Genomic DNA, 144,179 nt, shown 5'->3' with positions numbered 1-144,179 from the left:
TCCAGTACTTTGAATTAAACCATGTCCCACATGCAGTGTTTTACTGTTAGCAAGCCTTGTTTTCTTCAGAAAGTACCTGAGTCACGTTAGCTGGGTTTTAAGACGTAAGCTGCAGCTCAATAAGGCTGATCCTACGTCAATGAAGGCTGTTCCTTTTGTGAGGTTCTTTGAATGCAGGTGAGTAATGTGTTCTTCAGTTATGAGAAATTAAACGACAGCACAGGTGTATCTGTTCTTTTAGTCCTGCAGTAACCCACAATTCCATGCCCTTTGAAAAGAAGAAGAATTGTTCACATTTTAAACTAGTGGTTTTAAAGGTTGGATTACGCCCATTATATTGCATGACGTATGAGCACAGCCTATTCACATCTGTTCACTAGTGTGTGAATAATTCGTTGGGAGGAACCTTTGGAGGAAACTGTACAACTAAAAGGAGACTCAAGCACAAAGTTCGACCAGCTGTAGCCTGGATACAGGATGGTGGTGGGCATAGAGGCATCAAGGCTTGTGAAAAATCATATTAATAGTAATCATAATAATTAAATATTTTAAATAAAAATATTTAAGCAATTCAACCCTTTAAAAGGACAGGATTTTTGTCAGTTGTCTGCCTGACATTACACCACTAAATCATGAGGATTTCTATTAAAGTATTATGCAAAATGTTTTCATGATTGATAAGGAACATTACTGAAAAGCATACATGTATCACAATAGAAAATAAAATTAAAAATAATTAAGTAAATCTGCTAATGTCAAAGTATAATGAATAAAATCATAAAATTGGCTCTTTTAAAATCAATATTTTACTGAATACAAATCAAACAGTTCATCTCCTCCAAACCTTTAGTTTCGATATGGTTGTCTAGTTTTTACATCTATTTTCAAACATGCAGAATTTGGGTTTGATTCCTGTTACTGATCTGGAGTTATTAAGTGAGGTAGAGAACAGGCAGCTTCTTCAAATGTCCTGTGGGGGATTTCAAAGCCCTCAAAATTTCTCTCAAATTACTGCAGAAAAAAGGGTTTTGTATCACCTATACCTCTAGCCCGTATACAGGATAAGACTTTAGGATTTTAAGGGGTTAATAGATATAAGCATTACAAAATTAACATATTTGCTTGAAAAAAAGATCAATCTCTGCGAAAGTTGCAGTGGGTGTCTAAATCGTGTTTTATGGCAGTCGTGTGCACAGAGGAGCTGGGGGACAAGCTGCTCAATAAACAGAATTTAACAAGGTCTTATGAAAAAATATCAAACTACCTTCCACTACCAGATCAGGAGAATCTCTCACTATCTTTAATAAACTCCTGAAGACAGAGCCCTTCAAAGAGCACTTACTCTCCTAACACCTCTAACTAACTAACTAACTAACTAACTACTTCTAACCTCATCTTCCTCCTTTTTCTTCTCTATCCTATTATTTCCCTTTGACCTCCTTTAGGCCCTATCTAAGGATATTTTTACCTTTAACTTCTATTACTTTTGTACTTCATTATTGTAAGTCGCTTTGGACAAAAGCATCTGCCAAATGTAATGTAATGTAATATACACCAGAGAGACAATTACCTATTTATAAAACAGTGTAACATTTTGGAAATGCAAGGACATTGTGTTTTTCAAGACATCAATGGTGTCATTTGATCACAACAATTGTGTTATTAATGACACCACTGATGTCTAGAAAAACACTTTCCATGTTTTAAGTTAGGAAAAGTGCCCATTCGGTTATGTATAACCCAGATTTTCGAGTCTTATAAAACCAGCAAATCAAACTGTTATCAAATTACACTGTTAAATCCTTAAAGAACCAATTTAAATTTTAATAATGACATAAGTATCAACTAATATTACTGTAGTATGTTGGAGTAATTTGGAGTAATGGCATTTTCAAACTTAGAAAAAGTGGCTAAACCCTTTTGGTTTTGCATATATATTTTTTAAAAGTAAAAATTTGGCACCATAATGCATGCAATGTTTGTCAGTGCTGATGTCTGCTGGCTGTAGTTCAAGCATTCTGGCTACTTGGTGACAGTAAAAAAAAAAAAAAAGGTGACTTACTTCAAATGTATCGGAGGAAGCATGTGCTAGTCTTCACTCTCCTGGTGTTGGGGGTGATGCTATTCATGAGGGGAGGCCTAAGGAGTGGGTGGGTTAATTGGTCTACCAAAAATAGGGAGAAAAATGTGAATAATAAAATTAGAAAAAATATATACAGCTCTTGGAAAAAAAGAGACCACTTAAAAATGATCAATACAGTCAAATGAAAAAGTTTGGGCACCCCTATTAATCTTAATCATTTTTAGTTGTAAATATTTGGGTGTTTGCAACAGCCATTTCAGTTTGATATATCTAATAACTGATGGACACAGTAATATTTCAGGATTGAAATGAGGTTTATTGTACTAACAGAAAATGTGCAATATGCATTAAACCAAAATTTGACGGGTTTTTTTTATTTGACCATTTTATTGATTTGAATACGCCTAACTACTTTTTACTGACTTACTAAAGCACAAAATTGGTTTGGTATCCTCATTGAGCTTTGAATTTCATAGCCAGGTGTATCCAATCATGAGAAAAGGTATTTAAGGTGGCCAATTGCAAGTTGTTCTCCTATTTGAATCTCCTCTGAAGAGTGGCATCATGAGCTCATCAAAACAACTCTCAAATGATCTAAAAACAAAGATTGTTTAACATAGTTGTTCAGGGGAAGGATACAAAAAGTTGTCTCAGAGATTTAACCTGTCAGTTTCCACTGTGAGGAACATAGTAAGGAAATGGAAGAACACAGGGACAGTTCTTGTTAAGCCCAGAAGTGGCAGGCCAAGAAAAATATCAGAAAGGCAGAGAAGAAGAATGGTGAGAACAGTCAAGGACAATCCACAGACCACCTCCAAAGAGCTGCAGCATCACCTTGCTGCAGATGGTGCCACTGTGCATCTGCACAAGGAGAAGCTGTATGGGAGAGTGATGCGAAAGAAGCCATTTCTGCAAGCACGCCACAAACAGAGTCGCCTGAGGTGTGCATGAAAGGGTTATTCCATCAAATATTGATTTCTGAACTTTTAAAACTTTGTGAATATGGACTTGTTTTCTTTGCATTATTTGAGGTCTGAAAGCTCTGAAAACTAAACATGCAATGGGCCTAAAATCCCAAAACAACAAAACTCCAAGATGTTCCTTGCAGATGAACTTTTGTAAATTCTCTTGGCCAAATATGCTGCCATGTTTTAGACCCCAATTAACAAATGCACAGCAGCACTGGCTGCACGTTCCATCCATAAAAACCAAGCAGCACCATGGAAATATATGACTTGGGAGCAGCGTGTGTTAATATGTACCACTAAATCAGCTTGTTTAGGAGCACATCCTGAGAATTACAGCTCTGGAAAACTGACAGTCACGCCACTCTGCAGTTTCTGTGCTGTTTTGTCTTACATATAAAACAGTGGAGCATGTCTAAGTGGAGGAAGCAGCAGACACTGAATTAGTCTAACATGCCTGCAGCAAGAATGGCTGATTGGAGTTGCCCAATGTTTTACAAATGTTAGCAAGGTTAATTAGCATCTAAAACCCCCTTTTTGACTTTCTGTAATAAAATGCTTTTGCCATGATGTTTTTTTTCCCTAAACATCTGCCAATGCAAATTGGAAACAATGGGAAAAGGAAAAAATCAACTGCTTAGACGGAAATGCACAAAAATCATCCTACTGCCTCACCAGCCAGTACAGATCCTGAGTGAATTAACTGGACCTGCGAGCAGGTTGCCCTTTCCATGATGCGCAGCCTGCAGACGTGTGTCAGCTTAAAGGAGATGTTTCCCCTTAAGCTTATAAACCATGATAAACAAGAACCACATTCACTTATCATCATCAAACTAAGCAGGACACTCTCAGCTTAGGGTTACCTGTAGTTCATGTACGTGTAGATCAAATGGCTGAACAAATTCTGTACATTCTGGTTAATGTATATCCACTTCATCTATATGGGAACAGGACATGCTCACACACACACGTATCATAACATTTAACTAGTGACTGATGTGAGAATCTGATGGTGATAATGAATCTCTGGACTTAGTTGTTGTCGGTAGTGTCGTAGCATAACATCTTTATCAGAACAAAACCTCAAACCTTCAAAATGTAACACAGACATCTACTTTACTCTATTAGTAACATGAAAGCTAACTGTTTTTTTGTATTTATTTTAAATGTAATACAAGTAATTATAAAGTGTGAAATATGAATAAGAAGGATAAGATCTGGAAGACTCAGAGATATCTGTTCATATGCTGGTAAGACAGGCAAATCCAAGGTGCTGCTAGGGGGTTTAGCTGAGTTGAGAAGGTAGTTCACTGTAAGTTTAACTGTAATTAATGTTTTTTTTTTACCTTTAGATAAGGCCGCAGATCCAGGGGTTCATGGACACAGGGAATTGTGGGTAAACTGAGATGCTGGTGCTGTTGTTCTCCCACTGCACACGGTCATTCCAGTTTGTGAATTTTTGGTGGAGTGGGTGGATGCCGGTGTTTCAGGGAGCCTCCATGTCTATGTTACCTTCTGGCTCTCTCCTTAGTTAGGCTGTTTTATTCAGATCTGCCGGAGTCATTAGATAGATAGTCACACTCTGATAATGTTTTATATCCTCTGTTTTACATCAATCCAGTCAAAACTAATTCCATCTTTCTGCCTTCCTCCGAGTTACTGACCAGACTGATGGAAGTTTCTAGAAGTCAGCCTTCCTTATCAACCACCACAGATCAGCTGCACTTCATCCAGTTTAGTTGCAGACTAGTTGCTCACTCTCCACCACCGATTACATCAAAGTTTATATGAACTCTAACTCTAATTGCTTGACCATGACCAATGTGCTGTTCAACAAATTATGTAAATAAATAAATAAAAAATTATATATATATATATATATATATATATATATATATATATATATATATATATATATATATATATATATATATCTTCACTATTAGGTAAGCCATATAAAGAGAAAAAAAGAAGGAATGCAGTTTTATTTCCACTTATAAAGCATGAGGTGGATATATATCCATTTTCATCGCCACCCCACATCCCAAATTAATCCCAGAACACAAATTAGAACATTTAAAAATCATATATAAATCTCTTTTTTCTAAATCTTACATACTTTCTGAAGCTAAAGCCTTTAAAGTTGGATATTTCTAGCATACTGTTGGAATGAATGAGCACAGCAGAACTGTCTTCCCATCTAGTATCTTTGGGATGATTTGGGGAATTGGGGTTAAAGTGGGGTGGTGATCATTAAGTATCCTGACCTCACTTAGGTTCTTGTCGATGAATGCAATTAAAATCCTCACAGCAAAGCTGGAAAAAAAAACCTGGACAAAAAGAGACAATTACTCAAAACCGTCTACAAAAGCAGAAAGGGTTTTTTTTTTTTACACCCTTGATTTTGAAGAAAAAAAAAAAAGGGAGGTGTCCATACCATATATGTCCATATCATATACTGTGTATGCATGAGCCTGTACTGTATCCAGTAGACATTTCTGAAACTCTGAACACTGTGAGTGTAATTAGATGCAGGAACATTTCTCTGGCCTTGGGTGTCCCTGACTAACCTTTCCAATTCATTCCCCAAGTATCTGAACTATGTGAGCAGCAGCAGCACAACTTTCATTCATTTCCTTCTCATACAATGACAAGCCAAAAGTGATGGGATAGCAGTATGTACCCTTGTGAAAAAATATACTTACATTATGTTGAAATAGGTCTGTATGTAAGTTATGTTATTTTGGAAGCACTAATTTGCGCTTAATTGCTACTTGTTTGTAATTAAAATAATATAAATGTGAAGTAATGTATACTGAGTATACTACTAGTCATGTTATTTTCACCACTATTAAACACAATTCAAGTATAGTTATGTGAGCTGTCCAACTGAACATAAAAAACATATTACATATGGGATTAAAATAAACATTTAACATCACATTCATTTTGAGGAATGTATATAAACTGGTTAAAACAAAAGCAACATATCTCATTGCTGCAAGGATCAGCTGTTAAAGTTATTTTACCCACACTGAACAAACTAAAGTTTTTTTTTTTTTTTTTTTTTAAGAACAATTTTAACACAGAAGTTCATTAACACAGTTTTAATTTGACAAAGTACAGTTTTATTGCAGAAATACACATTTAGTATAGTTTTATCATGAACAGCACAGTTACATAAAATAATACTAAGCATTTATTTTTATTAAGTACATCACCAGTACAAATTTAGCACAGCCAAATAAAGTATGCTTTTTTCATAGTATACTAAAATACAGATTAAACAGGCGAAAAATGTATGTATGAGTAGAAGAAGTATACTTTAATTGTTCTGCATATAATATAATATAATATACACTATTATTATATTTAAATACACAACTTTTTCACAAGGGTATACTTAAATTAAAGTGTTGCATCAATGAAAGGCTTGGGATCACCCACACCTGCATAAGTTGCGAGGTGTTTTCTTGTGAGTAAAGTTGAACACTGGCCAGTGTGCACATGCTTTTTGTGAGGATGCATGAATTTTGAGAGAGAATTTTCAGGGATTTAAACCTTTAGAGTGACTCGGCTGAGATTTAATTTTAATTTCATTTGCAATAAATGAATTCAGTCATTCAGTTTTTTTAAGCTATTCCTCAATTAACTTGTTTTTAATCATCCTACATCCTTGTTTTATTTATTTTTTCCTTTTTTCCTTTTTGAATAAACACCGTTTCTCTATCACTACACCAGTAATGCACAACAAAGGTCAAAAATGACCCGCATTTATTTTTTCTATGTTACTTTAAGTATAACTGGGGGTTTCTATGACATATATTTTATATAAATGGTTCAATTTATATCTACTCTGGTGTGAAAAAGTATTTGCTCCCTTAGCGATTTCTTGTGTTTTTGCATTTTTGTCATACATACATTTTTGAGATTATCAGACAAACTCAAATATCAGACAAATATAACCTAATTAAATATAAAAATCATTTTTTTAAATAATTATTTCATTTATTAATGAAAAAAACTAATTAAACCAATCCAGCCCTATGTGAAAAAGTCTTTACACCCCATACATTAACTGTGATTAATCACACTTTTTGGAAAGCTGAGTTCAATTTCACTACTATCCACAACCAGGCCTGATTACTGCCAGACCTGTAGAATCAAAAAATCACTTAAGTAGAATCTGTCTGACAACATAAAGCAGATAAAAGATCTCGAAAATACAACACATTATCTGCAATCTGAAGAAATTTAAAAACAGATGAGAAAACAAAGTCATTGATCATCTGTCAGCCTGGAAAATGTTACAAAGTCATTTCTAAGGCTTTGGGACTCCAGAGAACCACAGTGAGAGCTATTATTTACAAATAAATTTACAAAAACATGGAATCCCTGTGGATATAAGCTTGTTTGATATGTTCGTTTTATTAAATTGCTTTATTAAAACTGCTCTTTGGGGGGGGGAAGGGGGTGGCTCTAAACTTGGCAATCCTTGATCCACAGTGTCACGTGCTGGTGCATCTGTGACCAAGACAGCAAGTCTTTATGATGTATCAAGAGCCACGGTATCCAGGGGAATGTCGGCATACCACCAAGAAGGACCAACCACATCCAAGAGGATTAACTGTGGACGCAATAGGAAGGTGTCTGAAAGGGATGTTCAGGTGCTAACCCGGATTGTATCCAAAAAACATAAAACCACGGCTGATCAAATCACGACAGAATTCAATGTGCACCTTGACTCTCCTGTTTCCACCAGAACTGTCCGTCACCACAATAAATTATTGTGGTCTAAAACCAGGTGTTTTAGTTTCATTGTCCAATGATATATATATATAAACAACTGTATTTATCTGTACAAAAAATTCTAAGAAATTATTTCTTGAATTAAAAAACTTTGTGTATTTTGTGTCAGAATATTTCTATTTTTGAAGAATACAATGTCCAGGGATCATTTCATAAAATATTATAGTAAGTGGTTTACTAAAAACACAGCACAAAATAAAACATACCACTGCTGCGGGTGCCCTGTCTCACAGATGTCGGGCCTGTGGTGGACATGGCATCCCTTATTGTAAATTCCTAAAAGGTGGCAACCCTATCTGGCATGGCAGTTCATTTACAAATCTGAAAGCAGTGTAAAAAATGCATTTATGGCGCCCCTGTCTCTCCGGTTATCTCTTCATTTGCCGTGCTTTCTCACAACACTGCGCCCGCATGAAAGCCTCCCTCTAATTAGAGAGGCCAGAGTTTCGCCACCTTTGTGGAGATCTACATCAGACTGTGGTGCATCTGGTGGCCATTTTGAAGAAAACTTTTTCAAGTAGTTGCCTCTTGCTCTCCCGAGGCCCTGACAGCAGCGCGTTCAACAATGAAACCGGCCAATAATTGCTTTGCCTGAGGAGCTAGCATGTCTCTCAGCTCCAGTAGCACGCTAGCACAGACAACGCAAAGCCCTGGGAGACAACACAGACACTCGTGTCTACAGGGCAAGAAGACGACTGACAAAAGCACTGTGGGAGTGCTTTCTGTACAGTCAACAAGCCAGAGGAAAGAGGCATGAAGGCAGTTTTCGGCCTTTTTCCTCCTTTTTCCTCTCTGTTCTACGCTGAGTATTTTTTTAGTGGTAAATGCTCTTTTTGCAGGAGGACAATTTAATGAGTTCCCTGAGAAACCTCTTAGCGGTAGAATGCAATAGCCTTTATTATCATTACAATGAACATTATCTGCAGAACTCATATATCATATATATTTAGGACCTCTAATAACTGTGACGTTGAAGATGAGCAATTATTTAATAATGTAAAAATGTAACCACTGGTGGTTTACTTGCTGATACAGATTGGTGGCAGTAGTATAGCATAGTACTAAGTTGTTCACTATTGGAATTGAATGGGTCCATCTGAAATAGCTGGATAGGAAAATCATAGGAAAAGCACTACACTTATACACTTATATGATAAATGTCATACTAAAGGAACTATTAGTTTGTCCCAATGCACCAGCCTACCAACCTACGAGACACAGCTCTGGAAAAAAAAATAAGAGACCACTTAAAAATTATGAATTTCTTCAATATAATCAAGAGGAAGATGGATGATCACAAGCCATCAAACCAAGCTGAACTGCTTGAATTTTTGCACCTGGAGTGGCATAAAGTTATCCAAAATGTGTGTAAGACTGGTGGAGGAGAACATGCCAAGATGCATTAAAACTGTGATTAAAAACCAGGGTTATTCAACCAAATATTATATATGATTTCTTGAACTCGTGAACTCTTAATTATTATAATTATGAACTTGCTTTCTTTACATTATTTGAGGTCTGAAAGCTCTGCATCTTTTTTTTATTTCAGTCATTTTTCAAATAAATTTCCTGCAAAAAAATGCTCTACATTACATTATATTTTTATTTAAAACTTTGGAGAAATGTTTTCCAGAGTTTATAGAATAAAACAACAATGTTCATTTTACTTAAACATAAACCTATACACAACAAAATCAGAGAAACTGATTCAGAAACTGAAAATCTCTTAATTTTTTCCAGTGCTGTATGTATGTGTGTTGAGACTCATGTGTTGAATGTGGGTGCGATTGTTGCCTGAGTTCTTTGTCTGCTCACACAGTACACACTGTGTCACTGTAAATCAAGGAAAGTAAAATGCCCACACAAATTCAGAAATGAAAGGTTCCATCTTTCTGGTACTATTATTAGACCTTGTTCCAAATCTGGTAATTTAAGTCGCCTTGCCATGAGCACACTGGCATGCGTTCAGCCGCACTCACATGATAACACCTCACAACTTATACAGGCGTGGGTGTTCCTAAGCGGTCCCATGAGGAAACACATAATGATCAATTTATATACTGGTATTCCATGACAGCAGTCACACACGCCTAGTGCAAAACAGTTCAAAAGTTAGGAACCACTTCAATTTCATCTGACATTTTTATCATTTGTATTTTCTGTCAGTTAACAATACCATTTGTTTCAGATTTTTAAGCCATTTTTGCACAAATGTGTTGCCAGCAAGCAACAAAACTCACCAATAGAGAACAGAGTAGCAGCCTGATTGCAATCAAAGACTTAAACCAGGGAACCAGTTCACAAACTTCAGAGTGAAAATCAGGCTAACTTCAAAACTGTTCTAAATGATAAAGATCTGCCAGTATGGGTGGAGTTTTCTTATGAATTTACTGGTTAATCAGCCAAGACACAAACAAGCCAAAACATGTAAAAGTTTGAAGCGTAAATGAAACTTGGCAAACATGTTGAATCACATTTTTTTTGAGAATGAAACTTAAAACAGATTCACACACTCATTGCTTAAACAGGGAATGTACAAATAATGAAAGTGCCACATAATAGACTCTTATAAAAGGCTTTTGTTGACTCATATAATATGATACAGTTGCCAATATGAGTACCATCACTGCATCACATATGTATGATTACATTCTATAACAAGTACCGTAAATACACTTTTAATTACAGTCTAATTAAATGCATCTAATCTTTTTTTTTTATATAATTTTATTTCTAATTTTTCCCATTTTCTCCCCAATTTACACGGCCAATTACCCAACCGACTCATTAGGACTCCCCCAACACACCAGGAGGGTGAAGACTAACACATGCTTCCTCCGATACATGTGAAGCCAGACACCGCTTCTTTTCGAGCTGCTGCTGATGGAGCATTACCGAGCAGCCAGCGTGCTCGGAGGAAAGCACAGCGGCTCGGTTCTGATACATCAGCTCACAGACGCCCTGTGCTGCAGACATCACCATAGGAGTGATGTGGGGAGAGAGCGCCATCTACCCACCCAGAGGGAGCAGGGCCAATTTTGCTCCCTCTAACGCCGGCAGCTTGATGGCAAAGCTGCATGAGTGGGGGTTCGAACCTGCATCAAAATTTTTGAAACAATGTAAAAAAACAGCTGCCAGATTCGTACATGTGCGGGTTTTTTTTTTTCATACCTGTAGTTTTTTTCTCTGGTCCACATCAGTTAATAGATTTATTTAATTGGATCGTTTTCTCCCTCAGTTTGATTTGGCTAAAGCCTAAACGCACCAAAATGCGCACCAATAAACCATGCAAGCACATTGTCTCCTCTGATTGGTCAGAGTTGTATGGTGTGAGAGCAAAACAGTAAATATATCAAGAAGATTCTGTGTTCCAGCGTATATATATATATATATATATATATATATATATATATATATATATATATATATATATATATATATATATATATATATCTGTACAGTGTGAAGCTGCTTTAACACTTACATTAGAACTTTAAAACGCTGCGTTTTTAAACACAGTGTTTTTAATAGAAAGTGCAGCCCAGATGTATACATAGAAAACGGAGTCACTCAGCTGCGAACAGTGAACGCAGCACAGACCGTGCATGTAAACAGCAGAGACAGCGCTTGTTCAGAGCTGTGGTAATTAGCATTATCTGGCTGATATATATCATATAAACTGCGCCTTCTCAGCAATATAGCACAAATTATAGAAGTATATTTGATAGCTGGGTTGAATTAAGAGGTTTTGATCACGTTTTTTATCACAAGCGACCCACTTCAGAGTTCGTTTGGGACCGGACCGGACCTTCTCTGTCCGGTTGTTTTATTTCTTTTTTCCTTTTTTTTTTTTTTTTTTACACCTGCTCAATTGAACCACACTAAGAGTGCAAACAAACCACAGTCTTTTTTATTTTTTTTTAACTGGATCAAATAGTGCTGATGTGAAAACGACCTATATGTCAAAAAAAAACCAGCAAAAATTTAGTTTTTCTTTTTCTGTGACATTACTATAATCTAGCTTCAGTGGCAAATAAATCATAATTTTCATTACAAGGATTGTTATCGTGGTATCGTGTTATGTTAACTACACAGTAATTAGAGGCATTTGGTATGTATGTAGTTAAATATACAGTATATATTTAGTATGCCGGGCAATGGCCATTTAATACACTGTATTTTTGGTATATTTATTTTTTTTAATATGAAGCACTTTGAATAAGCCCATTGTATAAAAAGTGCAATAGAATTAAATTTGCCTTGCCTTGCTTTGCCTCACACCGCTGAAAACATTAGATATAATTGGCTTTACACATGACTGACAGTTTCCTCAGGACTTGTCACGGTTGAGCAGCATTTCTAATCTAATAGATACTTAGCAACAATCAACTGCCTCTTTATTAGGTCCATCAGTTTCTACCAACCATATCCTTACAATAAAAGAGAGACATTATATAACATTGGAAATAGTCCATCATCTTTTTTCCTCGTTTTCCTGATCAGGGCAGCCATAGAAATTGGGAGGCAGGGCAAGGAACAACCCCAGGACAGTGTGCAAGTTCATAGGAATTCATGATAAAATCCTTCACAGCTATAGGGCAATCTAACTTGCTTTTCTATAATGTGTATTTTTAGAGATGGCAGGATAATGAAGACAATCTAGATGAAACCAAACATCTCACCTGTTCAAGAAGTTGCAAGAGTCTCCAACATGTTGATACTGGCTGCCTGACTTAATCAAAACATATTTTACTGTCCAATGAAAAACATCTATGATGTTTTTTAGTGTACTACATCATTTGAACTAGGGGTGAAACGATTACTCTCGTAATTTAAAAAAAATGATCAAATAATTTTCTGTGCTTCGAGGAATCGTTTAATTTTAAAACCAAGAGCACTGACTACTTTTAATGTGGCACAACTTAGCATTGCTTAGCAGTACGTCACTCACGCACAGGAAGAAGGAGGAGGAGGAGGCAGAGCGGAAATATGGAAGCAGCAAGAGAAAAGAGAAAAAAGGACAATAATATATATGAGCATTTTAGGCTCAACAGCAAGAACAACAAAGTGACATATATTCAGTGCATCATGGTTTTTGTCCACCACAACATTACATCTTTAGTGCTGCACCATCTCGGTCGAGGACACCCAGAATTTAGAGGTGGAGCCGAGACCAGGTAAACAGAACTTAAAGGACCCCTATGTAACTAATTTTTTTAGTAACAAATGATAAAATGATGAGGCTGTATCATCAGATATTAAGGAAACATGCTGAGGTAAAGCACTGGCAGCTCTTGTCAGCAGGGATTCAGCAGTACGTTCCTATTTTAAGTTCTAGACTTAATACAGACTTTATGTAATCAGTAAACACAGTGCTGTCGAATTAAGAATATCAACAATAAACACATGTTAAAGTTAGCTGAGCTAAGGTTACTTTGGCCAGAATAAACAGCCATGAATTTACTGTATTTTATGTCATTTAGTCCTACTGATGTCAATTAATTAGACCCGAGTAGTGCCAATAGAAAAGGACCAATAGAAATTCTCCAAAATGATCTGAAATAAACTATTTTTACATTGATTCCATTGAAAAAGAAAAAGGTTTTATCTTTATTTGGGGACTTCATCACTGTCTGATTTACATTAGACAGTGATGAAGTACAATTTCTTTAGAATTGAAAAAATGACCATGTTCCAAAAACTCAGATTATAGTCACGTTTACACGCACCCAATTATTCTGTTAATAATCATACTAATAAATTAATTACAACAGAACAGGCCATTCAGAACCCAATCCCTTCTGTTTAGAAGAAGGACAATAGCAATTAAAACAAAACATCCCATAATACATTTTTGCATAGTAGGGCATCTTGAGAACTCGCACAGATGCACGAAAGACGCACCAAACTGCTAACAAACAGTTTCTAGAGCAAGGATTGAACAACACTTCCACAGCCACCTGGAGCTCTGCAATGCACATACACTTTATGAATTAGCTAAAATGAGCTAGAAAGAACTTTGTTTTCTTTTTCTGATTTATTTTTGTTTTGTTTGTTTGTCTTTGTCAGTTAATAAAAGTCAACTGTAGCTAATGATCAACAAAATTCACCAAAATGAAAGATAGAAAGAAAACAGTAGCAGCCTGATTGCAATCACAGACTTAAACTAGAGTGTAAAAATCAGACTACCTTGTGAAATATTCTAAATGATGAAGGTCTTCCAGTAAGGGTAAAGGTTTTCTTATGCATATCCTGGATTATCAGCCAAACCACAAACAAGACACAACAAGCGTACATGAAACTGGCAAACATGTTGACCAGCATTTCTTTGGGAATGAAACTTAAAACAGATACTCTCTTATATTGCTAAGACAGGAAACACATAAACTATAAAGAAAGCACCACATACAATTCTTATTTGCTTGTGTAATAATGAATAGTTACCATAAATGCCAGAGGAGGGCAGTGGGGGGTAGAGTCAACGAGTTAGCTTGAGTTAGCTGTAAAAACATGAAAAGCACCCCTCCAGGACTGGAATTGCCCACTGCTGCACTTTGTAGGTTTATCATTACTCACTGTAGCTCACGTGTTGATCCACAGTTCATGAGCAACCCTTTTCAATGGAAAAAGGACCACCATACGAGCACCAAGTCCGTAGGAGTACTATGACACAACCATACACAGCTATAGGGCTATAGGGCAATATAACTTGCTTTTCTATAATGTGTATTTTTAGAGTTGGCAGGTTAATGAAGATAACCTGGATGAAACCAAACATCTCACCCATTCACGAAGTTCCAGGTGTCTTCAACGTGTTAGTAGTGGCTCCCTGACATAAACAAAATCTATTTTGCTGTCCAATAAAAAAAACATGTATGTTCATGTTTGTCATTTTTTTCTAGTTTACTACATAGTTTAAACCCTTGCAACTGTCCCTTGCACTGTGTCAATATTTCTTGATGAATGGACCAATAGAAATTCACCAAAATTACCTGAAATAAACTCTTTTTATATTGAATTCCATACATGTTTTTGATTAGACAGCGATGAAGTACAATTTCTTTAAAATTGAAAAAAGTGACCCTGTTCCAAAAACACAGATTATAACCATGTTTACATGCAGCCCAATAATCTATTAATAATTATACTATCGGATTAATTACAACAGAACAGGCCATTCGAATTTCAATTTTGATCTGATTAAATTTGATGGGTAAATTGCGAGTAATCCATTTAAAAGAAGGATAACAGATATTTAAACATAACATCCCATGATGTGTTTTTACCTGGTAGAGAATCTTGGGAACCCACACAGATGCAGGAAAGACAGTGACTAGAGCAAGGATGGATTGAACCTCACATCCACAGCCACCTGGAGCTGTGCCATGCATATACTAATTAGCTATAATATTAGAAAGAACATCAATTTCTCTGATTTATTTTTGTTTTGTTTGTTTGTCTTTGTCAGTTAATAACAGTCAACTTTTTTCTGACTTAAAGCAATTTTTGCACAATGGTGTTCCTAAAGATCAACAAAACTCACCAATATGAAAAATAGAAAGAAAACAGTAGCAGCCTGATTGCAATCACAGACTTAAACTAGAGTGTAAAAATCAGACTACCTTGTGAAATATTCTAAATGATGAAGGTCTTCCAGTAAGGGTGAAGGTTTTTTTTAATGCATATCCTGGATTATCAGCCAAACCACAAACAAGACACAACAAGCGTACATGAAACTGGCAAACATGTTGACCAGCATTTTTTTGGGAATTAAACTTAAAACAGATACTCGCTTTTATTGCTAAGGCAGGAAACAAATAAACAATAAAAAATAAAGCTTTTTTTTTTATGAAAACCCAAAAATTAGAATAATATATAAGACCCATTGGTACTTTTGGCAGTGTGGGCAGAGTCAAGTGCCAAGTCCTGCTGGAAAATAAAATCCGCGTCTCAGCAGAGGGAAGAATAAAGTGCTGTAAGATTTTCAGGGAAAACAATGCACTGACTTTGGACTTAATAGAACACAGTGGATTAACACCAGAAGATGACATTGCTCTCCAAACCATCACTGATTGTGAAAACTTCACACTTTTATAGAGTTGAAGATTTCATTTTCCAGCAGTCCTGCACACTTTGCTTATTTCTGAAGTCACAGACCAACTCAATGACTTAGCTGCTATACGGAAATCCACTTTATAGGTTTATCATTACCCACTGTAGCTCACGTGTTGTTCCACAGTTCATTAGCCACCCTTTTCCCTGCCTTTCAATGGAAAACGGACCACCATAGGAGCACCAATTACTACAGAGGATTTGGGTGGTCCACTATTCTTGGAACACAAGTGACACCAACATGTGACTATAGATCTAGTGACCGACCTCGTTGTAGTGTGTGTTGCACTGTTATGTGTTTCAGACACAGCAATGTTCCTGGAGATTTAGAACAGCTCAGTATCAAGGCTGACCTGAGTGCCATCTGCTGACCAAAACCATCCATCCAAAAGCAGATCTGTGGTCAGAAACCAACCACTAGCTAAGAGCTGAAGGATAACTGGCTTTGTACTGTAAATTTGAGCTATTGTGTGTATATAAGTGTAAATCCATTAAGTGCACCACAATCCACAAGGTCTATCTAATAAAGTGACCAAGCTACTTTCGTACCAGTGCAACACACACTGATATTCTGTGTACTGTCATAAAAAAAATGGTCCACTGAATCCAAAATACAGAAAACAACCCTAACTTCCATTCAGCCAAAACAGAAGAAGAAATGGTGAATGGTGAGATGAATACAAAACGGCATTCACACCCTACTTTTCCCCAAAGACGTGTGACAAAATGCTATCAAATAAAGCTATCAAGGAAACATACTGTAAAATGGAGATGCCAGGTTGGCTCAAGCAGGATGTTTTTCCAGGTCGTCAAAGGGGAGGAGTCATTAACATCTCTCTCCTTGTTTAGGCTTTTCCAGGCCCTTTTACACAAAGAATAAACTTAAAAAAATAACACAAGCATGCACACAAAAGAAAAAATAGGACCAGGGGAAATATGCTGTAAGATGGTGTAGAAAGATGGGCTATAGATAGTATAGATTGTGTATACAGTAGATGTGCAATAGATAATACTGTAAATAGCATGTGCAATAACTAGAACTTAATTCGACCCAGGTAGTAAATATACTAATTTTATTTGAGCTAAACTGCTAATAAGTCGCAGTTTAATCTGATATATTAGCCAGATAACGCTAATCATAGTTATGAACAAATGCTGTCTCTGCTCCATGGTGTTTAAACACACAGTCTGTGCTGCATTCACTACTCACAGTAGTCCCAATGCGTTTAATATCTGCACTGCATGTCCTTAAATAAATATATAGGGTTTATGATACAATATATAGCAATATTTTGTGATCTTAGGAAAAATGTCATAAAATCTTGATTGAACCTGATTACTTTCAACTGGAGTTAAATGGTAGAAAATGAACCATTGAAGAATGAACCAAATACACAAATCACAATGATAAACCTATAAATCACAAATCTTTGCACATAACTGAATCTTATGTCTAAAAATGATACAATGAATCTGTTTATTACGAATTTAAACAGTATTGGAAAACATAATATTGATACACTTTGACATATAAACATTTTTTTTTTTTACGCTAGTAACTGTAAAGCTGTAAAGTTCAGATACCATATGACCAAGAACCAAGTGACCAAGAAATATGATCAATATATTGGCTTACTTGGTCAAACCCAACTGCTGAATATTACAAAACAGTCGGGCTGTCTCTAAATCACACGTCCTATTGCATGTAGTCCAGGAAGGATGGGTTAGTTGGTTCATGAGTTCATCTGAACTGTTGCTCCATACCATTGATGGCTAATTTGTGCAATTTGGAGTTTGAAGCAGCTGCTAGCGCACGTGTTGTGCATCCACCGGCGGCCGTACCAACATCTAATCTGTTCTTTCTGGGAAGGGATTGTGTCCCTTTTTGCTGAATAGAGTAATGTGAAAGCTTCGCTATTGCCATTTCTGCCCATGAATAGGCTCTGCAATAGCACATTATTTAGACTGACAGAGAGCAGCCTCTTCCTGTTCTTGAGCGAGCGAGGCTTTAAAAGCACTTTCTCTATATGGACCACTTCTTCCAATGCCATTCACTCACCTTAGTCCAATTTCTGTTCCCTGAATCATCTTTCCCACAATGCTCTTATACCGACAATACGCTTCTTCTCGTCTAGGTAGCTCAGTCCACGTTGGATATATCTGTCAATAGAGCAAATGTGACAAAGGGAAAAATTGCTTAGCTTTGGTCACAGAATACACTCACCTCAAAGGATGATGAAGCTGGTATAGGAGCTACCTGCTCTGGTAATGGAACGGTGATGGAGTTTCGGCTCAGTCTGGTGAGGAGGCAGATATGCAGACGCGTGTATGATTCTCAGCATATGCCTCTGTCAGAGGCAACAGCCTGGAAATTGCTTTTAAACCCCTAGGTGCATGCTTATTTCTCAGTCATGCTTAAAAAGGCAAGAACCCAATCTTAAAAAAAAAAACCTCCCAACTCTGAAAACAGCTTAGAGCTAGAGACACATCAGAATCAGGAAACGCAAAAGAGAGAGAGAGAGAGAGAGAAATGAGGTAAAGAAGAAATTGTGGTCCATTGTGAAGCCAAGGGGCACTGTGTACGTCAAGGTACATGCAAGTGTAATCCCATAATTAAGTGAATTTCCTCATAAGGGCAAAAGAGCGCAACTTGACAGTTCTATTAAAAATAAGAATGGAATACATTAAGGTGAATTCTCATTCTGTGTTTCTTCAGAGAGAAAATTTTATGACCTTACTCCAGATTATTTTTTTCCCTACCTTTCTTTTCTTTCTTCTCTCTCTCTCTCTCTCTCTCTCTCTCTCTCTCTCTCTCTCTCTCTCTCTCTCTCTCGATACAGTTATCTTGAAGAACGCAGTCTTCAGCAGAATGATTGCCAGAAGTATTTTCAGTGAACGTTACAATACCTAGTGCTGATTTCCCCAAAGCACTGATGATCAAAGAACGCGGAAAGATCAAGCACGCTGGAGAAAGACACTCCGTGTTGGGGAAACTGTGCTTAGGTTGATTCCGGCTTCGGAAATCTTCGCTGTGATACGTTGTGTGCAATGGTTCTCAAACCTTCATCCTGGATTTCCCTGAGCCCTGTCCTTAACAAAGGCTTAGAAATAGATTTAAAATGAATTAACTAGTTATTAAATGGTTATTAATCAGTTATTACAGTTAACACTTAAATGTGATGGGATAAAAAAAGTGTACTGTAAGCAAAAACCTCACCTGTGAAAAAAAACAACAACTGCAGAATTAAAAAGGATAGCATATAAAACAGGATAATTAATTATACATCAATACATAGTGTATACAATGACAGTCCCCCAAAACTGAACGCCATTAAAAATTCTAAAAAAGAACAGTGCAGTAAAACATCTCACAGAACTATAAGATTTTTGCAAGGAAGAATGGGCAAAAATCTCCCAAACAACAATAAATGTTACACTATTAAACACTGTAAAAGACATAAATAAAAAAAAGTAATTTTACTAAAACGTGTGTCATATAATAATGTCATGCCTTTTAAATATCAGGTCCAGTTTGCTTAGCTTGTGGCACTTTTTGCCTTGTTAGCTTTAGCTTGTTAGAATTTTGCCCAAAGTTCTAGTAATAAAAATATATATATTAATGCTGTTTCTGTCTGTAATGTGCTCAAAAATAGGATTCAGCAAATAAATACATAAAATAACAAATAAACATAAAATGAATCATAATATTTGTATTGTCTGCTGTCTGTTCATTGCAGTACAGTCATTTGTTAAACATTGCTATTTTTATGTAATAAAACTTATAATTTTAATTAATTACACTATTTTTATACAATTAAAGTATAGTAGGTTTCATTTTAGCACTCCTTACATATACTAATTAATAATGTTAATATACTTTTACAAATTATTTCTAAGCAGTAAAAACATGATAGGAAAAGGTGTTTACTGTGTCACTTTAGTTCGGATGCTACCATGCTAAACTTCAGTGGGCAGATTTAATTAAATTTTTTTCAGGGAGTGGGCGTGGCTAAGAAGCTGCTGGCTAATAAATGTCTAGTCTGATGAATAATAGGTCTGAATTCATGTGAAGTGAAAGAATACACAAGAAATTAGGGAACATATTGTGGCTATTGCAATGGATGCAGGGACTGAAAGGGTTAATGGTAGTGTAGTTAAAACAGCAGTATAAGGTAGCTTAAAGTCAGAGTTCAGAATTGTGTTCTAAGCATAAAATCCACAGTTTATTGGTCAGTCTGTTACTAGCATAATCCTTGTTTAGCAAGTGTACTTCCCAGAATGTGTGCTGTGGTGAGTCAAATGTGGAGGAATCTGTGGCTCAGAGGCAGGAAACAAGAGGGCGGAGAGTTTGCCTTAGAGGCACATACACACACACAGTCACACATACAGTCACAGATTTCTGCAACTGTGTCAGACTGAAAACAATCAATTGTTTATTTCTTATATTAATTCTGCTGTTATAATAATCATTTAAGCAAAACTATTAAAATGTTAAAATAATAAACAGTATTTAGTGGTGCAAAAATGACATTTAACTTAAAAAAAAACAAGGCTTATTTACTTCCTGTTAAGTGGTAGTAAAGTTAGATTGACAGCACTTTATGAGTGTAACATAACATTCATGAATATATACATTAATCACTGTTTAGACTATTTAAACAAGTACAAATTCATAAAGTATCTAAAGACAGCAGAAGAATAAACCCAGTAACCTCCTCTTTCTATTAAAGTACTCTTAGTCAGAAAGACCTCCAGGCTGAGTGTCTCTAAGTGACCAGGTATGACTGTAAATAATGACTGTTCAAGCAATTAATGAAAAGAACATGGGCCTGTTATTTATTTATTTATTTGGTTTTAGGGGTTTACTGTCCTGTTACAGGGTTCAAATGGTCAATAGGGAAAATGAATCCATTCCAGATGTACCAGCTGCAGATGATTCATGTTTTAATCAAATGAATCATCTGCGATGTGCGCATGTTGAAATGTTTGGATTCTTGACACAAGAAGTAGATACACAGCGCTGTCTCTGTGTCTGTGTAAGTGACAGGCTGCTGCTGCCTGAGAAGAGCAAGGGGGAGCGTAAACACGAGGTAATCGCATGACCCCCAGCCACATGTGCTTGTAAACGCACATATGAAAGCTGTGCACCTCAGTCCAGCACAGTTTTGTGCAGATATTTCCAGTTACAGCTGAATTCACGCTTTTTATTCCCAGAAAAATGCTCTTATTTACCTGTTAAAAATTACTGTTGTTTTGCTGTTTCCCTCGGGTTTTGAGTGCTCAGTGTTGACTGGGCTGGTGAAGTCATGGGCCTTGCATTGTTTAATATCGCGATATATATCATCCAAAACAATCGAGAACATTTACAATGTAAACTTTTTTCAATATCGTGCAGCCCTACTCATTATTGACATCACTGAATATCAAGGAAATATTGAGGTTTCAGTTCTTTCTCTGAACTGTTCTTATTCTTGGGCAGAAGAGACAAGACCTTTAATTGAAAAACACAATAAAAGGCAAAATATTTCATTTTGAGGGGGTTTATGAAATTAAATTGAGGTCAAAATTATAGATTCAGTGTTACCCACTTGAAAGATCCATAACGTCTTTTAACTTGCCAAAGCCATGACCTCTTAACTACACAGAAGGGACAGTGGAATGGACAAAACAGGCTAATATTAAGCTTTTAGAATGACGATCCCATTGTCCTGTGCTTAAAAGTCCAATACATTTAACTGAACTTTATCAATTCTCTAATAAAGAGTGGCCAAATATCTAACCAGATTCCTACAATAAGCTTGTTGATGCCTACCAACCCTGGTGAACAAAATATATACTTAATTGTTCTTAAAACATGTTGAGAAATGTCTAAATATGCTGTAAATATATAACAGATTTATGTACTTACTTAAAATATATTAAGAGTACATTCATATTATGCTTTCATCAAACGTTTGAAAGTAACAATATAGTGTAATTTTAAAAATAAATTACTACTATGAAGTACACTTTTAGTTGAATGTAATTCAATATACTTCTAAAATACTTTTAGACTTTTAACTATACTTTGGTAGATTTTTTAGCAAAGTGTGTTAAAAACAACTGTTACAGTAGTTCACTTAAAGTGCAATGTATCATGTAACTTTTCAGAAAGTAAATTAAATTACTACATTTGTAAAATGTTTTAAAATATATATTTAGGTATTATATTAATATAACAGTTAACATGTATTTCAGTGCTCTGTAATTTTAATTAGGAAAATATAAATAGAAGTAAGTTCTAGGACACAGTGTTAAATAATATTGAAATGTCAAGTAAAAAACGGTATATTAAAATATATTTTTGTACCCAGCAAAGTATACAAGAAGTGTGCTACTTACAAAAGACAGGACAAGAAGAATATTTGTACTTTAATGTAAATATATTTAACATCAATTCTTAGTACATTACTAATATACTTGGTGTATAATAGTAATACAGGTGTAATACATATTGAATGTATATATATATATATATATATATATATATATATATATATATATATATATATTACTGTAAGCAAATTTCAAATATGGGGTTACATACTGTACATGAAGTAGTATGTTTAAATGTTACTTATGTATTTTAAATATTTCCAGTTTAGTATAGTTAAGTACACTTAGCACGATTAAAGTAAGACTTTTGCACTAATATAAAAATATATATAATTATATTTAATTAAATTTACTTTCTGAAAAGTAGTAGAAAAATGTAGAAAAGTATATTTGGAAATATACTTTTATTTATTTTGAAGTATACTGAATTCTATTCTATTAAACTATCTATTTATTTAAATACACTATATTGTACTTTTTAAAAGTAGTAAGTACATAAATCATTCTTAGACATTACTCAATATGTTTTAAGTACAATTAAGTATATATTTTTTTTCACCAGGGGAAGCCTGCTAAAGAACATTTTACATGAAAAATTGGTGAATTGTATGCTAATTTGATTATGTTTGCATCATTTTGACCCTGTGTGCAATCTATTACAGACTTATCTTCAAGATGCTTTGGATAAAAGTGTCCGATAAATGCTATGTAATGTAATGTAACTTACATTTTACACTCATTCTGCCTTTTGAAAAAGAAAGAAAAAGAAAGACCAGCATCATCACAAGTTGCATGTCAACGTCTGAGAAAATCTTAATGACTTCCTTTTTCTTATGAAAAAGTGCCACATAGACAAGCTAACCTTAGACAAAGGCACAACTCATATAAAATCCTTTGTATCAAATGCCCATATGAAATGTATTGCATCACATGATACAGTAATGTTGGGAAGACGGACACAGAACAGCCAGCCGTTTTCCTCCTTCTTTGGAAAGGCTCTTAGTCAACCACTGGCCCTATCTTTACACACTGCACCACTGTGCATCATCAGCCAGAGCTCTTGTGGTTTGGGCCAATGACTTACCCTCACTTCTGCTTTCCTCTGCACTGGGCTCCCATAGTGCTTAGTGCCTGTGGGCCCACACTCCCCCGCTGAAGAGGGCGGATCTCACAAGCAGGCTGAGGAGCCCTCAGGTCCTGAATGCAATCAGGGACTGCAGTGTGCACCATGGCCCCTGGAAGCACACCACTAATCGCATTAACACATTCTCACAGCGACAGCATTACAAGCCTGCTAGATAGACAGGGGGGAAATGTTCGCGTGTCGTTTATGTTGCAGTGGTTTACCAGCTGCAGTGGTCTAGTGGGGGCTGGCTTTGGTCTGATAGGAAACAGGTCAAAAACACAGATGGGAACTTCACAAATACTGTATGTATTTTGAAATAGGAAAAGAGAAATAAAACGCCTGAGTAATTAAGTCTGTGAAAAGTAATTAAACTGTCTAAAGCACTGCAACAATTCAGGAGAGGGGACATTAAATATGCATATTTCTTAGATTTAACAGAGCAAATATGAAGAATATGTTTTAAAATTAATAGAATAACTGTTTCTCACTCTCTGTTCAAACAAACCATTCTGTAAATTCATTAAAAAAATAGAATATCACTAAAAAGTTACTTTTTGTTTCAGTAATTCAGTTCTAAATGTAAAACTCATATTATATAGATGTATTACATACAGGGTAATCTACTTTAATTGTATATTTAGTGCAGTACACACTGCAGTCCCTTTAATCGTATATTTAATTGTAATTTTACAGCACTTCATGCTTCCTTTTGCTGACAACTTTTATGGAGATGTGGATTTCATTTTCCAGCAGGACTTGGCACACTGCCCACACTGCCAAAAGTGTAGGCCTTATATAAAATTCACATTTTCTGAGACACTGATTTTTTTTTATCTGTAAGCTATAATCAAATCATCAACAATAAAACAAAAGAAAAAGGCGTATTCTTTATTTCTTTGAACATTAACGTTAACGTTTTTGTTTTATTCTTTTCCTGCACAGCTCCCATTTTGTTGATAATGGTTTGTTTTGGCACTGATGGTATATATATATATATATATATATATAGTAGGGGCACTAGAGGATTTGTTTGATTAGGACACAACAGGGTTTGATATTTTGACATGTACATTTATGTTTAGGTCTTTATTTTGTCCATTTTAATTATAAGACTTTAAAAAGGCATGTAATGCTAATTTAAGATTATGTAACTTTAGTGTAGGAATCCTTATATTAGGCTTGTGTTACAATTAAATTTTTTTTTATTAATTAATTAATTAATTTATTTATTTGTTTTACATTTTTTAAAAAACGTTTCTGTGATGGTACACAGTTTTTAAGCAACCCTCCCAACCCATGCCTGTCACCATGGCCAACAGAGAAATACATAGTTGTCAGCTTTGACAAAACATATTTGCCATATTTTTATAACACTGGAACACATATACAGCAACAGTGTGATATTAATATATTTAACTAATTGCGTTTGTTTTGCAAACTAAAAAACATTATTTTATCCATAGAATTTTGTCCAAAGCTGTTTCATTTGTTAATCTCACAGAAATCTCCCAGGAAACGAAATGCTTTACTGTCCAAATGACACTTCTGCATTCATCTGGTATTAATGACATCATATCTCCTATTTAAAGTTCACACGCACACACACACACACACACACACACACACACCACAACTTTAAAGGAATAAGCAATGAATGACCACTTATGATTATAATAACCTCAATCAATATTTTTAATGAATGAATAGTGAACATTATAGTGACAATATCTGTAATCATATTCGGTACTATACAATGATTTATTCAGTCCCTCTATTAAACAATGGCTTGCAAATTCAGTGTGTCACAGACAGACTTGCTCAACACATGAACACTGCTCACATGAGGATTCATAACCAGAAGACATTTCCACAGACATTTACATAAACATCAAACAACATTGACAACATTATCCTTTATCCTATATTTTCAGTGAACTTCAGTAGACTTTACAGTGCAGTGTAGATACAATAGACACGTATAACTCTAATAGGAAGTTACACTAACTCTAGCAGCTTGTGCTCAGACTGACTTTTTTTTTTTTTTTAAGTGAGGGCAGGGACCATACCCAATGTCTAATCTACAGAATCAACAGTCATAAGCAACTTATTTTCAAATGTAGACTACACAGTCTACCCTCAGGCCATATCCCCATGCACTCTTGGCTACATTGGGTCACATTTATCACTATGCACCAACCTTCAGAACTGTACAATACAAATAAAATGGAAATAAAAAAGAAAGAAATAAAAAAAGAAGCAGTTATTTTTAACAGTTAAACAGATGCAGACTTTCTTTCATCAGACTTCAAGGTTCATCTAAGAAAAGGATCTGCTGGTTCCACTGGTGGTCAAATGGGTCTTTAAACACGGCACCTCTTTCACCAGCAGTCGACGCACGTGATTCTGAAATTTCCGACCCAAAAACGTGTAGAAAACTGGGTTGATGCAGAAGTACAGGTGAGCAATGTTGTGAGTGACATACTGTGAATAATTAAGGCTGCTGTCACAAGGGTCGGTTACCTGCTCCATCATTAATAAGATCACGTTGTACGGGCTCCAGCACAGGAAGAACAGCACCACAATGACGAAGATGAGCTTCACAGTCCGGTGTTTGCCCTTCATTCGGCTGGAGATCACTCTCAGGCCAATCCTGATGTAGCAGTAGAGGATGACGACCAAAGGGAAGATAAAGAACAGCACAAACTGAGAGTAGGTGCCCATGATCTTGTGCTCTGGGTCACTGTTGTCTACGCAGATTCTCTTCAAAACTGGGTCTTCTAACACAACATGGCCGAAAAAAGACTCCAGGGTGGCGAGGACACTGACCATCCAGACGACGGCAGCCAATACCAGGGCGTAGCAGCTCCTCCGCTGCTTTGTCGCAAACACCACATGGACCACGGCCAGGTAGCGGTCGAATGTCATGAGCGTGAGGAAGAAGACGGAGCTGTAGAAGCCCAGAAAGTAGATGCTGTTCACCAGTTTGCAAGCAACGAGTCCAAATATCCACTCTGAGCGATGGTAGACGGCTTGAAACGGGAGACTGGAGGTGAAAATCAGGTTAGACGCGACCAGGTTGAGGAGGAATATGTTGGTGACCGTGTTGAGGCTTTCAAACTTGTACATTATAAACAAGACCAGTCCATTGCCCAGCAGGCTGATGTTGAAGATGATGGCATAAAAGGGAGGTAGAAACATGCGACCGAAATTATTGATGTCGGTATATTCACATGGAGACACTGAAGTCACCGCACTATCATATTCATAGCCGGGCAGCGTCGACACTGCAGAATCGTTGTCACCCATTTCGAAAGTGACCTGTTGAGCAGAGATTTGATTATTAACTAAGAAAAATAATCAGGTTTGTATTAAAGAAATTTCGGTACCACTTCAAAATAAGCTTCCTTTATAAAGGGTTTATAAATGGTTTACAATTAGTTTAATAATGTCAACGTATTAGGTCACCATTAATAATCAGTTATAACACATAGATAACACGTAGAAAGGGCAACAATGACCTGTTGTTTGCCAAATAGTGAACCCACAGCCATCTATATTTTGCCCTTTTACTTTCTACATATGTGTTATAACTGATTATAAATGATTTTTAAGGGATTTACAACCTAATTAGTAACCATTAATACACTAACTGTAAAACATTTATAAACCCTTTATAAAGGTAGTCTTATTTTAAAGTGGTACCGAAATTTCATATCTACTGACAAAAACAATGTTGTAAGTAAATGCAGTACAGTAAATTCAAAATATAAGCACATAAATATTAAATAAAAGATCTCAGAGTAACACTTACCACAAGTCCTTTCTCACAGAATGAGTCTTCGCTGCTGCAAGCTTAGGAATGACTGAAGCCACAGGTCAAAGTGGAACTTCACTGGACGAACTCTGCATATGTGTCAGTGTCTGTGTTTGTGTGTGTTTGTGTGTGCTTGTGTGTGTGTGCAAGCTGTGGGATTTTGAGTCATCCATGTTGACTCAAATGAGTCATCATGTTCTGCATTGTCTGTTTCAGATGAAATGTACTTTACTTTTTGAAATCAACCACATTTAAAATTTCCTGTAATGTTGCGAGTCAAATTGGGTGTGATTACTTTAACTTAGCAACTGTTGCTATTGTAGTTTGGTCTTGGATAAATGCGGTTTGCACTGTCTGCTGAGTTCTGTGTTTAGTGGTGTTTGAAAGCTCTGCTGTTAATCACTGTACTGAGCCGAATTATACACTCTGAACAGGGGTATCCGGTTATGTTAGTAATGTTATAAAACACGTTACTTTTATACATTCTACAAATATTGAAGTTAGATATGGAAAAAAATAATAATAATAAAACACCAGGCTGACAGCACACAAAATGCAGTACAACACTGGGTTTGTCTAACAGTTAAAATGAACTGTAGATTCCTGTGACCAAGGAGCCTCTACAAGGGCTCTTGCTTAGATCTACTGTAATTACCTAAAATGTGAGTATTATCTGATTAGATCTCAGGATCATCTAATTAGAAAAAAGAAAAACAGCCATTTACTGAAAGCATATCTTGGTTATAAATCAGTAGATAGCTATATTAATTTTTAGCTAATCAAGTTTTCCATCCCTATGGAACACACACAGATTACAAGGACTACTAAATGCATGCATGCAGTTAAGAAGAAAGAAATGACATTGGATCAATGTATTTATTTTTGCACTTAAACAAGGTCCAAATATAAACATCATTAAAATATACTCACACATGTCTGCCTTACAACATATCAGCACATTTTAAAAAAAAGTACTTCGATTGCAAACTGCAAGCATGACAAAAACAAAGCAGATGTTAAAAATACATCATGGTTTTTCATTAGCTTTTTCTGGCTCTGATACCAGCATGAAGTTCAATACAGTAAAAAAAAAAGATAAAGAAACACAGTAAATCCAACATATCAATAAAAAAATGTAATTAAAAGTAATTAAAGCACCATTTTAAGTATATATACGCTTATATACTATATTATAATGCTTCAAATGATTCTTCGAGTGATACAATTAAAAACCCAAAAGTGGTTCTTCTACATACATTATCTCTCAAACAGCCATCTGAAGCACCTTCCTTTTTTTTTGAGTGTAGAGAAAATAATAATAATCATTTTCATAAAAGAAAACACTGTCCTGACCCGACCCGACCATGATTTTAAGAATCCTCTATTAATACAGCATTAATATTAATAAGGCACAGCAACTGAATATTATTATATGCTGCAGTTTAACTATCAGTTACAATCCTCCGCACTTCTGTTTTACATATAAATGTAACTATAAATGTATTCTATAAACTACGGACACCATTTCTCCCAAATTCCAAATAAAAATATTAAATTTAGAGCATTTATTTGAAGACAAAGAGAAATGTCTGAAAATACAAAAAAGATGCAGAGATTTCAGACCTCAAATAACTGTAAAGAAAACAAGTTCATATTTATAAGGTTTTCAGTTCAGACATCAATATTTGGTGGAATAACCCTATTTTTTTAATTACAGTTTTTATGCATCTTGGCATGTCCTTCTCCACCAGTCTTACACACTGCTTTTGGATAACTTTATGCCTTTACTCCTGGTGCAAAAATTCAAGCAGTTCAGCTTGGTTTGATGGCTTCTGATCATCCATCGTCCCCTTGATTATATTACAGAGGTTTTCAACTTGGTAAAATCAAAGAAACTCATCATTTTTAAGTGGTCTCTTATTTAAAAAAAGCATGGATTTTTATATTCGTATATTGCATTTGGTCTTCTTATAGAATGTACGTCCAGCATGGAGGTAGCTTTCCTCAGGCACTGCAAATATGTACACACTATTCTCTTTGAACATTAAAAAAGCCGACATGAACAGCCATTAATTATTTAATGACCATCACCAGCTTTTATCATTACTTTTAAAATATTTAACAAAAACGATCATCAACATAATCTTACCTTGTCTTTAAAAGAAGCCCATTCAAAATGTATTATTCAAATTTTTTTTTTTAGACCACAAGTCAGTCAGTATGGCTGTCTTTTTTTGTTGCATTAAAGCTCATTTTATAGGAAAGTGACTACACTATTTTTTACTTAAAGGAATGATTTATCAAAAAGATATTACCACAAAGTTTCTCACCCTCTCTAGATGTGGTTCTTCAATAAACATTTAGTATTTAGTCAAGACATACAGTCTTTGTAGTTTAAATAAGTTTGCTACTTGAGTTTTACTCTAGAGCTACGTCCAGAAACATTGGTAGAGTTCCTGTCATCTACTCCATTTTTAATTACAACACCAAACTCAGTACAACACAGCTCCAGTAAAAACAAAAAAAAACTTGATAAACACATGTTTAAACATCTGATCCTGGCAGGTCAACATCATTGTTAAAAGTACTACAGTTGTACATCTACTAGGGATGCAACGGTTCTTTTTTTTTTAACCGTTTGGTTCGGCCAGTTCAGTTCAATACACCCGGATGGACAGCGGTAATTCGGTGCGCACTAACAGAGCGAACGAACGCTCTCCCGCTGTAATTTATATGGTGCTGAATGCACAGCCTAGTAAAAGGCAAGGAGGAGGGGCTGCTGAGAGCGTGCTGGGGTGGAAGGGGCTTGTCTTTGCTCCACAAGGCAATACTTTAATTTGAATTTGCTTATTCCCTGTTTAAAAAAAATCATTTGAGTTTGTACAGCTGTCTGTGTCTGGTTCTGGTCCTTATTTGGCTCGCTGGTGACAAAACTTTAATGTTTTATTTGTGGTTATTGATTGGACACATGCTGTGTATTGGGCGATAATCAGGACTGCTTAGGACCCGGGGGAGACTATTTTTTATATACTTCCCTCAGCGTGTCTCTCCACAACCATGCAGCAACCAATCAGAATTTTTCTGAATTTCCCAAGAGCGAATCAGCACTCTGAAGGCAGATGCTGAAGATTTAAGGGATAATTAAACAAAACGTTCTCAGCTGCGTGATCATGGCGAGTGAACGCGAAACGGAGAAAAGGAAATTTGAAGAGGCGCCTTCAGCTTATAAATCCGCTGATTGGGAGCATTTTGGCTTCAGCGTTGAGTTTGATTAACAAGGTAAAAAGACAGTCAGCAGATAAAGCGCAGTGTGATATCAGTTGCCTATTTTTGACTAATAGTAAGAATAAGTGTTCCTTTTTTATAATAGATATTGTGATTTTAATTTATCTGTGCCTTTTTTCTATTTATTAATTGGCTCTGCAAGTGTGAGTAGGAGCACCTTGTTGATTTGAAATAGAAAGGGCTAAAAAGGTACTGCATGTTGGAGTTAGATAATATTGATATATCGAAACCGAACCGATACCGTGCCCCAAGAACTGCAATACGAACCGAACCGTGGCCACACTGAACCGTTGCATCCCTAACGTCTACAGAAGCTGATTTTTTTTTTAATTATTAAACTTTTTTTATTTAACCATACCAAATGTCCACTGGATTTGCCTTGCCTTGCTCAACACTGTAGCCAGCGCTTACTCAGCACTCTTAGAAATAAAAGCTTCTAAAATAATGCCCTGGCTTGAAAGCACTGTATGAGGAAAAACAAAAAACAATACAAACTTTGTAACAGGACCTTTACATTAAACAATATATATATATATATAGTCTTTAGCTTCAAAAATATCACACGCAGAAATGTTTCCTTAAAGAACAATCCATTGAAGAGTTTCCAAATGAAACCTTTTTGGAACTTTTTGAGGGTGAAGATATCTGAGGATATTGGATTCTAGGATTTGATTTCATTAAAGTAGGAGGATGAACCAATCCCAAATCAGTACTCTGAGGTGCTTGTCATAAGGAATTGACGTAATGTGTGTCAGAAGTTAGGTCCTTTGCTGTAGCGGTCTTCCCTAAGGTTGTAAGCCTGGTAGCAGATGGACATGTCACACACTCCAGCTGGGCCTGGGGCGCCTCGTTTTCCTGGGATGCCCGGAGATCCAGATTTCCCCGGCATTCCCGGAGGACCCGGCAGTCCGATTCCATCACTGCCACGCGGACCCTGGATGCCTGTTGTTGCCAGAAGAGAGTGTGACTGACAAGATGGGAAACACTTTCGTGGACCTTTGTTTCCTCATTTTAAACTGATATGTTTGCTAATAACAGCAGTAGTAACAGTTGTAGTAGCAGCAGCAACAGTATTCGTAATTTTACTAGACATAGTTAGTAGTAATAGTAATAGTAATAGTAGTTGCACTAAGTAGTATTAACAGAGCAGTAGTAGCAATAGTAATAATAGTAGTAGTAGTAGTACATTCCTAAAAGAGGTACCTCCAGCTTTGGTTCAATAAAGAACCCTGATTGTACTCAATATGTGTGTGAAGAACATTTCAAAGATCTGAAGAACCATCACTTAATGTGAGGTTTCTATAGCAATTTAAAAGGATATTCACAAATAATAAACATCTATATTACTAAGAACATCCTTTACAGCGCGCTCGGAGGAAAGCACAGCGACTCCGTTCCGATACATCAGCTCACAGATGCCTCGTGCTGATCGACATCACAAGTGTTGAGGGGAAAGTGCGCCACCTACCCACCCAGAGAGAGCAAGTCAAATTGTGCTCTGTAGGGGCTCCGGCAGCTGATGACAAGCTGCATGACCAGGGTTCAAACCAGCAATTTTCCAATCATAGTGGCAGTATTTTAGACCACTGTACCACTCAGCGCCCTGACTAGGGCACCATTTAAAGCAAACACAGTAGTAGTAACATGAATTACAGAGGTCATGGTTGTAGCAGTAGTAGTAGCAGCAATAGCAGTAGTTACTATTAAAAGTAATAGTCATAATAGTAGTTGAGGTATTTGAAATTATAGTGTGTATATCTGTAGTAGTAGTTAGTAATAAAAGTAATTACAATGCAAGTGTGGTTGTAGCAGTAGTGGTAGCAGCAATAGTAATAGTATTAATAGTAATAATAGTTGTTGTAGTAATAGTGGTAGCTATAACTGAAGTAAGAGTTGTAGTAGCAGTAGTTATACTGGTATTAATAGTAATAATAGATGTTGTAGTAATAGTGGTAGCTATAACAGAAGTAGGACTAGTAGTAGTAATACTGATATTAATAGTAATAATGGATGTTATTGTAATAGTAGTAGATATAACTGAAGCAGGAGTAGTAGTAGCAGTAGTTATACTGGTATTAATAGTAATAATGGATGTTGTAGTAATAGTAGTAGTTATAACTAAAGCAGTAGTAGTAGTGATACTGGTATTAATAGTAATATTAGTTGTTATAGTAATAGTAGTAGTTATAACTAAAGTAGTAGTAGTGATACTGGTATTAATATTAATATTAGTTGTTATAGTAATAGTAGTAGCATTAGTGATACTTGTATTAATATTAATATTAGTTGTTATAGTAATAGTAGTAGTTATAACTAAAGCAGTAGTAGTAGTGATACTGGTATTAATATTAATAATAGATGTAGTAATAGTAGTAGTTATAACTAAAGCAGTAGTATTAATGATACTGGTATTAATAGTAATATTAGTTGTTATAGTAATAGTAGTAGTTATAACTAAAGCAGTAGTAGTAGTGATACTGGTATTAATATTAATATTAGTTGTTATAGTAATAGTAGTAGTTATAACTAAAGCAGTAGTAGTAGTGATACTGGTATTAATATTAATATTAGTTGTTATAGTAATAGTAGTAGTTATAACTAAAGCAGTAGTAGTAGTAGTGATACTGGTATTAATATTAATATTAGTTGTTATAGTAATAGTAGTAGTTATAACTAAAGCAGTAGTAGTAGTAGTGATACTGGTATTAATATTAATATTAGTTGTTATAGTAATAGTAGTAGTTATAAATAAAGCAGTAGTAGTAGTGATACTGGTATTAATATTAATAATAGATGTAGTAATAGTAGTAGTTATAACTAAAGCAGTAGTAGTAGTGATACTGGTATTAATAGTAATATTAGTTGTTATAGTACTAGTAGTAGTTATAACTAAAACAGTAGTAGTAGTGATACTGGTATTAATAGTAATAATAGTTGTAGTAATAGTAGTAGTGATGACTGAAGTAAGAGTTGTAGTAGCAGTAGTAATACTGGTATTAATATTAATATTAGATGTTGTAGTAATAGTAGTAGTTATAACTAAAGTAGTAGTAGTAGTAGTAATACTGGTATTAATATTAATATTAGTTGTTATAGTAATAGTAGTAGTTATGACTAAAGCAGTAGTAGTAGTGATACCGGTATTAATAGTAATAATAGTTGTAGTAATAGTAGTAGTTATAACTGAAGTAAGAGTTGTAGTATCAGTAGTAATACTAGTATTAATAGCAATATTAGTTGTTATAGTAATATTAGTAGTTATTACTGAAGTAGTAGTAGTAGTAGTAGTAGTAGCAGCAGCAGTAGTTACACTAGTATTAATAGTAATAATATTTGTTGCAGTAATAGTAGGTATAACTGTAGGAGTAGTAGTAGCAGTAGCAGTAGTAATACTGGTATTAATAGTAATAATAGTTGTTATAGTAATAGTAGTAGTTATAACTGTAGGATTAGTAGTAATAATTCTGGTATTAATAGTAACAATAGTTGTTATAGTAATAGTAGTAGTTACAACTGTAGGATTAGTAGTAATAATACTGGTATTAATAGTAATAATAGTTGTTATAGTAATAATAGTAGCTATAACTGAAGTAGGAGTAGTAGTAATACTAGTGTTAATAGTAATATTATTTGTTTTAATAATATTAGTAGTAGTAGTAGTAGTAATACTAGTATTAATAGTAATAATAGTTGTTATAATAATATTATTAGTAGTAATAGTAGTAGTAATACTAGTATTAATAGTAATAATAGTTGTTATAATAATACTAGTAGTAGTAATAGTAGTAGTAGCAGCGCTGTTCACTCTGAATCAAAGCTAAAGTTAACTAGACGGTGTCACAGTTGATCTTGTAGCAGAGCTTGACGGTGGAGTGGCCGGCGTTCTGTTGCGTGACTGAACTGAGCTGATCTCTCACCTGTATGTCCGGGAGGCCCAGGCTGTCCTGGTCTGCCTTCGCCTCTGATGCCTTTATACCCCCTCAATCCCATGTCGCCTAAAGAAAGTTACATCACATTTCATTTACACAAGCGGATGAGCCAGTGTGCATTAGCATGCAGCCTAGCCTTTCCCCTCCACAGGCTGCTAACCGTACGCGTCAGAGGAAAGATACACCTGTGTTACCTTTGACTCCTGAAGGTCCCTGCGGACCAGGAGACCCCGGGTAACCTTGCGGGCCCAGTCTGCCTGGGTACCCTGGAGGACCACTGGACCCTTTTGGTCCTGGCACTCCGGGATGTCCCGGGGGTCCCTTCACTGTCTCACAACGCTCGCAGCTCCGAGGAAGCATGGTCTGTAGCAGCTGGGGTAGCTGATCTGAGAGAGATGGGTGCAGAGAGGAGAAACATATTAACTAATGCAGATAATGGCATGGAGTGAAAAAAGTGTTGATTGGCAAATCCCATAATAAGCAGGGATAGTGTCATTTTTGCATGAATAAATACCTTTAGAACCCTACGGACGGTTTTTCCGTCCAAAATCGCACCTTGTGTTCTCAGCTTAATTACTCAGAAATCCCTTTAAACATAAACATAATCCATATTTGGTTAGAAAGGGCGGAACTTACTCTTTCTAAAAAATAGCGATAAAAAAAAAAAAAAAAATCTACAAAAAACCCATTCAGAAAAACACCTAAAAAAGTGAGATCTCCTTCCACAACCAATATTATTTACCTTCAGTGCTTCAAACATTTATATGATGTTTCAAACCAAATAATATCAGTAAAAGACTCAAAAGTGTCCAGAGAAAAAGTGTGAAACTACATGCTTTACTCAAACTAAAGCTAGGTATGCTGCGCACTGCTTTATATAGTCTTTATTTTACCTGCACATATTTACTAAGTAGTTATTTTGCACTAAACATTTTTATTTATTTAGACTAAAAAGTTGACATTTTTGTATATAGTTGGTTTCTTTGTGTGTCCTCATACTGACAAATACTGAAAGGCATAGGCTGCTCTGAGTGTCAGTTTTTTTTTTTTTTAGTAATCTACATGTATCCTAGAGGTGTGATTATCAAGAAAAATAACTCCGCCTGATGCTGTTTCGCCATGTATTTTGTCAAAGTAATAATTAATAAGCCATGTAATGAACTCAAATCATCAATATTCTTATGCTTTCTTATCTCATAAACACTCTAGCCTAAGCATCATTTTTGAAAAGATATTTTAGGTGTGAATATATTTAAAGTGTATACATTCAAAAATGAGTAAAAAAAAAAAAAAACACAGGCACTTGGTAAAATTTTGACAAAAACATGACCAGTTCCAGGAAAATATAACAATTCTGCTTCCTTTTACATTTTAAATGATTATATTTTTGAGCAGCCGTATGGCTTCTGGAGTAAAAGAGCTCATGGCATGTTACTGTCTAAAAAAGACCTGAAAGGACGACTGACATAAAATGAAAAAAGAAAAAACACACCAAAACAGCCTAGGGTTCAAAGGGTTACACTGTAGATGTACTGTTGAATAATTTATGATTTTTTTTTTTTTTTTTGTGCATCTTCTACAACACTAAATTAAAAGTTACGTATATAGCACTTAGCTATAAGAGTGAAGGACTGAGGTGTGGAACCATAAACACTACTAGTAAAAAATTTTTTCGAACAAAACCTTTAACAATAATGTTTAATTTTTGAATTCTGCATTCAATCCTGCAGTCTCCTCTTCACAGCAGAAACTGAGAAGCTGAGCAACAAAGTGTTGTGAACTGAGCTGTCTTTTATTCAAGTTCTTGTGGGTCTACATAATGTTCTTGCAGGTTCAAGTCGAGTCAGACCTCTTCTTAAACCACATCACTACAATTTTCTCCAGATTCCAATAGTCTTTAAAAGGTGTAGAAAACTTTAATCAGCGCATTCTTCTTTACTTGCAATTCGTCTAAAGGAAAGCCCTACACTTTTGACAGTCAGAATGGTTTAGCTGTGTTTCTTAATTAATTGCCTTTACCTAGTAATTACGAGAGCAATCCAGAAGTGCAATCGTGTCTAAATACTGCCATAGAGAAAGTGCAGAGGGAACAGACTGTTCTACAGTGCTTTTATACAGACAAAAGGTGCGTAACTAATCAGGAAAGTTTGGGCATCTGAATGGTGTGCATCAATTTTTAAAGCTTAATTTACTTACATTGCTACAGACCAGCTGTGAAGCAAAAGTAGTTTCTCTAGGGCATTGCTTAAAGAACCATTTGATGCAATGTAATTTTCAAGAGTGTTGTAGCAGTAGCAGTAGAAGTAGTTGGAGCAGAAACTGTATTAACAGTTGTACTTGGAGAGGTAGAAGCATTGTAATAGCAGTAACATCAATAGTAGAATTAGCAGTAGTATAACAGCAGTATAAGTAGTACTAATAGAAATAGTAGCATCATTAGTAGAAGTAGTAGTAGTTGAAATAGCATTAAATGTAGATTGTAGTAGTAGCAGGATTAGAATTATCAACAGCTGCAGTGGAAGTAGTAGTAGTATTCGTAATTGTAGCAACAGTAGTACTAGTAGTAGCAATAATAATAGTAGCAGCAGTTGTAATTATACTATTAGTACTAATATTACTAGTGGTAATAGCAGGGGTAGTATTAGTAACAGTAACAGTAGTGGTAAAAGTAACAGCAGCAGCAGTAGTAGTACTACACTAAAAAAAAAATATACGTAAAATTTACTTAAAAAAAACTTTTGCAACTTTCTGCATTTGCTTTTTTTAAGTTTTTTTCTGTATTACGGATTTTGCCTTTTGTCTTTGCCCTTATCGGATTTATCGTATTATCGGACTGTCTCTCTGGCTTTGGATCTTGGACTGTTTCCTGTACTACGTCTTCTGTTTATACTGTGAGTTCTGTTCGATCTGTTATCTGGCTGTGTTATTCTGTTTTCGGCTCTGTAAATAAACCAGTCTTTACCTTTTATTCAGCAAGCGTCACCCCTATCTGTCTGGTGTTTCAACTATATATAATTTTTTAAGTATCTTTATATATTTCCTGTAATTGTTTTTGTATACATAGTTTTTATTATTATTATTATTAATATTGTTTGTATATATATTTTTTTTCTCCTGACCTGTTTCTCTGTTCTTTCCTCTGTCCTGCTGTAACATTGTAAATTTCCCCATTGTGGGATTAATAAAGGATTATCTTATTTTATTAGTAGGAGTAGTAGTAGGAGTAGTAGTAGAGTCACACCAACACCAACACTGCGTAAGCGTACATCACATTTTAAAGCTCATCTTACCTTACCTGCAAAATATATTATTTTTAACCATTTTAACCAGTAGTGTACAAGCTACTGGCCTGTGTGGGCTAACCATCAGTCATGACTTAATATAATCATTCTAAAATTGCAGAGATTTGACACAGATGCCAAAATCCTTTCTTTAGCCATCTGCTTGTTCTGCCTGTTACAACACAACTGCAATGATGAGCTTAGATACTTACGCCTCAGAACATCACCACAGATCTTTATTAAGTGCTCATCAGATGGAGACTTCCCCTGAAAAACACACATTGAGCAATTACACCAAACCTGCTTGGTTGACTAATTATTGCTACTGTAAGCGGTGCTTACCAAATCTGGTCATCTTAAAAAAGAATATAAGATATAAATAATTCTGAAAAGGCAGGATATTAGCTTGAATGCATTATTTTATCCTATACGTTTGCTAGTTTTAAGTAAGATTACAATTATAACATCTACTATTACAGTATACAGTGAATTATGTGAGTTATGTTAAAATGTGAAATGCTGGTAGACTCACAGGTTTCCCAGCATAGCCTGGAACACCAGGCTGGCCTGGTAACCCATCTTGACCAGGAGAGCCACGTGGTCCGACTATTCCTATGTGTCCGGTGTCCCCTTTCTTCCCATCCAGACCTCTAGGCCCAGTTTCTCCTGAAGTACCTCTCTGGACAGAAGACAAGAGCAACCACACAGGGGTTTAGGAAAATAATCTTAGAAAGGAATATGGATGAGCAGCTCAAGTCCAGCAGAGCCACTGAGATCACACATGATCTGCTAATTATATCATTATCAAACCCTAAACTCAGTGATGCAGTAATGTGACCTTCAAGAACCAGGTGAACCATAAACCCATAAATGTAAGAACATAAATCATACAGAACATACATAACATAAATCATCATCACTGAGTCCAGTTAAGTAAGTGCTTAAGTAAATGTTACAGTTCCTAGAGCATTAGCATTAACAGTAATGAATAGTAAGTGCAGAATAAGTTACTTTTTTGGGGTGATAAATGGTCAGATGTGATTTATTGAGCCTATTTAAAACCCTGTTATTTTGCCTCAACATAAGAGAACACACTGACTTTCCCATAACAGAGAGCTTATCAGATATACATTATTGATCACCAGTGATGGGAGTAACGGCGTTGAAAATAAATGGCGGACGTTACTAACGCCGTTACTTTTTTTCAGTAAAGAGTAATCTAACTAATTACTATGACTGTAACTATAACGCCGTTATACTGCATGTTACTTTAGCCACATACCTGTCAAGACTCCCATTTTGGCCTGGAAACTACCGCATTTTAACCCTCTTTTTCGCCGTTCTCCCGCATTAGTATTTATGACCGTATTAATGAGAGATTATTAAATCTCTTAACGCCAATCATGGTGCCAGTTCCAGGAGAAAGTCCCGCCTTTCAGGAGAAACAGCCAATCAGCTTGCTGGTTTTGCGGAGCGCAGAGCAGGGTCAGTGTGGGGAAGCTACCTCCCGTCGCTGTGAGTTCAGGCAGCTAGTTGGAGCAGCTGATGTTAAAACAGATCTGAATATACAGCGATTTTTCTAAAAAAAAAAAGGTAACTGAGCTAACCATGTAAACTGTGATTACACTGTTTCTGGAGCTGTTTCTGCAGGTAAAAAGACTCGTTTCCCAATCAAAACAGACAGATCAAACCCATGTATATATGTTCAACCTGCCCTGATGCACCTGATCAGCCAGTAACTAATTATTTGTTTTTACTTGTATTTACTAATTTAGGATTGCAGGACTTACTGTAAGCTATAATAAACAAAAGTTCAGTTAGCTAACTAGTTTGCTAGAAGCTGGATGTAGAGGATAGCCAGAATTCAGTTCAGTACTTTATGTTGGTAGTTTAAAGCAGTTTTTGAACTCTGCTCACTGCCTCTAAATTGTGTGTTTTCCACCGGATCCAACTGATCAGTTTACCTGATAAAATCCCTTAGCCCACTGTGGACCATAACTCAATCATTATGTAAATCCAGCAGTGTATTAGACAGAAACAAGTGAATTGTTTACATTATTACATTGCTACATGAAATCCATTGTTGATGTACTTTATTGAGGAATGGATTCATTCATGGAATATATCTGGTCCATCTCCTTTAGTAAAAGCTCAAAATAAATTAACATAAAAGAGTGCATCCCTGACAGAAAAGTGAAGACTTAATATCTAGAAAAGTGTTTTCATTTAGGTTGTATTAGAAGAATTACATATGTAGGAATGTCCACAACATTTCAATGTCAACAAAGGTCAGTTTTATCAGATTCTGATAATCTAATTGTAGTTTATAAGGTAAGTGGTTCACAGGTGGTTATTTTTGATTTCCTGTCAACCTGTCTTAACATGTAAGGGATACTGAACCTCAGTTAGGCTGGTGGGGCGGCTCAAAGCGGGCGGCAAAAAAAATTCCCTTATTTTTAAACTCAAAACTTGACAGGTATGCAAAAGTAACGAAATAGTTACTTTTACTGGTAACTAGTTATTTTTGTAGTGGAGTAACTTAGTTACTAACTCAGTTACTTTTTCGAAGAAGTGACTAGTAACTATAACTAATTACTTTTTCAAAAATAACGTGCCCAACACTGTTGATCACTTACATACACAGTTTATACAGTATATCTGCAATAGTTCTATCAGTGTAACAAAAAATCTGTTTAAATATTAAACCATTATTATGTGGATTATTATTACTGTGGATAATGGATGGATTTCCATTCTTTCCCTTTTCTGTCTTGTCAAATTTGAAAGCATATATCACTTTCCTGGAAATATACTGAGCCATCCTGATATGGACTGATGTGACGGGTCCAGAGAGCCCGTGGGCTCAGCTTTCTGTGGGTTTCTGCCATAATGCATCAAAAAGAGTTCTGTGATTGTTAAGTTCTGTGAGTCAAATAACCCTATAGAGCAGTATCTCCTACAGTATATAGAACCCTTGCTGATTACAAGTGTAACACTGCAGGTGCTACAGTTGATATGAATCCAATTGCTGGTGCTTTCAATCTCTTAGACTGGCTGTTCATTAAATGAAGCTCAAACATCTATATGCTTAAATACAGCTCTGGAAAAAAAATGATGAGTTTCTTTGATTTTACCAAATTAAAAACCTCTAGAATATAATCAAGAGGAAGATGGATGATCACAAGCCATCAAACCAAGCTGAACTGCATGAATGTTTGCACTAGGAGTGGCATAAAGTTATCCAAAAGCAGTGTGTAAGACTGGTGGAGGAGAACTGCCAAGATGCATGAAAACTGTGATTAAAAATCAGGGTTATTCCACCAAATAATATTGATTTCTGTACTCTAAAAACTTTATGATTATGAACTTGTTTTCTCTGCATTATTTGAGGTCTGAAAGCTCTGCATCTTTTTTGTTATTTCAGCCATAAATGCAAATCAAACATATACCTATACATAGCAAAATCAGAAAACTGATTCAGAAACTGAAGTGGTCTCTTCATTTTTTCCAGAGCTGTATTTTTTATATGTATTTATGACTTATTTTCTTTTAAATTACAAGTTGCACCAAATTATGCTACACATATCATGTAAAACTAAAACTAATACACCTAGTTTGAGGGGTGTTCTTTAAATATGGACCTATTTTTTTTTAAATAGCATTAGTATTGCACTTCATTGCAACTTCCTGTGGATAATGGAAGCATTTCCATTCTCACCCTTTTCCCTGTCTTGTCAAATTTAAAAGCATACATCACTTTCCTGGAAATACACAAAGGCATCCTGATATGGACTGATGTGACAGGTCCAGAGAGCCTGCGGGCCGAGCCTTCTCATTTGAAAACCTCCGGGTTTCTGCTAAATAGCATCAAAAAGAGTTCTGTGATGGTTATGAGTCAAAGAACCTTATAGAACCATAGCTCATATATAGATCCCCTTCTGTTTAGAGTGTAACATATATTTATATATCTCTCCTATACAAGGGATCTGAATCACACTGCTGGCGCTTTCATTCTCATAGACTGGCTGTTATTAAATCTCTACCCTGGGCTGTTGTCAAACAGCAGCAGGTGCAGTAGGTGAAACCTGCAGGTTTCAACCAAATTACTAGACAGTGCTGATGCTCCATTTCGTGCCAGTCTAAGACCAGTCTTAATGAATGGCTACTTTCTTGCTGGTGGCGTAAATTCTAACAAATGTATCCAGCATAAGTGACGGAATGGCACTGGTGGCTACGGTCCCTTCTTCTACACAGCCTGCGCTCCAGCTGAAGCTTGCATGGCTCAATAGCTGTCAACTTGTCAAATGTAAACACCCCGTGGATATGTCTGCCACAACTTTGAAGTGTTTCACTCTTTCTTGTTTCGAGAGCAGGAGGAGACGATCTCGTTTCCTGTGTAAAATGAGGCAGAATAGATTAAATGTAATTCGTGAGTCTAATTCTACAAACCTCTCCTTTGCTTCCCCTGGGTCCGGCTTCACCCTGGTAAAGAAAGAGGGAGGGAGAGAAAGAGAGGCCTGTTAAAACTTTTCACACTAATATCAAAGGGAAAGTCTGCCTTATTAAAAAAATCCTCTCTGGTCTCAGTGAGGGGAGAAAGGAGGCAGCACTGGAGATTCCATAACGAACAAAAACCAAGCTGTGCACAAAAGCCCAGCTGCCAGTTGGCTACAATTGGATACTTCACCACTGAATTACAAATTTCATCATACCTCATTTCTGGTCATCGCCCACCCCCGAATATTCTACTGTACTTTCAACCACCCAAGGTAACTTACTACTAATGATCCCAACGTGAAGATAAGGATTAATTATCCATCTCCAACAGACAGTGTTCTGCAGTTCCTGTGCTCTCAGTGCAGAGCCTTATCACATCTGTCTGCCAGCGCTTACCTACCGCAGGTTACAAGATAGCAGCGTGATATCACGTCGACACACAATCCTTCCATTTGCAGCATCCGAACCTCATCTTCATTTCTCTCATTTCTCTCGAGTGGTGTAATTAACAAGGATTCCCAACACTTTTTTTTTTTTCAGAACAGAGGCATCATTTAAACACTGAGATGTAAACAAAGTCATGAGTGGTTTGGTGTGAAATGATGCACTGCAAACAAACTTACTGACTCCGATTTCCTGTAATGTTGTAATTATAGAAACCAAGGATGGCAATGTGTAATGTGGATTAGGCAGCTTATATTCATAACAATTTCAAGCTTACATAGAATGCCTTCACTGAGAGTTTTATTGCTGTTGCTATTATTTGATTTATGTATACATATACATGGTAAGTATGTGACTTTGATTGAGGTGAACATTGCATAGATGTGATTTAAGAAGCTCATTTACAAAGTTTTGTGATTCATATTTATTGTCTTTTCTTAATTTAATCAAGACAATACATAAAAAAAAATGTTCCAACATTTCCAATATTTTTAAGGTTTTATTAAGGCTGTTTTATTGACATTAAACATAAGAAATATCTATATTTTACACACATTTGTGTGGTAGTAATGTAGAGGTCACTATGACATTTAGATTTTATACTTTTTTAATGTTCCTTCACTTTAGGCCCTGACTTAACAACACAACACTTATAAAACTTATATAATACTAATATAACATCATATTAGTATTATTTTTTTGCTTCAGAATGAAATACACTAATTTGTATTAACAGAAGAAAAAAAATACAAATATCTGCTTTTATTTCATTTACACTGCAGACATAACAATTTAATAATAAAATGGATAGTATTAAGTATCAAGTCTTACTGGATATCAATGTCATTCCCTCATTGTGTCCTCTTACTGTAATCTAAAGACAGTGATCTATTTAAAGACATTGTAGCTGGTTAGCTTTTAGCTTTGCCTCCACTTGCTTCCCCATGTTTGGCTTTCGCAAGCCACACTGGTACAAATAAACCAGTTCATTCCCTATGGCTGCAGTTTGGTAGATAGTTGAGGGAGTGGATGAATAAGGTAAAAGCTAATCACCTAAACACAGATCCCCCATCATTAGCTTTCCCTTTTAGCTGAGCTTGAGCTCATCTTCTGGGGAGACTTGGTTAACATAGCAGCCTGTATTTTTAACCCATCCTATTATTTGATCCACTCAATGTATGATGTCTCTAAAAATATATTGACAATAGTTTTGTGATTCATATTTATTGTCTTTTCTTAATTTCATGAAGACAATACATAAAAAAATAAAATGTTCCAATATTTCCAATATTTTCAAGCTTTTATTAAGGCTGTTTTATTGGCATAAAACATAAGAAATATCTATATTTTACACACATTTGTGTGGTAGTAATGTAGAGGTCACTATGACATTTAGTTTTTATACTTTTTTTTTTAATGTTCCTTCACTTTAGGCCCTGACTTAACATCACAACACTTAGAAAACGTATATAATACTAATGTAACATTTTAATAATGCCACAACTGCTGACAATTTATCAAATAAACATGAAGTTACTGGCAAATAAACTTTATTTAAAGTTAATTATATTAATTTTCTGGAGGTTTAAATTGCTGGGGTCATGTTGACCCAGGGAATAAAGATGTTAGTAAATTTAAAGATAGCAGGAGGGTTAAAACAAATTCTGGAGTCTGGAGGTGATGTGCTGCTCTCCAGTATCAACAACATTGTATTCCCCTGAAGTCCACATAATGTCTTACTGCTTTGCCCAATTGTATGCACATTTTGAGGGCATCAATGAGTTGTATCACAAGACACATCTGTCTTGCAGGTTTGGAATTGGCCTGATTTACAGAGAGTCAACAGTGTTGAGGTTCATTGTATGTGAGCCCATGTACCAAATTATTATTTAAACATGCTAATGCAAGTACTGGTTAAGATTGACAAGTCAGACATCCTCTCTTGGTTAAAAGATGTGCAGGTCAAAAGTTAAAATGCTTTGTACTTGTACCAAACACCGCAATCTTAACATGATCCATTTTCATAATGAGAAATGTATTGGCTGCATTTCAAATGTGTACTACACACTAATCCTATGAGCTATATACTATATACTAATTCAAATAGTGCAAGTTTGGCAGGTTATTACACAAATTAGTAATGTATTATCCCATGATGTACTAACAGGAAGTGTTACTAACATGTAAAGCAATGCAATGCCATCATAAGTCTTTGCATAGGCCATTCTTCTGCTGCCATTGTTGCTATTCTGCATCTTGCAGGATAGCATTTCTTTGTATTAATTGCATATAAATCCAGATGTAAAAAAATGGCTTGCATTGCAGTGTGGGATAATAGTGTCAATCATAACCACATTCAAAAACCATCCAGTTCTATATATATATCTATATATATTGCACCTTTGTATATACATTACATACTCCATATAATTAAAATAACTACCTAATATTAATAATTAGCATGCATTTGTGACGCAACACTTTATTTTTAAGGCTTAAAAAGTTAAAAAGTCCTTTTTGAAACCCCTGTTGTCAGTCCTATACAGAATCCTTTCTGGTTACAGTCTAGCATAAGTCCTACAGGTTATCTGAATCACACTCCAGGTGCTTTCATTCTCTTAGATTGGCTATTATTATTATTATTCAAACTGCAGTAGGTGCGTAATGGCTTCAGACCCTTCCAGGTGCAGACGTATTGCTCCTCGCAGGGTTATTGTCTGCGTTGAGTCAAGAGACAAACTGCTAGTGTGCTGACACCTGGTGGAGAGACGGTGTACGTTCACTCACCATCGGTCCAGGAACTCCAGGAGACCCCTCGCTGCCTTTCTCTCCCTGAAAAAGGACGAAGGGTGGTCTCTGTTAGGGGGTCTCAGATGCTAAAAGGTTATCATTAGCATTTGATGCCGAAAAGCAACCTGAGGCTCAGAGTAACCTTTAGAGGAGCACGCTGGGCCGAGTTGGGTAAAGTAAAGCACACTGTGCTGATTTAAGCTGGTCCCCGTCAGAGAGACTGTTTAAGGTAAGACACATAAATCTTCAGCTGGAAGCTCTGTTTCAGTGCAGGCTTTTCCTATCATTTAAACATTTACAACACAATTTTAAACAGAGAGACTGCAGCTTACTGGATTATACTTGGTTTAGTCACTAATATGATTGGTTGATGTTAAGCAAAGGTACAAAATATATAAAGATAAAGATGATTAAGAGTGAAAGAGAGTGGCCATACCTCATTGCCTTTAAGACCAGGTTCTCCCATTTGTCCCTTAAACAGAAAATAGCATTGATTTAAGTCATGGTGAACAAGAAGAAGCTGTTAAATAAAAAAAATAAATAAAATGCTTAGTTAATATCTAAAATGTATCAAACAATAATATCAAACATATAAGAGACCACCCTTAAGTTTAAATTTAATATTCAGTCAAAATGGCAGTAACATAAAAGTTCTTCATTTACACAAGATATTTCTGAGAGATTAGGAAAAAAGCCATGTAAGACCTGGAAGACAATTAAAAGATGTCCAAAGATAAAAAGAAAATTAGAAAGAAAATTAATCTTCACTCTTGCATTTGTTTATCCTTTCACTGTAAGAAATATATTTAATTAAAGAATATTTGCAAAATAACTTTTTTTTGAACATGTGATACCTTCCTAACACCTCTAACAAAACAAACTACTTCCAAACTCATGTCCTGCTCCCGCTCTTTTCCTCCTCTATCCCATTATTACCCCTTTAGCCTCCTTTAGGCCCCGTCAATTTTTTTTTTTTTTTTGCCTTGAATTTCTATGTCCTCTATTGCTAATGTGCATTATTATTTGTAAATGGCTTTGAATAAAAGCATCCGCTAAATGTAATGTAATGTAATGTAACCCCAGAGACCAGACCTCAACACCACTGAATATCTCTAACTGAAAATTAGAGAATGTTGTATTTATAAGAAAAACCTCTGTACATAAAATTAGTTATGGAAGATTGTGTGTAACTTTCTGTTTTTGTGATCATTTTCCGATTCTGAGAATTTTTAATAACTTCAAAAGCATTTTTGACCTGAGATGCAGTAACTTAAGGGTGATCTCTGACTTTTGCAAAGTCCTGCACCCCTAATGAATATTCAGATGCTCAAAATTGGGAGAATTAATGTATTTCTAAAAGGTTTGGTGAATTATACATGTTTTGCACTGGTCAAGGTAATTAATTTTCCCTTTCCACGTTTTTTTATTGCTCACAGCTAAAACATTGTGTATGAAGTTTTTTTTTTTTGAGAATCTTTGGTTCTGCTGAATGCCAATGTGTGGTTTACTTTTAATAAAAGTTGTTTTTGGGGTCATTTGTAGGAACTTGGATTATTGTTCACAACTCAGATCTGCAGATTCCTATTCCTTATAATGAGGTTTCCGATCTTCCTGACTTTTTTCACTATGAATATCATTGTTATATGCTTTGCCCAGTAATTCAGAGCTAAGGAACAAAAGGTTAGAATTTGTCTATGGAACACCACCAGCGAAATTACAATTGTTTATTTTTTTTTTTAAGAACAGTTCTGTTCACATTAGTTAAAAGTAAAAATCCACGTTACTTCGTCTGGATGTGGACAACCCACCTCTGTGTGTAAATAACTAGGTTTACATAGGATCTCCGGTGGATTTTGCGTTTTACAGAGACTCGGCTGAACTGCACTTAGCAGGGCATTATTACACATGTTGTAAAGTAACATATAACATTGCGAAGACTGTTAATAGGGTAAAAATGTCTTTATTTTAAAATGTTTCTAAACATTGTTCGTCTCGCTGCGTCACAGTGCTGTTAGCCAATCAGAGGCGATATGTTTGCCTCTATGAATATTCATAAACAAGAGACAAAATCCTATCGTTTTTCCCTGTCCATTCCTCCACCAGACTAAAGCACTGTTTTACCGGATCAACGGAGAACTTTTTTTTTTTTTTTTTTTTTTAACACAAAAAACAGCTAACATTGCATTAATTCATACTAGAGACCATAACTGCACATTTAAAAAAAAAAAAGAAAAAACAATGGAATGAGACCTTTAAAGGTTAATAATGTTTCTTTAAGCCTTAAAGTTTAGTACTAAAACCATAATAAAGAGAATTTCTGCATAATTGTCTATATATTCAACAAAAGCATGTCACAACAATGCTCACGCACAACAATGACTTACCTTATGTCCTTTAAACCCGGTAGGACCCATCACCCCACGTAACCCTGGAAGACCTGGACTGCCCTGCATGCCCTGTGAAAGTTAGAATGTATCTGAATCAGCTGGTTGACTTAAAATCATTACGCTTCTGACTGAAATGTGAAATGAATGTCTTCGCTGGGTAAGCACTGAGAGTTTAGATGAATAATCATTGATTGTTACTCTATCAGCAGAAGTGACAGAAAAAATATACACCTCAAGATTAATTTAGGCTTCCTAAACTGTGTTCAATAACGCTCTAAAGCTGGCTAGCTTTGGCAGACTGAAGAGATATATTAAAATGGCTTCACAGAGGATGGAATATGTTGAAAATCACCTTTTGCCCTGGAGCACCTGGAAGACCAGCCAGCCCCTGCTCCCCTGTTTTACCCTGCACACGGGCAACAATGAGAAAACACACACAGATACCCAAACACACACACACACATACACACAGTCACAATTGACATGCATAGTCCCTGAACACTGTTTTGTGAAGCTTTTCCAGTTCTTGGAATCTCTTTGATAAGAAGACCATTTCTGGAACAGAATAAATGGAATCTCCATGTAACCGTTCCCACAGGAACTAAATCGCTACATTAGCATAATTGCTAAAGGTGTTTTTTTTAATGCTTGTGCTTACCTTGGGACCCATTTGTCCATCTGCTCCAGGGGACCCTGGGGGGCCTTGGATGCCCTAGGGGTTGAAGTAAAGAGGGCACAATGTTATATACTGTGTGAGTAATGTGCTCGAAAGAGACATCACAGTCTCTCCATCGTTCCTGCAGCTGGAGCTAAAAAAGAAAATGCATGTAAAGTAAGTGCATGTGAAGTTTCTTGAATTGTGAAAAGTGTTATTTTTCTTTTACAGAATGCTATTTAAAAGTTTAGAATAAGTAGTCATATCAATATCAATTAAAATGTATCATTATTAATCAGAAAAGCATTTTACGTATTTGATAATATTAGAAAATTGGCAGTGTTGTGTGAACATCAGTATAATACACACATGCTACAGTAATTATTAAAAAAGTTGATTTTCTGTCAAACTAGAGCATCATACTTAGCCACACCTCTCTCGTCCCATTTGCATTCTCAGCATGGTTTTGCAAAGCCCAGAGAAATTTTAATATATTAATGTTTAAAATATGAGATAAATAGAATTGTAATTATTTCTTATACAACTATCACCCTTAAGCTTATCGTGTTCACACACTGTGATATTTCACCTCATTTTTACCTTTCTTTAAGTTTTTTTTTATTATTAATTTAATCTATTTCACTTCTGCTCGCACTTCTTTCAGTTGATTTGTATTGTTTAAACTTGTATTGTTTGTATTATTCTAATTTATACCACTTATACCATTATACCCTTTATACTATTAAACCACTATATTGCACTAATGTTTATACAGATTCAGTTCACAATGGTACTGTCAGTCAATCTTAAATCCCCCCCACCCCACCCCACCCCCCCCCCCATCTTACCTACCTGGTACACTCTCACTCTTATATTGCACGATTGCCTTGTGTCTCTTGTCTCAAGTATGTCTGTATCTGTTTCCTTGCTGTATTGTACATTTATTGATTGCATTACTTTTAGAGTTATTGCATATTTGTTCTTATTTTAATGTCAATAAATATTTTGGTGTTTTAACTATGTTATTGAAATTGAAATTTAAGCTCCTTCCTCAATATATTTATATAAGCAGAATCCACACGTGGAAAATAATGAATTACATTTACTCACATTACTGTAATTGAGTAGCTTTTATTAGTAATTTGTAATTTCTAAAGTAGTTTTTAAAATAGGTAATTCAAGTTCATTTTGACACAAGTAATTTACTTCACTACATTGGAAAACTCCCCGTTACTGAGTAACAAATGAAATGCTGGCGGAAAAAAACAAATTGTCTGAATAAAAAAAAAAAAAAAAAAAAAAAGAGTTTTGTTCTCCATGGTAGCGCAGCTAAACTTTTCCATGCAGTGTTTATTACGGTTAGCGGTGTGTAAATCAGCTGTGTAACATTACATTACATTTGCATTACATTACATTTGGCAGACGCTTTTGTCCAAAGCGACTTACAATAGTGAAGTACAAAAGTAATAGAAGTTAAAGGTAAAACATTGTTTAGATAGGGCTTACAGGAGGTTGAAGGGAAATAAAGGGATAGAGAAGTAAAAGAGGGGAAGAAGGAAATGAGGTTAGAAGTAGTTAGTTTGTTAGAGGTGTTAGGAGAGTAGGTGCTCTTTGAAGAGCTCTGTCTTCAGGAGTTTATTAAAGATAGTGAGAGATTCTCCTGATCTGGTAGTGGAAGGTAGTTTGTTCCACCATTGGGGAACTCTGTATGTACATTACAACCTGGGGTCTGTGTGTTTGGGGGGAACCGGTGTTCTGACGAGTTATGCTACCCATCGATATTGCTTCTTTACGGCACTGCGCATGTGCCGACCAACAGGTTTTTTTTTTTACGTTTTCATGTTTTTCATGATAATTCCTTAAGTTTTTATTGGCAACATTAAACATATCTGCTTGGATATTAAAAAACATGTAAATAGCAGTTAAAGCATAGCAATGGCAAGTTATATAATAATGAATTGTAAAACTATAAAAAATACGGTTTATAGTCACCGTTTATATGGCCAAACTTTTTAACTTTTTAACAGTAAAGAAAAAAAAATGTTTTATGGGGTGGTCTGAACAAATACTGCCTGAAAGGTCCAAATTATTATGTGGAATAATAGTTCATTAAAAACTATTTAATTTATGATTTGTACTTTTTTACATCAAATAAATAAAAGTAACTTTGTAACTTTTACTCAAAGTACATTTTAAATTGAGTACTTTTTTACTTTTACTCAAGTAGATTTTTAGATGGGTACTTTTACTTTTACTTGAGTAGAATTTTAGCAAAGTAAAGGTACTTTTACTTTATAGGTAAATTTTTCAGTACTTTTTCCACCTCTGGCAGAATCTAATCTAATCTTCCAAAAAGGTTGTAAGGTCTTGCGGCAAGCAACATTTTGATTCGTTTAAGGCTCTTCTAATAATAAGCCTTTGCAGAAACATATTATTGTCTAAAATTATACTGTATGTCACCAAATATCCCTTTTGTTAATACTAAACAGTACATATAATACTGTGCAAAAGTATCAGAGAGTACCAATATAATTATCTTTACTTTAGTAAACTAACTGTTATAAATATGAGAGGTAAATGATTGTTACAAAGACATGTCAACAATAAAGATAATAAACTATTTTTTCTTTTTTTTTAAATGTATTTTACCCTGCATTTCCCTGCTACAAATTCTGGCAACCCATTTTAGAATCATGCATTTCAGCTCAGCGCTGCTGAATACATTAGATCTGCCAGTTACCCTACAGTACAAAACACATATTGAACTGAATGCTTTGTTGAGCATAAAACACAGTAGCTACAGTCAGGAGAGACCTAATTTGTGTCAAGTGTTGACATTTGTGTGCTGAAAAATATGAGTAAGTTACTCTTAGTGTAGAAAGTCTCTCAGTACCTGTGTGTTCCCTCTGGATTGTCACTGAAATCCTAGGCTCTCGTAGTAACCCCCCCCCCCTCTCCCCCCTCCCTCTCCCCCCAATTTAAAACCCTTCCCTGAGTGTGTTAGACAGCTGGAAAATAAAATTACATGGCTGCAGACGGCTGTGGCTGCTTTTTGAAGCTGGAAATAAGAGAGCATGTTTCTGTGGATATGCATAAACCAGGAAAGCTACATAAGGTGCTATACATCCGCGCTCTATTCAGTCTACCTAGTCATTTTCCAAAACACACTCACATCATCTTAGCCAATGCTAAAATATTAGGACATACTAAAAAGCAAGGATCAAACATGTAGGGCCTTATTTAACAGCTGTCTGTAAAAAATAAAGACCCTTCTTAAAACCCACTTACACAGTTTACTTCACGATTCTGTGATTTACCACTGATTTCTTATTTAGATTTTATTCAGTATATATAATGTAATATGGGTTTTTTTTGCTAAAATCCACTTTTTCTCGTTCTTTGTGAAACACAATAGGTCTCTTTCTCAACCTCCATTGTCTGCAGTAGCTAAGAAAAGAAAATGTTCAAAAAATGAGTCGATCACGAAAAGCACCATGTCTACGTCAACTTGTGAAGCTGGGCTGCAGCAGAGCCGACTTTTTTTACACAGCTAGTTAGCGTTAGCTATCTTGGGTAAGTGACTATAGGTTTAAATCGGATCTCCGGTTGATTCTGCGTTTTACGGAGAGCTTAAATTTACACTAGGAAAGCACAGTTTGACAAGGTAGCGCAACTCGACAGAACACCGGTCAAAGCGGACACAACAAATCCCAAAGTCTGAAGTAAGAGTTTAGTAGCGATAGTTTAGCTGAAAGAAACGTTATTGATGCCGTGGGGAGATCGGCGCCGCAGGGGTAAGGGCTTAGCAGCGACATTGAGAGTCTGATGTAAAGAGAAGTTTAAGGTTTAACTTTATCTAGCACTAAGTGCTATTCCTTCACAACTAAGGATTTATTTCTGAAAACATTTTGTCCTTTGAGTTTTAGAGCTGTAAAATTGACTGGGGGAAGGCAAGTCGCATCTTCTGCAGAGGTACTATTAGCCAATCAGAGGCAATATGTTTACAGGTATCTCCCCTCTCTCCCCTCACTCACCATCAGTGTGTAGTCAGTCCCGGAGCTATATTAGTTGACTTTTTGGTTTAGAGGTTTAAATTGGCTTCAAAACTCAAACATTTAGTGTTTGATTGCCTAAAAATAATTTAACAATGCAAAAGTGTCAGTCAAAATCTATAATTGAAAAAGGATAATATTTTAGTCCATTATGGTGACACTCTTACCATTACAAGGATGGCTGTATCAGTTTAAAGAACTAAAGATCCTGTTTGTCTTCAAAGTTTAACTGAACAGACATTATTGTTCTAAAAACGTTTGTTTAAAAAAGTTTTAACAATACGTTTTTTTTTATTTAATTAATATTATATTTGACCTAATATTTTGTGTCTGTTACTAAAAACTACCATATCCATAACACTGCATATAGCCAGAATCCATGAGCTGATTTATACTGATGCCTAAATAGTCTACAGTCTAAAGCTCGGTCTATAATGAGTACAGAATAATGAGTTTGGCGGTTTAGCAGGAAACTGTACTGCATTTGTATGCTGATTACACTGTGGGTCTCATGCCCCCTCTGTAAGCCTGATTTCCAGGGGAAAAAAAGCCTAATTGAAAAATCCATTTGGGATCACAGAAAAGTGCTGAATAGAGGAGGCACCAAATAAATGCTCCTCATTCTGCAGGTGGCACAAATGATCTATAATAGCAGACCCTCTCTGGAGCTCTAATGAGCAGCCTGGTGAGTGTCTGAGTATCTGGATAGAGAACAGACTCAAAGCACAGGTAGAAAAAAATAATTTGTATTTCTTTTATATATAAATGCAGATATTGTCACTGTCAAACCAAAAACCAGTATGTCTAAAATCGCAACTTTACAAGAGAAGGAAAGGCATTTATTTTTTTGAATAGAAGTCAACGTTAAACTTTTTATTCCAAATCATGACAGTCATAAAAGTCATAATTTGGAAATAAAAGGATTTTGCTGGATAGAGACATCTTGTTTGTGCACCATGCCTTTGAAATCAGTGTATAGCAGGTCTACTTTAAAAATGTGCAATATGCTTAATTAAACATTCATGACTCCTTCATAAAACATGATTAAAATTGATAGTCAAAAACTTTCCACCAGATTCACAAACACTGTGTTACCATCAGCTTTGTCATAAGTACAAAATGTGTATGATAGATTGCCAATTACTTCAGATTTACCATTCAATTACCACTGTCCATGCCCATTAATTACAAATTACCACTACAAAAAAAGCCCTTGGACCAGGGGTGTCCAAACTTTTTTTGTTGGGGGCCAAAAGGAGAAATATATTTGAAGTCACGGGCCACAGACTCTGTAATAAAACAAATAATGAAAAATACCACTTTAAATAATACTTTTTTCCTGATTATTTAATTTACACACTATTTTACTTGACTTACTATCTTTATCTATCTTTGACAGTGTTGTGTAAACTAAGATTTTTCAAATTGATGTTTAATTTCATGATGTCTCTTAATATTAAACTCCTTAATTACAGCAACTTTTAGACTCTTTTTCCCTGTTTTTCTGCGCTAGAAATGCGCACTCTCTCCGCTTTTAGACTCTTTTTCCCCGTTTTTCTGCGCTAGAAATGCGCACTCTCTCCGCTTTTAGACTCTTTGCCCCGTTTTTCTGCGCTAGAAATGCGCACTCTCTCCGCTTTTAGACTCTTTGCCCCGTTTTTCTGCGCTAGAAATGCGCACTCTCTCCGCTTTTAGACTCGTTGGCCCGTTTCTGACACCTAGCGTTCAAACTTTGAATCTCACATTATAAAAACCTGCTTAACAGCGGGCCAACTTTCATTCTATTTCTAAAATACCTGTCCAAACTACGGCCCGCGGGCCATTTGCGGCCCGTTTCCTTTTTTGGAGCAGCCCGCGGGCCGTAGTTTGGACACCCCTGCCTTGGACTAAAGAATTATATATATATTTTTTAATGTCAAGTTTTTTACAAAACTGTCATTTTCACTTTTTAATCACGTTAACACTATTGGTGGTTTTTGGATGTCATACACACTTTACTATAGTAAAGAGCAGGTATCAATTTTATTCATAAAGTGTCTTATTTACATTTATGCTCAAATTAAACCCGTTATATGTATCCTGTGTATACACTGTACCATGTATTTAAATCCCACATTTCTTTGTCAGTGAATGAACTCTGGACATCTCTCCAACCTTCAAATTGCTTATGACCTTTTTGTCACTCAGTTATTATAGCAAAATAGGACTGCTACTCTTTCTCACTGCTACTGTCTTTATCTTGTCTCCCAAGATGTGTTCTCCCGTTTGGTTAATGGTGACCCTTTCTATGGCTATTACTCTGAACTGTACGTGATAGCCAGCTGGTCATCCCTGACAATGAAGAGAAAGCCACTCCAGCACAAATTTCCACGTACCTTCAATAGTCTTTTTCCCTTCATATCACCATTATCCTTTCTTCCTCAAAGTTTGGCTGGAAAGTACTGTAATGTCAGCTTGTCCGAAAGTTCTGGTGGTTTATGCTTGATTAATATGTGTATTTTATACTTCCTTTGTCAGCCGAATCCCATAGCATATACCATAACCCCAAATTTGTGCAAAAATAATTTGAGTATGCTTTGAATAATATAACAAATGAGTAATTTATAATTAACAGCAGGTATAGCTTTAATAAAAACAATCTCTTTAAAGAAGATTACTGCTTCTTATGATTATGTATTTAATGCCACAAGATGGCAGCAACAAAGTCATTGAAAAGCTGTGCACTGCAACAGTCCACACCTGCCAACAGAGGTCACACTGCTGTCGTTTCTCTATAGGCTCTTGATGTCTCTTCTGGACAAAACACTGCCATTGTTCATCTTCTATTACAAATTCTATAGACCGATTTGTGATTAAACTCTGCCCCGTGTCCACACTTCCTTTCCAAGCCTTGTTTTGTTGGAGCTGGTGTGAGGAGAATGCATTACAGTGACCTGGTTAAATTTCAATTTGATTTCTCTCACATATCCAATCTTAAAGGGTCAGCTGTCACAAAGAGAGGGTGTGTTAAAGAGGTGAGACTGAGGGATGTTCACTTACCGGAGGTCCTTTAGGTCCAGCGGATCCTTTCTGTCCAGGTGCTCCCTTGGCCCCCTAAGTTCCAGAGACAAACCCTCAATCAATATCAATGCGTTTCTTGAGACTGTAACAACCGGGAAAAGACTGTGCGGTCGTATAACTCTCTTTAACATTTAGTATCTGGAAACAATACTTCAAAAAAATCTATAAGGTGTGTATTATGATATTACAGAACAGCTTATTCAAGTGTGTTCAGCTTTATTCTGTACACATAAGATAGATAAAGTAATAACTAGAAAAGGAACTGCAGGATGGTTGCGCAGCTAAAATGGCTCCCACCGTTCGCCATGGTCATTGCTATGATGTTGCTAGGCGCTTGCTATGGTGTCTGTGGTGGTTGCTAAGGTGTTGCAATGTGGTTGCTAAGGTGTCGTTATTGTATCCATAGTGGTTGCTATGGTGTTGCTAAGTGGTTGCTAAGGTGTTGCTAAGGGGTTGCTAGGTGGTTGCTAAGGTGTTGCTATGGTATCCAGGGTGGTTGCTATGGTGTTTCTATGGTATCTGGGGTGGTTGTTATGATGGTGTCTGTGGTGGTTGTTAAGGTGTTGCTAGGTGTTTGCTAAGGCATTGCTACGGTATTTGGGGCGGTTGCTATGGTGCTGCTATGTGGTTGCTAAGATGTTGCTATGGTATCCGGGGTGGTTGCTATGGCGTTGCTAAGTGGCTCCTCCATACACACACAGTACTGGAGAGCAGGGGACAGAAAGAGTTCCGTGCGCAGAGTTGCTGGTGTGCGAGATAGAACTTTGGGCCCCCTATTCAATTCTATGGGGACAATTTTTCGTACGGCAATTATATGAAAACTGTACGTCATATCATTTCGTAAAGCATATTTGGAAAGAACACGGTAAGTTCTATAGGCTGTCCGATTTTCATCTTCGTATCTCCAAAATTGTTCACAGGCTTTCAAATTTCTCCCCATTCATTTTCAATGGGAAAAAATGCGTACGTTTATGAAATTTTTACGAAAACTGTACGTCCAATCAAAAACCTGTATACAAGCACGCATCGCACCAACAGGTCGCACAATCAGGAGTTGGATATCTCGAAAACTGTGGGAGAAGAAGCGCGGCGACGAAAACGCCTATAATAATAATAATAATATTAACTCAGAATAACAGTAACCATAATAAATATAATACAAAGAGCAGTATAAGAGGCCTTACCTGAGGTCCATCCAAGCCCTCCTCTCCAGGAAGTCCACGGATTCCCTGAGAACGACAAGAAAAATCCACCTTACTCTTGGCTTACCTGCCGACACTTTGACGGGCAGGTCAGACAGGGCTTGTAGCTCCATATAGTAGAACACACCGCAGGACACAGGCTCAATCACCCCGCCATTAATCATGATCCTCTTTTCTGGCTTCTGTTACTGCACTATTACCGCAACGGCACCAAATTAATTCTACATTCTGGCTAAGCCATTAAACAGATGGCAGCCTGCCAAGAAAAATGACAAGTTCATGGACAAAGATGTGCATATTATATGCAACATAAGAAAGAAGGTCTGAGGTTTGCACACTGTCTGCAGTTCATACACTGTCTACATTTGTTCTAGTGGCCTCTTAAACGGGTTAAATGGAGACCCCTTGACTGCTCTGCTTCCTTTAGGACGTGTTTAGAAAGTTCTGGGCATGTTGCACAGAAGGTACTCTACAATTGGGCTACACACATGGGAAGGCAATCAAGAAAAATATTATTATTATAAGAAATGCTGTAAGAAGTTCTTGTCTTATGAGGCCACTGTAGACCGACTCTACGCAGATGAATTGGGCGGTGTTTCCTGATGATTAGTAAATGTAATGGGGTGTACAGGGTGTGGACACAGCAAACCACAGATATTAGCTATTGTGCCTTTTAAATATTTTTTAAACCTACAAAACTATAGAGGGTAAATCCTGCCAAAAAATAAAAAATAAATAATAAAAAAAACACTAAAATGAAAAGGCAAATATAATTTTGTGGTTTCTTATTCCAAGCACATGTGAAAATATTAGGAAAATTTTTAAATGATATTAAATAATTCATTTGCAATTTAATTTTTCACTTGAGCACAGGTCAAATGTGAAAAAAAAAATGAAATTAAAATTAAAAAGGCTTTTTGCAATTTCATTTTCATTACCATACAGGTATTTCACAGTCAAATTGAAAATAAAAAAGCTAATTGTGAAGAAAAAAAAAACCTTCACTTTGGTCTAGCCTTTTCTTCATGAACTGCATAATAAATGAAAAAACAGCAATAATAATGTTTTTATTAATTAATCCTTGCAACAGGCTGCATGTCTGACAGAATTAAAATGAAAACACAACATGGAATAATCAATCGCAAAGAGACAGTTTGTGATTTAGTTTTGGGCGGGGGCAATGTCTAAAAAATAAAAAGGCAAATGCAAAAGAAGATTAGCGCTATCTGCTGGTGATTAACTTTTCATTTCTCACTTTTCTTTTTTGTTTTCAACTTCCCCACCATGCAAATGCATATAAATTAACAGAAGCCCATGGAAAAGTTTGCGGGCTACTGTTGTTTTATTTCATATATTTAAATGTGTTCGTGTTTAAATTAGTTAAAAAATGGAACAATAAAAATGTTTATATGCTAATAAATAATATAAAATATAATAAAAATTACGATAAAGTTTAAGCATATAGAATTGTTTTTATTGGGAATAGATATGAGTCAGTCATTGTTAGGCTAGAACTCACCTGTTACTTGGTGCTGTCTGAATCATAAAATCATATATTAATCTGTACGTAATATAAACTTGTGACTATTGTTGTGCGCTTGAAATTAATAAAAAATTAATATTTTTTTTTATTCTCATGGGAGGTAGCCTCTCTGTGACACCCCAGTGGTATAGGCTATCCACTTTTCAACATTTGTCACAAGAGGTGGACAGTATGATAAAATTTTATAAAACTGTGGTAAAGTTCCCTATCGTGATACACAATGCACAAATTCTGTAGTATATCACGGATATAATAATCTGTGCTTAAAAGACCAACAAAATGTGCATTTTATTATAAAGAGAGTAACTAGTGCTGTTTAATTGGATGCAGGACAAACATTTTGAATAAAACTAATTGTAAAATGTACAGTATAAATAAGTATAGTTCAGTTAAAGATAAATGAATAAATGAACAGCGGTATTTGATAAGCTGGTCTGATGTTGGCTTCGTATTAAACAGCTTGTTATTCCACCTTAAACAATGCAGCAGTTATACGCCTATCCCATAGAGACAACAAATTGGAAGTACTTCATTTTAAGGTGGAACAGGAAGCTAACATTTGCCTCCTTTCATTTCTATCCACTGTACAAGATTTCTTCAGCAAACTTGAACAGAACCACTTGAAGTAGAGAATACTAGGTACATTTTCCTACATTAAATGCAGGAGGCCCCACACACATATCCCACAGGTCTGTACAGCAGTCTATAGCTTTCATGGGACTTGGGCAAAAGTCATGGGACATGGTACTAGCTCCTGTCCTTTGGCTTATTGCATGTCAGCATATATAGCCCAACATAAAAAAGACATGAAACACTGGAAAACAGTAACCAGCTTAAAATGTTCCAGTCTATGGATAACCCACTCTGCTATTGGTATAGTCTCTGACTTTTGCCCAGCACTTGATGGCTAATAACCCAAATTATGTACAAACAGTTTGTGTGACACTCAGCTATATATGTATTAAAATCATAAAATGAAATCAGTTACTATGAGACATAAAAAGACAAAGAAAGAAAAAAACAGCTAATCTAAAATCAGCTTCCAGAACACTCAAGAGCCCCTTTTCTGCCACAAACTGCCTCACCCTGTCTAATAGCCCATTTAAATGGAAGCGTTTTATGGTGAAACATATATATATATATATATATATATCTTTGTGTGTTACACTCTGAGGCACAATGTCTTTACAGACGGTTTTTAAATGTAGCGTTCACAGACGAGACCAGCACTGAGCCACTGTAAAACATCCATATTAGCTTGCCATTTCTTGCTTTGGCAGCCCAAAGGGCCAACAGTTGAGAACGAACCTTTTTTTGGTGTTTCTTATTATTATTTTTTTAAACTAATAAGAATAAAAAGTCTTTTGAGTGATGCCTGTAAGCATGCAACAGGATACACAGGCCCTCTCCACCCACATCAGTGAAAAATTCTGCCTCAGGGTTACTTAAGAACCTACAGCTCAAGCGTAGTTCTTGCGCTGAGAGACATATAGCAGCGTGGAGGGAACATCAAGGGTTCTGTTTGCTCCCAGAGCCCTCGGAGAGATAAGAGGGGGAACGAGGGACCAAGAACAGGTGTGGCACTTTGAAGTGACGCCTCTTGCATAGCGTTCAGTTAAATGAGCCATTTGATGGGTAGAGAAGAGTGTGGATTCCTCTCAAAGGCTCCTCCACGAGAGGGATGAGGCTGGATCAACTGGCGAAAATAAAGAGATCGTTAGAAGGAATGATATGGATATGATATGAAGTAGCACTCGTGTGATAGTGAGGGGGAGTTTAAGGTCATAAATGTAATTAAATGAGAGAATTGGAAGGCGAAGTAAAGTGAATCTCTCTCATTGTAACAGAGTAACTCCTCCCACAGAATGCATTAAATATCCAAGAGATGAAATCAAGCATGTTGAGAGGGTCAAGCATTTTCCACTTTTTTAATGTCTTTTCAATGTTGTCATTCCTTCTTTAAACATTTAATGGACATTCTGACACTGGGGATAACAAGTGTTGAAGTGTTTTAGGTGGTATTGTGTCCCATTTTTCCTGCTTCTTAAGGTATGCAACAGTACAGGGTCACTGATGTCACATTTTAATTCCGAAATTCTCCACACATTTTATATTGGGCACTGCAGGAAGGCCAATCCAGTATCCATATTCTCCGTGGTTTTGCACTTGTCTTGTTGAAGAAGAAAAAAAAGGCATGGGTGTCCCCGGAAAAGATGTTGGGCACTATTTAAGTGATCTATAGTGCACCAGTTAATTGTGGATTGCACAGCTGGATTTAGGCATGTCAATGTGTCTTTGGTAACGTTTTGGCGCCACAAATACGACATGCAGAGCTCGAAACTAAGATCTCAATGTACTTTTCTGCATTCATGCTGAGATCACAGAAGTGTCAATTACCTTTTCTCAATGTATTGACACAATCTAACACCATGACAGACCCTGGCTTGGACTTGTGACTGATAACAGTCTGGATGGTTTCCTTCGTCTTTTGTTTGGAGCACACAAAAAAACTGTTGCCTTTCAAAAAAAAAAAAAAAAAAAACTAAAATATTGATTGTTCAGAGCACAATACACATTTGCACTCTGTTAAGGTGCAACCCAGATGCCTCACCCTGCTTTCACACTGGAAAGCGACAACGCGACAGGCGACCACTCATTTCCTATGACAGGGCGCGATTTGTCGCCGCGACACGCGAGAGGCAACAAGCGACAAAGCGGCAGAGCGACAAGCGACACGGAGTTGAAATTTTCGCAACTTTATGCAAATTAATTATGACGCGATGAAGCGACATTCTGACCCGATTGGCTTCCAATTTTCCTTTGGACCCATCACATATAAGGCGCGTTGAGCTTGACATGCCCATAAGCAACAGAGAACAGGACAGGGTTAAAATAAATCTTCTGTTTTGCAATGTAAAGTTTTATATTATTTTTGTGAATCTAAAATTTTTACATGGAATTTTGTCTACTTTTATGATTCTTGATGCAGTGTCATCTGAAACATGAACCATCTTGGTTTCATACTGTCTGCAAGTATATGACAACATTTTTTAGGATTTAGGATTCTTTTGAGACCATCAATCACTGAGACTGTCGCCATTCTTTCATGGCCGAAACTGCTTTAGAATAAACTGCTTTAGACATCAGACACCATTGAAAAACTTGGGTAATTAATGCAGTCAAGCAAGGCAACCAGCAGTCCATAAAGTGAGGGGGTGACATTAATGACCAAACCAGTCTTGTAAAGCTTTGGGTTCTGATGGCTGCTGCCACCATTCTCCAGTGATCTGCAGTGTTGGGGAGCTCAGCCGGATGTTCTTTTGACGCAAGACTGCAGAAGTGTTTAAGCTCAGCTCTGTTTCAGTGCTTTTGAGGGCAGATGGGAATCAAATTTTTAAAACCGTCTGGTGGTGGAGTTTCATCATTTCGGGGCTGTGAGCTGCCCTCAGTCGCAGAGGCAAACAAAGCGAATGCTAATTCATTACACATGTTACCCAGCCCACAACAACATCACTGATGTTTAAAGACAGTTGCTGCTACCACTGCTGCAAATTGGCCTTGGAGAAAGTGCTGTTGCCTATTCAGCCCGAGTCACATTTGCTTTACTAACACAGCATTTGTGGGCTTAGCTAAGGAACTCCTTAGAACTCCTTAAAAAGCTTTAGTGCCTCCACGTTTCAACATGGTCAACAGTATAATGTGATAAAAGCAGCTGACAAAACTCTTTTATTTGTCAAAGCACTATCTGTCATTCTAAAGTGTATCCTGGTGTGCATGCAGGATGTTTTGAAAGGCCAGTATCTTTAAGGCTCATTGAGTAAAATGCCAGCATTTGAGTGCACTGAGATTGGAAGGCAAGATATCGCACGTGTTTACATGGTGGCTCTATTGTGAGTGTTTGCAGAGTGCTTTAGTTGTTACAGTGCGGATGGTGGCATTGCAGCGTGCCCTGAGGTTTGGAAACACCACCGCTGCTGCTAGGGCAGAGCTCCTGGCTGGAATCGCCAGGACACAAGCTGCACGCCTATTTAAAGGTATGCTTCTGATTTTCTGTTTTTTATTACCATTTTATAGAACCACTGCAAAGGAGTTGTCCACTCGGCAGAACAGACGTCATCACCACCGTCAACATGTGTAGGCCAGCTTGTTCAGATTTAGAAAAAGCACTTTCATCCAGTGTGTATAAATATATGTAGATGTTTTAATAAAAATAAAAAAAAAACATTAAAAGGTAGGTAAATCAACATTTCTGTGGATTAAAAAAATAACTATAGAAGTACAATATCATTAACGCGAATGGTCTAATGAATGAGACATAAAATAATAACTAACAAAAGTAATGAAGTGAAGAAAAAAAACAAGCATCACCATCTGCTGATAATTTAAAATAATGCTCTAAATTAGCTCAACTAGCACAGCTGAACCTAACATTCTTCAGTTCCCTGAACTGAATACAGGAACCAGTATTCCTTAAAGAATGCACCATCTTTGGACACTAAATGAAGTGATAATCAGTGATATAGAATAAAAATAGGTACATAGACAGATAAACAAACTGACAGACAGACAGATCAATCATATTGATATGCTGTCTAGACTCTAGAAAACAATACTTTTAAGTCTCATTAATTTTGCCATGTCCCATGGAAGCTAAACACTACTGCAGGATAGACCTGTAGGATATGTGTGTAGGGCCTCCTGCATTGAATGTGGGTGTGATTTATTGTTTCTGGAGTCCTTTGTCTGCTCACAAAGACAATTCTTTTTTTTTTTTATAATTTTATTTCTAATTTTTTCCCCATTTTCTCCCCAATTTACACGGTCAATAACCCAACCTACTCATTAGGACTCCCCCTATCACTAGTAATGCCACAAAACCAGGAAGGTGAGGACTAACACATGCCTCTTCTGATACATGTGAAGTCAGCCACCACCATTTTTCAAATGGTGATGCAGCATTACAGAGTAGCATCACAGCGCACTCAGAGGAAAGCACAGTGACTCGGTTCTGATACATCAGCTCACAGATGCCTTGTGCTGATCGACATCACCCTTTTGGAGTGATTTGGGCATAGTGCGCCTTTTACCCACTCAGAGAGAGCAAGGCCAATTTTGCTCTCTCGGGGCTCCGGTAGCCGATGGCAAGTTACATGAACAGGATTCGAACCAGCAATTTCCTGATTGTTGTGGCAGCACTTAGCCCCTACAAATACAATTCTATCCAGATACTGCCGGTCAGTATCATTACCACCCACTGCACTGTCCACTGTTGGCAGTAATGCCTTCTTTGAGTAAGACTGTGGATTGAGAAATGTTAAATGCCCGTTCAATTTTCAATAGTAAAATTGAAAACATTCGGGATAAAATTTTCAATAGTAAAATTGAAAACATTCGGGATAAAATTAAACAGATAAATATTACATCCTCTCTGTCATCTGGTCTGGCTGATCTAGAACAAAACCCTGTTACTGAAGTTAGGTTGGAAGTCTTTAACCCACTTCCACAGCTAGAACTAGAGAAAATTATCTCCTCTTCAAACAGCACAACCTGCACACTTGATGCTGTTCCCACAAAATTATTAAAACAGGTACTGCCAGATATAATTAAACCTCTGTTAATGATAGTAAACTCATCGCTCGCCCTGGGCCATGTACCCAAAGCCTTTAAAACAGCTGTAATTAAACCTCTGATCAAGAAACCAAATCTTGATCCTAGTGTACTGTCTAACTATAGACCTATTTCAAACTTACCCTTTATTTCTAAGATTTTAGAAAAAGCTGTAGCCCAACAACTTTGCTCTTACCTGCAAAGAAACCAGATCTATGAAAAATTTCAATCTGGATTTAGGCCTTATCATAGCACTGAGACAGCTTTAGTTAGAATAACAAACGATCTACTTATAGCCGCCGACCAAGGCTGTGTTTCCCTACTCGTACTTCTCGATCTGAGCGCAGCCTTTGATACAATAGATCATACTATCCTTTTAGAAAGACTAGAGAACATGGTCGGTGTAACCGGAACTGCCTTAGCATGGTTTAAATCGTACTTAACCGATCGCTATCAGTTTGTGAGGATAAATGATATGTCTTCCAGTTATACCAAGGTAAGATATGGAATTCCACAAGGCTCTATATTAGGACCGTTATTATTTACATTATATATGCTCCCACTGGGCAAAGTTATTAGAAAACACAATGTGAATTTTCATTGTTATGCGGATGACACGCAGCTCTTCATATCAGCCAAACCTGATGACAGAGTGAGATTAAAGAAAATCGAGGATTGTGTAGAAGATGTAAAATCATGGATGTCGCACAACTTCCTACTATTAAATAGTGATAAAACAGAAGTTCTCCTATTAGGCCCCAAAGCTGCTAGAAATAAATTATCAGACTTAATGCTAAATCTGGCTGACTTCTCAGCCACCCCTGGTTCAGCAGCTAAAAACCTTGGAGTTATCATAGATTCAGATCTAGCATTCGATAAACACATATCTAATGTTACTAGAACAGCTTTTCTACACCTCCGTAATATTGCCAAGCTAAGAAATGCCCTATCACAGCATGACGCAGAAAAATTAGTACATGCCTTTATTACCTCAAGGCTAGATTATTGTAATGCGCTACTGTCTGGATGTTCCGGCAGTAACTTAAATAAACTTCAGCTAGTTCAAAATGCTGCAGCCAGGGTCCTTACTAAAACTAGAAAATTTGACCATATTAGTCCAGTACTATCAGCACTGCACTGGCTTCCAGTCAAATTCCGCATAGACTATAAAATTCTCCTGTTAACGTATAAAGCCCTACACGGACTCGCTCCTGAGTATTTACAAGACCTCATTTCCTGTTATGAACCACCGCGATTACTCAGATCTCAGGGTGCTGGTTTATTAGTAGTGCCTAAAATTCAGAGGAGCTCTGCAGGAGGAAGAGCTTTCTCTTATAAAGCGCCTCAACTCTGGAATAATCTCCCCGAATATGTTCGGGACTCAGACACAGTCTCAATCTTTAAGTCTAGACTGAAAACTTACTTGTTTAGTTTAGCTTTTGGTAATTAACATTTTTCCCTTTAGATAAGGCTGCAGATTCAGGGGTTCATGGACAGAGGAAATTGTGGTAAACTGAGATGCTGGTGCTGTTGTTCTCCCACTGCACACGGTCACTCAGGTTTGTGGACGGTGGAGTGGGTGGATGCCAGTGTTTCAGGGTGCCTCCATGTCTATGTTACCTTCTGGCTCTCTGCCTTTAGTTAGGCTGTTTTATTCAGTTCTGCCGGAGTCATTTGCCACACTCTGATAATGTTTTAATATTCTCAGTTTTGCATAAATCCAGTCAAAACTAATTCCATCTCTCTGCTTTCCTCCGAGTTACTGACTGCCACCTGTCTGACCCGATACCGATGTTGGACCCTCAGGCTCTCGCGTCTCCTGTCCGGCCAGACTGATGGAAGTTTCTGAAGTCAGCTCTTCTCCACCACCACCACAGATCAGCTGCTCATCGACCATCTTACTCTCCACTACAGATTACATCCAAGCCATTAGTGGCGCTATTACACTCCTGAGTACATAAAACCTATATGGATGTATAAAGGACTTTTTAAATTTTAATTTAAAAGCCGTTTGACCAGTGGTAGGATGGTCCCCCCTTTAATGTGAGTCTTGGTCCTCCCAAGGTTTCTTCCTCCTCCTGCAGCTCTGAGGGAGTTTTTCCTTGCCTCCGCGCTCACTGGGGGTTCTGTATTCTGTATTTTCTATGTTTAATGTTTTGCCTGATTCTTTGTCCTGTAATCATGTTTCTGTAAAGCTGCTTTGTGCCAACACCTGTTGTAAAAAGCGCTATACAAATAAATTTGATTTGATTTGATTTGATACAAACTTCCATCTGGCAGCCACTATCAGTAGTCACTCCAAATCAATGCCTTCCCAAGAGTCACTACTCAGTGTCTAACCTCACTCACAAGATAACACCTCACATACTTACAAACTTACATACTGCTATCCCATGCCTTTGGTCAGGTCAGTGTATTAATTAATATTAATAGCCCAGCCCTGTATAATTATCATTAGCATTATCAATATGTTAATCCTAATGTACAAAAAAGGTGTGCCCTATGTACAGTACTGTGCAAAAATTTTAGACACCAATGCAAATCACACTTATCCATTTATCTCAGCAATATGAGTGATTTTACCTGAAAAAAGCACCACATATGATTTAAACAGACGCAAATGAACATACATACAGTAAAGCGTGACAAGGAATTCTCCTTTTTAACTAAGCATGTTATATCCTGTGAGCCAAGCTGAAGAACTAAGTGTAGAGATTCCAGATTTCTCCTGGATGCCCTCAGCCAGCATGTGTATATGTTCAGTTCCATCATCATGATTTACCAAATTCACCAATTTACCAAACCAGGTGTTGATATGATGAGAACTAAAAATAACTATATTAAGCTCAGATGAGGAGAGATTAGGAGATGTTTTAAGGAAAACAGTGATGGTTTACTGAAATTCCCACAGGTGCCTAAAACATTTGCACAACACTGTACATACAACTGAAGACCATCATTTCATCTGGAAAACAACAAAAAAAACTTACTGGTGGTCCTACTGGTCCCACTGGCCCAGGCAACCCAGCATCGCCTTTATCGCCCTGGTAAAAAAGAGATATAGAGAGAAATAGAGAGAGAAAGAACAGACTCTTTAATGTGATTATTTATTCAGAGTTTCACATCATTTAAATCAGTTTGGCTAAAGAGGACTTACAGCTAAAACTCTTGAAAAAGCAATACTCAGAGGCATCAGTCACCAGAACACACCATTAATCAGCTCAAGAGCTCTGCACAATGGAGAGGGGTCCTTTGTCTTTGATTATGTATTTAAGAGAGGACCACCCTCCTTTAGCCTTCTTTAGCCAGATTTTCAACACTTTCATCTGCAAAGCAGAGTAAACAAGCAATTAAGGCAGTTTAACAGTTAAACAAGTCTCTGTTTTCACAGTCCAGCCAAGAGCAAAAGAGAGCAGGAGGCTATTTAAGTTACAGAGTGTGTTTTCTTACGAAGCGCCAAGTCTCACTGGACGCATAAAACCAAGCCTTTCATTATGAGACAAGGCTGCCATGACAAAGCAATAAAGAGAACAGACAAATCTTTATAAGCAGTAAACATCAAAAACTCAAAAAAATGACTTTCGTGTGTGTTTTCAGTCCAGTCTACGCAGAAAACTGAATCACGCTGTGCATACGACCCAAGCGCTATCACAATCCACTGCCGATTTCCAACGCTAAACTCTGACGACTCAACGAGACGAGTCTCTAACATGCAATTTCAAGCAGGTCTAGCCACAGCAGTGTGAAACTGCCGTGAATACCCGTGTCTCGCCTTTAGAAAATGCTCACTACAACAAAAACACTCCATACATCCACACTCAGACATCTGCTACACTTGATAACAAGGTGTCTAACTGCATTGGCAAAGTTCAAGGTGTGGAAAGCAGACCAGCACTTTGATTTGTCTGACCGCTGCTGGGCTGGAGAGGAAGCTGGTGATTTAAGATATTCTATGACTTTGTTTTCTCCCAACTTGTCCACTTTTTAGGGGGCCATAAAATATGCAAAAGCCAAGTCTTTCCTCAAAGAGTCAAGAGAGCCAAATATGGTATGGACATAAATCTAAACCGTGGCAAGTCTTTGGAACGAGTGTCTGGAATTTACACACACACACAAAATGTGCATGCGTTTATGCAAACAAAATGAATTATTTCTATAAATACAAATGTTTTTATCCATTTTAACTTTTAAGGAAATGTGAATATATTCCCTTATATTGTGCCCAATGTAAAAGCTAAAAAATGATTTTGAAAAGCACACTTATACATTGATTTACGCTTATTGAAGGTAATAAGATTTTCTCTTTTCCTGTAATTAAAAAAGTGTGTAAAAAATTGTGCGATCCCTCTGATTTTTCCAAATGCCTGCAAAATGTTTTCATTGAACTGAAAACAAAATCAATTCAGTTTAGTGGGAAATGTGCACTCTGGAGTAACTTTAGAGTACTTAAATGTCTCCAGCATCAGAAAATCATTTTCTTATTATTCATTTAAAATGTTTTTTTTTAAGTAGCTTCATAAAGTTTTAACTGCTACACATGTCTGGTGTCTATCATTATTATTATTATTTTTTTTAAATAGTGCATTCCACACCAAACCAAAATTGAATGCTCATGTCTATCATACTATTGATGGACGAATACTAAATGCATTCAACTATAAGATAGCAATGTGCGGTACATCCCAGAAGATTCAGGAGATTTTTATTTTTTTTTGTTGATTTATTTATTATACTTTCATTATTAACCTAAAACCTTGTGTACTTTGCTCACTCACAAGGACACCTATCAGGATAAGCTCCGGATGGTAGATGGAATTATTGTTAATTTATGTCAACCATACACACATAGAGAAAATATTCTAAAAAAAAACTATTTCTTATTACTCATAGAATTTTTAGTCACACACTTTTCCAAAAGGCATCAAATCTTAAAGGTTCACTATGTATTTGCAAAACTGCAACTTGATTCCTTTTGATACAATTTCTCATCATTTCTCTGGTAGAATTTTTTTAGAAAAGAAACTGTTAAACAACAGAGCACAAAAACCTACCCTAAAAAAATAAAGCAATTTAAAAATTGACAATATAGACATGGCCATGGTTAAATTAATGGTGTCTGCGTCAGCAAATTACATCTCTATTAAGACTAGACATGTCATGATTTTATTCAGATTATGGATTTTTTTTTAGTGAAATGAAAGTGAAAAAACATTTATTTAGCTTCCAACTCCAGTGAGTAAAAAAACATTAATTTAAAACAAGGAGTTTAGAGAGTTCATTCGAGAAAACAAATGGCACTTTAAAATAAGACTACCTTTATAAAGGGTTTATAAATGGTTTACAATTAGTTTATTAATAGTTGTTAATTAGGTTTTAAATGCCTTAAAAATCATTAATAATCAGTTATAACACATAGGTAGAAAGGGCAACAATATAGATGGATATGGGTTCACTATTTGGCAAACAACAGGTCATTGCTGCCCTTTCTACGTATGTGTTATAACTTATATAACTTATATTAATGATTTTAAGGCATTTACAACCTAATTTGTAACCATTAATAAACGAATTGTAAACCATTTATAAACCCTTTATAAAGGTAGTCTTATTTTAAAGTGGTACCGTTTAAATCCTGAGGGGGTATAAGAACAGTTCAGATGATTAATCAGTTGAGATTATATTATTATATTTTTCTGGTATGCCTCAAACCTGAAGTTTTTCCCTTACTTTGTATAGAAATCTAACTTATCTGTTAGTTGATAGGTTGAGAATATGGCTGTAGAAAAGTCATTTACTTGGTATTAGAACATCCTGTGAAGATACCTAAACCTCTAAAGGATTCTTTAAAGAAAACAATCAATGGAAAGGTTCTTCAGGGACCAAAAGGTGATCGCCCATGACATCACTCCTTAATGGCAAACACACAGTATACAACAACTCAATGTACTGAATTAGAAACCTGACTCTCTTTAATATCGATTAAAGCTGAATTACACTGTTTAATTAAGCGGTTGAACAAAACCATTCAGGGTGGTTTGGTGTGAAACGCTCTGTTCTAGAGCAGCAGTTCACAACTGGTGGGTTGGGACCCAAAGTGGATCCCAGACCCAAGTTCTGGGCAAGTTGCGGACAGCTTGTAAAAAATAAATACATTTAAATAATGAATCTGATTCTTTTTTTTATTGGTGAAAAAAGACAGAAAGTAGGGGTGTGCCATATCGCATCCTACACAATAATATCACAATTATTTTTTAATACTGTGAACAATATTATACCCTGAAATATTGTGCCCCCCCCCCCCCTATTACATCATCATTATTACATCATGGTACTACTTTTTGTGTCATTTTTTAGCAAAATAAAAATTCATACTGCTCTCATTTCTTACAATATATCTACTAGAGAGAGATTATATGTGTCCAGTATCATTCATTTTACTATAATCCTGGATATATGTAGATATTTGTAGTGCATTAATAGTATCATGACATTCTGGATCATTGACTGTTACAAATCTGATAAAATTCTTGGTTTTTTTAATATCTCAGCTAGAGTTGTGCCATATCATTGTTAGTTCCGACCTCACAATCTGATTGGTTGAGAAGTGATCTAGCCGTGATGATATTCGTGATAACATCACGGCCTTCTCACACTAAACCTGTATCACTCCGCCGACGCGTTGCCGAGTAACGGCGTACATACACAGGACACGCAGCAGCGTTACCTTACCTAGCGCTCAGCCACGGCACTGCTTTCACCTGAAGACGACGGAGCAGAGCAGGAGAGGAGAGTATTAGCATTATTTCACGGTCCTAACGTTACCATCTTCACTTATTCCCAATTTTGATTTCAAGCTAACTTTTGTGGTGTTAGTCTGTATGAACCACACACCGTTTTGTAGTTAAGTTACAGTTCTGTTACAGTTGTGGTGGAACTACTTTTTGGCGGAAGGCACAGTTCATCTTAAAGCAGATTCAAACTGATTTTCTTAAAGTTCTTTGATTTATTTTCTTTATTCATTTTGTAAAAAGAAACTGTTGTATAAAAGCAATAGAACACTCAAGGTTGTGTGTTATCACGACCTACATTACGGCTGTAATGATCTACGACCGAATCACAGCCGTGATGTTATTCATGATAACACACTCCCTCTCGTGTTCTATTGCTTAAATAACATTTCATTTTATTTTGTTGCAGTTGTGTATTTTCAAAATATATATTTTTTTAATTCAGTGTTTTGTCATATTGCCAAGAGTATAATTATAGCAAAAATACCGTAAAATATTGTAATATTGTAATATTTATTCATCCAAACCTAAGAGAAAAAGTTTCTTACTAATAATGTACTCTGAATGCAGAGGTATGCAGAGAAGTGAAATATCTCATTTTTTTGGTCTTATTTATTTTGTGCAGTTTTAATATTTCATTTTACTGTAGTAACTTTTATACATGTAGTTGTCATGTTTATTCTCAGTTTCTTTAAAAAAAAAGTTTTTTATGCACATATATGCTTAATGGGCTTTTAAAGGTTATTTTACAAAACAATTTTATTTTGGTTTGTATTCTATAAAAGTGGGCTGTGACTAAATGACAATGAGAAAATGTGGGACTGAGACTAGCTGAGAACCCCTTAACTAGAGAAATTTCTAGAGAAATGGTTTTTAACTTGTTGGCTTGGGGCAACTACTGCTATGATTGGCCAATTATAGCAATAAACTTTTAGTCGCTCACTTTTGCAAAGGATTGACAATGAGAAAATTGACAAATGACAATGAGAAAATGTGGGACTGAGACTAGCTGAGAACCCCTGAACTAGAGAAATTTCTAGAGAAGTGTTTTTTAACTTGTTTTTTTTATATATATATATTAAAAACCTTTTTAATAATTAATAATTTAATAATTTGCAAAAAATAACGGATTATTATTTATTACACTGCAAATTATTTACAATAACCTGAAATTAAAAATCCTCAAATTCCCCAAGCTTACAATCTGTCACTTTAAAACAACAATACTGCGAGTCTGAATGTTACTATATAGGTATTAATCACCATTGATAGATGATTAAGCTTATCCATTTACTTATGTCAAAAAATAAATTCAATAGGCTGCACTGACTGTTATGCTGTGTTTGTTTGTAATTTAAAAGTTCAATTAATTTATTTTACGTGTGTCACAGAACTTCCTGTGGTGGGTTAAGTGAGACACACACATTGGAAAAAAAAAGTTGAGCCATATCTTAGGATGTCTGAAGCAATTAATAAATCAAAAGCTACATCACGTCAAAGCTGCATGCTTTAGCCAGACCATAGGCCTGGATACAGTATGTTTTTATATCAGTTTTTACTGATCCAAGATATTATTCCTCTTTTTGTATTGATTTCCCTAGAGCTTCTTCCTTCCTTTATTCTCAAAGCATCTATTCTATTTGTGTGCCTTCATTTATCTTGTTAAAGTCTTCTGAAATTGAGGAAAGCTTATGGCAAGTGGTTGTGACGTGGGAACTGGTTTCTGTGTATTAGCCATCTGCTCTGTACCTTTTAATTACACAAGCAGAAACATTGATTCTGGCAGGCAAACAAGGCTTTATGATCAAACTACAGGTCCATTACAAAGCACGGCTTTATAAAGGCATCTCCACAAGGTTTTTGTCCAAGTCCTTTAACAAACGGACCAAAGCGAAGGTTCTTGGTCCAGCCGTCTAGGCCCCCCAACCCACAAACGACTGCTCTATCCCAGTTCTCCAGACATTATTACCGACATCCTTGATTACTGGGCCCGGTGACAGAAGCCGGATTTAAGGGAAAATGCAGGTTGGCAGCAGGGCCTCAAAAGGCAGGTCGAGGAGCTGGGCTGCAAATGATTTCCTGTTCGGATGCAGGTACAACATCGACCTGTAGTAATCCATACTACATTTACACTCAGCAGGCGCTCAGATCCACCATCAGCACTTGCTAAAAATAGCTCCCTGAAAGATGCCGTTCACCTCAACGTCTCCACGATCCGAGTGCATCTGGAGCAAGCAAAATCCAGACAGGACAATTACAGCATCATGTGCCAGAAGGCTCGATTGGTCAGTACAGCTGTAATCTGTGTTGGGATGTGGACTGAATTTTATATTGTATGGTATGAACATATCTGACCCTTCATCCATAACTCTGTGACAGCGTGGTCACATTTAGAGAAATTATATAGAATACAAAAACTCATTTTCAAAAGTGTCACACATAAGTACAAACGTCTGTAAGAATATAATATGTATATAGAAACCAAGGTCGTAGCTGTGAATTGAATATTGGGGATGAACAAATCAACTGGAGGGTAAAATATTTGGTGCAATTAAGAGATTATTGATTTTATTAATTAATAAAAAAAAGTTCAGCAGTAATATGTGCATATTTTAGTTTGTGTTGCATTAAACACAGAGAGAAAACAGAACTCCAGAAATGGACAACACAAACTTGACAACCTACTAAATGTTCTAATATTCTTAATGTATTTATTGGGGGAGGGGGTCATATATAGGCATATATGGATACTGAAGGCAAGAAATTGCTGTTACTACAGGGGATGAGGTGATGAGGACCCAACATCATGACCTCACTAACACTCTTGTCCCTGAATACAATCAAATTTTCACAGCAATGCTCCAAAATATTGTAGTAAGCCTTCCCTGTACAGAACACAGTTTTCACAGTACCATATATATTATATTTTACCACAGTACAAGAGGCATTCTATGAGTGCCATTATCAGTCGGTAATGCACTGTGGTGCACAAAGCTCATAGAGCTGTGTGATACGATGATAAATATCGTTGGGACGATAGAAAAGTTTCTATCGTGCTACTTACCTTCTATCGTCCCTATCATTTCTACAGTAATTTCATAAATTATTCATGCAAATATATAAAGTAGGCTACGCTGAAATGTATTGGCGTGGTCACTTTGCATAAACTCAGTTTATATAAGTGATAAAGTAATCTTCGCAAAAAAAGCTCCATAATGTGGTTTTGCGATATGATGCTGCTTTACATTATTTGACGGACACTTTAAAAAATGTTAATTGAGTTTATTTTGATAACTCAATTTAAATACCTGTATAATTTTGAAAAAAATTGCTACTGCATCTACCTCATCTGTTTTCATTTGATACATATATATTGCTGCATTAAAAGGTAGAAATTCTTATTTGTGAAAGTTTGGTTCAATGTCACTTTGAAATAAAGTTGGAAAAAAAAGTAAGCAATGATATTATTTTGTCATATTTTTCGAAGACTAATTGAAAACATACTCAAATGTGGTATATCATGATCTATATCGTATCGTTATATAAAAAATTCCATATCGTGATATATGATTTTTCCCATATCGCCCAGCACTACCGTCACATACAGGTAACCTAGCAACAATGCAGCGCTTACAAGCCAAACAACGCAGCTACAAACAGAGCAGCAATGGAACAATTTTAACTCGCAGAGTGTTAAAATTGTGGTATAATTGTGGTATAAATGGAACTGTGGTATAATTGCAATAATACACTCGAGGTTTGTGCTATAATGTGTAATATTGGCTGTGCTGTGCTGATCTACGACCGCAGCACAGCAGTGCCAATATTACACATTATAGCACAAACCTCGAATCTATTATTGCTTAATTATACCACAGTTAGTTCCAACCCTGCAATTTGATTGGCTGAGAGGCGTTTTATGAGTGACATTATTAGCCGGTAATGCACTGTAACCGAAGCTTCCCATGTATTACTCTGCCAAATACAGGTAACCTACCAACGATGCAGCGCTTACAAGCCAAACAGCGCAGCTACAAACAGAGCAGCAATGGAACTATTTTAACTCGCAGAGTGTTTATAACCAAACAGATCGTATTTTCTCGTCTTCTTTAACTCAAAAACTTTCAATAAACAGCGATAATGGAACTGTGGTACAACCGCAAACCCAATCCAAAAAGACTACGTTTTATGAGAAAACATGACTAGAAATGTAAAAATGCATGTGTAAAAATCACATTTGTATCATATTAAAAGAAACTCTTGTTCTAACACAACTGTATCGACTGCAAGTTTCCAGTTCACACTTTCAGTCGGCACAGCTTGTTTAAATGAGCTACTAGCCAGAAATAATGAATTCCTGTGTATCAAAGTAGTATTCGCCATAGGGGATGTACAGTGATGTTAACGCAGCATGTGGTCCACACATTTCAGCAAAGGCACTGGAGAACAAATTAACCAGTTAATTATCTTGTCCACGTCTGTGTCTTCATGTTGTATTAGTGTAATGTGTAATGGGGTCTTGGACAGTAGAAAGTAAGGCATCTGTCCCTGAGTTCAAGAGCAATTCTAACCAAAATCAATGATGTTTTATCGCTAATGACATTTTAATCAAAAGCATGTCCAAATACCAAATTAGAATACCTGTGTTCTCTGTTATTAGATCCCTAAATTACTAGTAGAATCTATATGATGAAAGCTATCTGCTGCCAAGAAGACCCAGTACATCCCAAATTACAAGCTGGTGGCTAAAACCTCCTAAAACACACCCATGTTAAGCCTTGTTCACCATAAATACAGTACAACATCTGTAGGAATAAATGGGCACTACCAATGCCAACGCCTGTTGTTGGGTGTACTGATTTGTAGTACAAGCATGTGTGGCATTATGACTAATAATAATTTTCACATTATGTGCTTTTAAATGCAGTCATATGAAATAATAACAACAATGACACATTCAGGTTAAAACACATGCCCCATCCTCAGCTGGCCCATTACCATAGCTGTCAGTTAGTTTAATGCTATTGAAGACCGCAATTTAGGTGGTCGAACTTAATGAAAGGTACATTAAAACTAAATGCGTTTTTCCTACATTCATTGGTGGCTAATGGAGCTCAACCAATCCCGCAAATGAGTTGAATTTGTTCTAAATCCAGATGCTTAAATATTTATAAGGCATCTATCAATGTGCCATTCAGGAAGCAAATTGACAAATAGCTGTAATCAGTACGGATGTGGGAGCTAAACGTGCAAAGTGCATTTAGTCTTTTTCTCATTTAAAACCAATTTATTGCAAATCAAGCAATTCTGAATCAGGTTAAAAGCCTGATTATACACAAATACACAAATAAAGAAACACAAGAATAAGAGAAAAGAAGATTGTCTGAAAGTGTGTATAAATTGGGAACGGGCTCAGTGTAATCTGAGTGTAGTCTTCTGTCTTCCAAGATTCATGTAAATTGTACAAGCATGAACAAAAAACGTGAAATTATTTCATGTACAAGTAATCTGTATTTAGCTTGAAGAATCAAGATGTGTGTTTAACCCAAACCCATTACAGTGGATTTTCTGGGATCAAATATGTGATTATAGTGTAGATTAATACTAAAGTCACCCAAACTAAGACAAAAAAAAAAAACTTATGGAATTATTTAGTAGCAAAAACATGTTACACAAACTAGAATATGTTTTATATTTTGCACACTTAAGGTCTACTTATACCAAGTCTCACATTCAAGTTTCACAGAATCTGTTGAATTTTTGGAAAAATTTAAGAGACCACTTCATTTTCTGAATTTCTCCCAAATTCCAAATAAAAATATTAAATATTTAGAGCATTTATTTGCAGAAAATGAGAAATGAGAAAAGAGGCAAAGCTTTCAGACCTCAAATAATGCAAAGAAAACAAGTTCATATTCAAAGGATTAAGCACTCAGAAATCCATATTTGGTGGAATAACCTTGTTTTTTAATGCATATTGAATAAAATGCATGTACGTTTTCATGCATATTGGCATGTTCTCCTCCACCAGTCTTACACACTGCTTTTGAATAACTTCATGCCACTCCTGGTACCAAATTTCAAGCAGTTCAGCTTGGTTATATTCCAGAGGTTTTTAATTTGGTAAAATCAAAGAAATTTATCATTTTTAAGGGGTGTCTTTTTTTCCCCCAGAGCTGTATTTTAGGCATAGCTGGAGTGTGTTATAATGAAACTGACCAATCAGAGCTCTATTGTGATGGTTGCAGAGTAAACAAATTAGCATCAAAACTATTTCTGAACAGCTTATCTGTTTAGAAGCAACTCAAAAAGTGTATATGACTATAAAAATACAGGAGTTATTAATACACAGTAAAGCAGAGCTGAAACTTAAGGGGCTTCCTCATCTGGTCATGTCATCTAAAGAGAACCCCAGACTATAGCTTTCCTCAATAATGAGCACTCGCGTAGAGGAGTGAAATTAATGATGAACAGGTAGCAGAGAAAAGAGAAATGAATGAGAGCTATCCAGTTTCTAGTTTCTAGCCATGGCATTTCTAAGATTAGTTGCACAGTTGCACAGTATAACAAGGTTCTTTGATCAATGCCATAGAAGAACTACCTTTAACACACACAACTGGCAGCAGCAAACTGAACACAGAATACACTCAAACAGAAACAACCATCCACCTGAAGGTGATTCACCCAGGACAGAGTGATAATCCATATAAGGGCATACAGACATACATGCATTCACACACTTACACACCCATTCACACAATTACAGAGGGCAATATTAGAGAAGCCAATTCACCAGATCTCAATGCTTTTAGACAGTGGGAGGAAACCCACACTGACACAAATATGAGCTTGAACCGAAGACCCAAGCTCTGAGAGACAAGGGTGCTTAAAAAAAAAAGCCACTGTACCGCTTTTAAAGACTCTTAACCATGTTAAATGAAAATACAAACTTTTTTTTTTTTTATGGGACCAACCATTGCTTTATTAAAACTCACCTGTTCATAAAGTTCTTCTTCAAAAGATGAATCTCCCTTTCAAGATCAAATAAATAAAATACCTTTATAGTCTGATTTGACTTGAATATGTTTCTCCAAGCTAAATCTGAAATAAAGTGCATGAAAGAGCCAGAAGGACGTCAATACAGCATTTGTTTTTGTGTACGTTTATGCATTGGAGTAATGGGTGTACAGTAAGTGCGGGGGAGGTGAATGTTTTTACAGTGCAAAATTACTCTTTGTGAATGTGTGTGTGTGTGTGTGTGTGTGTGTATAATGTGATTTCAGCCTGAATGAGGCTGCAAAACTCCACAACTGTAAAACTTCCCCAGTAAAACCAAGAGGCCACATGAAAACAACCGAAATGGCCTAGTTATCTAACAGCTCTGCGGATGAGATGCTGCGTAGGAGAGCCCTTTGGCTGAAAATCAGACCGTACACACAGCTCCTGTGGTTTTACGCTCTTTTAACTATCCTGCAATCCGAAAAGGGCAGGTTTCAGCCTAGAACTTGCAGTTGAAGTTTCTCTTTTCAATGAGTTTTTTTTTTCTCCCTGCTGGGACCTCACTAAAGCAGGCAATGTCAAAATATAATCACAAGAAACAAAGAGAGTGATTTCTGCTCTCGCTGCTTATTGTATTGTAGTGTATTTGTGGTGTTTTATATTTATCTTTAAACTTCATTTCCTAATGCAGATCATTCTGTTTTTATTAAGTTTTTATTTCCTGCCAGTGTTTATCATGATAAAATTACTTAAAGAAAGTGTTTTTAATGCTTTATTTAACTATAAACACACCTATAGGTCTATAGGCCTGTGTAAATCAGTTATCATGAATGAGCAATTTATTAACTAAAAAAAAAAATATATATATATATATATATATATTACATTTATTCATGATATTTAAACATTTCTATTTCAATTCTAATGAATATTCTTTAAAAAAATACAATAAAAAAGTGCGTTGCTTGTTAAAGGAGTGTAATTGCATTATTGTATATGCTATTACATTATTATTGTGTCAGTGGTAGGGATGCGTCATATAGTATCGTACACGATAATATCGTCAATTTCGTAAATATCGTGCCATATCACCCACCCCTTTTCCCATTATATATCTACTAGAGACAGATTATATCTGTCCAGTATCATTTATTTTACTTTAGTTTACTGTATATATGGAGATATTTGGAGTGCATTATTATTAGTATCATGACATTCAGGATCACTGACTTCGGTTACAAATCTGATAAAATTCTTGTATTTTTTAATATCACACCTAGGGATGTGCAATATTATATTGTACGTAATAATAAAATATTTTTTTCTTGCAGTGTATAGTGTATTTTTAAAAACATTTTTTTAAAGCGTTTTGTCATATCGCCAAGAGTATGGTTATCGCCAAAATACCATGAAATATCCTTAATTTTTTTTGGGCTTTATCGCCCACCCCTAGTCAGTGGCATTAAATAATCTTAAAAATCACAATAATATCGTTTTAAGCACCAAAAGAAAATCTGGGTCATATCATCCAAACAAAAACAGTTATCATAACAGGCCTGCCGATTTTAGAATATATTAATGGGCTAGGGCTACTAATTACAAATTAAAAATTCTGAAACCTAATAGTGTAATCCTCTTAAGACAGCCTGCCGGCTTTTTACTTGGATTTTTTTTAAGCTCAATTTAACTCCTATCAAGCAATTACTTTTAATATCTTCGTTTAATATTTCCGTTTATTTTTATGCATGAGAAATGGACACAATGTGATCATTTTGTACTAAATAAAGCAGTTATCAATGACAGAGAGAAAATAAAAAACTGGTAGAACAAGGTTAATAATGAGGATTAGAACAATGTAAGCACGCCATGAGAAGAAAATACTCTTTAAAAGCAAAAGGGACAGAAGGAAATTGGAGAAAAAAGGAACAGCCTTTAAGAAAGCAAGGGGCAGATTTAAAGGCAGGTGGTGATTGGCAATCGGTAAAAGCAGTAAATGAAAAAGAGAGGCATATAAAAATAGAAAGATGGACGGATAAGAGTGAGGAGATGAATGAAGCAGACGGTAAGTAGGAAGGAAGGGGGAAAAGTGATAGAGATAAAGATAGTGATGTATGAAATGAGGGTAAAAGCAGAGAGAGAGAGAGAAATGGAGAGAGAGAGTCTCCCTGCTGCTACACACATGCAGGCAGAACCATAAATATATAAGATGCCAAAGCCAGGGCGTGTGTATATGTGGGTATTTGTGATGTGTGGCCAAGGGCAAACACCCCACATCCCAACATAGGCAAATATTGCTTCCACACACGCTTTTAGGAAGTCTCAGATGTGTCTTGTACCTGTTAATATTCAACAAATCACCAGAAGCACACTGTGGTGATAAACAAGCCAAACAGAAGCAAATTTAAATCAGAAACAAGCAAATTAGCGCTGTCGATCTCTACACTGCATCAGTCTTATCACTCTCAACCAGCCGCTGTTGCAAAGATTGTTTTAATATGTTGTGGCAAAGCTCTCTGTGAATTTATCATAGCATATCTGCATCGTGAACGGAGGCATTTTATTGCTGTCATTACTTATCCACGCATTAAATGAATCTTAAATTTCTTCAAAAGTGTCAGCTGCAGGAGTCTAGAGCGCCTTCAAAGAAAGAACCATTCACTGAAATAAGTTCTTTAGGCAAACAAAGTGTTTTTTTTTTTTATGGGCACTGATTTAAAGATTAGAATGACATAAAATATTAAAACCCCAGTCAGAAACTGATCAACTAATATATGGCCTGGTTCAGGGGTTCTCGACTGGTCTCAACCCAGGACCCACATATTTGAATGGTCATCAAGTCGCGACCCACTTTTATAGAGTACAAACCAAAGTGATTTCTTTTGAAAAACAGCCTTCAAAAACCCATTTAAACATACATATGCAAGCAAAGTGAAATTAAAATCAATTTTTAAGAAACTGATAAGGAACGTGACAACACATCACGTATAAAAGTTAATACAATAACATTAAATATTAAAACTGCACAAAATTAATGAAGACACAAAATTAGATATTTCAAAAAATGTCCTCAATATAAAAGACGAGTACAAAATCAGATAAGCATTAATTATTATTTATTATTTTTTTTTTGTTTTAAATATTTTTTCTTTTTTTTTTTTTTTTACAAACTGTCCACAGCCCACTTTTGGGTTCACTGTCCTAGCTCACTTAAGGGTCCATCCCACCAAGATCATGATTTTTAAGTTGCATTGTATCAGTAGTTTGGCCATAATGAGGCACAACAACACTTAGAATGAAAGGATGCAGGAAAATTTACTAATTTTCCATACTCTCAAGTGTAATTTGTGCTTGGAACTACAACTATATGACACGTTTTAAACATTTTTGGACAAGCTGAAAAACACAGAACTAGCATCTGAATAAAGGAAGTAATGTTACAAACCTTTACACAAATAACTGATTTTAGCCTGGATTAGTAATAATTAGGATGCTACTTTCTCTATTATAAAGCAGTGGAACGCCTGTATGATTTCACAATTGTTATTTTAAGGAAAACATGCTACACAAATTTGCTTTAAAAGCAGAAGGTGGCAATCAATTGATAAAAGCTGTAGAATGAAAGAAGGGATAAAACTAGAAAGATTAAATAGTAACAGGGTAGAGACCTCTTCTACAGTAAAGCTTTAATTAGTGCATTGTAGGATTAGATTCCATAGAGAATCATTTCTCCAAATGCTATGTACTCCAAGAGTTATGCTAACCATACACTAGATGACTTTGAAAAGACTCTGATAAGACCTTTAATAGACTAAATTCTGACACCCTCTCACATCTAAAGACAAGTCACAGACTTTTTACTCACAGACTAAGATTTTGAAAGGACTGGAGATCTTGCAAGGTCACTATTTGTAAGACTGCATCTTGATTCTTTCTGAGCCATCACCAGAGTCTCATCCATGCCTTGCATCTTCCCATAGCTCTCCTATTGGTTGTTGACATTGTTTAAATCGCTATTTGTGTGAGCCAAGTCTCAAGACCTAAGAGAGAGGTTGATTTTATCTGAACACCAGGACGAGGAAAAGACTGACTTAAACCTTTAATTCTAACCACCTGACACTGAACGATCGAGATGACGCAACCGCAACTCGACTAGCAAGACTTTCATGACTGGAAATTTGCCTGTGAAATTAGAAATCGGTCTGTACTTCACAGATAATCAATGCTGGTTGAATGTAAGGTGAGCATCCAATCACATCCCATTATCATTACATCACATTATTATCACGTTTATTGCTATCATTATTATCTTTCTGTAGCAGTTTCTAGCATGCATCCACATCCTAAAAGGCAAGCACAACATTTATTTAAATAAAGTCATTCTGGCATTTATTGAAAGATTTATGATGCACTTATTGTGTATCAAGTATCAAGGCATCAGATATAGAGCACTGTCTCTCGTTCTGACATTATCTTAGATCAAGGGTATCTTTGGAGTCTTTTTTATTGTCAGTAGCAAGGGATATGTTTTCTGTGTCAACAACAAAGCACCTTTGTGACTCTCTCTCTCTGAATAAGAGTGTCTTCTAAATGCCATAAATATGAATGTGGCCAGAAGTCTATTTACAAAACATTAAAAAAAAAAAACTTCTCTAAAAAAAGTGTTCAAAGTCTTCAATTCACATGAGATCTGTTCTTACCAAAGAAAACAGAGGAGCCTTATTGAGCAGAGAGAGAGAGAGTATACTCTTCTTCTTCTTCTTCTTCTTCTTCTTCTAAGAGCTCTTTTCTTAGAGAACATTACGTAGCTAGCCAAAATACAGCAAAGCTTATTTAGCAGAAGTAGTACTTAGCTCAATCTGCAAAGTCAACACACAAAAAAAGGCAAAAAAAAAAACCCTGCCAGAGTCAACTGTTGCTTTTTAGCATGATTAGTCCCTGGATGGAACAAATTATTAATAATTCTCTTTACTAAAAAATAATCTAAAAGTGTACTCTACATGAAAGGATTATTTCAGACATTATTTCTGAACATCTAAACCTCTGAACTCATGCACTACAGACTCTCTACAGACATGTCTACAGTGTACTCAAGGCTTACAGCCGGGCGTACGTGGGCCCTGGGTGGAACCAGGCAATGGAAAAGCAACCCTGGACAGCAGCCATGTGAGACCTGTCAGCCAAACGATCCATCAGTGCTTAGCCGACACTGCAACGACTATGAGTCTCATTCAACACCATGATCTGAACAGCGTGACTGCATAAACACAAACACCTTACATCATGACTACTGTATATTTACACCCCACACGCACGGACAGTTAAACACACGCCTTTTGTAAAAACATGAACGTTTCTGTAAGGCTTAGCTGAATTAAAGCTGCACATGCATTACATCCCTTCATCCACAGCGAAACACGAAAGCCATCATAGCTGAGACCTTGCAGTACAGCACCCAGTCACTGATGGGTGACAGAAATAGTAGAAGTGGGCTTGTTGGGTTAGGCTTCCGTGACTGAGTCTCTTTCAAAGCCTCTCCGTCATATAATTCCTTTTACTGACTATTCTGTGATTTTACTGTTCATTTAATGATTGTGGTGCGTTTTACTGAAGCACATTATTCAGTTGAAGAGCTGAAAGCATTGAAAGCCTCCACCTCATCTCCACAGACTCTGGCGTCGCATATTAGTCATATTATTCATATTATTCTCAATAAATATTCAAACTGTTTTCCTCACAGCTGTTTCTGGATCAGTAGAGTCAGTTACAACTCAGTAACTGTTGGTACTAATCAATGAGAAAGTGTGTTTACATGCAATTTTTAATTTAACTATAAATATATTTCTGCAGTAATCAGATTTAATCTGATCAAAAAAATCTGATAAAGAGGGTTGGATTTTAGCTCAGAAATTGTATTTCTCAGTTGATGTTTACTCTTAAAAAAACAGACTATGCAACTGGAAATAAGCAAGCATTTAACATATAGCACCTGTGAGATGCAGAGAGAACAAACTTTTAGATCGATGCTGAAACGAAAGGATTTGAATAATCATAAATAATAATAAAAAGTTCCTACCGCAGCTCAATATGATGAAAAAACACAGTGTGAACTCTTATTCTGTGGGATTATTGGTTTGTTTTACTGCAAAAAATCTGAATATTGGTCTTTTCAGATTACCTAAATTAATATAAACACATTAATCTGATTACTGACCAAATCTGATGTTCTGTATTCATTCAATTATTAATTGCATGAAAACACACTCAATGACTGTTGAACACATGGACACTGGCTCCTTTCCCTTCCATACTTGTATCCAGAGTGTGCGCAGTAGAGACCAGAGGTGGAGCAAGACTGTCCTAATCATTTGAAAGACCCAGCCCTTCTTCAAGATCTTACACTTCAATGAGTTTACAGGGCAACCTAAAGCACCAGAAGAAAAACAACAGCAAATGTGAAATGTGAAAAGGTCATGTTTTTATTATGAAGTGATTTTCATTTCATTACAGTATCAGAGTTCAATTCTGTTTGCTCTGTTTGCCAGTAAAATGAAACAAAAATAAAGCTGCTCTAAAGGTTTCTTGATTCCATCCAGGCTAAAAAATAAATTTGGTAAGATCACTGGCCAAGTACAAATACTGCACTTCTAGTTGAGTTACGTTAAATGACAATAAGTTAATGTTAACTGGCTGACTGAAAACTAATTAGATGACATTGACTATTTTATGCTACTGGAACTTCATTAATAGTGTCTCTTAACAGCTCAAATATTTAATAACACAAACAGTTTAGAGTGTTTAACTCTAAAATGCACCTAAACACAATAGTTTAGTGTATTATGGCACCGGCACCTGCACACATCTCCAGTTAAAGAGGGACTGATCCTCTTCTGCTCTCAGCACAACCAGCAAGCTGACTGGCTGTTTTGGCTAAAGAGCAGGAGTTTGTCCTTCTATGGGGACCATAATTAGCATTATGAAAACCCCTATTCATACAGTGGTCACTGGCCTTTCTCCTCATTAGACTCAAAAGTCTCTGCTATAACTCAGCTACTCCATGTAATAAATAGAAAGGTCCAGCTGATGATATAGTCTAGCAAAGATTATCACTTAATTCCTCAGTGTAACCCTGCCTTATGATATAGCAGAATAAAGTTTAAAAACTTTAAAAGCACAGGGAAAATGAACTGAGCGGATTAGACAGGAGATGGAAAACTGTCTGTTTTGTCACTCACTAAAACATGGGGATGGATGGAGCTACGTATCATAATGCAACTACCCAGCAGAGACTCTAGACCTGTGGGTGACTTCATTTCAGAGAGATGTTGCAAGATCCATGCTTTTCTTCAGTCATTGATGCTAATAAATTACATTTACTTTATTTGGGCCTAATTGTTTAAAAAAAAAGTTGGTGGGCACATTACCATTTTATACAACACAAAATTTTCCAAGCTGCAATGCTAAGCAAAGAGCTTATATATTTATAAACTGCAATTATTGTAAAAGTTGTTTTGTAAGAACATTCTACATTAGGTTTGAAGACAATAACAATTTCAGTGCTTTAACTGCATTTTGTAACTCTGCCCTGATTTAGGAACATGAACATGAAGTCTGTGATCAAACAGACAAAATTAATAGCATCAACAACGGAGTCTTAACAGCAGAAGACCAATGAGGACATTTTGGCCTTGGACACATTCAGAACATACTGCCTTTATTCATAACAAATCATAACCAAAAGCCATGTGAGGTGAGCAGGCCTACAAGAATGATCAATTACTCTCAAAAGAGTTACAATTATGTGGAAACACATTTGAGCTTTGTTGAATTAGTTCTGAAATGTTGATCTGAATGAAAACCATGTGAAGAACATTTTACACGTTACAATGCTCTCTCTGATTAGTACAACATGGAACGTCCAAATTACTGAAGTGGTTGAAAGGACCACTGTTTAATTTGTAGGGGAACATGATTCATCTTGTTGAATCTGGATCGCAATCTGTATATGAGTAATGAAGGAGAGATGTAGCTTTATGGTCTATGGGAAAATCATGGTAACATTTCCTTGTAAGCACAACCATTGTTTTGGCTTTTCATCATCTTAACGGGAGTTTGATTTTACCATGTAAACTAAGCAGAGATGGTTCTATCTTTGGAAAGCCGCTTGGTTCCTGTAAATCATTATCTAGTGTAATGTTCCCTGAAACTCAATCTCAAGGCAAATGCACTTTATTTATTGTTGTTTCGTATTCAAAGAGTCTCACAAGAATCAAGGAAGAAGGTTAATAAGCTTGAAAGCTGAGCAATTCTGGAGACAATTTTGTTTATTCTTTATAAGTGAAAGAAAACTAAAAATAAATGTCTATAGGAAAAGTTTAACCCTTTCAGGCACACAGAATTTCTTTTCTTTCAATATGTCAAATTTACTAATAAGGAAAATTACAAACCATTGAATTAAACTAGATGTGGGTTGAGTGTTGTGTTTTTAGGGGCATTGTCATTTCTGAAGGTGTTTTATTTAACCAATGTTTAACCAACATGGATTAAGTGGAATTTATTATAGCGTATACTGTATATATATATATATATATATATATATATATATATATATATATATATATATATATATATAATTTTTAACAAAGGTATATTTTCCTTGATTGAGTGTCATACAGGCTGGTTTATGTGCTCAAATATATATTCAAATAAGAAAATATAATGTCCACTGGGCTGTCCAAAACATCAGTGTTAATAGGGCCACACCCAGTTTTGCTATAAAAGTACAGTTCTACCACTTATGACTTATTAAAACTAAAAAAATAAAAAATAAAAATAAACTAGCAGGTTTATTAACCAGTTTACACCATGCCACAAATGGTTAAAACCCATCTTGAAAGGTCTACACTGTGAGGAATTTCACCATAGTAAACATATAATGCCCTATACACTATGTATCAGCAGACATAATGTCATAACTGCTTCCAATTTCACAAAAGCAAAGCACAATTTACTTCCTAAACACCTGATCCAATTTATGAACCTTGATAATCAGCCAAATCACTAGTTAAATCAGATGTACTGGAGCCAAGAAAACAACCAAAAACTGCAGCTGTTCTTCAGGCCTGTACCACTCAGCCTCAGTGAGTGAGCGCAGGTCTGCTCACGACTCTCTCACAGTAGCCCCCAGCATGTGTTTTGCATTAGCAACCAGAAGTGTGAACTCCCAGAAAATGAGAGTTATTACTGCGGCAGCTGTCTACCCACACATTGAGACAGATTGTCCTCTGGATTACAGTTCAATAGCCCCAACACCCCCATCTCTCTATCATTATAATAACTGGAAGAGCACTTCAATTACTCAGGCAAGTCACACAGCTTAAAACACAACCCAAACTCCAGAGGCTGTTAAAGCCAAGGTGTGCATATGCTGTAGCGCATATCTCCACCACAGCAAGTGATACGGATTATAAAAGCATTTAAACATGTAATCCACATAGTCTGACAGCGTTTTAGTCTTTAGGCTGTAATACACAAATAACATACCAATTTGTGAGGCCTGTATGGGTCGCCTAACTACAATGAGCTCTTGATGTTGTCCTCATATATTAAGGGTGTCACGATTCTCTAAATCCTCGATTCGATTTTATTTCCGATTTTAGGGTCACGATTCGATTCGATTTTTGATTTTCTTTTTTTTACAGCAGAGAGGCCTATGCCAGTTTTAGATTAGTCTTTAGTCATTCATTGGTTTGATTCATCAAATTTACAATATCTTATTTCAAAAGGTGGGCTTGATATAAGTGATGCAAAGTGATACAAGTGATCTGTAATACACCACATTAGGCACTAATGGTCAAATTTAAATAACTTAATTAAGATATATATGTAATGCCATCTAGTGGCTTTTTTGGTAGCAGCAGTGTGCACTATTAAAACAGCAACATAAAATAAATAATAATAAAATACAGGAACAGTCATGTAAAAAATAATAGAACAATTAGAGCCTTAACAAACTGAACTCTATCCTACTATAACAGTTAAACATGAAAAATAAGACTTTAAGACTTTTTCGGTCCCTGAGAATGACAAGTGTTTTTCTTTAACAAAGATATATTATTAACTTTATCTGAGAGAAAGATGCTCCTTAAGGTACCAAAACTATTAACATATTTGAGGCTAAACAAAACAACTGTTATTTTTATATTTTCAAGTTTTTCTTTAAGGAGATGAGAATGTCCACATTCTCTGGAGAAAGGTCGGCTACAGTGTGCTGCGCCATTTGCGTAGCGTGCTGCGCCATTTGCGTAGCGCGCATGCTTGCGTAGCTTAGAGCGAGGAATCGTCGATCCTCTTTTTGACTTCGAGGCTCGAGACCATGATATAATTTCGATCGATTTCGATTAAATATCGAAATCGTGACACCCCTATCATATATGAATGCCCAACAGGATCTGTGATGAAACCAGGAGGACTTAAACTTGGGCCTCATATGGGTTTTAAACTGTATATAAGGCTTACAAAGGATTTAAGTGAGATTAAGATGGGCTGTTTGATGGGGTCCAATTAGGAAGCCTAACTACTGTATGTCCCAGTAAAAATATATCTACAGACCCACTCAAAGACCATGCCCACCTGAAACCCACCTATGTGACCCACATGTTGGCTGGGTAGAAATTCTTATAATAATAAATAATAATAATAATAATAATAATAATAAACAATAATAAAAAGATGCGACTAAAAGATAATATAACAATGAACAATTTTTAATAAACATATATTAACATTTTTCCACAAATAAGGGAATTTAGTTTGGCAGTATTTTTTTTTTAAATGGCCATCACATTTAAGTTGCAAGTACATGAGGTTGTTCTTTGATGTATAAACATTAAGCAGCTGTCTTTACTTACTTTACAACAGTAAAAAAAATGACTGATAATTGGCTTTTGAAATAGGAATTAAAAATAAATAAACATATTTCATAAACATTAAAAAAAAAGTGAGTATAACATACAAAAGGTGTTATTTTATATAATGGAATATAATCAAGAGGAAGACGGATGATCACAAGCCATCAAACCAAACTGAACTGCTTGAACGTTTGCACCATGAATGGCAGTCCATGTTATCCAAAAGCAGTGTGTAAGACTGGTGGAGGAGAACATACCAAGATGCATGAAAACTGTTATTAAAAACCAGGGTTATTCCACCAAATATTGATTTTTAAACTCTTAAAACTTTATGAATATGAACTTGTTTTCTTTGCATTATTTGAGGTCTGAAAGCTCTGCATCTTTTTTGTTATTTCAGCCATTTCTCATTTTCTGCAAATAAATGCTCTAAATGACAATATTTTTATTTGAAATTTGGAAGAAATGTTGTCTGTAGTTTATAAATTAAAACAACAATGTTCATTTTACTCAAACATATACTTAAAATGGCAAAATCAGAGAAACTGATTCAGAAAATGAAGTGGTCTCTTATATATATTATTTGTAGTGTCTCAGTGCAAATGCCCCATTTAAATTGCAGCTCAGTTAAACTCTACATTTAAGATTTGATTTAGACTCTTTTGGGACAAATTTAAAAATTCATAAGTGTGAAATGCTTGGAGAACAACTTTGAAATCTTCCCTGGTTGCAAAAAAATAAATAAATGGAAGATAAACACTTCAGCTCTCCCTATGGCAGACTGAAGGTCTAACCAGGCAACAAAATCAAACTTTACCAGTCAGGCTTCTTTCACAAAACTGAAAACAGTGGCCCAAATCCACTGGGATTCTGACTAAATCTAAACTGTCTCACTGTATGAACAGTACAGTAACCTCTTGAACTGATGCATACACATGTTTATTAAAGGTGTATTGCCTCCCTATCGCAGCATATTCCTGTCTTCCTGATGTAAAGGTCACATTAATTATGATCAGGTGTTCAGACTGAACAGTGCGGGTATCGTATATCAGGTGTCAGATTACAGTACCATATATTAACACCCTCCAAATTGATATTGAAAAGGATAGATTAGATTTTGCTTTTCACACAGATAATACACCTGGGTTACAAACGATAAAAAAGACTGGATTTGGTCGACTTTTAAATGCTGTGTGCATGTAGCCTTACAGACTACTTTCACCTACCTCTATAACATTAATGAACTGTCAAATGAAGTAGGGGTGAAACGATTACTCGAGTAAATCGAGTAACTCGATTAAAAAAATGTATCGATTAATTTTCTGTGCCTCGAGGAATCGTTTAATTCATTTTAAAATTCAAAGCACTGAATTTAGAGCGGACTTTCAATGTGAAAAAGCGCTTGGCGTTACATCACCCACGCACAGGACGCAGGTGGAGAAGACGGAGATTTTTAGAGCAGAGCGAGCAGGTAAATTTAACTTATAACAAATAAATAAGATTACCATCAGTGTAGCTTAATAACATAACGACATCGCTGTGGAGTATTAGAAATACTGTCTAATGTGTGTGTGGTTAGTTTATTACAACAGAGACAAGTTCTCGATTTATACTTAATGTATTATTGTCATTTAGTCTTAGTTATGTCAAGTAATTAGATCTGAGCAGTGTAAAACGTACACAAACAACAACAAAAAAAAACATTTTTAATACTTTAGTTGTCACAGTTATTCCACAGGTCTTGAAGTATTTCTGAAAACATCCCCTGTCCACTGACTTTGTGGAAAAAGAATGCAGCGAGCTTATCCAATCCATGTTTATGCCTCTATTATTGATTTATTCCCTATATTTAATACTTACAAGAAATGTAAGTATTAAAAGTTGAAATAATTTAGTTGAAATAATTTAACTTAATTTATTAAATTATTATTATCATTATTTTTTTCTATTGCTTTTTTAGGCAAGCAAATATATTTTATCCGATTACTCGATTAATCGAACCGATTTTTCAGTAGAGTACTAAAATAGAATAGATTACTAAAATAATCGATAGCTGCAGCCCTAAAACGAAGTCAAATCCAGCCAGACAGGCTTTTTGCTGGGAAACAAACTTTGGAAACAAACAGTCTAAATAAAGGACAAAATACTATACATAGGTTTTCACTGTTCAGAATCTCAGAATGTAAACTGACTTGCGTTGAGCCTTGTTTAACGTTAATGACTGTGAAATTACTACCCCTGGAGTGCAAAACAACTTCCTGTGTAAGGACAGAGGCACTGACCAGAGACTGTCATCATCATCATCATCAACATTCACATGTATCACACTGACACTGTTTACATATATTTTACCGAGCCACACTGTTCAGTCACTTCATTCAAGAGTCGTTTTAAAGTGGACTGACCTGTAGTCCCGCTGGGCCAGCTGGTCCTGCAAAACCAGGAAGTCCTGGATCTCCCTGAGTGTGGGGAAAAAAACACAGATTTGAGAGAATAAAATGGCATATGGCAATACAAGAACAAAGTCTTGCTTTTAAATGAGCCAAGTAAAACACAATTACACCAATTAGTCTCCCACCCTTTAGGACAGAAAAGTGGGCCAGGAGGAGGGGGAGTGGGACGTGCAAGGAATTCCACCATATTGCTTTCACTCACTCCCACACAGTCATAAAGTCCAAGTCTAGAGCTACATGGCTGTGTGTAGGCTAAATTCATAGTAATATAGTTATATCAGCAGCATGAAAATATATGGGCCATTTAACCGAATGGGTGTCATTTCTGTCCCCAGGAAATTATATGAATAAATGCGCACATTAATAACGTTAAAATACATTTTATTATCAAGCATAGTGTCTTGTACATTAAACTAATTGCAAAAGTAAGATACGTAATTTAAGAAATAGAATGTGTTACCTGTCCTCACTCAATAGCTATAAACTTTACCATGAAATATAATTATTAAAATCCTTCATCTTTCTATGCTTCTAAAATATATATTCTTTTCATAATAAATCTATAATATTATATAAGTTAAAATACACATTTTAGTTGTGTCCCTTCGTTTCACTCAGTCCTATTACTGTAAACCATTACCCCGTCTAAAACATCTGGAACATTCTATAAGTCACATCTACAACAGGAAGTTACATCAGTTGGTTCTTCTGAAGATCATGGGAAGACCAAAATTAAGTTAGTTTTTCTGTGTTTGATCTTATTGTAACTATGACTGAGGAAGTCAATTTCAACACTAATTCCTGTTGCCTAAAATAATTCTTAGATCTTATTGGTTTATTTGCAAAATACACATTTGAGGGAATTCACTAGAATGTGCTGTATGTCCTCATGCAATTAGCATAGCCCCCATTTAGCTTATTTTTTATGTATGTTTTTGCTAATTCTATGTTAAAACTCATTCCTGACAAAAAAAAAAACAAATCACTCCTGTTACTGGCACTCATTCCTGTTACTTTTTATGTTTTGAGTAACAGGAATGAAAAGAATAGGAGTGAGTGCCAGTAACAGGAGTGAGTGCCAGTAAAAGGAGTGATTTTTTTGTCATAAATATTAATTATATGAACATGCAGTCAACGGCATGCAGAGGAAATCAAAGAAATTAGAGGACTTGCTTTTAAACATGTTTTTTTTAAATGTCACATGTGTTTTGTAACCATCTTCAGCTTAGAAACATTGCAAAAAAAATAAATAAATAAAGCTGCCTGAGATTGACCAGTACATGTTTTGAATAGTTAAATATATGGGTTATTATATTCAGAATGCATTGTGATGAGGACTCTAAAAGTCAATGGGAAATTTGCTCAAGTGCAAGAGCTTCAGATTGAATGAGAAATGGTCTGAGTGTGTGCAGTTGACAGAAGTTTGCTTTAACTGGCAGTATTTAGTGTCAGCAGACTACACAGCGCTATAGACACTGTTGGCTTAGGACAGCTGGCACAGCTGTGAAACGACTGACCAATGTATTTAATGATGTATTTAGTGACAATATGACAGGATATGGATCATTCATTACTTGGCCATCAATGCACTGCAGAGCACACACTACAAATCCTATTAGGTACATATATTGAACACCTGAGAAGATTATTTTTCACAATAAAAGAGGAAGATGGATGATCACAAGCCATCAGAACAATCTGAACTGCTTGAATTGTTCCACCAGGAGTGGAATAAAGTTATCCAAAATCAGTGTGTAAGACTGGTGGAGGAGAACATGCCAAGATGCACCAGGGTTATTCCACCAAATATTGATTCCTGAACTCTTAAAACTTTATGAATATGAACTTGTTTTCTTTGCATTATTTGAGGTCTGAAAGCTCTGCCTCTTTTTTGTATTATTTCAGCCATTTCTCATTTTCTGCAAATAAATGCTCTAAATGACAAACATTTTTATTTGGAATTTGGGAGAAATGTCTGTAGCTAGGCCTGTCACAATAAGATTTTTTTTGTGGACGATATATTGTCCCAAAATTATTGTGATACACGATATTATTGTAGTTTTAAGACTATTAAATGCCACTGACAAAATGATAACAGAATAGCATAAAATAGTAATTAAAATACACTTTTTAAAGTTTTTTTTTAAATTAAATAATCATTTATAATAACTAGTTTGGGATTTTTATACTTATTTCTTCACCTACTTTAGTCCACACTGTGTGCATGGAGTCACAGTTATTAAAGCATAACTGGCAAAAAACTGTTCACTGTTTTATGTGTGAACAAACATACAGATAAACTCAATAGACGAGATCACGATTAGCAAAAATTATTGAGGTCAGGTTAATTTATTGTACAATATATCAATATTGCAATTATTGTGATAGCCCTATCTGTAATTGACAGATTAAAAGAACAATGTTAATTTTACACTAACATATACCTATAAATAGCAAAATCAGAGAAACTGATTCAGAAACTTGAAATGTAGCATAGAGCATATTAGAGGGCACCATTTTATTTCTTTCTATTTGTTTTTTGAGGGTGTGTTTATTTATTTATTTTTTAAGTTTGAGGGTGCATTGTGTCAGTACCTAAACTATGTTGGAGAAAGCTTTCTACTATATGTTCTTACTGTTTACAATAGTTTTTTTTTTTGCTTGTTTCTGGTTGCACTTTAACCACAAAGGGGACATTTAAGTGAAAACTAAATAAATAAAAACTAGTATTTAACCATTTCTTCATCATCTTTAATTTGATTTTTAGTAGGGGAAAAACATTGATTTAAATCGATTTTTTTTTTTGGGCCATATCGCCCAGCTCTAGTAATACACATGTAAACATGCATTAGAAACTATTTTGACTCAGTTTACAATAAAAGTAAAGTAAAGAGTAAAAAAAGAAAAGTAGAACTTAAAGCTGTGCAATGATTGGAAATAAAATAATCTCTAATCTGTGTTTATATATCTCTATAAAGTGTTTATATTACGCTATTACTATAACTCTGAACAAACTGGTTTAAACTCATTGTTCTACTAACTGAAACCTTGCAAAATAAGAGATAGTATTTTTTTATTATAAAACATGACAGGCTTTCATGTTTCAAATATTTATGTTTTGCATCTCTGTGGCATATTTTTACTCTTTAATCTCTTTAATCCTTTACAAACCCATTATGTGCCTTTAAAGCAGGCTTTTGGTTCTTGCGTCATGTGGCTCCCGTAGAATAAAAACAATACAAGATCTGTGCTGCAATTGTACAAATGTGAACATGTGAGACATGCCTTAGGACATTACCTTTGGGCCAGGCTTTCCAGGGGGTCCTTGTTCACCTTTCTCACCTTGAGGTGGCTGTTGGAAAGACAGAATCGTTTTGTGAATATATATTTTTTGAAGATGTGATGAAAGCCTAATCTTTTTTGATTGTAAATGTATTTTATATTAATCCACAGTTCTGGCAGTCTCTAGTCCCCAGTCATCATGCTGCACTGGGGCCCTTGGTTACAATAGGGAGCAACCCTAAACTCACACTTTGAGAGCCTGAAACGTGCCAAAGTATTTCTGACTGGCGGTTATTTATGAATTGCTGTTCTTGCTCCCTCTTTTGTCATACGCTACATATAAAAACAAATCCATCTGTTTCCTCGGCTTGTGTTTTGGAAGGAGCAGGCCTGCTTCTTTTTTTTTTGCGCTCTTTCCACAGGACCTACCACCATCTGTTTCAGTCAAATACCAGGGCAGAGCTCATAAAAGAGCCACTGTGGCACCAACGCAGGGAGGTACTGCTGTACACTGCATGGGTCATTCAAAAAAAAAAAAAAAAAAAGTCAGAAGAATTGTTTTTTAAGATTCTGGCTCAGATCTTACCTTCGGTCCTGGTAGGCCTGGCCTGCCGGGTAAACCTGCATGTCCTTTATCACCCTGTAGATACAGAACTTGTTGAGTGAAGATGGCATGAGAGATAAAATCTGTATGTACATACTCTCTCTTAACTTTAAGCTCATGACACATAATATAAATTAGTATTTTTTAAAAATTCGTTTCTATTGTATCTTTTATAAGAAACATTCAAAGAATAAATGTGATGTTTGATGAGAATATACTCAAACATGCTTAAAGAATCGACAAACTAAGTTAAAAACTAGACTCCAGTCAAATACTGTGTCTCTTATCTAGGCCATTTGTTTTAAATAAATAACCAATTGGTAAACTCCTTTTAGGTTGGTAAAGCTGTGTCAGAGTATTGGAATTGCAAACTGCTGATTTTACTCTGAAACTTAGGCCAAAATATTTTTTTTTATGTGTGCATGTCTTATTTCTCCAAATTTATCAAAGTGTTTCTTTTTAATTTTGACTGTTTTCTTGCAAAAGAAAAAACGGAAATAGCCTGACAGTTAAAGTCTTAAATGATTTAAAAATGATCATGTATTATTTGATAACTTTTTAAGAAGTGCAATTAATGGGGGAAACCCAATTCAGCTGAACCTCCCAGTGTAGGAGCACTAAATTGGGCACATATAGTATATATGAATATTAGGGGTGTAACTGTATGTGATTAGTACTAAACCACCAAGTACCGTCATCACAGTTCAATGCATTCAATGCACAGTTCAAGTCACGTGGCAAATACATGGCAAAAAAACATTGGATTTGTATGGCATTGTGGGAAATTTAGTGGCAATGATTACAAGTATCATACAGTAATAGTAACTGCAGTCTTGTTGGCTATGCCCTGCCCCTCCCCTTTCTAGTACATCTAACTGGTTCTGATTTTCTGTATTGTTTATTACTCACTGCAATTGGGGAGGGGGGTGTAATAATTTATACATGACTATGCTGTGAACCAAACTTCCCAACGGACAGTGATACCAACTTTGATATCTATACTATGAGTATCAACAGCCTTATCCCCACTATTTAACACTAAAATCTACTATACTGAGTGCCTATACCCCATCTAGTTTTGACCTACCTTGTAGCCCCTTATTCCTGCATCACCCTTGGGTCCAAGTAAACCAGATTCCCCCTGTTTGGATGATAAAGAATATAATATAACGATTTAGTGTGAAGCACACTCATCCACACATCTTAAATTAACAAGAGAAAGAAAAGTAAAAAAAAGTCATGGTCTAGAAATCTCACCTTCTCCCCTGATTTACCTGGCTCCCCCGTCACTCCTTGCTCACCTTTCATGCCCTTCAAAACAACAATTTTTTTTTTAAAAGTAATCACAACCGCATGACTCATACTGAAGCTCCAATCCACAGTGTATTTGTGAGATAAGGGTGGAAGTGGTTCTGTCTGAAACGGGTTAGTGGAAGCATCAAAGAGTACTCACAGGCTTACCGTCAGGGCCTGGGAGTCCATCCTGTCCTATCTCCCCCTGCAGAGTGATTATTTTATAATATTATTATTAATTATTATCAATGTATGTCAGTTTAATCAATACACTACTAAATACATATAAACCAAAATACTACAAATCACTACTTCAACATAAAATGAAAGTGCATTAATTTGACTTTATATAGATGTATTGTGCAAGAGAGTGACCAGGCCTACTGACCTTCAGCCCAGGAGGTCCGGGTGGGCCAGCTGGTCCTGGTGGTCCGGGTGGTCCAGGAATTCCGTCACCACAGTCACACTCCTCCTCTGTGTCCTCGGGCGGCGTCCGGTCGAGAGGACACTTGAGTAGAAAAACACACACTGCAGCCATTCTCAAATCCACTCATCCAAACCTCTAACATCAGGAGATACCAACAGGAACCCAACTTACCCTCTCATCATCCTGTACAAGAGGAAAAAAGAGAAAGCAGTAGAGTTAGACATGTAATAATTACATCAGTTGAAAGCACACAGTTAACCAAAGAGTGGCCAAAGAATCGAATGCACATATGCAAATAATTTTAACTCTTAAGCCACTGATATGGCATTATATACAGTAGGGGTGGGCGATATGGCTCTAAAATAATATCACGATATTTTAGGGTATTTTTGCGATAACGATATACTTGGCGATATAGGAACAGAAACAGAAATAATTCGTTAATTTCAGGAATATAGTATAATAGTATAACAGAATAATCATAATGTGGCAAAATAAATAATATAGCATAAATTAATATAATGCAGCAAAAAATATTGCAGAATATTTAGTGCATGCATATTAACTGCAAACTAAAACAATTATACAATAAATACACCTAAAGCTACACAGTAAATAATAGACTACTTTTAAGACAAACCATCCCTATTATCACGATATGGATTTTTAATATCATGATATTTCTGTGTCACGATATATTTTATACGATTTAATATTGCCCACCCCTAATATACAGTACAAGTACTAAGATAAAACACTAAGGATTGCGCAAATAAAGCATCCAGTCTTACCACTGAGTAGATTTCACATGCCGTCTCTCTTTCGCTTTGCATCGGGTCGCAATAGAGTCTCAGTTTCTGGATTTCGATCTGTGAAAATACACAAAAGATAATTATACCAACATTAATATGTTCCACACAAATCACAGAGTAGATAAGGGCAGTGCCAAGGGCACAGGCGTGAGCTGGATATTCCGGGGAGAATATACTAAAACTGAAAACAAAGTTATCACACAAAGAGGAGACAGGTCACTGGATTAAATATTAATGTGAATGCTCAACTGCATTATGTAAAGTTTCGTCCTTCAATAAAAAGAGCCAATCAGCTTGTTATTTAAATGAAAGCACAGTCAAAGTCAAAACCAGAACACCCCAACTCTAATGAGAAAATGATGAGAACAAAGTAGAGCTGTTAGCTAGACATTAAAAAAAGTTCTCATGCACTACACCATGTTATGATGTTCTACAGTTTACTTAAAATGGTGCGATAGAATAGGAAAAACCCTGTTAATAAGAGGTGAATGGAGAATGACCGCACTATTTGGTGCTTAAAAAAAAAATATTTAAGGCTAAAGTAACTAGAAAATCAATTCTGTATGATTTGTATGTGGTGAACAGAACAGCATCTTATACTGAACAACATGTCTAATCTTGAAGCAGATGGCCTACAACAGCCGATATCCCAGTGGGATTCCACTCTGTCTGCCAAGAACATAAAGTTGAAGCTGTAGTGGGCACAGGCTCACCAAAAAAAAAAACCTCAGACAACCTAAGACTTTACTTTCCAGACCTAAGATCAATAGAACATCTCCAGGATAAGGTAGAATAGGAGATTCACAGCATAAAAGACTACAGAAAGCTGGTCAGTGCATTTTAATTCTTAGAAGATAATTATTTTGAATGTTGGGAAGCATGTGCCCACACTCCACATGTGTGTATAATGAGCCTCTCCAGGTTTTAAACCTCCCTTTTAAAATATGTTTTACACAAACATACAGGGGTTGGACAATGAAACTGAAACACCTGTCATTTTAGTGTGGGAGGTTTCATGGTTAAATTGGAGCAGCCTGGTGACCAATCTTCATTAACTGCACATTGCACCAGTAAGAGCAGAGTGTGAAGGTTCAATTAGCAGGGTAAGAGCACAGTTTTGCTCAAAATATTGCAATGCACACAACATTATGGGTGACGTACCAGCTTTCAAAAGAGGACAAATTGTTGGTGCACATCTTGCTGGCGCATCTGTGACCAAGACAGCAAGTCTTTGTGATGCATCAAGAGCCACGGTATCCAGGGTAATGTCAACATACCACCAAGAAGGATGAACCACATCCAACAGGATTAACTGTGGACGCTGTAAGAGGACGCTGTCTGAAAGGGATGTTTGGGTGCTAACCCGAATTGTATCCGAAAAAAAAAAACACGGCTGCCCAAATCACGGCAGAATTCAATGTGCACCTCAACTCTCCTGATTTCAACAGAAATTATTGTGTTCTAGAAAATAAAATCAATGTGTTTCAGTTTCATTGTCCAACCCCTGTACATGCACATGCTCAAATGGGTCACTGAAAATCTGTGTACAATGAAACACTTTTTTTGTAATCCCATTTCCTACTACGCTGAGTCCAACAATAAACTCTGCATTGTTTTATATATACAGCTGTTTAAAGTTATTGTGGCCTTCTGTAGAGTATATTTACATAGTCCCCGTCTGTCTGGCATCGCTGGGCAATCACAGTGTATAATGCTATTTCTGGAATCACACTCTAGCAGACGTCACTACTGCCTGCTCTGGTTCTCTCTACTCACAGGAACCGTGGCCTCAGAAACATAGCGTTTGGCAATCTGAGTCTTCCCATTGATGTAAATGGGCACAACTGGCTCCAGGTCCAACTCTTGGATTTCCTTGTCGTCCACATAACAGATGGCGCGCCTCGGCCGAACCAGGATCTTCAGTTGGTGCCAGCCTCCGTCAAAGAGTCTCTGTGATAAGAGGGAACATATTCAGGCTCCAGAGCACAACAGTGAGTCAGCCTGGGAGTGTGGCCTGTACAGTGTGGTCTATAGTGGGTAGCTTACACTGATTAAAAACTACAGTGTGTATGGTTCTAGAACTAATTGTAACTGGACTAATTAAGTCCTTTAAAAGGATGTGAAAGTCATTTAAGCTTCAAATAGATACAAAAATGTAATTTATTGTAGAAAACTAAGAAAATTCAGCCTTTATTTCCACTCTATTGAAACTAAATGAGGTCTGCCTACTTCACAGATCCACTGTATACAATACAGGCCAAAAGGTTGGGCACAAACAAAAGTTTGGACAATGCATTTTCTTTTATTTTCTTTATTTTCATGACTATTTACATTGTGGATTCTCACTGAAGGCATCAAAACTATGAATGAACACATGTGGAGTTTTATGTATTTAACAAAAAATGACCTGGCCTCCACAGCCACCGGACCTGAACCCAATCCAGATGGTTTGGGGTGAGCTGGACCACAGAGTGAAGGCAAAGGGGCAAACAAGTGCTAAACACCTCTGGGAACTCCTTCCTTCAAGACTGTTGGAAAACCATTTCAGGTGACCACCTCTTAAAGCTCATTGAGAGAATGATGCCAAGAGTGTGCAAAGCAGTAATCAGGGCAAAGGGTGGCTATTTTGAAGAAACTAAAATATAATTTCACCCTTTTTTTGTTAAGTACATAACTCCACATGTGTTCATTCATAGTTTTGATGCCTTCAGTGAGAATCTACAATGAAAATATTCGTGAAAAAAAATAGAAAAAGAGAAGTACTGTACTACTGTACTATATATATGGACATGCAAGAAGTCATGAGATAGCAGTAAGAAACTAGTAAAAAGTTTTTTCCTCAGGGAATGGCTTGGGTACACTCACACCTGTTCAAGTTGTGAGGTGTTATCTTGTGAGTGAGGCTTAAAAAAATTAAAAAAAAACTGGCCAGCGTGCTCATGGCAAGCCGAAGTGAATTACCGGAGTTTGAGCGAAGCCTAAACGTGGGAGCCAGATGGACGAGACAGTCCATTTATGAAGTTGAATACATCACAGAAGGCATTACCACTCATTGTCCACAGTACAATGTGGGTGGTAATTATAATGACTGGGTGCATCTAGCTAGAATTGTTCATGAGACAAGCAATAGATAAGCAACTCTGGCAAAATCACAACCATATTCAATGCAGGAGGACCCACACACATATCCTGCAGGTCAGAGCAAAGTTCTTATAGCAAACGTCTTGGAGCTTGATACTAGTTTCTGTCCCATGACATTAGTTATGTGAATGCATTTATGTATTGATGTTTATATTTGTCAGCCCCCGGGTGGTTAACCATTCCCATGATCATCATTTCTCAAGTAATATCTAGTCAAGCCACTCTAGTGGTGAGAAAGTGACCAGTGATGAAGGGTTGATGATAGCTAACACATCAACCAGCCATACTGTTTAACTGGACACCAGCAAGGTGAACCTAAGACAGGGGGTTCTATCTAAAGAAACAGGTTCAGAGACTTTAGAGAATCAGTAGAGTCAGAATTGCCTTAAAGGCAATGAAGGATAAAACTTTGGATGAATAGTATGTCCCTAGGATTTTGTGACAAAAGCTTTTAAGTCCTCATCTATGTCAAAACAAATTCCACATACATTTGTATGTATATGAATTACACAAATTGGGAAAAGAAGAAAAAACAAGATCACTGATATAACAACTGTCAGGGTTCATACACGTTTTAACCAATACATTTCCATTATTTTTTCATGAGTTTTAAATGCCTTCAAGGCAAATTGATTGCAGCCATGGACAATAAAACCAAAAATCAACCAAAACTATAATCAAAATGTATTATAATAGGCCTAAAATTAGGTGACACGCAGTTTTTAATACATTTTTAAAAACGTGTCAGATCCTGAGAGCTCCATTGTGTAAACCACTTAAACTACTGAATTATCACTGAGCTGAAATACTTGTCAGTTAGCTCAAAATAGATACCCTCAAACACAAAAATTTAAGGACCAAATTTCCATGACTTTTTATTTTTCCAAAATTTATCCAGGTCTGGCAATTTTTCAAATTCCATGGCTTTTCCAGGTTTTTCATACTAGTATGAACCCTGAACTGTATACAACATGCAATCCATCCAACATTTCAAAGAACTCCAGCATTTGTTGACACAAATTTATTCTTAAAATTATGACCTATTTTCATGTACTAAAAATGTATGTGCTAATTATTCTTTATATAATATTTTATTTGCCCAAATTCATTAATTACAGTAGGTTTTAATGCACTCAGAAAACATTTTAATTGACGTCATGTCTGAAATTGACTTTTAAACATAATGGGACACTTTAAAAATAAACAAACAGTACCACAAATTATACAAATGAATGCATGCAAGTGAACTTCAGAGGAACACTGACATCTCTGTTGGAAGTGTTGGACGGAGCTTCTTAAACATCCAAGCAGGAACGTTTGATGCACCATGTTTCCCAAATGCATAGTGAAGAAGCCAGAGGAGCTTGTAGTGCCAACAAGGAAACTGGCAGAATTACTCCCTTTTCCAAAACAAGCTTTCTTTTTTTGTACACTGTGAAGAAGGGAAGTGGAAACTCTGCCTCTGCGTGACTTTTGGACATACTCATCCATCAATCACACATCCAAACATGTTACAAACACACTGCTTTAAGAAGATAAATTCTGAACATCATCTAGAGGACTACATAATCAAGATTAACGTAATCAAGAAACATTTTTAAATAAATAAAATTAATATGGAAGATAAGAAAGAGGGTACCACTTTAAAATAAGACTACCTTTATAAAGGATTTATAAATGGTTTGTAAATAAGATTATTTATTATTTGTTTAGGTTGTAAATGCCTTAAAACAATTGATAAGCAGTTCAAACATACTTACAAATATAAATATATATATAATATATAAATATAAATAGGTTTAATGCTGATTGATGGAAAACACAAAGTAAGATCAGTATCTAGAAAGATCAGAGGTTTGACAGTATAAACGAGTGTGGAATCACTACTTTGCCAATTTTTTAGCTCACTGTTGCCATTTCTATTAATGTTATATATTAACTGCTTTTTCATAGGGTTTAAAATATTTGCAACCTAATTAATAACCATTAATAAACTCCTTTATAACCCTTCATAAAGCCTTTATAGAGTTAGTCTTATTTTAAAGTGTTACCAGAAAGAGTTTGGTGAATGAAGAGTAATATATGTAATATATGTGTAGTTGTGTGTAAGAGTAAAGAACCTTTTTTACCTATTGAATGTTTTTTAGCACTTCTCTAATACAAAAATGTTTTTAAGAATGTAGTGGAAAAAAGTGCCATAGGACAAACTGGAAAACTCACATGAAAACATGGACAAATGGCAGACATTCACCTAATGCCAGTTTTCCACTCTCAATTCCAATGCAATGTGTTATTTAAAGAATGAAAGGAGGCCCTTTTTAGCCGGTACACACTGCATGTTTAATAGTGAAATGTTTTTTCAAACAACCAGCCTATGGCTTACATGAGCTTTAAATATTCTTTAAATATATTGCGCTATATATATGGAACAGTGGCCTCTGCTGTCAAAATATAAATGTGAGAAACATTAAAACAAATGATTGCTAAACATATTTTAGTAATTTCTGCAATAAATCTGATTTAAGCTTATTTGTCAAATTATTTTAGATTTTACGATGTAGCCTGTGCAAGTGGAACCTACACCATTGTGAGTGTTTGTTTTTGTGCTTCGGTCCATTTGTGTTGCTCTGCAATTACTCTGCCACAACACTGACTGGCAGTAGGGGTTCAGTGCCACTGTGTTGATATTCTTGGCATACAATTGTGGCTAAATCTCAGCAGCTTAAAGCTCACCTTCCGTCGTTTTTTCTTTCATTTTAAAATGTCTAGTTGTGGTCTCTAGTATGAATGAATGACATGTGAGCCGTTTTTGTAAAAAAAAAGTGCTCAGGTGTCTCTGTATAGCTCTTTTTTAATGGACTGTTTTAGGGGTGTGTCCAAAATGACCGGATTCCAGCTTTGCTCATGAATATTCATACATGCAAACAGCATGCAAATATCTCTCCTCTGATTGGCTAGGAGCACTGCGACGCCCTTCCGCCGCTCTGCCGCTCACTGCCTCCCACCTCCTAACTGATGAGCGGTGATGTTGCGTCGCTTCAGCTCCGCCTCTGGGAGTTTCTCGAGCCAAGGTGGGCTGGTCTGTGAGTTTCTGCCTACGTAGGCAGAAAGATAATTCAAAATTCACCCGTTTTTCGGAGGGGGGGAGGGGGGATTTCTTTGCTTAGCTCCTGCAGACAATGGGGGCTGCAAAACAGTTTAATGTGCAGGTGTACACATTCAACTCGGAGAGACCTACTGTATTCCACAAAAAACAAGAAAAATCGGATTTTCGCGGAAGGTGAGCTTTAAGCTAAAGTTAATAGCTGTTTTTTTTAGCCTATTTCTTTTACAAAAATTCTTGCAATAAAAGCAAAAATATATATATATAACTGAATGATATGGTCCATATGGCCACTGAAACAATAAAATTTATTCTACGGCATAGGGTATGTTGCAAGGAAAAGGCTATGGCATTTAAATGGTCCCTTGCGATTAATAGAACTAAAACTTAATCAGGGCTTAAATATTTATCTAGTCATAGCTTATAAAAAATACATAATTTGTGTCCATGCTAAAATACCTACAGATTTTGGGGCTCTATGTAAAATGGAAATCTTCTTTTCTCTTCTTTCTTTTCTGGCTTTCTGATGCATAAGTCTACTTAATTATTGCTAAAGTTTCAATTTAAAGTGGCGCTCACACAGTTTGTTGCTGTATTCAATTCATAATCAGTTGTTGCTGCAAAGGGACTACATATGGATCTGATTGTAGAACCCCTTTTTTCTAAGAAGTAAGTTACATAATGTTAGGTCACCATGGTTACAGGTTGTTTGTTTACATAAGGAATATGAGAAAATCGAATCGAAATTATGTCATGGTCTCGAGTCTCGAAGTCAAAAATACACATAGTGCCTAATGTGGTGTATTACAGATCACTTGTATCACTTTGCATCACTTATATCAAGCCCACCTTTTGAAATAAGATATTGTAAATTTGATGAATCAAACCAATGAATGACCAAAACTAATCTACAACTGAGGCATAGGCCTCTCTGCTATAAAAAAAAAGGAAAAAAGAAAATCGAGAATCGAGAATCGAATCGAATCGTGACCCTAAAATCAGAAATAAAATCGAATCGAGGATTTAGAGAATCGTGACACCCCTAAAGTACATCATGTATTTTATTACTTCATTAAACGTTTTATACACACCTGAATATCCTGTGCCTTGAAAGTAGCTCTTTGTTCCAGACTTCTTGTGTCTGTGGTAGTGAAAGTGACCGTCTTGGCTTTCCCATGTAGCATCACAGCCACTTGTGTTTCTCTGTCTTTAGAGAGCACTCTCCAAAGGTCAAACTTCTCCGTGATTGCAGCCCCCCTCAGCCGGATAGTGGCCACAAACACATAGGATGGAGGAAGACCTTCTGGGAAGATATCCCTAGTAAAAAAAACAATAATAATGACATGTTTAAAATGTGCAGGCTTGATGGAGCCTTAAAATGTATCAAAATGTTAAAATCTTTTAGCTTATGAATATAACAGAATAAGTGAGAATGTGACAGGCGGTGTGTATGTGCTCCCGAGAGAGGGTGCTTTACATGGTGGGGGTGCTGAACCTTTCTCCAGCATGATGCATCCAAACTGTGCCTAGTGTGACAACACCCTAAGTAAGGTCTAAAAGTATCATACAGGTGACCCAGTGTTGTGTGTGTGTCAGGAATATATCATAGAAGGCATTACCATCCACAGTGGACAGCACAGTGGATGGTAATGATTGTGCCTGAAGGCATCTGGCTAGAACAGACAAGCAACTGAAAGCTGAAATCACATCGGCATTCAATACAAGAGGCCCCACACAGATATCCCACAATTCAATGCAGTTTTTACAATTCTAGTTCCTGTCACTGGACAGGAATGACATGTGGCATTTTTTTAATGGAGTTCATCTAGTAGAGTCAAACTAAAACATATACTGGGTTCCTGCCAGCTTTGTAGACTGGCATAAATACTTGTATAATTTATTGTATATATTTTAGGCTTGCCAGACCTTGTAACTGACTGCTGTAAATATTTAAAAAATATATAACTTACAGTTGTTTCTTTAACAAAACTGACTGGAAAACCTTCTGCCAATCATTCCCTTTAAAATTGTGAACACCTTTAATCAGTACCAGAGTGTACCACGCTGCTAGAATTTCAGTTTATTTAAAAAACAGAAAGCCCCATTTTTATTCACAGCGAAGGACAGCACTAACTTTATCTGCGTTGCTCATCAGCCAGTCAGACATCTGTTTGATCTGTTTGGTTACATGGCCAAGCATACTAAGGGACTCAGCAAAGCTTCTTCCAAAAGTTTGAAAGATGGTAGGTTTTATGTGCAGGCATGTGCCAGCCTTCACCCTAGGAGATTGACATTTCAGCACTCTCTAGTAACTGTCCTGGGAATTCCTTGAGTGGATTTAAAATATATATATATATATATATATATATATATATATATATATATATATTTTTTTTTTTTTTTTTTTTCTTTTTCCTACCTTGTCTGCTCAGTAATATCCACACCTTTGTCCAGGAGGTAGGCTGTCTCAGACCCCAGGGAGCCGTGGATCTTCTTGGCCTTTTCGTGGATCATCATCCCCAGTATCAGCTCAAAGCCCTTCTCATCCCTAGAGGCTACAGGGATCCGCGTGGGACAAACAGACTCTGCAAGAGGGCAAAGAGAAGTGTGTTTGGAAGCCTCCTACTGTGTAGCACCAACCCACAAGTCTTCATACAATATTTCAAACCAGAGAGCTTTCAAGGCAAGCTAAAATTGTCACTCTGACAGCTCTTTTATAGTAGAAAGTCATTAAAATTCAGATTTTTTTATAAAACAGAAGGAATCAACAACTTCTAGTAGGTCTCCTACACTTATTATTCAGCACATAGGACTAAACATTTTAATACGTCTGTTCCCCCTTAACATTCAGGATCATCTCTAATCAATAAAAAAAATACAATTTGGCTTTGTTCTTTGAGACATCATCTCTAGATCCAAACAAACTCATGCATGAAGCCTAAGCCTCACCTACATTATGTATGGAGACAATATTAGAAATATAAAAAAATATTAATGGGATTCTAGCGGTCTAAAGCACTGCTTTAGCTTGCTATCAGCTGCCGGAGCCCCGAGAAAGCACAATTGGCCTTGCTCTCTCTGGGTGGCTAGATGGTGCTGTTTACTCTCATCACTCCTAGGGTGGTGTCGATCAGCACAAGGCATCTGTGAGCTGACGTATCGAAGGGACATTTAAATGTAAATATTTAGTCTGATTTGTTTTTGGAATTCCAGTTCTTATAGAAAGATTGTGAAATGTGTACATACATGACTAAACTGTACTCCAAGTAATTAATACTGTTTGTAAAATAAGATACTTGGGACATATATTGCGATTCACAAGAATCTACAAACCACTGCTGGTGCTGTTTTGCCAAATACACACAACCTGTCTGCCATGTACTAGAAGAAGAATTACTAGAAGAAGAATTGAGAAAACATTGTTGCCATAGCATTAGCTGCACTCCAAAGCCTAGGCTGCAGCGGAGGTAGATACAGTTAAGAAGCAAAAGCAATTTCAAGGATGGACCAGATGTATTGTTCACAGCTCCCAGTTACCCACACTTCTCTATGCACATACAATGTGATGAAAAAAAAACAACAAAAATTGGGCTAAACTGAAAGTGACGAAAAACTGGAGTTTGTTTTAAAAAGTTAGTTTGTATAATTACAATTTGTGAATGTGAAAAAGTAAAAAAAAAAAACATTTGCGTTTTACGCTGCATCAACTGCAAGATCTTTCTGGTCATCAGACCACCTAGCCCTGTTTCTTATGTGTGATCTGTAGGCTTCAGAGAAGGCTATAGGACCCTACCCTGACTGCAGCCTAGGCTTTGAGAGGTAGCTATAGCCAGAGGTGGAAAAAGTACTGAAAAATTGTAATTAAGTAAAATTACCTTTAATTTGCTAAAATTCTACTTAAGTAAAAGTAAAAGTACCCATCTAAAAATTAACTTGAGTAAAAGTAATAAAGTACTCAATTTAAAATGTAATTTGAGTAAAAGTTACATAGTTCCTTTTTTATTTAATTTAAAAAAGTACAAATCATAAATTAAATAATTATTAAATTAAATCATTTGGATGTTTCAGGCAGTATTTGTTCAGACCACCCCATAAAACATTTTCAAGAACAAGTGGCATTGTTTTCTATGATCCATTTTTTTTCTTTACTGTTAAAAGTTATGGTCATATAGGTAACTAAAAACTGTATTTTTATAGTTCTACAGTTCACTTTTTCTTTGCTTTAACTGCTATTTACATGTTGTTGTTTTTTTTGAACATTCAATTAGCTCGGTTTCCCCGAGCAGCACACACAGACCACAGGCTACACAAGTTCAAAAAGTTCAGCTGCGCTGCCATGGAGAACAAAACTTTTTTTTTTTTTTTTAAATACAGATAATTCGTTTTTTTCCCCCAGCATTTTATTTTTTACTCAGTAACGGGGAGTTTTCCAATGTAGTGAAATAAATTACTTGTGTCAAAATGTACTTGAGTAAAAGTAAAATTACCTCTTTTAAAAACTACTTTAAAAATGACAAATTACTCATAAAACCTACTCAATTACAGTAATGTGAGTAAATGTATTTAGTTACTTTCCACCTCTGGTTAAAAAAATTGAAATTACTGGATTAAAAACTCCTGATGAAATTAGGATAAATTCACATTTTCTATGGTTAAGTTTAGGGCTATGGTTAGGGTTAGTATAGGATAAGTTGTAGGATCAGATAATAAAATTATACTGGTTGCTTTGTAACATTCTTTATCCAAATCATCAGTTTGGGCTTATTTGGGTTGTGTCAAAAATTGCACCAGTAGAACTATGGGTGGGACACATGAATCCTGAAATGGTCTCTGGCCAGGCTGCCTGTATATCAGTATCTACTTTAAAGGAGCATTCCTTTAACAGATAAAGCATTCTGTCATCTATTACACTGTCCTGATCACTCTGATCACCAGTGCAGCCGCTAACTGTGTGCATCATTCACCAATATCTTCCTACAGACACCTTTCTCTCTCCACACACTTTCACATGCACATTATTATTGGGTACTCTGGGTACACTAATCTCTGTTTGAGTGCATCTGTCATATAGGTGAACATTTTAGTGGACAGTTACTGACTACTACTGTTGCCATGCACCACCAGCCCTCTTACTGGAGATTTATTGTACCTTCCTGCAGATTTTACCTCCCAGGAAAATCTAAAACCTCTTCTGCCAGTCATTTCTGAAGGCAGTAGATAGATAATTTGTGCCTGATTAGGATTGAAGACAAAGTCCTCAGGAAGATAGATCTCTGAGAGCAGGGTTGGCGACCATTTATCTAAGAGTAATTATCAGAATACTGAAAATGTATGACCTAGAGTTGCAAACATGATGAATTGGTTATAGTGACCTTCATTATTTCCAAAAAAATACAAATTATTATTTTAACTACCTTGATATCTTACCAAAAGAGGGAGGACAGTTTAAGCCTTATCTACGATATGTATGGAGACAATATTAGAAACATAAAAAAATATTATTAGGGGTGTCGAATGGTCCAGCAGTCTAAAGCACTGCCACTATGATTGGGAGATTTCTGGTTCAAATCCCAGTCATGCAGCTTGCCATCAGCTATCGGAGCCCTGAGAGAGCACAATTGGCCTTGCGCTCTCTGAGTGGGTAGATGGCGCCGTTTCCCCACATCACTCCAAAGGGTGATGTCGATCAGCACAAGGCGCCTGTGAGCTGATGTATCAGAACCGAGTCACTGTGCTTTCCTCAGAGCTGCTCGATAATGCTGCATCAGCAGCAGTTGGAAAAGAGGCAGTGGCTGACTTCACATGTGTCGGAGGAGGCATGTGCTAATCTTCACCCTCCTTGTGTTGTGGCCTCACCTGTCATGGTGGATATATAGCTGAGTAGCAGCTGAGTGGGAAGGAAAATTGGCCTAGCTAAATTAGGAAATAAATGGAGAAAATAAATAAATAAATCTGAAATAAATTTATAAAAACATATTTAAATAGGTTATTACTATGTTTATGAAAATAGCTAATTGAACAACTAAAATGGTTAAATTACTTAAAAAAAACTTGAAAACTTTAAGAAAAAAACATTGTAAAATAATTATCAACTCAACCAGGAAACATGAAGAAAACATAAAGAAATAAAGAAAACTGTATAAAATGTACAAAAAGTACTTTAAATAAAAGGGAAATAAATCTTCAAATGTTGTTGTTGCATAGTGTCTGTTTGAAGTTTAAACAACTATACTCTGGACATAAAAGGCACATTGCATTAATATTAAGCCCTAACTAATTGATCAAAGAAAGAAGACCACCAGAGGACCACTGCTGACTAAATATTATTTGGTGGTGCTAGCAGTGGGCAATTCTGGAGAGATGTAAAGGTACTGAATGAGGTGGATGTATCTAATAAAGTTTCCAATAATGTATTTGTACATTTTTTGATACTTTTGTCAGTATTTAATATTCAGCAGCTTTTTACTACAGCAGTTACTATCTGTGTTCCTGGAGTATCCATGTCTTGCAGATTGTTGAGCTTTTCCCTCACTATTACATCCATTTAAATTTATAAAGGCTTGTCAATTGGCAGACATACTTATTAGTTGTGTGTTTGTGCTGTAAGAACACCAAAATATGCAGGATAGGAAACTCCAGGAACACTGCTTTACTGAAAATCCACACTGACACCTCTTTATAAGCCCTATAAAGGCTGTCACTGAGTTTCTCTCTTCTCAGAGATCTCTGACCTTCACAAAGCTTCTGCTCCATTGAGTCACGAATCCGATCGATGGTGGTGTAGTTGGCGGCGTACAGCACATAGTCGCTGGACGGTTTGTTAGCGATGGCCTTCAGCTCTGAGCTTGTGATCTCTGAGCCCACTCCCACTGCGAACACGATGATCCCCTGAGCTCGAGCCTCCTCGCTGGCATCCACCACATCATCCTGAGACTTCCCATCCGTCACCACCACAGCAATGCGATTCTTTACAGTGTCGCCGCGCTGGGAGGACGAGAAGACGTGGTCCACCGCAAACTTGATGGCACGGCCTGTCTGTGTGTTACCACCGAGGTACTTGATCTCCCAGATAGCCCTGATCAGCTCTCGGGCACTCTGGTGCTCGCCCAATGAGATCTCCAGACGAAGAGAGTCACTGTACTGCACCACGGCCACCTGAGAGTAGAGTGAACTCACGTCGAAGCCACTGGTGACATTGACCAGCCAGCGCTTAGCGGTCTCAAAGTCTTCTTCACCCACACTCCAAGAGCCGTCCACAATGTACACAAGATCATTTACGGCCGTGCTGCAGCCTGGAGATGAGGAGAAAAACAAGAAAGAGGTTTGTGAAATATATGTGCATATATGATTATTATTATTTTTAATTTCAGCATTTTTTCTATAATAAAGTGACACAGCAAAAGTCATAGGATAGCAGTATGGTGCACTAAATATAATAAAATGTGTGATAATTAGCATCCCCTAGACACAATTAGCCAGTAGCAAGCTATGCTTCACCTGCATTTCAACATTTAATCACACGATCATAAAAATGGCAGAGGGAGGGGATATACAGGGAACAGTCACAGACTGTTGTAATGTTTGTTGTAAAGATTATTTTTTTTTTTTTTAGGTTTAAAAAAAAACTACGGTGCCTCATAAATATCAAAAGTCAGGGGCGCAAACTCATCAAATGAAAAAATAACTTGCAAGTTTTCACATTTGGCATGTAAATTTCCTTCTAGCGGTTCAAAAATACCAGCTTAAAAAAAAAAATTAACCTGTGAGGTTTTTTTTACATTTGCGTTGGTAATTTTCTTTCTGGTGTAAAAACACCATCTTAAAAAAAATGTACCTGGGAGTTTTCACATTTTGTACATGTAAATTTCCTTCTGGTGGTGTAAAATCACCAGGTTAAAAAAATTAACTGCAAGTTTGAACATTTTGTTTGTGTAAATTAACTTCTGGCGGTTCAAAAACAACAGGTTAAAAAATTATTCAACCTGCGAGTTTTAACATTTTGTGTGTGTGTGTAAATTTCCTTTTGGTGGTATAAAAACACCAGGTTCAAAAAATTATCTGCGAGTTTTAACATTATGCATGTGCAAATTTCCTTCTGGTGGCACAAAATCACCAGGTTAAAAAAATTAACCTGCGAGTTTTCACATTTTGTACATGTAAATTTCCATCTGGTGGTTCAAAAATTACCTTCAATTTTTAACATTTTGTGTTTGTAAATTTCCTTCTGCCAGTGAAAAAACACTAGGTTAAACAAAAATTAACCTGCAAGTTTTAACATTTTGCATGTGTAAATTACCTTTTGGCGAGCACAACTGTGAAACTCACAAGCACAAAAAAAAGAAATTGTGTGCGCGCTGAAGAAAGAAAATATCGCTCTCAAGCTTCATTTTTCTTCCGTTTAAGTGTTTTTTTTCTCTCAAATTCACAGTCATCCTTGTGCACTTTGCACATTGCCTGTGGCTGCTCTTTTTGCTCGAGGGAAGTTTTTTCGTTCAAATATAGATGGGGTGGTTTTGACAGTTTGGGGGCGGGGTCAGTGTCTCCCTCAGTGAATGCTATTGCCTGATATCTCCAGGTTTTGTGAGTGACCGCCTACTACGAACAGCCTGCTTCGGAAAGCAAAAAAAAAGGAGGGTGAGGAAGAAGGACAGCATGAGAGTTAGCTACCTATGCTAAAAGCCAAACTTTGGGTGTATCTAAATAATAATAGTTTTAATTTGGGGTTACAGGCTTCTGTTGACAGCTTTGCTTCGTCTTTCTGTCTTGAAGCTGGTTATTTAAACTATATGTGTTAGATAGCTAATTAGTAGTGCAATTTTTTCAGCCTAGGGTAACTGGCAGTTTTTGCCACCCCAACCATTACAACCACCTTAGAATTATTTTTTTTTTTTTTGTCTTTTTTTGTTTGTTTAATCTGTGTGTCACTCTCTCACAGTCACTGAGTGGATGCAAAGGAAAGGGAAGCATAGGGTAAACCATCTGTCTATTTATCCAGCTATCTATAGATCTCTGGAAAAAAAAACACACACACTGGTAGTACTATAAATACTGTATGTATTCAGAATTGTTTTGTTTCTATGGTAACATAAATTGAACCTTCACAACATACAGGTATATATTATCACTGAAACTGCAATAAAGCGTAATGGTTTATTTTATGGTTTATTTAAGACATGATATTTGTTCGCATATTCAGAAACGTCACAGTTCATAGACATATTTCTAGTACATTTTTATTATATATTACATATAATATAATAAATATTACATATTTTATTAAATATTAAATTTATTACGTGTGTTATTCGTATCATACTTTGTATTTACAAATATAATCTAAAGATACCTAATTAGCTCCACATATATATTCTAGAGGTCAGTGCAGCATAGCAAAAGTCATGTTTTGCCATAAACAGTAACATACTTCATGTCTTTATTGGATATTATTCTAGATAGAGTTTAAAAGCACATTTTTTATAATGTCCCACTCTTAAGTATGTCTTTGCCTTTATCTGTTCCTGCCACCGTCTACACATGGTCATCATAATCCCATGTGCTCTTGTTACTGAGAATATTTTGGTTCTTTGTCTCATCTCATGTCCCCATCTTGGTCCCCAGTCTTGTCATTAGTTGTTACACCTGCTTTCCCATTTGTTTCTGTTGTTTCTTTCTTCTATGAGTTACCAGTTGCCTCTAATACTAGTTAAGCCATCCTAAGTTAAGTGCTTCAGTTTTTTTTTGCATGGTCTTGCATCTACATTTGCATTGTCAGCATTGGGTTTTTTTTTTAGAGTCATTTGATCAGGGTCCTTTTTTAAAATTAATATAGAATTTTTAATTATCTCCATATTGATAAATACCTTAACCTTTTTAAACTGTTCAAAGAGAAAAATATGGGAGCAGAACTGTGTTCTACTCTTTTGTCTGGTGCAGCGAAGGCTACAAACACATGTTCCTTTAAATGCTTCAAATAACTTGCATTTCCAGCAGTGTGCCTGCCGAGTTGCACAGTGTCACACAGGCAAACAGTGTGTGCTTACCTGCTCGAATATCCTCTTCTTCTACTGACTGTTTGAAGGCGAGGAGCAGGAGCAACGTCAGTGACTTCAGTATCACCATCTTTAAGATTCCTTATAACGATGTGCAGTGTGTAGGTTCCTGCTAAATAAAATAATCAAAAAACATTAAAACATGAAATCACACTATTTTATTAGTCGATAGGTTTTTAGTTATATTTGTTTACAACATACATGATTCACAACTTAGTGATTAAACATTTTTTTTTAATGTACATATTCTAGTTTAGATAAATAAATAAAATAATAATATCATTAAAAAGTTCAGTAATTCAGTTGAATGTAAAATTCATTTTATATAGATATATTACACACAAAGTGATCCATTATAAGCAAATTAGAAAATTAGAATATTGTATAAGAACAACTGGTACTTTTAGCAGTGTGGGTAGTGCGGCAAGTCCTGCTGGAAAATGAAATCCGCATCTCTAGAAAAGTTGTCAGCAGTGCTGTAGGATTTTAACCACTGACTTTGGACTTGATATAACACAGTGGACAAACATCAGCAGATGACATGCTCTTCTAATTTTTTTTGAGTATTACTGAGTATTAGTTTTACTGCATTTCAGGCCTTAGGGCTAGTAATGGACAACTCAGGGCTAGAGCACTTACTCTCCTAACACCTCTAACACACTAACTACTTCTAACCTCATTTCCTTCTTCCCTTCCGTCACTCCTCTATCCCTTTATTTCCCTTCGACCTCCTTTAAGCCCTATATCAAGATGTTTTTACCTTTAAACTTCTATTACTTTTGTACTTGACTATTGTAAGTCGCTATGGACAACAGCGTCTGCCAAATGTAATGTAACGTAATGTAACGTAATGTAATGTGATGTAATATAATATAGATACCACATATAAATCAGGCAGGCTAACACTGCACTGCACTACAGTGTTTGCTACTTCAACCATACTGGATGTAGTTCTGATGTCTTTTTCTCATTGTAATGCATGGGCACAGTCTGCGCCCCAATTTATATTTTTGTTTTGTTCTGCAACGTGTGCGTCAAGGCAACCAGACTCACCCCAAATAATTTATATATATGGATGATATAAATAAAATAGCATGTGTTAGGATATTTTGTGTTAACGCCCCTCGTGTTGAAAAAAAAAGAAAAAAAAGAAAAAAAAAAACGGGCCTCTTGCAGTTTGTTGAACGAGACAATTTTTATTCTACCTTGTAAAAAAGCTCTTGGGAAGAGGGACGTTTTCTTGGGTACCATAAGGCCGTGTGGTCTTGTTTTCTCGCTCTGCTTCAGTGAAGTCTATGGGCTGCCATGCAGACCACAGGCTGCAGCCAAGGAAAATAACAATGTAAGTAGAAAGCTGGTGAGCACAACATGAAAATAAACATGACATATGGCAGCGATTTGCAGAGCAGTGCGTAGAGCTACAATCTAGAGTGGCATGGGGCAGCATTTGTACATGGAGATGAAAGGTTAGACTTTTTTCTATTAGGTTGTTTTAGGTCAAATTCGTCAGCTTTCAAGTTTCTTAAAACAGTGGCTAAACTCTTAAAATGGAAGGTGCTTCATTAAATTGTATTACAAAAACAAACAAAAAAAAAAAAAACATAAAGAGCCTTATCTGTGTAAGAGATGTGTGAATGTAAAGAACCTGTATATTGCTTTATAAAAATAAAAAAAACTAGCATCATGTCCCATGACTTTTGCCATGTTCCATGGAAGAATTTGAATATAATGTAACTAATATATATATATTTTTTATTCATTCAACAGAAAGGGTTTCTCATACACAACGCTCAAATAACTCTGAGAAGAATAGATTTCAATATACAATGGCATGCCAAAAGTCATGGGACAGGACTAGCACTTCCATGGAAGCATTTGCATGTAGGTCCTCTTGCACTAAATGTGGACGCAATTTCTTTTAGCACAAACAGTTCTAACCAGAAGATTCCTGTCATGATTATTACCATTCACTGCACTGTCCACTGTGAGTGGTAATGCCTTCTATGACGTATTTCCGGTACATACATTACACTGTAGGTCAAGGAATGTTAAACGCCAACACAACTTTGAAACATGGAACAATGGAACATCCCATCCATCTAGCACTACCAGTACCTAATTCACCCTCTGATAATTCAAGTCGCCTTGCCATGAGCACTGCGGCCAGTGTTAATCCTCAATCCCAAGACAACACCCTACAATTTATACAGGTTATTATTATATTATTCAGCCCGCACTTCATGAACGGTTTACATATTGCTACCCCGTGGCTTGACATAGCGTGTCAGTATACTATTGATTTCAATTAAAAAGTGATAACAAATGCCAGCACCCAGGTCAACCAAATACTCGGGATTATTGATCAAATACCTTTTATTGCACTTATACAGTTATAAGCATGTTCTCTTGGTTTCTCATGACCTTTTTGAACACAATCAACTAACTTTAAATCAAGAAACCAGTTCTTAAGACCATACTTTCAACCACATCCCTCTTTTTTGGTTTTATAAAGAAATAATTACACATTATAGACACAAACCACATGTTCTGAAAAGACATTCTGGGCATTCCTAAGGAGACAAGAGATCCTATTGGTATATATAGGTTCTCCTATATGGCTCCAAACAGACTGACACCATGCTAACGTAGCCACCTTTAAAAAGTACCTCACAACTCTGCTCCAGCACCAACAAAAAAAAAACATGAGCAAGCTTAAAGACAGCCTGACCTTTTCAAGCATGGCCTCAGACCTGAACTCGACAGGAGCTGGTAGAGAACGATAACTCGGTGGTGTCATGTATTTTTTAACCTTGTTTTAAGGTAGCTCTGAGCATGCGCTTCAAAAGCCCCCTGTTTAGGGTCCAGCTCACATCCTGCCTGTTATGCCTTCTTTCTCATTCTCACTCATGCAGTACAGACGTGCACAGTAGCATTCACATCCTGCTTCAAAAGCCAAAAAAAGCAAAAGCAAAACCTCATATGAAAACCATAACTGATTACAATAGCATGGCATAAAATGTCATTGTTAGGAGAAGGATTTCCCTGATATGTGTGACATTAGTTGGCATGCAAAGTCACTGAAAGCTTTACTTACAGTACATTTGGTACGATATTATAAAGAGTTATTAGCCAAGGCACACTGCTACAGCTCTCTAATATACACTTAGATTCAGAAGTATCCACTGACACTAATGCTGCCTTCAAGCCCAACCTGGAATCTCGAACATTTAAAGCCTGTCAGTTGGGCTTTATTTCTGTTCATGTGATTTTGGTAGGTAAAACATGAACACTCTGGGGAAAAAAGCCATTTTTCATTTACTTCTGTTTCCAATTCGGTTCTTAATTACTGTAAATAAAACAACCTAAAGTAAAGTAGAGTAAAGTAAGAGCACTTGGTGAGTGATATAATTATTTATGGCCAAACAAATACAATGCAATATAGTACAATATTTTGTTCCACTTACTTGAAAAGTTTAAGTCTACAAGCATAAATAACATCACCATGCTAGACCTCCGGTATAACCAAACATGACAAAGATCCTGGTCAACAAGCATGACCAGAAACACCAAGCTGGACACCAAGCATGACTAAAATCTAATGCAACGTACGCTATGCTGGTAGTCAAAGACCATCAAACACCAGCAACCAGCAACAGCTGGCAGTATTCAAATAGTGGTGGGCGATATGGACCTAAAATAATAATCGGATATTTCATTATATTTTCGTGATAACGATACTCTTGCCGACATGACAAAACACTGAATTCAAAATCATTTCAAGAATACACAACTGCAATTATATTATTGTATATGATATGGCACCCCCCTAACTAAAATATTTAAAAAATACAAGAATTTTATCAGATATGTAACAAATGTCAATGATCCAGAATGTCATGATATTAATAAGCACTCCAAATATCCAGGACTGAAGTAAAATAAATATTAATGGACCGATGTAATCTGTCTCTAGTAGATATATAATTGGAAATGAGAACAGTGAATTTTTCTTTTGCTAAAAACAACAAAAAAGTTATTCCATGATGTGATAATTAGGGGTTGGTGATATGGCACGATATTTCAGAGCACAATATCTTTTACGATACTTAAAAATGTTGGAGATATTATTGCATACGATACGATATGACACACCTCTAATTTCAAGACATATTGGACCATTTTTGTTGGTCCAATTGTCAATAGATTTTGACACAATATAAAGAAAATGTGCCAGAGTCATACTATGTAAAAAAGTGAAAAACGAGCATGACAGCTACAATATAGGGGTTTTTGAGGCCCACTGTTTCACTACAAGAAACAATACTTTAGTACAATGTTAAACACACAGGACTACATCTATACAGCACAATAAATACAAAGCACAAACTAACCAAGGCAACCTGAGGTATCAGGTTTATGGACTGGTGCCACAGCAGCATAAGAACAAAAGAAAATTAGTGTTCAGTCATAATGATTAATAAAACCCTTTTTTACGCGTTCAGGTGTAGGCTAGGAGAAGATAGTGAATGCCAGTTATGCAAATGAGTTCATGCTACCTAGACCTCACTTGTTAGTCCTGTCAGTGATTTTGGCTGAAATATTGCATAAACACACTCATCTGAGTGAAATAAGGCAGGCTGGGAACAGTATCTTTCACCAAACAACAAACACGCTCTGCACACTGATCTGCTCCTTTTTCATCTGATTGCAACAGGATGACAAACACTTGTCTACAGCTGGTCCACATGTGGGGCTTGGCTGGTGCTCTGTCATGCGCCACGCTTTTCTTCTTTCTCCCTTTCTCTCAGTGCCAGTGGCCATGCCTGCTGATGAGCTTCTCCACTGAGAGAGGGCTTGTGGTTGGCCACAATGCGTGGAGTGCTTACACTTCCCCTGCGCCAGATGTGTTTCTCTATAGAAAAAGCCTTTCACAGGATGTCGCTTCGGTGGAGAGCCGTTTCCTTGATATTAATGAGATACATGTTTTTTTTTTTCCTTTAAAGCTATTACAATCACATACATGCCAGATCAATGTGCATCTCAGTCATCGCACCTTAAAATGAATGAGGATATTTAATTATAGATACAAGTGATGTGAGGTCAAACAAATTAAAATTAATTAATTTAATCAAATAACTGTTTTAATGCAATTTTCACAATGAGATAATCTAGATTGCACATCTGTAGATGTATATAACCTGCCAGAGGGAAACTCAGTAGATAGGCTTGAGCCTCGGTCAAGAAACTTGTAAAGCTGCTTGATTTTGTGAATTTGTCTTTTATACAATTTTTTTTTAATAGATGCATTATTTTGTATACAAACTTCACTAAAATGTCAAAAATCGTTTTCCTGTTACAAACGAATAGGGTGCAAAAGTGCATGCCCATCTACTGTCCTTCTGCTCTATTAATACAAGCCTTTTCAGATACACTATTTTAGGGCAGGCCCCTAAGAACAAAATCACTGTCATTTTGACCCAAAATAATTTTTTGTCTCGTCTTTTTCCCCCACCCTGTGTTACCCCCTTTCACTCTGATTGCCCCTCTGTCTTACAGCCACCAAATTGCATGTTCTCATCAGGCACAGGCCCTCAATATCTAATCCACATTCATACTGACACACACTCATTCATTTGGCACTTTTTCATCCCTCGTTCCTTCTATTTTCGTTTCGTTTCGTTTAATTTTCCCAACAGCCACCAAACCCATTGTTCTCCTTCAGGGCAGATTCCTAAACTCTAATCCATAGTCAAACTAACCTGCACTCATCCGTTTGTAGTTTTTGCAACCCTCCTTTCACCAATTCACTCCATGGCCAAGAACTAGAGTTCTATTTTCCGGACACCCATCAAACTTCATGTACTCCTTAAGGGCAAGTACCTATTTCTAATCCACAACCACTCTGTCTTACACTTATCTTTTCATAATTTTTTCAACTTTCAATGGATGGATGGATGGATGGATGGATGGATGGATGGATGGATGGATGGATGGATGGATGGATGGATGGATGGATGGATGGATGGATGGATGGATGGATGGATGGATGGATGGATGGATGGATGGATGGATGGATGGATGGATGGATGGATGGATGGATGGATGGAAATTCTAGAATTCTATTATGCGTTTCCTTCAGGAAAGACACTTTTACAGTTTTCTTTTACTATTCTATTCAACTATTTGTTTTTTCACTGTGTAATCCGTGCACTGCACGGTCAATCTGTTTTGCCAAAGCCAATAAAGGAATAAAAGGATATTTAGCCAATTAGAAACAAGCTGCTGCACCTCTTCATCATTCAAGCATTAGAAATGCTACAGTTATCATTACAAAGAAAAGAAAAACATCTGTTTATTCTGAGATGAATAACATACCTGTCATCTTCATAACAGCTTTATATCAATAGAGCCATCTGCCCCACTACCCCACATCACTGTCATGGAAAACTGAGCCATTGCCACTGAGAGGAATTTACGAGTCCTAGGCCACTAAGCGTAACGTGTACGCTGCTCGCCTTGAACAACATACAGTCTGCCTTCAGAAGCTCACTCACCCATTGCACTGCACACAGACAGCGGCTAGCCTCACCTCTACCCTGTCTGGCCATGTAGGGACAGCAGCATTCGCTCAGTCTCTCTAAAGCGACTGAAATTACACAGATCAGCAACACCACTGAACCTCATCTGACTGCTCAAATGGGCTGCAGACAAAAGAGGGTCGTGCTGTGATTCAGATCAGATAGTAGGGGGCAATTGCACTGCACCAAACAGCATAGGGTTGCCCAAAGTGTACCTTACACAAAAACTTGTTTTAAGTTGAATTAATGGTGCTAAAATGCTGCACACTATATACACAAGTGAAGACATTAGGCATTAAAAACAGCTTTTTTTAGTTTTTGTTTAGTTTGTTTTTTTATATGTGGACTCAATGGACCATTTTAAAGTTTTAACATAATTAACTCAAAATATAAAACTTTCTAAAATTGTTAAAATTGCATACATAAAATAAGTAATATTCCAAATATACTGATGCATATATACACAGCTGATTTATGGCCTCAGTCAGGTTTACACAAAAAATCCACTGCTCTGACTGCATAAAAAGTCAGCATACACATGCTAAAATAGGATTAAACAATGCAACATGCAATCTCACAGCTTACAGCATCGCAATATACTGAACCATAAACCCTGTTTCAAGACATGTAGCATGTCATCTAGCTTTTTGCCAATAAACTGACTAACAGTGACTATGTCCCACATATACAGTAAGTAAAATGAAGATCAATTTCAAATTTTGAAATTTTGAAACAAGAGGACCAACGAAAACCAAGCACATTTCACACTACAATGCTAAACACTTTAAATACTGCTACGAGTCTATAAATCACTATACATCATTTAGGTCAAGAATACATCACAGATATTGTATGTTCAAAGAATATCCCCTAAACAGGGCACTTTATTCCAAGGGCACTAGTTAGCTAGCAGACCATAGAGGCATCTATGCTACATACAACAGGTAACTGCTTCAAGATTCCAGGTGTGCCTCAACTGCAGCAACTTTCAAATCCTAGTTTTTAAACATTTCTCTTTGTAATGCAGTATTAGAGACCACTTAAAAATTATGAGTTTCTTTGAATTGGCCAAATTAAAAACATCTGGAACATAATCAAAAGAAAGATGGATGATAACAAGCCATCAAACTAAGCAGAACTGCTTGAATTTTTGCACCAGGAGTGACATTATCCAAAAGCAGTGTGTAAGACTGGTGGAGGAGAACATGCCAAGATGCATACAAACTGTGATAAAAAAAACAGTGTTATTCCACCAAATATTGATTTCTGAACTCTTAAAACTTTATGAATATGAACTTGTTTTCTTTGCATTATTTGAAGTCTGAAAGATCTTTTTTTTATTTCAGCTATATATATATATATATATATATATATATATATGCTCTAGTGACATTTTTTTTTTGGAATTTGGGAGAAATGTTATTCGTAGTTTAAAGAATAAAACAGCAATGTTACTGTAATGACAGATGTATAGCCAGATCAATCTAGGAGCACTTTTTACTCAATCCATTGTATCAACATGTCAGTATATCTAACTCAAATTCCTCTTTCAACCTGCCTTTTACATAAATACTAGAAGCAGAATGCAAACTGTATTTAGCTAACCAAAAAAATCAGGCAAGATTCCTTTTCTGTATAACTTACAAAGCATATACACACAAAACACACAAAAAGCATACAACCTCACTGACAAACACAGGGTACTATTTTTGCATTGCTTTTGTGAATGGGACAAACTAGGAATGCTGTAGAAGAGTCTGTGGTAGTTCCTGAAAATGAAAAAAATAAATTTTACAGAGCTTAAAATTAAGACTGAATGTTTTCAATAAAGCAATCAGGAGGATTAGGATTCTAGTTCAGTAAAAAATAATAATTTAATATTTATGCATTTTAAATACCATTTAAATTGTATTAAATGAATTTAATTTTAATTTCTGCATTTCAGATCTTATTTGGACAAGCAGTAATTCTGCCACCTGTCCTGCAGATGGCACAATAACACAACAGTTACTCACAGACAGCAGATTGCAGTGCATTCAGAATATAGCTTTTTGCCAAAAAAAAGAGAAAAAAACATGCCTAAAACGCTTTTCACACACTTGTACCTTTTTCTCTGGTTACATTATAACCTAGAGAATATATATATATATATATATATATATATATATATATATATATATATATATATATATATATATATATATAAATAAAGATGATTATCTACCTGTCCAAAAAAAATGTGAAGTAAAAGGAATTCATGCAAATCCCACTCTTACCTTCTCACATTAATAATAAAAAAAAAAAACAGATAAAAATGTTTCAAAAATCAAGAATTGAAAAGTTTAAAAAGAAATCTGCTATCCAAAGTAAGTGCAGAACCTTGCTCATCCCACAGGGAAGTTCTTGGTTCTTGGTTGCCGCCAACTTCAGCATTTTTCTCCACCCGTATTCTGAAAAGGTCTTCCCATCTGCTCTGGGATTGGCTACTAGTTTGTGCTCACCAGCAGACTGCCCAGTGGGCACACAGGGGGTGTTACTATATTACAACTTGAGTGGAGCTGTTTATTTGATAATTACACCTATTACTACTGCTGCTGGGACTACTACCACTACCACAACCTCCCTCAGGGGGCCTTTTTCTTTTAACTAAAAACCGACAGATAAATGCATTACAATATATTTAGTGGGATAAGCACGGTTATTTCTTATAATTCATTATGACATTTTTTAATCAACAATCTAATCATGATCTTTCTTAAAACTATAAACACTTACAGTCAATGTTTATCCAATATTCTTGTATTTGAATGTCCCTATATTGTGTTCTGGTCAAATTTGATTAAAACTATATATCTGAAAGAGAGTAGTTTATTTAATATGATTATCACAGGCAATCTGAACACACTGAATCAATGCTGCTCATTTTTATTCACATTTATATTACTTTAATTTATGTACTCATATCAGGTGTTCCGGGTCAAAACAATTAACCAACAATTAGAAAGAAATGCATCATTGTAGGGGTTTAAATTATAATAAAATTATGATTTAGAAAAGATTTGTGCACCAATTTGTGTGCAGATAAAACAAATACCACATACAAGTAAACAACACCACAACAGTTACTTAGCAACACAAGCACAATATATTTAATTGGAATATGTCATAGTCAAATCAATAATAAAATTATGCTAATTTAACTAAAAATTTAGCTGTATGAGCTCCGGCAAAAAAAAATGCAAATAGAAGTTAAAAATATTTAACATGAAAACTTAAGCTGATTAAAAATCTATCACAACATTAAGTGATAAAACCTAAAAAGCATTATTGTGGATTTATAAATCAGCTAAAACAATCATTTTGACAAGTTATACTAGTTAACTTAAAATGAACACAACAAGAAGATTAAGTAATTCATGTATTTAAGGGTTTTATAAAGGGTATGCATATTAAATCATTAAACAAATTAAATAAACATATAATTATCATAGCTTGTCTATCATAGACTTACAATTATATTTTACCTTAAAGCACAATGCAGAACTTCATCATATGAGGGAAAGAAAGAAAAAAAACAGTATTGTCAAGATATATTTCCCCTAGTCATAATTTTTTACAGCAGGAGACAGAGTGGCTTTACTGCCACCTACAGGCACATGATGAAAACCTCTGAGGTTATATTTGATTTTTTTAAAAGAAATAACATACATTTCTGTAGGCAGAGAACTGGCTTTATTTGGTTGTAAAGGAACAAAGGAGGAGAGTCGGTTGCTGAGTTTTCAAAATACTTTAAAACAAGGCGTTTTAATTTCTTTCTATTTATATGGCACTCTTCTTCAGATATTACAGTTTGACAAATTACAGTTCTATGATCAAAACAAAAATGCGGACAGCAAAAGATTCACTTCACACATTACTTTAGAAATCCTGTGTTGGGAAGCATTACTATACTTATTACCTAGTGTTTTATTTTTTCTTTAAACTAGAGTACAGTATTTATATTACTGTATTAGGCTTTTATGTGCTTTTTTTAGGGGGTGTCGTCTAAAATAAGTGGCCATAAGCAATTCTCTTGGAGGTCTATCTTTCTACAGAATTCATCCTCAGAAAGTTAGATAGAGAGATAAACTTACAGGAAGGATTTTTTTTTAAAGACCTGTATCTGTGACTGTCAGCTTATGTCATTTTAACAGGTTAAACAGAAGCAACTAATAGGACTGGCACTAGATGGAACTGCTGGAACTGGAAATGCTGTCACTACTTGTTACTAGCACTTATTTCAACCAGAGACAATAGAATATTGTTAAATGTCCTGTAATTTGTTTATTCTTCACAACTTCCAGTTCCAGACTACTGCGTTTAGTACCTCCAGACTGGGGCGCTGATGTTCTGATTCAAGTTACTGTCCACTACCCTCTCTTCACTGTTAAGGGTCTTTGTTGTTGAAGCTTGCAATTCCTGAGCTTTCTGCAGAGATAAACAAATAGAGAAAGAAAAAAAAACTAACATTACCACCATGACTTATTTTCACTTCTAAAACACACAGTTATAGCCGCAGTAATATTCAGCTAATGCGCGTATTATAGAAAAATATGACATCAACATGTTTAGAAATTGTTAGCAAGGGTGATATGGCCATGATATAACAATAAAAATGATAGAAAATACCATTAAAGCTCAAAATAGAGTTTTCAAGGCAAAATACTGCTATTATAGCGCCTTTTTATTGTTTCCAAAATTATGATGATGTTATTGTGTATTATATTGTATGACACACCCCTAGAAATTGTAATATTATTATATATTTTACTTTAACGTTTTAAAACAGGACAGAACTTTATACAGATGTGCTCCATTAATGTTCTGCCCTGGTAAAACTGTCCTGTTTATATAAGCATTTTATACCGAGAATGTACTTGTAGAAAAATATCTTGCAGAGATGGGACTGTAACAATTGAAAGGGTCTGTGTTATGCTGTAAATCTGAGACTATAAAACTGTGTCCAATCAATGGAAATGAAAGCATGAATATAGAGCAAAAAAAATCTAATTGATCAAGAACGGAAGAAAAGGTTGCAGAGAACTCTTTGTTAGCATAAATCAAGATTAACTACTAACCTAGCCCCCATAATGATTTGCATTTGCTGTTTATTGTCTTTCTTTAATATATTAGGGACAGTAAAACATTAAATTATGATATTTCTAATATTACTTATGCTTAAGATTTTTTAATGTACATTTTAGATAATGGGTAGAAATTCTGAATTGTTTGCATTAGCCATGTGAGCATCCTTTATGAAGCTGTTTGATACCTGTTTAGGGTATATTTTCTGATTCTTTCTTGATGTAGTCTTCTATGTCAACATCTGAAACACAAAGAAAAGGCAACACTACATACTTGTTCTTACTCTGCAGTTACAAAGCTTTTCTAATAGGATCTATTCAATAATTCTTATAAATATCATGCTGATCTGTGTGCTTTACATTCATAAATGTAAGGGACCTGTATCTGTAATGTGAATAAATCTATGCTTGAAACATCAGGCACATTAAGCTAAATGATATGTATAAGCACAATGCATCACACTAAGACTCATCACTGATTGAAATATGACTAAAGCTGCATTTAGGGTTACTCTCTATAACAGAAATAGCACATCTCAGTCAATATGCTGTGCTGACTGTCACTAAAATGTCCCATGTATACCATAATTGAAAGCAGTGGTATTTATTAAGTCAATGAGAAAACCGTTAGAATGTCAACCATGCATATGATTTAGTAGTGCTGTGCGATATGACGATAAATATCGTAGATAGATAAATACTCTATCGTTTCTACAATAATTTCATCAATTATTCATGCAAATATATAAAGTAGGCTACGATAAAATGTATTGGCGTTAGGGTTGGGTTTCTATCATGGTTTTCTATTTTTGGGGAGGATCTTGGACTGATTTTATGTGCTACACGGCGCTCTGTTGCGTATTTTTACATTTTAACATCACTAGAACCGTCACGCTGATGCTGATCCTTCGTTGCGTCTCATAGTGCTGGTAAAGCTTTATATTTTGTCTTTAAGCTACTGCTTTGAGTGTTTGATATTTCGTTTTGATCTTTTAGAATTCATTAGACTATATTTCTTTTAGCATTTTGAGCTTAGTTTAGTTGGTTATTTTCCTATTTTATATCTAGTTTTCTGTTTTTATTAAACGTTATTAGCTTATTAGCTTGTTGCTGCCTTCTTTGTTATTTAGCATACAGAACGTCTCCCTGGTCTTTTTAAATGAATGTTGATTTATTCATTTAATAGCTGTATCTAACTATTTTAAGCCAGACAGACACTGTGATTTTTTTTTTATCGGGTGCTGAGAGCTCATCCGCATGTTTGAATGGTTTGTCTGCAGGAAAACGCATGTGATTTATATACTGACTCTGGTCAGACTGGCAGGCTGAGAAACTGCATGTCATGCAGCCCGTAAGCAGTAGAAAAAGCGCCAGATCCCCGCGAGCCACGCACCCATTAATCCACCTGCACATCTATAAACGCGTGGATGAGCGCGTCACCTTCCTCGGCCGGGTCGGGCTCCAGGAAATAGCCTGTGATGTAGTCAACTGTTTTTAATACTATTTTTATTTTATATAAAGCTATCATATGATAATCACCATATAGCTAACCAAGTATTATTGTTAACGAAAACGAACGAAATAACGAAAATTGAAAGTGAAAGTTCTCCTTAACTGAAACTAATAAAAACGGTAATTAAAAGAAAAAAACTAAAAAGAAATTAAATTGAACATATTGAATTCCCTCATTTTCGTGTTTGTTAATTTATTTATAATTTATTTATATAAATGTGGTATATCATGATATATATCGTTATCGTGGTATAAAAAATTCCATATGGTGATATATGATTTTTTCCATATCGCCCAGCACTATGATTTAGAATTACTTATTAATAAAAGTTGATATGTTAGTGGTGTAGTTCCTGCTTTCTTACCCTTGTGAACTGTCCGTTTGTGTTTCTTCATGGAAGAAGAGTAAGAGAAACTCTTGTGACAGACTGGGCACTCATAAGGCTTCGCACCTGAGTGAACAGGCCTGTGCATGGTCAGATGTCCTTTCTGACGAAAACTCTTCCCACACTCTTGGCACTTGTAAGGTTTGTCTCCTGTGTGTATTCGCTGGTGAACCAGTAGATCTTTTGAGCGATTAAACCTCTTCCCACACTCAAAACACTTGAGGCGACACTCGTCACAGTGAACTTGCTCGTGCCTCTTTAAGCTTCCTTTTTGCCTGAAAGTTCTCTTACAGTAGCTGCATTCATAACACTTCTCTCCAACGTGAACCTTCTGATGAACCGTGAGCTCACTTAATCGAGCAAACGTCCTTCCACACTGAGCGCAGTCATGCGGAATATCGTCAAAATGGACATCTGAAAAAGAATGATGCCCCTCATGAAATGCACTTCAAGAAAAAGGTACGTTTTTGCCATTTTGCCTTTTTTTATATTTTTAAAAGCACCTAAGCTTTTTTTTATTTAATAAAACATAATTTAAATGCTAGCCTTGTATCTTCAATTTGTCTGTTTTCACTTTTTAACATACTTTGGATCGGGCAACTCTGATGTGCATCAAAATTTCTCCCTCTTTACTGAAGTTACATCATTTTAACAACAACAATTGGATCTGTATCAAAATATCTTCATCGTAGAATTAGTGAATATACAATAACCACTCATCTTAAAGTGGCATCGTATTTAACAGTTAAAGATATTTGGTTTCAGACCAGATAATATGGCACCAAATTCTGACATGAAGTAATTGAAAAATCAAACAAGCCATGGCGGAAAAATAGTACTATTCATATTTTTAGAAAGTGAACAAAAAACTGTATTTCAATCATTCATATATATTTAAAAATAAAAATTGTTTGTTTTCCACAAAAAAAGTTTTTATTGCTTATTTGAGCTTTTAGATTTATTGCGAACACAGATGCTCAAAAATCTAGCTGCTCTGGGCAACAGCAACACACATACATACATAAACACATTAAAAGAACAAAATGACTGGGACAACCAATTATTGTTTGTTTTTTTTTTTAAATAAGGGTATTAAGTAAATAAGGGAATAATGCTCACTAAACTAGCAATTCAGTGCGTGCTTGCAAAAGTCTTACCTGTGTGGGCCACACTCTGGTGTCTGTTCAGAGCTGATCTTTTATGAAAACCTTTGTTACAGACTGAGCACTGGTGTAGCCTGTGATCTGGATCAGCTTCAGCCGGCTGCTCGTCCTTTGGGATAAGGTCCTGCTCAACTTGGTGTTTGTGAACAGGGAGATTTATCGGTTGACTAGGTGTTTTTTCACTGGCTTGTGGATTTCTCTCTGCAGAAAGGCAACGGGCCTTCACTTTGGGGACACCTGAAAAGAAATATCAATTACATCACCTGCACCTTTCTCCGGAGACACTGTACACATTTACATGCAATACATAATCCGATTACTGCAGAACATCAGAGTTCGTAATCCTCTCAACACATGAACATGAACTTGTGAAATCAGATAATGGGAAAATTACATTCCAGTAGATATTGCAGAGGTAAATCGTGCAATGTAAAAAAAAAATTATACCACCAAGTTCACCAAAGGTTTGTCAGTAAACTGATCAAAGTGTTTTCATGAACTTGGGTAATCAGATAATGGGCAAGCTTTAAGTTTACATGAGTCAGGCAATAATTGGATTGTTGCTTTGGAACCAGCCAGTAATCTCACTAATCTCACAGAATAAGACATGTTTTAAACATCATGAAAAAACCTAATGCTTTATTTATTCATTTTTTATCAAAACAAGAAGCATTATGAGCCTAGAGCTTGAACATATCAGCTAAAAGATATTGCTTATTTAAATAAATCCTTCAGTTTCAGCCCTGCTCTGTTTTGTGAGCATCTTGCAGGGGATGTGTTGAATGCTGTTTGTGTGTTTTCGGTACTACTGTCTGTTTTCACACATGCACAGTCTAAGAAATCTAGGAATAATAGATTATTTAATATGCTATAGAGTGTACTGAGAATGCACTGAGAATTAACATTAGTAAGCTTACTGAATGTATCCAGCTCTCTTTATTGGATTTCTTAATCAGATTTCTAGATCTTACACCAATGTAAAAAAAAACAACAAAAAAAAAACTGAAGTATACTGTCTAAATGACTACTAGAATGATCAGATAAGTAAAGAAATTTAAAGTATTTAAACATACTCATTGGTTTATCTTTCTCTCTGTTTATCTTCCTAAGCTGATAAAACTAAACATCCCACAGCATTTTTGATCAGCTTTAAAATTACAATCAACCCATTTCCATGAGTCTTACCTTGCTAGGAGGCATGCTTTAGGCAACATCATTAGCCATACTTACTGACTTCCTCGTAGAAGTCTGACGCTAGACCGGATGTACATAAGCGTATCCGAGCAGCCAGTTTCTCTGGGATATGAGATGATTCACTACTAATGCCCTCTACGTCCTCTAACTGAGCCTGGAGCTCATCATTAGAAGTCAACAGACCAGCCGAGATGTTCTCTGCATACTCTTGAGCATCCTTATTTAAATGTTTCTGCATGTGTCTTTTCAGTTCACTGGGTCGCGAGAAACTGGACGTGCATATAGTGCAGTTGTAAGGCCTCACGCCAGTGTGGACGCCCAGATGCTTCTTCAGGTCTCCGGAGCAGTAAAAGCTTTTAAAACATATAGCGCACTGGAAGGGTTTCTCTCCGGTGTGGGTCATGTGGTGCACGTACAGAGTCGAGAGCTGCCGAAAGAGCTTTCCACATTCAGTGCAGCTATAAGGCTTTTCCCCGGTGTGAATTCTCTCATGCTGCGTCAACCCCTTCCTCTGTCCAAACTCTCTTCCACAGTAAGAGCAGGGATAACACTTCCTCCCCGAGACGGTTCGCTCTGCTGAACAGAAAACAACAGAGGCAGCAATTATTACAGAGAAACAACTACAACAGAACAAACAATCGTTCAACAGTAAAACAAATTACATATCTACAGTATATGGAAATTCACTGGAGACTTCGATGATGCTGGGCAAAGTGAGCGGGACGAGAAGAAGAGGACGGCAAAGAATACGCTGGCTTGATACAATCACATGGGCCACCAGCAAAACAATTGCAGAACTCAAAGTAATCGTCGAGGACAGGAACGCGTGGAGAGAACAGATCCATAAAGTGGCCGAAAGTCGATTTCGACTAAATGGCTAATCATCATCATCATCACAGTATATGGATAATATAATGTTGCAATACAATGAGTAAAATTTCAAGAAATTTTTTTTTAGACATTTATAGATATAATTTCACTCTCTGATCCCATTTAATTATTTATCACTCTTTCTCCCATCCCCTACATTGTACCAAAATGGTACACTTTAATTCCTAAAGTGTTAAATGTATATTAATTTTATATGTAAATATGCATTATTCCTTAACTTTATGTATACCTAATATATCACGTTTTTTGCACAAATATTCATATCTCAGCAATTTTACAGGAAAAGAAAGAAACTTTCTTAAATTTTAATGGATGTCAATGTAAAAAATAGAGTATTTCTCTCAGTCCATTCAATGTGAACACACTAGGCTAGTAGTCAGTGTTTCATTACAACACAAAAAAAATCTATTAAATCAATTAAGAATCAATGTGTGTATTTAAAAATATTGCAATTAGGGTTGTGCCATATATCATACAAAATTTCTTGAAACGGGGTAATATGGTGATTTTTTCTTAAAAGTAGCCTTATTTTGTATCTGGTTTAAATATTTTCTGTGAAGCATTAATCATATTATTTTTGTATAAGGTGTATGTGCATGCACTAATGTTACATTATTTTTTGTTAAATTATATACATTAAAATATATTATTTTATACAAAATCTTTTTAGAATATAAAAAAATGTTTAGCGATTTATATGTTTCTACTGTATGTCTGAAAGTGATTTATTTTTTTGCAGTTGTATATTTTTAAAATGAATGAAATAGTTTTGTCATATTGCCAAGAATATAATTATTGCATAAATACAATTATTTTTCTTAAATATCAATATTTTAGTTGTTTTTTTTCCTTACAAAAACTGTCACATTTAATTTTATATAGCACCACAATAAAAAAAAAACTTTACACAGGTCAAGGCTAAGAAAGGAAAATCAAATGCTGTTTAAGGAGGTAATCAGAGGGCAAATGCAGTTGGACTAGAGTAAGCGTGTCTGACTGCAAATAAGTTGAAACAGGTGTGTCTGATCACAGCAACTGTGCTGACACTGTGCCTCCAGAAAAAGAACTGAAAACCCCTGATGCAGCATTTTTCCCCTCATGCTTTAAGCACAAAGCTCCTCTCAAGTTGTGAAATCATGGCTGAGCAAACATCAAACTGAGCAGTACTGAGGTCTTCTTGTGTTTGACATTTCCAGCCTAGATAAATTCCCAGACTTTGACCCACTGAAGAACAGTGAAGGATAATATGAGTAAAACAACAGTATCATACAAAACCTACTACAGTTTGAGAATAATGTTGTGATAGATCTTGATATTGTGATCTACATTACGGGTCTCATTAGTGCTTAAAACACTTCATTAGCAATCATTAGTATAATTAGTCCTGTTTAACAGGATGATATTCAGTAAATTTTTGAACAATAATCACAGTACTAAGTACAGTAGTTTTTTTTTCTTTTATTTGCTACTACTGGTGCATAATGTTCTTTTGTCCTTTTTTAATCAAGAAATTACATATGACAAATGTATTACATGGCCCTGCCATATTTTAAATGTATTCAAATTCACATGATGTGACATAGTAAAAGACTAAATACCTGTCTTGATGCGCTGCATTTTGTATTCCATTTCTCCAGACGTTTCTATATTGAAGGAAATAAGTATCAATAAGCATCCAACTAAAAAAATTACAAAAGATAAATCACCAGAATTTGATTTCAATTTAGAATACTGCAGAAGATTTATATAACTTATTGAATGCATGTGATTACCTTTTTTTGAAAGTTTTATTTTACAGATTTCCTCATATTAAAATGTTAGTTTTTTCTATTCTTATCTGATATTGTTTTTGCTATTCTTGCTGCTTCTGCTGCTGTAATTTGTGACTTATAATGATATTATTATTATAGTGATCAATCTAACTATGCTGTATATTTTCTGTCTGTATCTCCATAAAAGTACAGTACACTGGTAAAAAAAAAAAGTGTTTAAAAATATATTTTTTTTGTTTGTTTGTTTGTTTGTTCTATTATCACTAACTTTGTTTGTTTTTTGATGTTGTTGCTGCTGAAATATGTGACTGATTAACATAGTGATATGTTATAACATCCTAAATAAACTACAGAAACTACAGTATGAAGTAAGATCCACTATAAATAGTTTTTGTTAGTTTTTTTCAGGAGGAAAACAATAAGCATACTTTACTACACATGTAAAGAAGTACACATACAGAGCTACATTTTTAATGTTATTCTGTTGTTTAACAAAAAATAAATTAAATGCACGAGGCACTATATCTGTGGTCTATAACTGACCCCATTCTCGATAAATAACAAGTAATATAATTATCTTAAAGCACACCCTCAAAGCCAGTATCTAACTTAACCCCTCAGCCCACATTACACAGTCCCTGGTAATAACTACCTGTTCCACCTTAACAACAGCAGCTCGCCTGGCTGTGCCGCACCGGCATCTGAATGTAAACTGCAGCATTATTTAAGGTGGAACGGAACATCAGCCTCGGTGAAAATGAGAGAAAATAAAACACAGAAACTTACAGATTAAAAAATCTATCTGTGTAGACTCACCACAGCGAGAATAGCGGGTGTGATATCTGACAGCAGCAGTTTGTTTTACTCTGGGTTTAGAGTTTGGTAAAAACAACATTAGTTCCATGACCACATTGTGCAGGGGCAGTTTCTGCTGCCCCTGCTGCTCTGGAGGAGACACTACATAAACATGGTCTCAGACTGAGACTTTTTTACTTTAACTTTACTCTATTTCAAAGTCAAATATCTTACTCCTTACTCCACTACATTACCCAAAATCTAAAAAAGTAAAAGTCTTAGTTTTTTTGTAAGAATGCACCGATGTGTGAGTTCCGAGCTAATGCTGATATCCAATATTACACATATAAAATTACATATCTTCAGATGTGAATGTGCATATTTATATCCTACAGAGAGACTACACACCCCGGTATAACTCTAGAAACAAATGTAACATTTATATTCATTGCATTTTAGCTTTCAACCAACTGTATGCAAACAATAAAATGAAAGGTGTCTCCTAAGAAATCTGTTTAGTTAACTTTTTTAGTTCACTGGTCTCACTGGTCTCACACTGTTCACAGCTTAAAACATTCCTTTTGGTATTAATATATTAAATACATCTTGATTTGTTAGGACATCTCCATATGCCCTTTTGGGCTTCTCCAAGTGTCCTTATGGGTATCTCCAAGTGTCTATTTGGACATCTCGATGTGCGTTCTTGGGCATCTCCAAGTGTCCTTTTGGGCATCTCCAAGTGTCCTTTTGGGCATCTCTGAGTGTCTATGTGGACATCTCAATGTGTCCCTTTGCATATTTCCAAGTGTCATTTTGGGCATCTCTAGGTGTCTTATTGGGCATATCCAAGTGTCTTTTTGGGCATCTCTGTCATTTTGGGCATCTCCAAGTGTTTCTATGGATATTTCCACGTGTCATTTTGGGCATATCCAAGTGTCCCTTTGGGCCTGTCCAAATAACCCTTTGGGCATCTCCAAGTATCCCTTTGGATGTATCCAAGTGTCCCTTTTGGGCATCTCCAAGTGTATTTTGGGCATCTCCAAGTGTCCTTTTGGGCATCTCAATGTGTGTTCTTGGGCATCTCCAAGTGTCCATTTGGACATCTCAATGTGTCCCTTTGCATATTTCCAAGTGTCATTTTGGGCATCTCTAGGTGTCCTTTTGAGCATATCCAAGTGTCTTTTTGGGCATCTCTGTCATTTTGGGCATCTCCAAGGTCTCTATGGATATTTCCATGTGTCATTTTGGGCATCTCCAAGTGTCCTTTTGGATATCTCCAAGTGTCATTTTATGCATCTCCAAGTGCCATTTTGGTTATCTCCAAGTGTCTATTTTGACATCTCAATGTGTGTTCTTGGGCATCTCCAAGGGTCATTTTGGGCATCTCCAAGTGTCCCTTTGGATATCCCCAAGTGTCTATTTGGACATCTCCAAGTGTCATTTTGGGCATCTCCAAGTGTCTCTTTGGACATTTCAAAGTTTTCTTTTGGGCATCTCCAACTGTCATTTTGGACATCTCTGAGTGTCTATTTGGACATATCAACGTGTGTTCTTGGGCATCTCAAAGTGTCCTTTTGGGCATCTCCAAGTGTCTATGTGGACATCTCCAAGTGTCCCTTTGGATATTTCCAAGTGTCATTTTGTGCATCTCCAGGTGTCCTTGTGGGCAGCTCTAGGTTTCATTTTGAGCATCTCCAAGTGTCTCTATGGATATTTCCAAGTGTCTTTTTGGGCATCTCTATGTGTCATTTTGGGCATCGCTAAGTGTCCCTTTTGACATCTCCAAGTGTCCCTTTGGGCCTGTCCAAATAACCCTTTGGGCATCTCCAAGTATTCCTTTGGATGAATCCAAGTGTCCCTTTTGGCATCTCCAAGTGTCTTTTGGGCTTCTCCAAGTGTCCTTTTGGGCATCTCCAAGTGTCTATTTGACATCTGAATGTGTGTTCTTGGGCATCTCCAAGTGTCCTTTTGGACATCTCCAAGTGTCCAAGTTTGGGCATCTCCGTCATTTTGGGCATCTTCAAATGTCTCTATGGATATTTCCAAGTGTCTTTTTGGGCATCTCTTTGTGTCATTTTTGTGTCATTACTCTTTACTCTTTACATGTGACCGCTGGGTAAAATCATCCGTAGGCATGGTATTAACTTTCACTGCTATGCTGATGACACGCAACTTTACATATCTGCTAAACCCAACGAGGACCTTTGTCTAAATCAAGTAACAGACTGTATTAAAAAATTAAAAATTGGATGACACATCTCCAAGTGTCTTTTTGGGCATCCCCAGGTATCCTTGGGGGGGGGGGGGGTGTATATATATATATATACACCCCAATTTCTATCACTCATATGTGTAGATTGGTATATTGGGTGAGGAACACTGCTGGGAAAGGAAGATTCAGCCCATCTGCTGGATGCTGGGATCACTTCAGTTCAGAGGAAGGAAAATTTGAGACTTTGGAGACACCTGATCATGGGCATGGAAGTGGGGGGAAAAATGGACCTGACTACCCAGGGCCCGAGTAGGGAGAGGGGCCCATGAAAATTCTGATGTTTTTCATTCGAATGAATTGGGCTCTCTGATGAACTATTTATTAATTACATTTAAAATATATTGATTACATAAATTACATTTAACATTTAAAATATATTGATAACATCAACTGAGGAAATGAACTTTGGTCACAGTCCTCTCAACAAATTAGACATTCTGGGGGCCCCCTCCTGGAGTCGCAAAATGGTTTAGTCCGCTCTATAGCGACCGGCTGCAAGTGTAACGTCAGTCAGCACGGACTGAAAGACCTGGGGCTAGACCAAAAAGCATTAATCTGCCCAAAAAAAAGCAAAAATCAGATTATCAAATAGAAGAAAGAAAGGAAGGAAGAAGAAAAAAGGCAGAATGAGGGGAGGCGATTTTGCTTGTTATGCAATGCCCAATTAAAGTTAACGTAGTCCACTCCAGACAGCTCCTGCTGATGTTTGTATGCTCACGTGAGAAAGAAAGCGCAAGCTGCTGAATGGAAGAATTGCTGCTTAAATGTGAGCTGTTAAGGTGTTAGAGTAAGTTAGCATTTTGTTTCAGTGTGTGTCTGCTGAACACAACAGAACATTAAATGATCCACCTAGCAATATTTCTGCTGCATATATTATCACGTAAATAGCCTACCAATATCACTGTAGGCTCAAGTGCACACTAGTAATAAATTAAGCAATAAAGCAATTTATGATTACTGTCTGGTAAAAAGCCTAAGCCTTGCAGTGCAGTGCTGTGCTAAAAAGCTATTGTCAACGCTCAGTTAATTTATGAAGTTATCAAAGCCAATAAATAATCGTGTTAAATAACTGTGATCTCAATATCAATCAAAAATAATTGTAATTATGATTTTTGCCATACATTCTTGCCAGAGAAAGAGAGAGAGAGAGAGATGTAGGTGGTGAGCGCTCCCTCTCATATGCTTGTAGATGTGTTTGAGAGTAAGTTAGTAAGGAGGCTGGGGATAGAGAAAAGGAAGGGCCAAGTGAGGGAAATGCAGAGGAGTTGTCAGAGGACTTTGTAAACAAAAAGACCCATCAGTGAGCATTTACTGGGATTACAATTACATTTTTACACCTCGTGTCGGCAAGGATTTATTTCTTTTTCTGCAAGCTGAAGAACAATTTGACAGTGGACCTTTTTTACTATCGCAGGCTTTATTGATGAGATGTCATAGGCCTCTGATGTAAAAAGCAGAAACTAGTCACAACTTTTTTCACATTAAAACAATATTTTTCTGTTCATTTCTACTGTACCTTCTCATTACAAAAGTAATGTAGCTAATTTGATTTGATTCTGAATGTACAGTTGTCTCCCTTTCTCGTGTTTAAGAGTAAATGTTTTTAAATCAAAATTTGCACGTGTCATGGATCAAAACATTAGTACACAAACCTGATGTAGTCTAGTGTTTTAGGTAGTTGAGCACAAGTAGTCCAAATGCATCAAAACAGGTGGTGAATGAAAGAACCGCTCATCAAGAGAACCCCCCCAGCCCCCCTCCTGATTTTTTGGATCATGTTACTGTGCACGTTACATGTACTGGCATGGATAGGGGCCCTGACATTGAGAGTGTACAGGGCCCAGACCTTGCTGCTACACCCCTGAGTACTGGGTTTTATAGAATCATCCACAGTTCAGGTAAAAAATACTGAAATTCCACATTAGGTGGTTTTGAATTTGGAATTGACAGGTGAAGACAACTTGTAGAAGCAGAATGCTGACCTAGAAAGTATGAAATAAGGCTTAGAACTATGAGGAATGTGTTTGAATACAATGCTTTTTGAAATATGAATAATATATGTCATCTCCAAAGGTTTTAAGCAAATGATTATACTATTTTTGCTGTTATCCAAACAAGTTTTGAAGTATTTGAATTGCAGCTGTTGTGTGATCTGATTAATGTCTCGATTTTTATCCTGGTTTTTACAAATGCTTTATTATCACTTGTTTAGGAAGTAATTGGTTTTAGAATCTTTTATATTTGTTTTATTTAACTCTCTGTATATCTTTATATTTGCAATATCTTTTCACGACTCTGTATATATTTTACCCTGTTTGCCGGTCTTTGTTTTTAATTAGCATCATGTTCTCTTTTAGAAAAAAAAAAAAACACACTTTTTGATGTTTTGTTTTCTTTGTTTTAAAAGAAATAAATCTAGACCTTATAGAGATTAACTGTGTGTGGTATTCTTACTGCATATTCTAATATAATATACATATTCAACACCACCCATCAATAATCTATCGCACACGAAAACAAGACAAAATATTACTGCAGTAAAAAGAAAAATATTTACAGCATGATTCAAACATGCCTCAAAAATACTTTTAAATTTTCAACAAATCTGCAAATTACATAAGGTAATAGTATTAGGTTTAAGGCTTTGGTGTCATTTTGGACAATTACCAAACTTTTTTCAGTGACAAGTACCTCAAATTAGTGGGAAAATGTCTGGCCATGGTGGATTGTATCATATTACATTCAAATATCAAACACTTAATGTTTCATCAAAATAGTATTACATTTTTGTCTGGCTTTGGTTAATTTAACAAACTGTTATTTAACAAATTGTATCAAGTTACATTCAAATATATTACAAAAAAATAATATTGTTTGTCATCAAAATTTACATTTTATTTAAAGCTGTAGTATTAAGTTTTTCTGTTATTTGGGGCCATTCATGAAAGTAATTTTTTTCAGTGAAAACTGAAACCTTAAATAAGTGGGAAATGCCCGGACATAGTCGATTATATCCAGTTTCATCCATATATACAACAAAGAACATTTAATATTTTATTAAAAATCTCCAATTTACGTAAAAATATAGCATTACGTTTTGGTGTTATGTTGGTCCAATAATGAAACTCATTTCTTTCTGTAAAAACTACCTCAAAATGAGTGGGGGAAAAAATGTCTGGGCATGGTGGATTGTATTCAGTTTCATTCAAATATGCAACGAAAAACACTTAATTTCTCATGAAAATCGCCATGTTACATAAGGCTATAAAGTATTACATTTTTCTGTAATTTTGGGCCACTGAATATTTTTTTTAGGAATTATGGACTGTGCCCAGTTTAATCTAAATATACCACAAGAAACAGTTAAGAATTGTCTTAACTGTTTCTGTCTCTGAAAAAACTGAAGTGCTGTCAGCGTTGCTAGGATACGGGGCAGGATTGCCTGCTAACTGGCACACAATTTAATTTAAGACAATTTAACACAATTTAAGATACAAGCGCGCGCACAACAACAAAAAAACTACCTCAGCGCTCGAAAACCGGCGCAGGCTTTCACTACTACCCGAGGCTAAGCACTCACTAACCGGAGCTGGCTGTCACTAATAACCGAGGCTAAGCGCTCACTAACCGTGGCAGGCTTTCACTACTACCCGAGGCTCAGCACTCACTAACCGGAGCTGGCTGTCACTACTACCCGAGGCTAAGCGCACGCAAACCGGAGCTGGCTGTCACTACTACCCGAGGCTAAGCGCTCGCTAACCGGGGCTGGCTGTCACTACTACCCGAGGCTAAGCGCTCGCTAACCGGGGCTGGCTGTCACTACTACCCGAGGCTAAGCGCTCGCTAACCGGGGCTGGCTGTCACTACTACCCGAGGCTAAGCGCTCGCTAACCGGGGCTGGCTGTCACTACTACCCGAGGCTAAGCGCTCGCTAACCGGGGCTGGCTGTCACTACTACCCGAGGCAAAGCGCTCGCTAACCGGGGCTGGCTGTCACTACTACCCGAGGCAAAGCGCTCGCTAACCGGGGCTGGCTGTCACTACTACCCGAGGCAAAGCGCTCGCTAACCGGGGCTGGCTGTAACTACTACCCGAGGCAAAGCACTCACTAACCGGAGCTGGCTGTCACTACTACCCGAGGCTAAGCACTCACTAACCGGAGCTGGCTGTCACTACTACCCGAGGCTAAGCGCTCACTACCCGGGCTGGCTGTCACTACTAACCGAAGCTAAGCGCTCGCTAACCGGCGCAGGCTTTCACTACTACCCGAGGCAAAGCGCTCGCTAACCGCGGCTGGCTGTAACTACTACCCGAGGCTAAGCACTCACTAACCGGAGCTGGCTGTCACTAATAACCGAGGCTAAGCGCTCACTACCCGGGCTGGCTGTCACTACTAACCGAAGCTAAGCGCTCGCTAACCGGCGCAGGCTTTCACTACTACCCGAGGCTCAGCACTCACTAACCCGAGCTGGCTGTCACTACTACCTGAGGCTAAGCGCTCGCTAACCGGGGCTGGCTTTCACTACTAACCGAAGCTAAGCGCTCGCTAACCGGGGCTGGCTTTCACTAACTAATCGAGGCTCAGCGCTCGCTAACCGGGCCTGGTTTTTACTAACTACACGAGGCTAAGCGCTCTCTAACTGGGCCTCGCTTTCACTGACTATTCAAGGCTAGGCGCTCCCTAACCGGGCCTGGCTTTTACTAACTACACGAGGCTAAGCGCTTGCTAACTAACCGCATTGTTTTTGCATTGTTGTGTGACTCCAAAACTCCTCTAACCTTTAAGAAATAAAAATAAAAAAAAGCTCCGTATCCTAGCAACGCTGACAGCACTTCTGATTGGTCAACAGAACAATGTGGCGCTGCGTGACGCCATACCACCAGCGCAAATGACGTCATAGCCCTGATGATATAAATAGGCCCGCGCATTCGGACGCCTGACATTACTGAGGTCACTGCACAGCTTGTACTCTCGCAATGATGTTTAAGTGGTTGAAAAAACTGATCTCAGAGAAAAAGTCCCGCAAAAAGGAGGAGATGCAGCGAAAACAGCAGGAGCTGCAGCTGAAAGAGTTGTTGCAGTTGCAAGAGGAGGAGTTAAAGCAGATAGAGGTGGAATTTACTCAGAAAGAGGTGGAGTTTCAGGAGAAAGAGGAGGAGTTGCAGCTGAAAGAGGAGGAGTTGCAGCTGAAAGAGAAGGAGTTGCAGCTGAAAGAGAAGGAGATGCAGCAAAAAGAGAAGGAGATGCTTCTGAAACAGGAGGAGGTGCGGCAGAAAGAGGACATGCAGCTGCAGGAAGGTAAAGAGATGCTGCAGTATACGAAGGAGGTGCTGCAGAAAGAGAAGGAGATACAGGAGAAAGAGAAGGCGATACAGCAGAAAGAGAAGGAGATGGAACTGCAAATGCAGCAGAAAGAGAAGGAGATGGAACTGCAAATGCAGCAGAAAGAGAAGGAGATACAGCTGCTGAAAGAGGAGATGCGACAGAAAGAGAAGGTTATGCTGCAGAAAGAGAAGGAAATGCAGCAGAAGGAGAAGGAGATGCCGCAGAAAGCGAAGGAGATACTGCAAAAAGAGAAGAGGATGCAGCAGCTAGAGAAGGAGATGCAGCAAAAAGTAGTGAAGATGCAGCAGCAAATGAAGGAGATGCAGCAGAAAGAGAAGAAGATTCTGCAGGAACAGAAAAAGATGAAGAAAGAGATGCTGCAGAGATCTGAAACAGAAGCAGCTAAAGAATGGTCAATCATGTTTGAGACAATGATGAAAGGGGTGCCGAAGCAAGTAGTGTGATGAGTGCTGAGAGAACAGCAGCAGGATGATGGACAGCTTGCTGAGGTCCAGCAAAAAAAAAAAAAAAAAAAAAAAAAAAAAAATATATATATATATATATATATATATATATATATATATATATATATATATATATATATATATATATATATATATATATATATATTGTGCTGAGAGAACAGCTTACTGAGCTCCAGCAAAAAAAAAAAATATATATATATATATATATATATATATATATATATATATATATATATATATATATATATATAGTGCTGAGAGAACAACTTGCTGAGCTCCAGCAAAAAAAATAAAATAAAATTGAATAATAAGGTATTAATAGTCCTCTGATAAGGGGGGGGGAGTGGTTGGTGGGTCAGGCTCGTTGGTCTAGGGGTATGATTCTCGCTTAGGGTGCGAGAGGTCCCGGGTTCGAATCCCGGACGAGCCCTGCCTTTACACCCAAACCCACCTGATTAACCGTCAATCAATACAGATCATCTACCTGTTGAGTCCAGCAGTACTGTACCCTTCATGAGGATTTTTCTTCAGAACATCATCTGAACACCTTACTGGGCTTTAGTGGAGGATGCAGAACTGATCCTGGATCAGCTTCAGATAGAATCTACAGAGAATATTAAAAAGAAACTATTAAATACTGTCTCAGTAGTCAATATAAAAAATGTAAAAATGTCAATATGACGTTCAGTGAAATGTGGGAATGAGATAATTAAGCAATGACCAAAAATAAGAAAGATGTCAGGTACAGCTCTGGGAAAAAAAATAGGAGAGCACTTCAGTTTCTGAATGAGTTTCTCTCTGATTTTGCTATTTATTGGTTTATGTTTGAGTAAAATGAACATTGTTGTATTTTTCTATAAACTACAGACAATCTTTCTCCCAAATTCTAAATAAAATAATATTGTCATTTAGAGCATTTATTTGAGAAAATGAGAAATTTCTGAAATAAAAAAGATGCAGAGCTTTCAGACCTCAAATAATGCAAAGAAAACAAGTTCATATTCATAAAGTTTAAACAGTTCAGAAATCAATATTTGGTGGTAAAAAAACACTAATTTTTAACCCCAGTTTTCATGCATCTTGGCATCATATTCTCCTCCACCAGTCTTACACACTGCTTTTGGATAACTTTAGCTTTACTCCTGAAAAAAAGTCCACTAATGCTCATGCATTTTTTAACCATTAACTGATACAGATCATCCACCTGTTAAGTCCAGCAGTATTCAAAAAATAAGAATATCATTGAAAGGCGACTGTATTTCAGTAATTCAGTTCACCACCTCATCATCATCTTACGCCCTTCAGTTGACAGTAGTGTTAATGTTAAGGCTAATCATTGTATACAGTCAGTGAATTACTATTTCTATAAAATATTACTCAGTGTTTGCTTCACAAAATATTACAGTAATGCTCTGCTGATCCAAGTCTACAGGATGTGAGTTCAGCAGCTTCTTCATTAGAACATTAAAACAGTATACTGTTTTCTTAGATGTTCTTGTATAGAAGTAGGCTTAATTTCTTTTTGGGAAAGGCACCCTAGAAAACCCATCAGATAAATCACCCACTAAAGTCTATGAAAGTCAGATACCATCAGGAGACTTTAAACCATTGTATACCAGGAACACCCCACCCTCAAGACCTGCTTAACGTTCTGGAGATGTCTGACCCAGTTATCTTGATTACCACAGTTTGTTTCTTGTTAAAGTGAGACTTAGATTCCTAGACTTGTTTCCAGTAGTGTTAATGTTATGGCTGATTGTTGTATACAGTCTGTGAAATTACTATTTCTATAAAATATTACTCAGCATTTGCTTAGACTTCACAAAATATTCTAGCAATGCTCTGCTGATCAGAGTCTACAGGATGAGTTCAGCAGCTTCTTAATTAGAACATTAAAACATTATATTGTTTTATAATTTTTCTACTTATATACAGTACTGTGCAACAGTTTTAGGTACCAAAGCAAATTGTGTCCTACATAATAGTATAGCTCTCTCCATTGCGCTGGAGGCCAGACAGAACGATATCGCTGTGCTTCTGTACGCGCATCTCAACATCTCCTATTTTAAGAGCACATAGGAGAGTGCGCTATGGTGGCCCTGAAGGGCAAAACCACGTTTCAAAAAATGGCAAGAAAATAAAAAAGAGATGCGCTTAATAAAAGAAGCGATTAAAAAGAAAAAGACAAACAAAAAATAAAAGCATGATGACCAATAAAATAAAATCCAGACACACTTTTATAAAACAATGAGCAATAAAATAGAAAATGGACACAATTTTTAAAAAGATGAGCAATAAAACAAAAAAAATGACACACTTTAAAAAAAGAACATCAATAAAATAAAAAAAAAATCTGACAGTTTAAAAAAAGAACAGCAATAAAAAAAGAGCAGTGAATAAAAATAAAAGCACACAAATACATAGAAGCAATAACTGCACAGAGAGTGGTCCTGTTTCTCCCAGAGAACACTTCATCTCTTTGCAGAAGAAACAATGAACCATTGAACTAAAAGAGTTTGTATTGCTTTTGTTGGAGTGGCTGACTCTACTATAAAGTGAAGGCTTTCTACCATATTTTAGAACATTGCTGTGGGGAATTGATTGCATTTAGCTACAAGAACATTAGTGAGGTCAGGAGGTTTAATTATCACCACCACACCTCAGCCCAGCGTTTTACACATAGACAAAGCACCATCATTCCACAGAACACAGTTCCACTGCCCTATAGCTCAATGCTTGGCGTTTATAATGTTTATAAATTTAAAGGAGTGCAATGCTCTGCCTTTGTATAAAAAGCAGTTTATCTGTT

The 144,179-nt window shown here is 36.3% G+C and overlaps 3 protein-coding genes and 1 non-coding gene across 6 annotated transcripts; 1 reads left to right on the top strand and 3 right to left on the bottom strand.

Annotated features, from left to right (window-relative positions):
* Nucleotides 1–25,144: 25,144 nt before the first annotated feature.
* ccr12b.2 (chemokine (C-C motif) receptor 12b, tandem duplicate 2) lies at nt 25,145–27,381 on the bottom strand. The gene is made up of 2 exons (XM_007233446.3): nt 27,282–27,381; nt 25,145–26,788 (listed from the first exon to the last, which is right to left on the bottom strand). Exon 2 carries the CDS (start codon nt 26,774–26,776, stop codon nt 25,787–25,789), a length of 990 nt encoding a protein of 329 aa, XP_007233508.3. The 5' UTR covers nt 26,777–26,788; nt 27,282–27,381; the 3' UTR covers nt 25,145–25,786.
* A 790-nt stretch (nt 27,382–28,171) lies between these two features.
* Nucleotides 28,172–124,908, bottom strand: si:dkey-225n22.4 (collagen alpha-1(XXI) chain). Its single transcript, XM_049480563.1, has 29 exons — nt 124,819–124,908; nt 113,866–113,986; nt 110,557–111,117; nt 106,245–106,410; nt 104,917–105,142; nt 99,358–99,531; nt 97,561–97,638; nt 96,941–96,952; nt 96,731–96,850; nt 96,503–96,547; nt 96,307–96,360; nt 96,137–96,190; nt 95,032–95,085; nt 94,462–94,515; nt 91,116–91,169; nt 67,007–67,060; nt 56,849–56,893; nt 55,644–55,697; nt 48,556–48,609; nt 48,250–48,303; nt 47,895–47,966; nt 45,947–45,982; nt 45,508–45,552; nt 42,229–42,261; nt 38,312–38,458; nt 37,992–38,046; nt 34,693–34,884; nt 34,487–34,564; nt 28,172–31,511 (listed from the first exon to the last, which is right to left on the bottom strand). Exons 2-29 carry the CDS (start codon nt 113,942–113,944, stop codon nt 31,321–31,323), a joined length of 2,841 nt encoding a protein of 946 aa, XP_049336520.1. The 5' UTR covers nt 113,945–113,986; nt 124,819–124,908; the 3' UTR covers nt 28,172–31,320.
* On the bottom strand, nt 123,307–133,435 carry LOC125802449 (zinc finger protein 501-like). Of its 3 annotated transcripts, none has more exons than XM_049480560.1 (7): nt 133,310–133,435; nt 132,320–132,364; nt 129,867–130,406; nt 128,631–128,873; nt 127,453–127,887; nt 125,764–125,817; nt 123,307–124,919 (listed from the first exon to the last, which is right to left on the bottom strand). In XM_049480560.1, exons 1-6 carry the CDS (start codon nt 133,395–133,397, stop codon nt 125,768–125,770), a joined length of 1,401 nt encoding a protein of 466 aa, XP_049336517.1. In that variant the 5' UTR covers nt 133,398–133,435; the 3' UTR covers nt 123,307–124,919; nt 125,764–125,767. The 3 variants fall into 3 exon arrangements, with proteins under 3 accessions (XP_049336517.1, XP_049336518.1, XP_049336519.1); XM_049480561.1 differs by having other exon boundaries at nt 129,867–130,403; XM_049480562.1 differs by lacking the exon at nt 132,320–132,364.
* Nucleotides 133,436–141,728: 8,293 nt separating this feature from the next.
* Nucleotides 141,729–141,800, top strand: trnap-agg (transfer RNA proline (anticodon AGG)). The gene has a single exon. It is a non-coding gene; the product is annotated as a tRNA-Pro (tRNA).
* Nucleotides 141,801–144,179: the final 2,379 nt, after the last annotated feature.

This window comes from Astyanax mexicanus, chromosome 6 (assembly GCF_023375975.1).
Source record: "Astyanax mexicanus isolate ESR-SI-001 chromosome 6, AstMex3_surface, whole genome shotgun sequence".
Lineage (NCBI taxonomy): Eukaryota > Metazoa > Chordata > Actinopteri > Characiformes > Acestrorhamphidae > Astyanax > Astyanax mexicanus.
This window is presented reverse-complemented; position numbering and strand designations above follow the sequence as displayed.

Bases quoted from the DNA above. Each gene is read 5' to 3' on its own strand.
- si:dkey-225n22.4 (XM_049480563.1), bottom strand. From the start codon at position 113,944: ATGGTGATACTGAAGTCACTGACGTTGCTCCTGCTCCTCGCCTTCAAA. The intron at 48,610-55,643 runs GTAAGTGAACAT...TTCAACCCCTAG, and splicing joins CTGGACCTAAAGGACCTCCG to GGCATCCAAGGCCCCCCAGG. The intron at 47,967-48,249 runs GTGATTTTCAAC...TAACTTTCACAG, and splicing joins CAGGTGCTCCAGGGCAAAAG to GGCATGCAGGGCAGTCCAGG.
- LOC125802449 (XM_049480560.1), bottom strand. From the start codon at position 133,397: ATGGAACTAATGTTGTTTTTACCAAACTCTAAACCCAGAGTAAAACAA. The intron at 127,888-128,630 runs GTAAGACTTTTG...ATTCTTTTTCAG, and splicing joins CCAGAGTGTGGCCCACACAG to ATGTCCATTTTGACGATATT. The intron at 125,818-127,452 runs GTAAGAAAGCAG...TTTGTGTTTCAG, and splicing joins CAAACGGACAGTTCACAAGG to ATGTTGACATAGAAGACTAC.
- ccr12b.2 (XM_007233446.3), bottom strand. From the start codon at position 26,776: ATGGGTGACAACGATTCTGCAGTGTCGACGCTGCCCGGCTATGAATAT.